Source organism: Salmo salar, chromosome ssa05 (genome assembly GCF_905237065.1).
Source record: "Salmo salar chromosome ssa05, Ssal_v3.1, whole genome shotgun sequence".
NCBI lineage: Eukaryota > Metazoa > Chordata > Actinopteri > Salmoniformes > Salmonidae > Salmo > Salmo salar.
In genome coordinates, this window is record NC_059446.1 from 15,404,419 (window position 1) to 15,548,597 (window position 144,179).

The 144,179-nt window shown below is 44.9% G+C and overlaps 3 protein-coding genes across 3 annotated transcripts in view; all 3 read left to right on the top strand.

The window, feature by feature from the left end:
- Positions 1-9,430: 9,430 nt before the first annotated feature.
- Positions 9,431-100,406, top strand: LOC106604312 (ankyrin repeat and KH domain-containing protein 1-like). Its single transcript, XM_045717934.1, is given in 40 exon segments — positions 9,431-9,895; positions 24,101-24,254; positions 56,985-57,141; positions 59,877-60,024; positions 62,413-62,560; positions 67,525-67,758; positions 67,892-67,986; positions 70,501-70,656; positions 71,287-71,368; positions 71,730-71,921; positions 72,100-72,209; positions 72,451-72,538; positions 72,784-72,911; positions 74,623-74,766; positions 74,871-74,976; positions 76,871-77,148; positions 77,596-77,868; positions 79,788-80,220; positions 80,454-80,503; positions 80,506-80,592; positions 81,690-81,801; positions 82,003-82,148; positions 82,580-82,722; positions 83,144-83,357; positions 83,513-83,688; positions 84,552-84,714; positions 84,889-84,984; positions 85,237-85,350; positions 85,352-85,538; positions 85,718-85,908; positions 87,526-87,848; positions 88,072-88,224; positions 88,499-88,648; positions 89,211-89,927; positions 89,930-90,689; positions 95,220-95,631; positions 95,809-96,054; positions 97,676-97,860; positions 99,446-99,610; positions 99,727-100,406. Coding segments are annotated over 40 exon segments (8,043 nt in total). The 5' UTR covers positions 9,431-9,619; the 3' UTR covers positions 99,778-100,406.
- A 2,617-nt stretch (positions 100,407-103,023) lies between these two features.
- On the top strand, positions 103,024-116,775 carry LOC100194635 (eukaryotic translation initiation factor 4E binding protein 3-2). The gene is given in 3 exon segments (NM_001139720.1): positions 103,024-103,392; positions 113,675-113,848; positions 116,177-116,775. Coding segments are annotated over 3 exon segments (336 nt in total). The 5' UTR covers positions 103,024-103,259; the 3' UTR covers positions 116,206-116,775.
- A 26,864-nt stretch (positions 116,776-143,639) lies between these two features.
- LOC106604334 (cysteine-rich and transmembrane domain-containing protein 1) overlaps positions 143,640-144,179 on the top strand; it is a 20,569-nt gene continuing 20,029 nt past the window's right edge. Inside the window, exon 1 of the mRNA XM_014198872.2 lies at positions 143,640-143,841. The gene's annotated coding sequence lies outside the window, so the exon portion shown is untranslated. The remainder of the gene's footprint in view (positions 143,842-144,179) is intronic.

Sequence of the window (144,179 nt, forward strand, 5' to 3'; positions counted from 1 at the left end):
GCCGAACACAACAGAAACGCTTAGTTACAAGCCCTTAACCAACAATGCAGTTGAAGAAATAGAGTTAAGAAAATATTTACTAAATCAAATAAAGTAAAAAATAAAATAAAAAGTAACACAATAAAACAACAATAACGAGGCTATATACAGGGGGTACCGGTATATAGTCAATGTCAATGTGCAGGAGTACAGGTTAGTCAAGGTAATTTGTACATGTAGGTAGTGGTAAAAGGCATAGATAATAAACATATAGGACAAATGTAAGCACCTACCAAATGATTATAAAATTATACATTTATCCCTTACCTCCTCCATTATCAAATGGGTAATCTCATCAGCAACCCAGAAACAAAATCTTGCATAAATGCCAGCTACATAATTGCTGACAGATCATTTGTTAGTTCAACATGGTGGGTTCTTTTTGTGTCGGTAAAATAAATTATCTGGGAAATGGCAGTGGAAACGCCTTTATGCTCAAATATTGATATAATAACCATCATATCGAAGTCAATTTGGTGTGTATGGTGTGGTCCTCACAGCCTACCCGCACTGTACACTGTATCTGCCAGCTGTTGGTTAGAGTGCAGGTACCAAGACCAGAGTAGTCACATTTGCTATTTAACATAACAGTTTTTGTGACAACTATCGATAGAGTTGAAAATGCAATGGGAACACATTGAACTTTAGATTTTTACTCTGTACATGAAAACTTACGGGAAAAGTACATTTTGTGTGAACTCCATCATCACGCCATGATTTTTATCCACAACAAGTCAGTTTGGTGGGAAACATACCGCTATTGGAAACATACTGCTGGTGGGAACATACCTCTGGTGGGAACATACCGCTGGTGGGAACATACCGCTGGTGGGAACATACCGCTGGTTGGAAACATACCGCTGGTGGGAACATACCGCTGGTGAGAACATACCGCTGGTTGGGAACATACATCTGGTGGGAACATACCGCTGTTGGGAACATACCGCTGGTGGGAACATACCGCTGGTTGGGAACATACCGCTGGTGGGAACATACCGCTGGTGGGAACATACCGCTGGTGAGAACATACCTCTGTTTGGAAACATACCGCTGGTTGGGAACATACCGCTGGTGGGAACATACCGCTGGTGGGAACATACCGCTGGTGAGAACATACCTCTGTTTGGAAACATACCGCTGGTTGGAAACATACCGCTGGTGGGAACATACCGCTGGTGGGAACATACCGCTGGTGGGAACATACCGCTGGTGGGAACATACCGCTGGGGGAACATACCGCTGGTGGGAACATACCGCTGGTGGGAACATACCTCTGGTGAGAACATACCTCTGTTTGGAAACATACCGCTGGTTGGGAACATACCGCTGGTGAGAACATACCTCTGTTTGGAAACATACCGCTGGTTGGAAACATACCGCTGGTGGGAACATACCTCTGGTGGGAACATACCGCTGGTGGTAAAATTAGCACATTTTCTTTATTTTCTTTAGTTCTGTGGCCAATTGGAAGGAAACCAGCTACTGTAGCACTACAAATAACATAAGGTAAAAAAAACACAAGAAATAAAAATAAGAAATAAGAAGAACACGAGAAAGTAAAAAGCTATATACAGGGTCAGTTCCAATACCATATTTACAATGTACAGGGATACTGGAGTGACAGAGGTAGATATGCATAGAGGTAAGGTGACTAGGCATCAGGATATATGATAAACAGAGTAGAAGCAGTGTAAATGAGGATTGTGTGTGTGCGTGTTTGTAGAGTCAGTATAAATGTGTGTGCAATGCATGTTATGTGTGTGTTTGAGTTTCAGTGTGTGTGAGTGTGTAGAGTCCTGTGAGGGTGCATAGAGTGCAAAAATAGTCCATGTAGCCATTCTGTTAGCTATTTAGCAGTCTTATGGCTTGAGAATAGAAACTGTTCAGGAGCCTGTTGGTGTCAGACTTGATGCAAGGTACAAGGTACCTCTTGATGCAAGGTACCTCTTGCCATGCGGAAACAGAGAGAACAGTCAATGGCTTGGGTGGCTGGAGTGTTTAACGATTTTCCAGGCCTTCCTTGCTTGATATAGAGGTCAGGGATGGCAGGGAGCCCGGACCTAGTGATGTACTGGGCTGTCCACACCACCCTATGTAACGCGATGCGACTGAGGGCGGTGCTGTTGCCATACCAAGCAGTAAGCAGTAACCCCATTATTTCTATTTCTACTTTGCACTTTCTTCCACTACAAATCTACCATTCCAGTGTTTTACTTGCTATATTGTATTTACTTTGCCACCATGGCCTTTTTTTGCCTTTACCTCCCTTATTTCACCTCATTTGCTCACATTGTATATAGACTTATTTTTCTACTGTATTATTGACTGTATGTTTGTTTTACTCCATGTGTAACTCTGTGTTGTTGTATGTGTCAAACTGCTTTGCTTTATCTTGGCCAGGTTGCAATTGTAAATGAGAACTTGTTCTCAACTTGCCTACCTGGTTAAATAAAGGTGAAATAAATAAATAAATAAAATAATGCAGCCTGTCAAGATGCTCTCAATGGTACAGCTGTAGAACTTTGAGGATTTGAGGGCCCATGTCACACTTTTTCAACTTCCTGAGGGGGAAGATGCGTTATCGAGCCTTCTTGAAGACTGTGTGTGAGTGGACCATTTTAAGTCCTTAGTGATTTGGACACTGAGGAACTTGAAGCTCTCGACCCTTTCCAATGCAGCCCCATTAATGTGGATGGGTGTAAGGGCTGTCGTCGCAAGAAAACCAAGATGCAGCGGAGGTTGTGGATTCATTATGAATATTTAATAAAATGAACCACTATAAACAAAACATAAAACAGCAACGATAGCAAACAGTCCTGTCTGGTCAAAAACGAACGAGACAGAAAACAATCACCCACAAAACCCAAAGGAAAAATAGGCTACTTATGTGTGACTCCCAGTCAGCAACAACGAACTTCAGCTGTGCCTGATTGGGAGCCACACATGGCCCAAAACAAAGAAATACAAAAACATAGAAAAATTAACATAGAACGCACACCCAATGTAACACCCTGGCCTAACCAAAAATAAAGAACAAAAACCCCTCTCTATGGCCAGGGCGTTACAGTACCCCCCCCCAAAGGTGCGGACTCCGGCCGCAAAACCTGACTCTGAAGGGGAGGGTCTGGGTGGGCCTTCTTACGGCGGCGGCTCAGGTGCGGGACGTGGCCTCCGCTCCACCCTCGGCGTCCCTGGCTGCGCCCGGCTGGCGGGCGACCCTGGCTGCGCCCGGCTGGCGGGCGACCCTGGCGGCTCCGGGCTGGCTGATGGCCCTGGCGGCTCCGGGCTGGCGGGCGGCCCTGGCGGCTCCGGGCTGGTGGGTGGCCCTGGTGGCTCCGGGCTGGCGGGCGACCCTGCCGGCTCCGGGCTGGCGGGCGGCTCTGGCGGCTCCGGGCTGGCGGGCGGCTCTGGCGGCTCTGGCCCAGGATTCACCAGGCTGGGGAGACATGAAGGAGGCCTGGCCCTGGGCGCAGGCACAGGACTCACCAGGCTGGCGGGCGACTCCGGACAGGCGGGCGGCTCTGGCGGCTCTGGCCTGGCGGCTCCAGACTGGCGGGCGGCTCTGGCCCAGGATTCACCAGGCTGGAGAGACATGAAGGAGACCTGGCTCTGGGCGCAGGCACTGGACTCACCAGGCTGGGGAGACCCACTGCAGGCCTGGTCCGTGGAGGAGGCACAGGATAAACCGGGCTGTGGGGGAGCACTGGAGTTCTGGTACTTAGGCCATTTACCCACACTCCAGGCTGAATGCCCACTTTGGCCCGGCACGGGCGGAGCGCAGGCATTGGGCGAACTGAGCCCTCCCAGCGCCCTGGAGACACAGTGCGCAGAGCCGGCGCAGGATAACCTGGACTGAAACGGCGCACTGGAGACCAGACGCGCTGAGCTGGCACAATCCGTCCTGGCTCGATGCCTGCACTCGCATGGCACTTGCGGGGGGCTGGCCTATAGCGCACCGGGCTATGCACGCGCACTGGAGACACCATGCGCTTCACAGCATAACACGGTGCCTTACCAGTACCACGCTGCTTCCGGTAAGCACGGGGAGTTGGCTCAGGTCTACCGCCTGACTCCGCCAATCTCCCCGTGTGCCCCCCCAAAAAAATGTTTTGGGTGGGCTGCCTCTCGTGTCTGTTGCGCTCCCTCGCTTCATACCAGCGCCTCTCAGCTATCGCCGCCTCGATCTCCCACTGCGGGCGGCGATACTCCCCAGCTTGAGCCCACGGTCCACCTCCGTCGAGCAATTCCTCCCAATTCCACGACTCATGATAGCTCCTCTCCTGGTGCCTCTCCTTCCTCCGCTGCTTGGTCCGTTTCTTGGTGGGTGATTCTGTAAGGGCTGTCGTCGCAAGAAAACCAAGATGCAGCGGAGGTTGTGGATTCATTATGAATATTTAATAAAATGAACCACTATAAACAAAACATAAAACAGCAACGATAGCAAACAGTCCTGTCTGGTCAAAAACGAACGAGACAGAAAACAATCACCCACAAAACCCAAAGGAAAAATAGGCTACTTATGTGTGACTCCCAATCAGCAACAATGAACTTCAGCTGTGCCTGATTGGGAGCCACACACGGCCCAAAACAAAGAAATACAAAAACATAGAAAAATGAACATAGAACGCCCACCCAATGTAACACCCTGGCCTAACCAAAAATAAAGAACAAAAACCCCTCTCTATGGCCAGGGCGTTACAATGGGAGTGTGCTCGCCCCCCCATTTCCTGTAGTCCACGATCAGCTCCTTGGTCTTACTGTAACGGTCGTCGTAAGGAGTGGACCAAAATGCAGTGGGTAAAGTGCTCATCTTCTTATTTATTAAAGGAAAAACACTTAAACAAAACAAACGACGAAAACAGTCCAATAAGGTGCACAGACTATACTGGAAACAACCACCCACAAACACAAGTGAAAACGAACACACTTAAATATGGCCTCCAATTAGAGATGACAACCAGCTGCCTCTAATTGGAGGTCATTGAAAAACACAACATAGATTTAGAAAACTAGAATTAAACATAGAAATAGAAAATATAGAATATAAATCAAAAAGCCCGAAACACACAAAACAAACACCCCCTGCCACACCCTGACCAAACTACAATGACAATTAACCCCTTTTACTGGTCAGGACGTGACACTTACTGACGTTGAGGGAGAGGCTATTGTGCCGGCACCACACTGCCAGGTCACTGATCTCCTCCCTGTAGGCTGTCTCCTCATGGCTGGTGATCAGGCCTACCACCGTTGTGTCGTCAGCAAACTTGATGATGGTGTTGGAGTTGTGCGTGGCCATGCAGTCATTGGTGAACAGGGAGTACAGGAGGGGACTAATCACTCATCCCTGTCAGGAAGTGGGGTTGGCCTGTCAGGAAGTCCAGGATCCAGTGTTCAGTACCAGGGTCCTAAGCTTGGTGACGAGCTTGGAGGGGACAATGGTGATGAACGTTGAGCTGTTGTCAATGAACAGCATTCTCACATAGGTGTTCCTCTTGTCTAGATGGGTGTGTGTATGGATCTGTCGGGGCAGTATGCAAATTGGAGTGGGTCTACGGTGTCTGGGATGATGAGGTTAATGTGTGCCATAACCAGCCTTTCAAAGCACTCCATGATTACAGATGTGAGTGCTACAGAGCGATTGTCATCGTGGCATGAAGCCTTAGAGTTCTTGGGAACAGGAATGATGGTTGGTACTCCTTGGCATAGAACTACATGTATAAGTAAGTGGACAAGTGTATTATAGGGTCTCTTTACTCCTGGGTACCATTACAGTAACCCAACGGCGTAAGCATTAATTGCAGACCCCAGGGACCATCTCCTGACGTTGTGCACTTGATCAAGGCACTTATAGTCCCTAAACCAGCGGAGCTGTCCTGCGGCAGAATTTGTTGTACTCCTACAAACATGTGCAGTGTGTTGGAGTGTTGTGCACAGGAGAGGAACAGAAGAAGGACTCTATTTTATTCATAATAATGTTTATCAGCTAAGTTTCTCTTCTGCTTAACATGGCCAACTACAAGAAACGTCTGACCTCTGTGATTGCCCACAAGGGTTTTGCCACCAAGTACTAAGTCTGTGTAGTTTTGGGGGGAAAAATTGTTTTTCATTCTGTTTTGCAGAGGGGTCAAATACTTATTTCCCACATTAAAATGCAAATAAATTTATAACATTTTTGACATGTGTTTTTCAGGATTTTTTGTTGTTATTCTGTCTCTCACTGTTCAAATAAACCTACCATTAAAATTATAGACTGATCATTTCTTTGTCAGTGGGTAAACGTACAAAATCAGCAGGGGCTCAAATACTTTTTTCCCTCACTGTAAGTACCGGCACCTCAAATGTTCTACTGCTTGAGTTCCTGCACCTCTTATAGAATATTAGCTCAAAAGTAATGCAGAGTTCCTGCACCTAAATATAAACAGTACCAGAATCCAAAATGAGTGCCGGCACCTATTTCAGTCCAAAGAACTAGTAGGCCCCCTATACACCAACAACTTTGCCTTCTTAGCATCAAATAAATAGGCTATACAGAGCCGTGATCTGGTCCGGTTGGGTCCACCCGAATATATAAGCAGTAGTTCCATAGACCAAGGACATGTGACAATCAAACAGGACCAGACCTGGACCTGAGTTACAAGTTTACATTTTGGACCTGAATCCGAAAGGGTCTCAGGTATCCGGTTTGGGTGGACCCGTGAAGACCTCTGCATTGAAGTACTCCATCCATCACCTCTCGCTAATATTCACATGGGATTACAGTCAGTACAGCAGCTTAACAAGTAACCTAATTGCAGAATGGGTTTATGCTAACCACATACAATACTGTAATCTACTGTACACTTTAGTGAGGGTCAATCTTTCTACTTTCCTCTTGGTGTTATTAGATTATTAGATTTGAGATGATTAGATGATTTTATTAGTCACATGTACACTGTCGCAGATGTAATTGCAGGGTACAGTGAAATTCTTACGCTCCAACAGTGCAGGTCAAAAAGAGAAGTAAATGAAAAAATTATAAAACATTATAAAATATACATATTTACAACTGTAACAACTTCCGGACTTGTCTCAGTGCTGTTGTGCTGTTACTCGGTTTTTTTCTTTTAATACATTTACCAACGTCTTAGTTCTTTCCCCTCGCTCAACTTTTTCAACCTGGACGCTTTATCTGGACATGGTTCTACAGGACATCCACCAGCCGAAGCTAAGTATAACATATCCCTATCCACCGGCTGTGGACCAAACCCTCTATAAGTGGCAGTAATAAAGCCTCTCTTAAACCTTGGCCCAGAAAATGTAAAAAATATCAGCCTATATCGAATCTCCCATTCCTCTCCAAAAAAACGGAAAAATCTGTTGCACAGAAACTCACTGCCTTCCTGAAGACAAATAATGTATACGAAATTCTTCAGTCTGGTTTTAGACCCCATCATAGCACTGAGACTGCACTTGTGAACGTGGTAAATTACGTTTTAATGGTGTCAGACCAAGGCTCTGCATCTGTCTTTGTGCTCCTAGACCTTAGTGCTGCTTTTGGCACCATCGATCACCACATTCTTTGGAGAGATTAGAAACCCTAATTGGTCTACACGGACAAGTTATGGCCTGGTTTAGTTATTCTCTGTCAGAAAGATATCAGTTTGTCTCTGTGAATGGTTTCTCCTCTGACAAATCAATTGCACGTTTCAGCGTTGCTCAAGGTTCCGTCTTAGGACCACTATTGTTTTCACTATATATTCTACCTCTTGGTGATGTCATTCGGAAAAACAATGTAAACTTTCACTTCTATGCGGACGACACACAGCTGTACATTTCAATGAAACATGGTGAAGCCCCAAAATTGCCTACCCTGGAAGCCTGTGTTTTAGACATAAGGAAGTGGATGGTGGAAAATCTATTACTTTTAAACTCAGACAAAACAGAGAAGCTAGTTCTAGGTCCCAAGAAACAAAGAGATCTGCTGTTGGATCTGACTGATGGTCTGGGGGTAGAAGCTATTGGCCAGTCTGACAGTTTTTTACATGATGCTCCTATACTGCCTGCGTATTAGTGATGGAAGCGGGGAGAACAGGGCATGGCTTGGGTGGCTGAGGTAATTGATGATCTTCTTGGCCTTCCTGCACCTGGAGGGCAGGCAGTGTGCATCCAATGGTGCGTTCAGCTGAGCGTACCACCCTCTGTCGAGCCTTGCGGGCAGCGGTGGTGGAGTTGCCGTACCAGGCCATGATGAAGCCCGACAGTATACTCTCGATGGTACTCCTGTAGAACACCACAAGGGCCCTCGTGGATAGGGCAAATTTCTTCAGCCTCTTGAGGTTGAACAGTCGCTGTCGTGCCTTCTTCACCATAGTGTCCGTGTGGTTTGACCATTTCAGCTCTTTGGAGATGTGTACCCAGAGGATCCTGATATTTTTGACCATCTCCACGGTGGCCCTGTTGATGAGGAGGGGGGCTGGCCCAGCCTGGTTCCTCCTGAAGTCCACAATCAGCTCCTTTGTTTCGCTGACATTGAGTAACAGGTTGTTTAGCTGGCACTATGCCGTCAGAGTGCCTACCTAATTTCTGTAGGCTGTCTCGTCGTTGTTGGTAATCAGGCCTACTACTGTCCTGTTGTCAGCCTTCTTGATGATGGAGTTGTAACTGTGTGAGGCCACGAAGTTGTGGGCATACAGGGAGTACAGGAGGGGACTGAGGACGCACCCTTGTGGGGCCCTGTGTTGAGAATCAGTGTGGAGGAGGTAATGTTGCCTAATTTCACCATGGAGACGGCTGATCAGGAAGTCCAGGACCCAGTTGCATAGGGAGGAGTTCAGTCCCTTGGCTTTGTGGTGAGCTTAGAGGGCACTATGGTATTGAAGGCCGAACTGCATTCAATGAACAGCATTCATTCCTCACATATGCATTCCTTTTGTCCAGGTAGGTGAGGGCAGTGTGCAGTGCAATGGTGATTGCTTTGTCTGTGGATCTGTCGGGGCCGGTAGGCGATTTGGGGAGGGAGGAGGTGATGTGGTCTTTGACTAGACTCTCTGAGCACTTCATGATGATAAGAGTGAGTGCTACAGGTCGGTAGTCATTCAGTTCAGTTACTTTCCTTTTGATGTCCCTGTTTATGGCGTTCCAAATATCATGTTGACATGAAAGTAAATTATGGAATATTCCAGTTTATACCAATTTACTTTTAATACCTGTGAAATGCCAGGGCCAGTGAGGCCACAGCACGTCTTGACGTTCGTTCTGAGAGACTCGTGATATCGGTAAACCTAACGTGACGTCGCGTGCTTTCACTTGACAAGCACCAATATAAACCAATCATTGTCAGTCAATGTTTTACATCAGCCAATGGCGATTTCAGTATTTTGTTTAGAGGCGGGGTTTCTGAGAAACGGTGCGCAGTGTGTTGGGTTGTTAGCTAGAAAGTTAGCTAATGGCTGGGGGAAAGAGATCCTCCTCAACCCTCGCTTTGGGAGAGTTTCAGGATTTCCTGAAGTAAAAACACCCGAGTATTCCACAAGAGATACCCCTAAAGGAAGTTAAGGTCAACAATAAGAACGCTAATATACGCATTGTCAATATAAGTATGCAGGATGCTGTAGCCGGGACGAGAATGCTGACGGACGGCTTCGAGGACGAGATTGACTCGGTGACTCCTCGCACCCCAGCGGTAGGGATGGGGGTCGGAGGAACACCAGGAGTTGGACTCCGGGGCATAGGGATTGGTGTGGGCGGAAAGAAAGTACGATTATTCGGCGAGCCCGGTGGGCCTCCTACAGACAGACTGGATTTCAAACTGGCTGCTGCTGCAGTCCTTTCCTCTGGTCCCGGATCCAACAGCGACGAAGACGAGGTATCAGAGGTAATGTTTGCTAGATATGCTAGTTAGCCAGCTAACGTTAGCTAGCAAACGTTCATCTCCTTGCCTGGCCAGCTAGCTATCTGTCCGCAACCACCCCCTCCTAGGCTGACGAAATAACTCAAAAAACAACTACGAATTTGCCCGAAACATGTCTCCAGCAAACTAAATTTCTCATGGGTTGTCAGACAAGGAGAATAGTGCAAGACACCGACATAATTGCACGATAATCGATGGAATGTTTTATTTATGCGGCGTAGGCTGTGACCACGGCCTAGTTCAGGTGGAAGCGATCATGCCATCGACAGTATTAGCTAGCTAACTTTAGCTAGCTAGTAAGTTAGCAATCGTCTCACAGCACAGACACACATTCTCGACTTCGCACACTGTACACATTGGTGGGAGAGCACGTATTCACACACGGCCAGAACAAGCAAGGGTTGTCAATCTTGCCAATATTAAAACTAGCTACCATTTTATCGTAATGGTGCAATTACGTCACCTTTCTAAATTATATACATTTTAAATCCGACTGTCCTGAAATTCCTCAACACGTTTTAGACAGTTAGCTAGCTAACGTTAAACTGCCCTAACTAGTTGTGTGAGGGATCATCGGGTTGTCATAAATAACACAGAATGATCAGATGACATTTGTCTCAGCCTCGCGAGGCAATGCCAACTCTGTATCACTGTCCTGCGTTGTTACAATTCATAGCAGTCCCTTTTCAGAGTTGTGGCCAACTTTCCATTTGTTGGCAGGCTCACAGGACACCATAGTTGAGGTTGAAACACGTCTGTTGAGCTGATATCGCGATCTACAACATAATCACACAAACCACGATCTCCTGTTCTGTCATCTTTTAATGATGACAAATTAATGGGTTCAACTCTAAAATCGTTCTAATGTGGATTGGTTCCCTGACACCGTTTGCCCTCACCACCAACCAATCAACATCCAGGTCAACATTTCCAGGTCAGGTGAAGGTGTGACTTTTGAAGACACAGCAGTGGTTGCCCTGCCTTACCATGCACTACCATACCATACCATACCCTTAACCCTACTCTAACCTACCCTACTCTAACCTGTCTGTGGATTTGTGGCGGCCAACCATGACACTCAAGTTGGTTGTCTGACTGACACATCACTACCTGTCTGGCTATTCTGTCCACTTCCTACATGGGCTACAAAGGCACCATGCCTGCCTTGTCATTCAAACTGTTGAAAAGTAATTAGGCTTGCTAATCTATGTAATATGGTGTGATGTGACAGTATAGAATCCCATTCTAGGAACAGTCTAGGATGATGTTTTCCTGGAATCCAGACTTTGCAATTATTTATACGTCGTGCAAAAATGAGCGTTTGGATCAAGAAAGCGTTCTCTCATGGACCTGTACAACCCAGCATGTAGAATAAAATTACATTTTAAACAGTACCGGATGTTACTGCTGTTCCTTTTGACGGTAGGAATGTGACACAATCTATCCACAGGGAAAGTATAATTAAATCACCTTATCAAGGCTCTGGTAGTGCGTTGAGATTTCAATCACATGAAGCATGGGCAGAACCATGTCAATTCTGCACGAGCTCTGCAAGAATGCATGCTTTTTCATATTGTGCCCATGCTTCAGGTGATCCATCTGAATGCACTGCCAGCTCTTTGAAAAGTTGACGTAATTATACTTTCCTGTGGATACAATGCATCTCATTCCTACCTGCGACAGGACCAACCACACAGACAACCATTAAAAAATATTTTTTCCAATATTCTGGCTTGTAGAGGTCGTGAGAGGAAACGTTCCTGGCTCACCCGCTCATTTCAGCTTGACATAGAATTCAATGCAATCGGGTTTCCAGGCAAGGGCCATGTGTGATGCGTGTTTGGAACTGTCAGCCCAGACAATAGCCTGATAGTGGCTCAGGGCTAGGGGGCCCAAACCCAGATTATACTAGAAAACCAATCCACTAAGAAGTTTCCCATATATTTCAACAAATAATTTTATTTGTTAATGAGGCATTGACATTTTCTTCTGTCATCTTACAAGTCTGTCTGTCGTAACATGTGCACCTACAGAGAGCACTTTCACATGTCATGGTGTTGATGGAAGCTGTGGAGCCTGGCATGTTAACATGGTGCAGACACTACCTGACCATACCATCAGTAAACTGTGAGCTTTACGTCTGGAATGGATGTTAACTTGTGTTTCATTTGGAGCATGGTTCCAGAGATAGGAGACGAGAGCCGGCAGATATGGCTCTCGTGTCTGTAAGGAATTCATTGAGGCTGAATGTACGGTGTATGTCTGATACCTTTCATGTTTTGTGGCCTTAAAGGAATTGTATTTTTTTTTTTTTACATTTGTCATTTAGCAAGACACTCTTATCCAGAGTGACTTACAGAAGCAATTAGGGTTAAGTGCCTTGCACAAGGGCACATTGACAGATTTTTCAGCTAGTTGGCTCGGGGATTCGAACCAGCGCCCTTTCGGTTACAATGCTCTTAACCACTAGACTACCTGGCACCCCTCCATGAGGATCTGGCTCAAAGGGAGGTATTGTTGTGAAACGTTAGCCTAGTGGAGAGCTCACTCCTGTGGGCTACAGCTGAACTCTGAGCTCCAGGATTAAGCAGATGCCTTTCCAGGCCTTTCCAGCTCTCCGGATGCCACACAGTGGTGGGAACTGTAGTTCATTGATGGGCAGGACTGATGGCCATTGTTGTTTTGTTGGTCATCTTGGAACTACATCCCCCAAAGGTAATTTGGTTCTGCATTCCAAGTGTATCGCTACATTCCTTCACACAGACTGTTACTGAGTCTGTCTGTGGACTCCCAGTAGCGGAGTTAGCTCAGTCAACTCTTTTTATTTTGAATGCTGTTTGACAGTTGCAGGTGGCACATGTAATGAAAACAATATCTTAGCATCCTGTACTACTAGGAATGTGAACATTTTGTCACAATTATTTAAATGTTTTAGTGAATTTGAAACTGTTTATTACCTATTGTCTGAAGTTTTACCACTTAATTCATGCTCTTTTGAATATTGCTACTGTTGAATTCACAGTATGTATTCCCTCATTTTATCTGCACTTCCTCATAAGCACTTGCATCACTTTCCTCAGAAATCTTTGCCAAGCAATGTTAGTAAACAGTACGCTAGTTTGGAACTGGGACAGGTTAGTCGGAATGTTGTTGGGTACACAGACAGACACAAGTCCCTCTCTCTGGCCCTGACCTTGGGCAGCTCCAGTCCCAGCATGGAGCTGCGTGAGGGGGCCCATGCTGTATGTACTGAATTTGCTGCATGCTTTTTTTCCTCGTCAATCCTGGTGTGTTGTTGTGTTAAAGGGTCAGCTATGGGGCCTCCCAAGTGGTGCAGCGGTACAGTGAGGGAAAAAAGTATTTGATCCCCTGCTGATTTTGTACGTTTGCTCACTGACAAAGAAATGATCACTCTATAATTTTAATGATGGGTTTATTTAAACAGTGAGAGACACAATAACAACAAACAAATCCAGAAAAACGCATGTCAAAAATGTTACAAATTGATTTGCATTTTAATGAGGGAAATAAGTATTTGACCCCCTCTCAATCAGAAAGATTCTGGCTCCCAGGTGTCTTTTATACAGGTAACGAGCTGAGATTAGGAGCACACTCTTAACCTCTTGGGGCTAGGTGGGACGCTAGCGTGCCACCCGTGGTGCACTCCATCAACAGCAGGTGCATTTCAAGAGCGGCAAATTTGAATCCAAATAAATGTCAAAATTCAAATTTTTCAAAAATACAACTATGTTACACCATTTGAAAGATAAACATCTCCTTAATCTAACCACGTTTTACGATTTCAAAAAGGTTTTACGGCGAAAGCATAAATTTAGAGTATGTTAGGACAGTACATTTACAAGAGTTGTGTGTAATGTTTTGTCAAGTCAAAGACAGGGTCACCAAAACCATAAAACCAGCTAAAATGATGCACTAACCTTTTACAATCTCCATCAGATGACACTCCTAGGACATTATGTTAGACAATGCATGCATTTTTAGTTCTATCAAGTTCATATTTATATACAAAAACAGCGTTTTACTATGGCATTGATGTTGAGGAAATCGTTTCCCTCCAATAACCGGCAGTCAAGTCAGCGTCAGAAATTAAATAATTAAAATTAGAAAACATTGGTAAAATATTATATTGTCATTTAAAGAATTATAGATTTACATCTCTTGAACGCAATCAACTTGCCAGATTTAAAAATAACCTTACTGGGAAATCACACTTTGCAATAATCTGAGCACTGTGCCCAGAAATATACGCGTTGCGATACAGACTAGACGTCATGTTGGGGAGATCTAAAATCGAAAATACTATGTAAATAATCCATTACCTTTGATTCTCTTCATCAGATGTCACTTCCAGGTATCACAGGTCCATAACGAATGTAGTTTTGTTCAAAAAAGCTCATCATTTATGTCCAAAAATCTCCGTCTCGTTAGCACATGATGTAAGCCAGCCGGACTTCTCGTCATGAACGAGGGGAAAAAATATATTTCCGTTCGTTCAAACATGTCAAACGTTGTATAGCATAAATCATTAGGGCCTTTTTAACCAGAACATGAATAATATTCAAGGTGGACGAATGCATACTCTTTTATAACGTATTGGAACGAGGGTACCCAACATGAACTAGCGCGCCAGGTGTCTAATGGGACATCACCGTTCCATGGCTCTTGTTCGGTCAGATCTCCCTCCAGAAGACTCAAAACACTTTGTAAAGGCTGGTGACATCTAGTGGAAGCAATAGGAAGTGCCAAAATATTCCTAAACCCCTGTGTTTTTCAATGGGATTTAAAGTCAATACAACACATCAGGTATCCACTTCCTGTCAGAAAATGTCTCAGGGTTTTGCCTGCCAAATGAGTTCTGTTATACTCACAGACACCATTCAAACAGTTTTGGAAACTTTAGAGTGTTTTCTATCCATATATAATAAGTATATGCATATTCTAGTTACTGGGTAGGATTAGTAACCAGATTAAATCGGGTACATTTTTTTTATCCAGACGTGCAAATGCTGCCCCCTAGACCCAACAGGTTTTAAAGGGAGTGCTCCAAATCTCAGTTTGTTACCTGTATAAAAGACACCTGTCCACAGAAGCAATCAATCAGATTCCAAACTGTCCACCATGGCCAAGACCAAAGAGCTCTCCAAGGATGTCAGGGACAAGATTGTAGACCTACACAAGGCTGGAATGGGCTACAAGACCATCACCAAGCAGCTTGGTGAGAAGGTGACAACATTTGGTGCGATTTATTCGCAAATGGAAGAAACACAAAAGAACTGTCAATATCCCTCGGCCTGGGGCTCCATGCAAGATCTCACCTCGTGGAGTTGCAATGATCATGAGAATGGTGAGGAATCAGCCCAGAACTACACGGGAGGATCTTGTCAATGATCTCAAGGCAGCTGGGACCATAGTCACCAAGAAAACAATTGGTAACACACTACGCCATGAAGGACTAAAATCCTGCAGTGCCCGCAAGGTCCCCCTGCTCAAGAATACATATACAGGCCCGTCTGAAGTTTGCCAATGAACATCTGAATGACTCAGAGGACAACTGGTGAAAGTGTTGTGGTCAGATGAGTCCAAAATGGAGCTCTTTGACATCAACTCAACTCGCCGTGTTTGGAGGAGGAGGAATGCTGCCTATGACCCTAAGAACACCATCTCTACCGTCAAACATGGAGGTGGAAACATTATGCTTTGGGGGTGTTTTTCTGCTAAGGGGACAGGACAACTTCACCGCATCAAAGGGACGGTGGACGGGACCATGTACCGTCAAATCTTGGGTGAGAACCTCCTTCCCTCAGCCAGGGCATTGAAAATGGGTCGTGGATGGGTATTCCAGCATGACAATGACCCAAAACACACGGCCAAGGCAACAAAGGAGTGGCTCAAGAAGAAGCACAGCCAAACGTCATCCTCGAAACCTTAATGACTTGGAGAAGATCTGCAAAGAGGAGTGGGACAAAATCCCTCCTGAGATGTGTGCAAACCTGGTGGCCAACTACAAGAAACGTCTGACCTCTGTGATTGCCAACAAGGGTTTTGCCACCAAGTACTAAGTCATGTTTTGCAGAGGGGTCAAATACTTATTTCCCTTATTAAAATGCAAATCATTTTATAACATTTTTGACATGCGTTTTTCTGGATTTTTTGTTGTTGTTATTCTGTCTCTCACTGTTCAAATAAACCTACCATTAATATTATAGACTGATCATATCTTTTTCAGTGGGCAAACGTACAAAATCAGCAGGGGATCAAATACTTTTTTCCCTCACTGTATAAGATCCCTCACCACAGATCCTGGTTCGATCCCAGGCTGTGTCGCAGCCAGCCGCCACCGGGAGACCCATGAGGCGGCACACAATTGGCCCAGCATCGTCTGGGTTAGGGGAGGGTTTGGCCGGCCGGTTGTGGTGGCTAATTTCTGCATTACCAAATGAGGAGTTACAAACACACCAGTCCGAGTTAACTGCATCTTTAATACTTAATTAAGATACTTTTGCAAAAGTTCTTGACCCCCAATAATGCATTCTCTCGAATGAATCATTTAATGAGGTGATTACAGAATGGCTACAGGGATCTTTTATAGCAACGATACAGCCCCTTCATCGTACATTGACAAACCACAGATACTTAGTAACAGTTCACAAAGGTTACGTTTTGTATGACAGATATCCATAAAACACAACAGACAGTAACTGCTATGTCAACAGGATTAATGGTATAGCCCAGTATCTGGTCTCCTTAGAACTGTCCCTCCCTGGTACGGTATTGAACAGAACTATTTCATCCAATGGCATATATCAATTGTCAACTCTAGATACTCCCATCTCAAGCAAACCCCCTCTTGACCCCATTCCTGGACAGGCTCACTGGGGGGAGTGAGCCTCTAGGCCATATATTATCACAGGATAAGTGTGAGATCTAAGAGAGGACATACAAGGGTCCATTTACTGCCATAATCCTCCCCACAATAAAGAAAAGGAGGGAGTGACTTGCTCAGAGACATTGTGGAGACAAGTCATTGGTTCCCCAGTAATCACGCCATCCCTTCACATGGTTTAAGCATAGGTAAAGAGACATTCACATATGAAGACAATATTTAATTCTGTCCTCCTCTCTTGCTGATATTCTGCAGAGCAACAGAGACAAGTAAAAGACAAGTCTGACCTCTTCCCCTCTCTGGGCCCCAAGTGTCTGAGCCCCAGCTAAGGGAAATGTGTAACTGAAACATTCCAGAGTCAAAGGACACTTTCTAATGACAAGTATCTCACATAAGCATATTATACTAATAAAACATCTTAATTATCTATGTTACCCAACTCATTCTGATTCGTCCACGACACGGTATATCCTTGTCCCATCGCGCTCTAGCGACTGCTTTGGCGGGCCGGGCGCGTGCACGCTGACACTCACCAGGTGTACGTTGTTTCCTCTGACACATTGGTGCGGCTCACTTCCAGTTTAAGCTAAATGGGGCGGGCCAGTCACCGAAATGTTGCTGGATTGAATCCCCGAGCTGACAAGGTAAAAATCTGTTCTGCCCCTGAACAAGGCAGTTAACCCACTGTTCCCCGGTCGGCCGTCATTGTAAATAAGAATTTGTTCTTAAGTGACTTGTCTAGTTAAATAAAGGTAAATAAAAACTAATACTAAATGGCTCCTGTTGTTTGGAGTCATGGTATGTGCTCGCAATTCATCAACATTGTGAGGCCTTGATATTAAAACCTTCAACTAATTGCAATAGGTCTCTCAGATTGGCTTCCAGGTCTTGGAGGGCATGAGGGTGTCTCGGACCGTACTATAGCAAGGCGGTGTGTAGCCTGATTGTGCTGCACTTGCAAAGTACAGCATCCTTTCCCATTATCCATTAGTTTAGGGCTCATAGTCAAAGTAAACCATTTTTAAAGAAAGCATCATCGAATTACCTCTTTCTCTCCCGCGACACTGCCGGGGCTTTATGTTCAGAAAAGTAAGCTTGGAATGTGTCTTTCTTCTGCAAAGTTTGTTGCTGCTGTGTTTCCTTCTCTATAAATACAAATTAAAGTTTAATTAGCCTAATGATAGCCCACCTTAATTAAATAACATCAAAATAAGCCTGGACATGTAAAGCCATGGATAGAAGCCCAGTCAGACATGTAAAGTCATATGAACTCCACAAAACATTAATTATGATGGCCTTTTCAATTATTCTAAGAGGGCTAGATCATGGAACAACATTTTAAAACGTATTTTTTTTATTGGCAGTAAGGCTGACCCAAATTAGTCGTTTGTTTGGTCGATAGGCTGTTGGTTGACCAGTATTTTTTTTTTTTACTCAAGCAGTAGTTAAAAAAAAATATTTATATATATATACACACACACACACACACACACACTGCATTCGGAAAGTATTCAGACCCTTTGACTTTTTCTACAATTTATGTTACAGCTTTCTAAAATAGATTAAATAGTTTTTTTCCCCTCATCAATCTACACACAATACCCCATAATGACAAAACAAAAACAGGTTTTTAGAAATGTTTGCAAATTTAAAATAGTCAGACCCTTTACTCAGTACTTTGTTGAAGAGCCTTTTGGCAGCGATTACCGTGTTGAATCTTATTGGGTATGATGCTACAAGCTTGGCACACTTGTATTTGGGGAGTTTCTCCCATTTGTTTTGCAGATCCTCTCAACTCTGTCAAGTTGGATGGGGAGCGTAGCTGCACAGCTATTTTCAGGTCTCTCCAGAGATGTTAGATTGGGTTCAAGTCCAGGCTCTGGCTGGGCCATTCAAGGACATTCAGAGACTTGTCCCGAAGCCACTCCTGTGTTGTCTTGGCTGTGTGCTTAGGGTCGTTGTCCTGTTGGAAGGTGAACCTTCGTCCCAGTCTGAGATCCTGAGCAGGTTTTCATCAAGGATCTCTCTGTTCTTTGCATTGTTCATCTTTCCCTCGATCCTGACAAGTCTCCCAGTTCCTGCTGCTGAAAAACATCCCCACAGCATGATGCTGCCACCACCATGCTTCACCATAGGGATGGTGCCAAGTTTCCTCCAGATGTGACGCTTGGCATTCAGGACAAAGAGTTCAATCTTGGTTTGATCGGTCTGAGAGTCTTTAGGTGCCTTTTGGCAAACTCCAAGCGGGCTGTCGTGCCTTTTACTCAGGAGTGGCTTCCGTCTTTTTTCTTTCTCTTTTTTTAATCCATTGTAGAATAAGGCTGTAACGTAACAAAATGTGGAAGGAGCGGTCTGAATACTTTCCTAATGCACTTTATATGTGCCCATTTGGGGATCTGATAATATTTCTGATTTTAGCTTCACGTTCCATTAATGAGCTGTGTATCCTGTCAAAGTACTGTTTTCTTCACCTCAAACAGCAAGCAAAAAATCTTTCCAGCCCTCTCCTTTTCGATAACCACTCAGCGTGAAAGGGAAAAAATGTCACACTCTGACCCAGTGGAAACGTCATAAAATAGGCCTACCTGACTACTTCTTATCCATTGTGCAAATAGCCTACAGCTGTGTCTGTCCTGAGCTCGCTGGCAGCCAGGAAACTGAGGGTCCAGAATATTGTATACAGTGTTGCAGGTTTGCTAGCAGGAGCTTCAGGCTGGACCCAACTTAATCCTTGATACAGTGTTTCAAGTTCATTGCAGACAGGCCATGCTAAGTCAACATGATTTATAGGATATTTATCAGGATATTTTCTTCCTGCAGGCTGCAATGTTTTTATTTGTTGGTTTTATTGGCAATTTTTACAAGATGTTATTATAAATAAAAATGTGCCGATGAAAACCATAGTTGGCAGGCAGATCGGTAGAAATGGTAAGATATATAAATTGGCGGTCCACATGAAAGGTTGCCTTCTCCTTGTGTAGCCTATTACTGGCAGAATCTGTGAAATCCAGGAGGAGAGCGAGAAGGATGGTCAGGTATTTATTCTTTTCTTCTTCTGGTTATCTTGATCTCCGGCTCCCTCGAGTCATTTGTGGCTTAATTCATGAAATAGTGCGCTTATACCATCAGACAAGCTCAATGAATATACACTACCGTTCAAAAGTTTGGGGTCACTTAGGAGTGTCCTTGTTTTTGAAAGAAAAGCACATTTTGTCAATTGTAAAATAACATGAAATTGATCAGAAATACAGTGTAGACATTCTTAATGTTGTAAATGACTATTGTAGCTAATTTTAATAAAAAATAAATACAAATGATGGAATATCGACATGTGTACAGAGGCCCATTATCAGCAACCATCACTCCTGTGGTCCAATGGCATGTTGTGTTAGCTAATCCAAGTTTATAATTTTAAAAGGCTAATTGATCAGAAAACCCTTTTGTAATTATGTTAGCACAGCTGAAAACTGTTCTGATTTAAAGAAGCAATAAAACTGGCCTTCTTTAGACTAGTTGAGTATCTTTAGAATCAGCATTTGTGGGTTTGATTACAGGCTCAAAATGGCCAGAAACAAAGACCTTTCTTTTGAAACTCGTCAGTCTGTTCTTGTTCTGAGAAATGAAGGCTGTTCCATGCGAGAAATTGCCAAGAAACTGACGATCTTGTACAAGGCTGTGTACTACTTCCTTCACAGAACAGCGCAAACTGGTTCTAACCCAGATAGAAAGAGGAGTGGGAGGCTCCGGTGCACAACTGAGCAAGAGGATAAGTACATTGAGAAACAATCTAAACTAGACAGACGCCTCACAAGTCCTCAACTGGCAGCTTCATTAAATGGTACCTGCAAAACACCAGCCTCAACGTCAACAGTGAAGAGGCGACTCCGGGATGCTGGCCTTTCAGGCAGAGTTCTTCTGTCAAGTGTTCTTTTTCCCATCTTAATCTTTTCTTTTTTATGGGTCTGAGATTTGGCTTTTTCTTTGTAACTCTGCCTAGAAGGCCAGCATCCCGGAGTCGCCTCTTCACTTTTGAGACTGGTGTTTTGCGGCTACTATTTAATGAAGCTGCCAGTAGTGACGCCAAACTTTTGAACGGTTTGTGTGTGTGTGTGTGTGTTAGATGATTTAATTAAAACATATGGCTTGTCTATATATGGAAAAGGATGTTTAAACATTTACACCAATCGATTTGGTCGAAAGAACAGACAACTTTCGGGCGACCAATATTATTATTTTTTTGTCGGGGACCGCCCTAATAGGTAGGCCTAAAGGTTTTTAGGCAAAATAACTCTATCAAAACTGAAAGCTCCTTGGAAGAACTAATATGTCAGGCCTATTGGACCAAAATCAGTGATGGCCTATTTTATAGCTAACAGAACAAAAATGAACCAAACTTTTAAGATATCAGATTTTTTTTGTTTATAAATACTTTGCTAGAATGACACTTAGCTAGCTACCCACCTCGTTCCTTCCTGTTAGCATGTGCACGTAGTACACCACCATGCTTTCGGGATACGTGTCTTTTCAGATTCCACAATGATTATTTAGTTGTGGACACTATCACTGCACTCCCTGCCTTGCTCTTGGTCTTCCTCATCTTTTTCAGTCACCTTGATTTTGCACCTGTCTGTTTTCAGTTTCTTTATGAAAATATTTAGCTAACTCCATGAACGTAGCTAAAGCAAAGGGCTATAGCAGCACGCAAGTAACCTACAAATGCATGCTGGGCCGGGCATGCCCTGAGCTCATGAATTGAGTGCCACTGAAGCGATACTGGAGTGAAATTGGGAACTTTCGGGAACTCATTCTGCGCTCCAGTCAAAGTGGGCTTGCTTCGCTCCACTCCACTCACATGCTCTGGAGTCACACAGATGATTTAGACTATAATGAACAAAATACAAACACAACATGCAATAATTTCAATGATTTTACTTGGGTACAGTTCATATGAGGAAATTAGTCAATTTAAATTAATTTATAATTTTTTATTCAACCTTTTATTTAACTAGGCAAGTCAGTTAAGAACACATTCTTATTTACAATGATGGCCTAGGAACAGTGGGTTAACTGCCTTGTTCAGGGGCAGAAGGACATATTTTACCTTCGATCTAGCAACCTTTTGGTTACTGGAGCAACGCTCTAGCCACTATGCTACCTGCTGCCCGACATGTGTTCTGCGGTTGTGAGGCCGGTTGGACATACTGCCAAATTCTCAAAGATTAAGTTTGAGGTGGCTTATGCTAGAGAAATGAACATTACATTCTCTGGCAAGAGCTCTGGTGGACATTCCTGCAGTCAGCATACCAATTGTACACTCCCTCAACTTGAGAAATCTGTGGCATTGTTGCGTGACACAACTGCACATTTTAGTAACCTTTTATTACCCCCAGCACAAGGTGCACCTGTGTATTGATCATGCTGTTTAATTAGCTTCTTAATATGCCACACTTGTTAGCTGGATGGTTTATCTTGGCAAGGGAAAAATGCTCACTAACATGGATGTAAACACATTTGTGCACAAAATTTGAGACATTTCTGCAATCTTTCATTTCAGCTCATGAAACATGGGACCAACACTACATGTTGTGTTCATGGTTTTTGTTCAGTATAATTGCATTTTAAACTGACGATTTATATTTAGTTGATTATTGGAGTCAGGTATGTTAGCTGGTGCTGGAACAAAAGTGTGCCACTAATCAGGCCCCTGAGGACAGGAGTTGTCCATCCCTGATCTAAAGCGCGTCACAGCTCAGTGTATGCATACCTTCTTTAAGAATGTTTATTTGTTTCTTTTTCCTCAAATAAGACTGTGGTTTATGTATCTGAAGCCTTGGCTTGGCGGAATCTTCCTCAATGCCCAGACCGTGTCATTAATGAGGCCTCTGGGCCAATGTGAATGTGTCAGGCTGCATTGCTGCCCTAGAGGCAGAGGCTACAGGTGGAGGGAGGGACTCCGACCTTAAGAGACATCTGGGTGTGTACAGAATGTCTAGGTCAACAAATGGAAAAACCAACGCAGGCCTGAGACTCACATATTGGACAGGGACTCCTTGAGAAATGACAGAGGGAGGTCTAGTTTTCACTGTTCCTGCCTGCCTTCTAGCTGTCCCATGCGAACCCTACAGCTGTACCTCTGGGCTTGGTGGGCCACGTAATGGACAAGCGGGCTGTCATGTGCCTTTTACTGAGGAGTGGCTTCCGTCTTTTTCCTGGTCAGGTCACATGTTCAGGAAAACTTGAGGCTCGGACTAAAGCCTTCCGCATGCTTCGGTTCGGCTGGCGAGTGTGCTCCGAACGAGGGCTCTCATACTCCCTTAAGACATTCGCTTGAAAAACGAGAAAGCAGCAATAGTACTGTTTGTCCATTTCGAGATGTCATAGCGACTCATACACTTCCTCAAAATAGTCTGAATTAATCTACGATAGCTAAAATCTTAAATTAATTTACATTTTTGCCGAGGTGATCTTATTTGCACAATGTTACATCTAACTAAGATGTTTGGTTCAGTGTTTCTCAAGTGAAAAAATGTACATAAATGATTAGTCTCTCATTGAATGACAACAAACACTTAATTGAAGAATCCCTACTGTTGACCAATCACCGGCGAAGGGGCGTACACTTCGGCTACCGACTTAGGCCAAAAAAACCTTCCCGAAGACCAGAAGGAACAAAAACTTCACAATGTGCTCCTAATATGTTGAACTGTTCCTGATGGGAAGCATGCGGATGCCTGAAGTCTCATACAGACACAACTTTGGACCAAAACGGCGAGACATGTAACTGAACCTCCCCTTTTTTATAAACAATAAAAATCTCTGACATAATTCTCTAGAAAATATGTTATAAATATGGAACCACACCCCTCATTTGATTGGTCAATTGTCCAGAGTAGATGACGGATCCTTTCTACACGCCACGGCCAATACGTTTCAGCTGCAGCTGGTTATCTGAGCCACATGGTTTTACTCACTCATGAAGAGGTGTTGGAGAAAAACATCCAGTCATGCAAATACGAGTGGAGCTGTGCAGGACACCAGTCATCCTGAAGAGCTGTGCTCGTTTACGTTAGACTCATAGTTGTTGATGGACAGAGTTGAATAGGACCTATGGAATACACATATATAAGCAATATAATATTACACATTTTGGGGGTTGGCTGCAGATCAAGATGCAACATCAAGTGAGATTTCCCCTTCTGCTGTTATGTGCTTTATATGTTATGTGTTGCTTACACTTGTCTCTGTCCCTCTACTTCTTACCCCAGGTGGAGTCATTTATCTTGGACCAGGAGGACTTGGAGAACCCCATCATGAAGACGGCCTCGGAGCTGCTTTTGTCCAGCGCCACAGACGGAGTGGACCTCCGCACTGTCGACCCAGAAACACAGGCCCGCCTCGAGGCCCTGCTAGAGGCTGCAGGTACGACCTCTAAACCCTCACCTCTAACCCCTCACCTAGACACAGGCCTGCCTCGAGGCCCTGCTAGAGGCTGCAGGTACGACCTCTAAACCCCCACCTCTAACCCCTCACCTAGACACGGGCCCGCCTTCAAGGCCCTGCTAGAGACTGCAGGTATGACACTGAATCATCACTGGGCCCTAACCCTGGCCGCTGTCATTCAGAACCCAGCTCTGCCTGATCCCACGGTTCAGCCCTTTCCCTAACCTTCCTCTATTTAATTCAACTCAATTCAAACTCATCTCACCCCAAGACTTCGGCCTAGTACCCCCATCCAAACCAATTCCATCCAACCCTACTTGACCGAAAAGGACCCCACCAGCAACCCCATTCTACCCAACCAGACCCCAACCCTCCCCATCTAGTACCGCCCCCATACCTGCCACCTTGTCTTGCTGTCTGTTGCAGTTCTGCTTGATTTGTTGAAGTGAACATGTGGTTATCTGCAGCTAACAGCATAGCTTTCACCCATCATCTGACCAGCACTGATTACTTCAGGGGAAGGAAGGAGGCATTTCAAACAGGGGATCGTCAGCCTGATGGAAAGCCAGAAAGAGATGTATGTCCGTGTTTCTAATGTCAACGTGTGCGTGCGTGCATAGCCTTCGTGTGTCCGGCTCTTCAGTGTTGTAGTGTTAGAGCAGGTGCTTATGGGTTAACATTCTCTGTGTGTGTTATATGGACCAGGGTGTGTTTCTAGGTTTTACAGTATTCAAGAATGTAAATGTTACTGTAAAAATATTTTTCCGCATAAATATCAACAGAAAATGCAAATGACAGGAAAACGTCAATGTAGTCTTCACACACACACACACACACACACACACACACACACACAGGCCGCATCCAAAATGGCACCCTATTCCCTATCCCAGAGGCCTATGGGTCTTAATCAAAAGTAGTGCACTATATAGGGAATAAGCTGCCATTTCGGACGAAGTTTCTGTGCTGCCTTAATGATTTATTTCACCTTTATTTAATCAAGTCAATTGAGAACCTATTCTCATTTACAATGACGACCTGGCCAAGAGGTATAACGGAGAACAGAACACACAATACCACTGAACATATAACACACTATATACAGAGAAGTTTCATAAAACATATCATTTAAAACAAATTATGTTTACACCCCTTTTACTTTTTCCACATGTTACAGCCTGAATTGAAATAGATTAAAATGTGGATTTTGTGTCACTGATCTATACACAATACCCTATCATGTCAAAGTGGAATTTTGTTTATAGAACATTTGAGAAATGAACAAAACATGAAAAGCGAATAAGTATTTAAAACCCATTGTTATGACAAGCGTAAATAAGTTCAGGAGTAAAAATGTGCTTAACGTATCACATAAGTTGCATAGACTCAGTCCGTGTTCAATAATAGTGGTTAACATGATTTTTCGAATGACTACCCCACAAATACCATTATCTGTAAGGAGAGGAAGGAAACTGCTCAGAGATTTCACCATGAGGCCAATGTTGATTTTTAAAACAGTTACAGCATTGAATGGCTGTGATATGAGAGAAATTAGGATGGATCAACAACATTGTAGTTACTCCACAATACTAACCTAAATGACAGAGTGAAAAGATGGTAGCCTGTATAGAATAAAACATATTCTAAAACATGCATTCTGTTTACAAGGCACTTAACGAATACTGCAAAAAATGTGGCCAAGAAATGAACTTTTTGTCCTGAATACAAAGCGTTATGTTGTTCAAGGGGTATGAATACTTTCTGAAAGCACTAGCTGTCGGATAGCTTTATTTACATAGAGATCCCAGAATTGCAGTGTAACTACCTAACATTTTGCCTCTGTTACGGCTGAGAAGCTTTCATGGGCACAAAAATCCAAAATATATTTTTTAATGTATGTACAGTACCAGTCTAAAGTTTAGACAGCTACTCATTCCATGCTTTTTCTCTATTTTTACTATTTTCTACATTGTAGAATAATAGTTAAGACATCAGAACTATGAAATAACACATACGGGATCATGTAGTAACCCAAAAAGTGTTAAACAAATCAAAATATATTTTAGATTTCAGATTCTTCAAAGTAGCCACCCTTTGCCTTGATGACAGCTTTGTACACTCTTGGCATTCTCTCAACCAGCTTCATGAGGTAGTCACCTGGAATGCAGTTCAATTAACAGGTGTGCCTTGTTAAAAGTTAATTTGTGGAATTCCTTTCCGTCTTAATGCGTTTGAGCCAATCAGTTGTGTTGTGACAAGGTAGGGGGGGTATACAGAAGATGGCCCTATTTGGTAAAAGACCAAGTCCATATTATGGCAAGAACAGCTCAAATAAGCAAAGAGAAACAGCAGTCCATTACTTCAGACATGGTCAGTCAATGCGTAAAATTTCAAGAACGTTGAAAGTTTCTTCAAGTACAGTCGCAAAAACCATCAAGCGCTATGATGAAACTGGCTCTCATGACTGCCACAGGAAAGGAAGACCCAGAGTTACCTCTGCTGCAGAGGATAAGTTCATTAGAGTTAACTGCACCTCAAAAATTGCAGCCCAAATAAATGCTTCACAGAGTTCAAGTAACACACATCTCAACATCAACTGTTCAGAGGAGACTGTGTGAATCAGGTCTTCATGGTTGAATTGCTGCAAAGAAACCACTACTAAAGGACACCAATAATAAGAAGAGACTTGCTTGGGCCAAGAAACAGGAGCGTTGGACATTAGACCGGTGGAAATCTGTCCTTTGGTCTGAGTCCAACTTGGAGATTTTTGGTTTCAACCACCGTGTGTTTGTGAGACACAGAGTAGGTGAGCGGATGATCTCTGTATGTGTGGTTCCCACCGTGAAGCAAGAAGGAGAGGGTGTGGGGGTGCTTTGCTGGTGACGCTGTCTGATTTATTTTTAATTCAAGGCACACTTAACCAGCATGGCTACCACAGTATTCTGCAGCTATACGCCATCCCAACTGGTTTGCGCTTAGTGGGACTATAATTTGTTTTTCAACAGGACATTGACCCAACACACCTCCAGGCTATGTAAGGGCTATTTTACCAAGAAGGAGAGTGATGGAGTGCTGCATCAGATGACCTCTACTCCACAATCATCCGACCTCAACCCAATTGAGATGGGTTGGACCGCAGAGTAAAGGAAAAGCAGCCAATAATTGCTCAGCATATGTGGGAACTCCTTCAAGACTGTTGTAAAAGCATTCCAAGTGACGCTTGTTTTGATAATGCCAAGAATGTTTACACCTGGATCTTGCAGCTAACTAGCTGCTACCTGAGTGACTATTGGCAACGTCGGTCACGGAATTAACACACATTATTACGGAGCTAGCCAGCTGAAGAGTTCCGTCAGCCACTCGTGGGCTTTTCCTGAGCTAGCCAGCTGAAGTGTCTCCTGGGCTACAATCACCTATCCTGACCCTTTTTACTGCCGATGCGGAGCCCCATCGGGTCTTCACGACTGGACCACCGACGTTATCTGCCCGAGGGAGTTATCCAACTGGCCCCTCCGTCGCGACGTAACCTGATCGCCTATCTGCGGCCGGCTAATCGTTAGCTGTCTTATCGGCTGCGATCTGAATAGGTCTATCGGACACTTTTCTTGGGCCACTATAACTAACTATTTTGCCAACACGGAACCCCACTAACCCACAGACGGAAACGCACGAGGTGGCTAAAAACAGACCTTCCACCAGCTTGCTACCTGTGGCCCGGCTAGCTGTCTGAATCTCACTGGACCCTTTGATCACTCGGCTAAGCATGCCTCTCCTTAATGCCAATATGCAATGTCCATTGCTGTTCTGGTTAGTGTTTATTGGCTTATTTCACTGTAGAGCCTCTAGCCCTGCTCATTATACCTTATCCAACCTCTCAGTTCCTCCACCCACACATGCTATGACATCTTCTGGTTTCAATGATGTTTCTAGAGACTATCTCTCTCATAATCACTAAATGCCTAGGTTTACCTCCTCTGTACTCACATCCCACCATACCTTTGTCTGTACATTATACCTTGAAGCTATTTTATCGCCCCCAGAAACCTGCTCCTTTTTCTCTCTATTCTGGATGTCACAGACGACCAATTCTTATAGCTTTTAGCCGTACCCTCATACTTATTCTTCTCTGCTCCTCTGGGGATGTAGAGGTGAATCCAGGCCCTGCAGTGCCTGGCTCCACTCCTACTCCCCAGGCGCTCTCTTTTGATGACTTCTGTAACCGTAATAACCTTGGTTTCATGCATGTTAACATTAGAAGCCTCCTCCTTAAGTTTGTTTTATTCACTGCTTTAGCACACTGCCAACCCGGATGTCCTAGCTGTGTCTGAATCTTGGCTTAGGAAGTCCACCAAAAACTCTGAAATCTTCATCCCTAACTACAACGTTTTCAGACAAGATAGAACGACCAAAGGGGGCGGTGTTGCAATCTACTGCAGAGATATCCTGCAGAGTTCTGTCCTGCTATCCAGGTCTGTACCCAAACAATTTGAACTTCTACTTTTAAAAATCCACCTCTCCAAAAACAAGTCTCTCACCGTTGCCGCCTGCTATAGACCCCCCTCGGTCCCTAGCTGTGCTCTGGACACCATATGTGAACTGATTGCCCCCCATCTATCTTCAGAGCTCGTGCTACTAGGTGACCTAAACTGGGACATGCTTAACACCCCAGCCATCCTACAATCCAAGCTTGATGCCCTCAATCTCACACAAATTATTAATGAACCCACCAGGTACAACCCCAAAGCCGCAAACACTGGCACCCTCATAGATATCATCCTAACCAACGTGCCCTCTAAATACACCTCTGCTGTTTTCAACCAAGATCTCAGCGATCACTGCCTCATTGCCTGCACCCGTAATGGGTCAGCGGTCAAACGACCTCCACTCATCACTGTCAAACGCTCCCTGAAACATTTCAACGAACAAGCCTTTCTAATCGACCTGGCCCTGGTATCCTGGAAGGATATTGACCTCATCCCGTCAGTAGAGGATGCCTGGTTATTTTTTTTAAATGCCTTCCTCACCATCTTAAATAAGCATGCCCCTTTCAAGAAATGTAGAACCAGGAACAGATATAGCCCTTGGTTCTCCCCAGACCTGACTGCCCTTAACCAACACAAAAATATCCTGTGGCGTTCTGCATTAGCATCGAACTGCCCCCGCGATATGCAACTTTTCAGGGAAGTTAGAAACCAATACACACAGGCAGTTAGAAACGCCAAGGCTAGCTTTTTCAAACAGAAATTTGCTTCCTGCAACTCAAACTCTAAAAAGTTCTGGGACATTGTAAAGTCCATGGAGAATAAGAGCACCTCCTCCCAGCTGCCTACTGCACTGAGGATAGGAAACTCTGTCACCACCGATAAGCCCACTATAATTGAGAATTTCAATAAGCATTTTTCTACGGCTGGCCATGCTTTCCACCTAACTACCCCTACTGCATTCAACAGCACTGCACCCCCCCACAGCTACTCGCCCAAGCCTCCCCCATTTCTCCTTCTCCCAAATCCATTCAGCTGATGTTCTGAAAGAGCTGCTAAATCTGGACCCCTACAAATCAGCTGGGCTTGACAATCTGGACCCTTTCTTTCTAAAATGATCTGCCGAAATTATTGCAACCCCTATTACTAGCCTGTTCAACCTCTCTTTCGTGTCGTCTGAGATTCCCATAGATTGGAAAGCAGCTGCTGTCATCCCCCTCTTCAAAGGAGGTGACACTCTTGACCCAAATTGCTACAGACCTATATCCATCCTACCCTTTGAAAGCCAAGTCAACAAACAGATTACCGACCATATCGAATCCCACCGCACCCTCTCCGCTATGCAATCTGGTTTCAGAGCTGGTCATGGGTGCACCTCAGCCACGCTCAAGGTCCTAAACGACATCGTAACCTCCATCGATAAGAAACAATACTGTGCGCCGTATTCATTGACCTGGCCAAAGCTTTTGACTCTGTTAATCACCACATCCTCATCGGCAGACTCAGTAGCCTTGGTTTCTCAAACGATTGCGTCGCCTGGTTCACCAGCTACTTCTCTGACAGACTTCAGTGTGTCAAATCGGAGGGCCTACTGTCCGGACCTCTGGCAGTCTCTATGGGGGTACCACAGGGTTCAATTCTTGGGCCAACTCTTTTCTCTGTATACATCAATGATGTCGCTCTTGCTGCTGGTGAATCTCTGATCCACCTCTACGCAGACGACACCATTCTATATACTTCTGGCCCTTCTTTGGACACTGTGTTAACCTGTTAGGGCTAGGGGGCACTATTTGCACGGCTGGATAATTTTTTTTTACCCGATTTAATCTGGTTACTAATCCTACCCAGTAACTAGAATATGCATATACTTATTATATATGGATAGAAAACACTCTAAAGTTTCTAAAACTGTTTGAATGGTGTCTGTGACTATAACAGAACTCATTTGGCAGGCAAAACCCTGAGACATTTTCTGACAGGAAGTGGATACCTGATGTGTTGTATTACCTTTAAACCTATGCCATTGAAAAACACAGGGGCTGAGGAATATTTTGGCACTTCCTATTGCTTCCACTAGATGTCACCAGCCTTTACAAAGTGTTTTGAGTCTTCTGGAGGGAGATCTGACCGAACAAGAGCCATGGAACGATGATGGCCCATTAGACACCTGGCGCGCAAGTTCATGTTGGGTACCCTCGTTCCAATACGTTATAAAAGAGAATGCATTCGTCCACCTTGAATATTATTCATGTTCTGGTTAAAAAGGCCCTAATGATTTATGCTATACAACGTTTGACATGTTTGAACGAACGTAAATATATTTTTTCCCCTCGTTCATGACGAAGTCCGGCTGGCTTAGATCATGTGCTAACAAGACGGAGATTTTTGGACATAAATGATGAGCTTTTTTGAACAAAACTACATTCGTTATGGACCTGTGATACCTGGAAGTGACATCTGATGAAGAGAATCAAAGGTAATGGATTATTTACATAGTATTTTCGATTTTAGATCTCCCCAACATGACGTCTAGTCTGTATCGCAACGCGTATTTTTCTGGGCGCAGTGCTCAGATTATTGCAAAGTGTGATTTCCCAGTAAGGTTATTTTTAAATCTGGCAAGTTGATTGCGTTCAAGAGATGTAAATCTATAATTCTTTAAATGACAATATAATATTTTACCAATGTTTTCTAATTTTAATTATTTAATTTGTGGTACTGACTTGACTGCCGGTTATTGGAGGGAAACGATTTCCTCAACATCAATGCCATAGTAAAACGCTGTTTTTGGATATAAATATGAACTTGATAGAACTAAAAATGCATGCATTGTCTAACATAATGTCCTAGGAGTGTCATCTGATGGAGATTGTAAAAGGTTAGTGCATCATTTTAGCTGGTTTTATGGTTTTGGTGACCCTGTCTTTGAATTGACAAAACATTACACACAACTCTTGTAAATGTACTGTCCTAACATACTCTAAATTTATGCTTTCGCCGTAAAACCTTTTTGAAATCGTAAAACGTGGTTAGATTAAGGAGATGTTTATCTTTCAAAGGGTGTAAAATAGTTGTATGTTTGAAAAATTTGAATTTTGACATTTATTTGGATTCAAATTTGCCGCTCTTGAAATGCACCTGCTGTTGATGGAGTGCACCACGGGTGGGACGCTTGCCACCATGGCCTTTTTTGCCTTTACCTCCCTTATCTCACATCATTTGCTCACATTGTATATAGTCTTGTTTTTTTTCTACTGCATCATTGATTGTATGTTGTTTTACTCCATGTGTAACTCTGTTTTTGTATGTTGTCGAACTGCTTTGCTTTATCTTGGCCAGGTTGCAATTGTAAATGAGAACTTGTTCTCAACTTGCCTACCTGGTTAAATAAAGGTGAAATTAAAAATGTGCAAAGCTGTCGAGGCAAAAGGTGGCTACTTTGAGGAATCTAAAATATATTTTGATTTCATGTGTTATTTCATAGTTTTGCTGTCTTCACTACTATTCCACAACGTAGAAAATCAATACAACTTGAATGAGTGGGTGTGTCCAAACTTTCGACTGGTACTGTACATTCGGAAATTGTTCAGACCCCTGGACTTCTTCCACATTTTGTTACCTTACGGCCTTATTCTAAAATGTATTATATAAAAACATGTCGTTATCAATCTAGACACAACATCCCATTATGACGAAGCAAAAACCTTTTTAGAAATGTTTGCAAATTTATATATATATATATATAAAACAAAACAAAACAAAAACGGATACCTTATTTACCTAAGTACTCAGACCCTTTGCTATGAGACTCGAAATTGAGCTCAGGTGCATCTTGTTTCAATTTATTGTCCTTGAGATGTGGATTCCAATCAAGTTGTAGAAACCTGTGGTTAATTCAGTTGATTGGACATGATTTGGAAAGGCACACACCTGTCTATATAAGGTCTCACAGTTGACAGTGCATGTCTGAGCAAAAACCAAGCCATGAGGTTGAAGGAATTGTCCGTAGAGCTCCGAGACAGGATTGTGTCGAGGCACAGATCTGCGGTAGGGTACAAAAAAAATGCTGCATTGAAGGGCCCCAAGAACAGTGGCCTCCATCGTTCTTAAATGGAAGAAGTTTGGAATACACGAAGACTCATCTTAGAGCTGGCCGCCCGGCCAAACTGAGTAATCGGGGCAGAAGGGCCTTGGTCGGAGGTGACCAAGAACCCGATAGTCACTCTGACAGAGCTCCAGAGTTCCTCTGTGGAGATGGGAGAACCTTCCAGAAGGACAACCATCTCTGCAGCACTCCACCAATCAGGCCTTTATGGTTGAGTTGCCAGAAGGAAGCCACTCCTCAGTAAAATGCACATGACACTCCTCTTGGAGTTGGAGGTCTCTGACAATGAGAAACAAGATTCTCTGGTCTGATGAAACCAAGATTGAACTTGTCTGTCGGCCCTGCATTAAAGACCATAATTGGATAAAGAAATTGTGATAAATAAAAATGTATTCCAATTTAATTACCAAAAAATGTGCCATATAAATTGGAAAAGAGTTGACAAGATTTTCCATGTACCTATTCCATGGCACATGGTTTATGAATTGACACGCAAAACAACGCCGGATTCAAAACTTCTAATTTTTCAATTTACAATTGTTATACAATATTCTTGCAACCAATAGAATGTTATAGATATGGGGATACAATCTTCCCAGCTCTGCAGATTCTGCTGTGAAGAGACAGAATCATTAGATCATTTATTTTGGTACTGTCCATATGTAGCTTGTTTTTGGTCACAGGTTCAGGAATGGATGAAGAATTACAACATTTGCCTGGAACTAACACTGCAGATAGCAATACTGAGTGATTTGAAAAGTCATAGTCAGTCAATCAATAATACAATAATTATTTTAGCAAAATTGTTTCTTTAATTTACAATCTGTAGAAGCTATGAGAATAGAACGGTTCAGTACTTTTGTGCAGCATCACAGCACAGTTGAAAAAATATGTAAAATAGAAATCCAAACTGGATGGTGCTGAAGGGTGCGACTAATTACAAGATAACCAATGTAAAACATACGTGGTCTGTAAAATGTATATAGGTTCATAGATGGTGTGAAATAGCACCGTTACAAATAGAAATCAAACTGGATGGACATCAGAAATAGAGGAAGGACTAAAAACAAACAAACAAAATATAACTATCATAAAGTAGATTATGTATAAACTCAAGGTAGAAGCCTAAGAGTTATTGTTTTAGTTTACTCAAATTGGGAGAGGGGTGGTTGGGTTTGCGGGGAATAATAAAGGTGTATATAAAAAAAAACAGGTTATTTATGTCTATGTACCAAGAAAATATATGGGGGATTTGAAATGACTATTGCATTGATGGAAGCAACAATCTTTCTGCAATATTAAAGCTGATCCACCCCTTAAGAAAGAAAATAGAAAGATTGAACTCTTTGGCCTGTGTCACGTCTGGAGGAAACCTGGCACCATCCCTCTGGTGACTCATGGCGTTGGCAGCATTATGCTGTGGGGATGTTTTTCAGCGGCAGGGACGGGGAGACTAGTCAGGATCAAGGGAAATATGAACGGAGCAAAGTACAGAGATCCTTGATGAAAACCTGCTCTAGAACGCTCAGGACCTCCGACTGGGGCCAAGGTTCACCTTCCAACAAGACAACGACCCTAAGCACACAGCCAAGACAACACAGGAGTGGCTTCGGGACCAGTCTCTGAATGTCCTTGAGTGGCCCAGCCAGAGCCTGGACTTGAACCTTATCGAACATCTCTGGATAGACCTGGAAATAGCTGTGCAGCTACGCTCCCCATCGAACCTGAAAGAGCTTGAGAGGATCTGTAGAAAAGATTGCGGAAAAACTCTCCAATTACAGTAGTGCCAAGCTTGTAGCTCCGTACCCAAGAAGACTCAATGCTGTAGTCACTGCCACACGTGCTTCAACAAAGTACTGAGTAAAGCGTCTGAATACTTATGTAAATGTGGTATTTCAGGTTTTTTATTTTATACATTTGCAAAAATGAATACAAATTTTTGTCATTATGGGGTGTTGTGTTCAGATTGAGGGGGGGAAATAACTTTGTTAATTTTAGAATAAGGCTGTAACGTAACAAATTGTGGAAAAAGTAAAGGGGTCTGAATTCTTTCCGAATGCACTATATATAGTTACTTTAATACTTCATTTGTAAGTTTGAGAACATAGAGACATTATGTGTAAGATGGTGCCGGAGCAGAAGCCAGACGTTTTACGTGCCCCCAACTGATTGTTTATTTACGTTGTTTGTAAAAAAATTTTTACAGTTTTTGTACTTAATGTTGCCGCGACCGTCTCTTATGACCGAAAAGAAGTTCTAGAGATCAGGACTGTGATTACTCACCACAGACTAGCAAAATCCTTTTTCTTCTCGACTCTGACAAGCCCGAGGCGGAGGATATACAGCTCCCTCCCCCGACCCCAGTGATCTGCGTGAAGAGGAGGCGGAGAAAGAGAGGCCGGAGGGCGGGCGGCCTTCTGAGGAGTCGGAGGCGCTCGAATAAACCACTCCCTCAATTCTGCTTTATTGGACAATAAAATGGACGACTTATTGGGAAGATTAAACTACCAACGGGACATTAAAAACTGTAACATCTTATGCTTCACGGAGTCGTGGCTGAACGACGACAATATCAACGTACAGCTGGCTGGTTATACGATGTACACGCAGGATAGAACAGCAGCGTCTGGTAAGACAAGGGGTGGCAGTCTATGTATTTTTGTAAACAGCTGGTGCACGATATCTAAGAGTTTCTCATGATAAGCTGCTGAGAGTTTATCTATATTCTTTGTAGCTGTTTACATACCAACAGTCAGAGGCTGGCACTAAGATAGCATTGAAAAAGCTGTATTCCGCCATAAGCAAACAAGAAAACGCTCACCCAGAGGCGGTGCTCCTAGTTGCCGGGAACTTTAATGCAGGGAAACTTAAGTCAGTTTTACAAAATTTCTATCAACATGTTAAATGTACAACCAGAGGGACAAGAACTCTGGACCATCTATACTCCACACACAGATGCATACAAAGCTCTCCCTCGCCCTCCATTTGGCAAATCTGACCATAATTCCATTGGAAGTACCAGTGGAAGCAGCAACAGATGCTAAGCTACAGGACTGTTCTGCTTGCACAGACTGGAATATGTTCCGGGATTCCTCCACTGGCATTGAGGAGTACACCACATCTGTCATTGGCTTCATCAATAAGTGCATCGATGACGTCGTCCCCACAGTGACCGTACGTACATACCCCAACCAGAAGCCATGGATTACAGGCAACGTCTGCACCGAGCTAAAGGCTAGAGCTGCCGCTTTCAAGGAGCGGGACTCTAACACGGAAGCTTATAAGAAATCTCGCGATGCTCTCCGATGAACCATCAAACAGTCAAAGCATCAATACAGGACTAAGATCGAATCGTACTACACCGGCTCTGACGCTCGTCGGATGTGGCAGGGCCTGCAAACCATTACAGACTACAAAGGGAAGCACAGCCGAGAGCTGCCCTGTGACACGAGCGAACTAGACGAGCTAATCTACTTCTATGCTCGCTTCGAGGCAAATAACACTGAAACAGGCATGAGAACACCAGCTGTAATGAAAGATTATGATCACACTCTCCGCAGCCGATGTGAGTAAGACCTTTTAAACAGGTCAACGTTCACAAGGCCACCGGGCCAGACGGATTACCAGGACGTGTACTACGAGCATGTGCTGACCAGCTGGCAAGTGTCTTTACTGACATTTTCAACCTCTCCCTGACCCAGTCTGTAATATCAAATGTATTTGTCACATACACATGGTTAGCAGGTGTTAATGCAAGTGTAGCGAAATGCTTGTGCTTCCAACCATGCAGTAATATCTAACAAGTAATCTACCAATTCCACAACAACTACCTTGTACACACAAGTGTAAAGGAATGAATACGAATATGTACATAAAAATATATAAATGAGTGATGGCCGAACGGCATAGGCAAGATGTAACAGATGGTATGGAGTACAGTATATACATATGAGATGAGTATTGTAGGGTATGAAAACATATAAAGCAGCATTGTTTAAAGTGGCTAGTGATACATTACATCAGGATGGCAAGATGCAGTAGATGGTATAGAGTACAGTATATACATATGAATTGAGTAATGTAGATTATAAAAGCATATAAAGTGGCATTGTTTAAAGTGGCTAGTGATACATCTAATTACATAAAGATGGCAAGATGCAGTAAATGGTATGGCGTACAGTATATACATATGAGATGAATAATGTAGGTTATGTAAACATTATCTAATATAAATAATATAAAGTGGCAAGTGATAAATTGATTACATCAATTTTCCCATTATTAAAGTGGCTTGAGTTGAGTCAGTATGTTGGCAGCAGCCACTCAATGTTAGTGATGGCTGTTTAACAGTCTGATGGCCTTGAGATAGAAGCTGTTTTTCAGTCTGTCGCTTCCAGCTTTGATGCACTTGTACTGACCTCGCCTTCTGGATGTTAGCGGGGTGAACAGGCAGTGGCTCGGGTGGTTGTTGTCCTTGATGATCTTTTTGGCCTTCATGTGACATTTGGTGGTGTAGGTGTCCTGGAGGGCAGGTAGTTTGCCCCCGCCCATAACCCTCTAGACAGCCTTCCGGTTGTGGGCGGAGCAGTTGCCGTACCAGGCGGTGATACAGCCCGACAGGATGCTCTCGATTGTGCATCTGTAAAAGTCTGAGTGTTTTTGGTGACAAGCCGAATTTCTTCAGCCTCCTGAGGTTGAAGAGGCACTGCTGCGCCTTCTTCACCACACTGTCTGTGTGGGTGGACCATTTCAGTTTGTCCGTGATGTGTACGCCAAGGAACTAAACTCTCCACCCTCTCCACTACTGTCCCGTCAATGTAGATAGGGGGGTGCTCCCTCTGCTGTTTCCTGAAGTCCACGATCATCTCTTTTGTTTTGTTGACATTGAGTGCGAGGTTATTTTCCTGACACCACACTCCGAGGGCCCTCACCTCCTCCCTGTGGGCCCTCTCATCGTTGTTGGTAATCAAGCCTACCACTGTAGTGTCGTCTACAAACTTGATGATTGAGTTGGATGCGTGCATGGCCACGCAGTCGTGGGTGAACAGGGAGTACAGGAGAGGCCTGAGAACGCACCCTTGTGGGGACCCAGTGTTGAGGATCAGCGGGGTGGAGATGTTGTTACCTACTCTCACCACCTGGGGGTGGCCCGTCAGGAAGTCCAGGACCCAGTTGCACAGGGCGGGGTCGAGACCCAGGGTCTCGAGCTTGATGAGTTTGGAGGGTACTATGGTGTTAAATGCTGAGCTGTAATCGATGAACAGCATTCTTACATAGGTATTCCTCTTGTCCAGATGGGTTAGGGCAGTGTGCGTGTGATGGCGACTGCGTCATCTGTGGATCTATTGGGTCAGTAAGCAAATTGGAGTGGGTCTAGGGTGTCAGGTAGGGTGGAGGTGATATGGTCCTTGACTAGTCTCAAAGCACTTCATGATGACGGAAGTGAGTGCTACAGGGCGGTAGTCATTTAGCTCAGTTACCTTAGCTTTCTTGGGAACAGGAACAATGGTGGCCCTCTTGAAGCATGTGGGGACAGCAGACTGGGATAACGATTGATTGAATATGTCTGTAAACACCAGCCAGCCAGCTGGTCTGCGCATGCTCTGAGGATGCGGCCAGGGATGCCGTCTGGGCCTGCAGCCTTGTGAGGGTTAACACGTTTAAATGTTTTACTCACGTTGGCGGCAGTGAAGGAGAGCCCGCAGGTTTTGGTAGCGGGCCATTCAGTGGCACTGTATTGTCCTCAAAGCAAGCAAAAAAGTTCTTTAGTCTGGGAGTAAGGCATCGTGATCTGCGACGGGGCTGGTTTTCTTTTGTAATCCGTGATTGACTGTAGACCCTGCCACATACCTCTCGTGTCTGAGCCGTTGAATTTTGACTCCACTTTGTCTCTGTACTGACGCTTAGCTTGTTTGATTGCCTTGCGGAGGGAATAGCTACACTGTTTATATTCGGTCATGTTTCCGGTCACTTTGCCCTGATTAAAAGCAGTGGTTTGAGCTTTCAGTTTTGCGCGAATGCTGCCATCAATCCACGGTTTCTGGTTGGGGAATGTTTTAATAGACGCTGTTGGTACGACATCACCGATGCACTTGTTAACCTCTCTGGGCTAGGTGGGACGAAATCGTCCCACCTACGCAACAGCCAGTGTAATCCCGTGGTGCGATTTTCAAATACCTTAGAAATGCTATTACTTCAATTTTTCAAACATATGACTATTTTACAGCTATTTAAAGACAAGACTCTCGTTAATCTAACCACACTGTCCGATTTCAAAAAGGCTTTACAACGAAAGCAAAACATTAGATTATGTCAGCAGAGTACCAAGCCAGAAATAATCAGACACCCATTTTTCAAGCTAGCATATAATGTCACAAAAACACAGAAGACAGCTAAATGCAGCACTAACCTTTGATGATCTTCATCAGATGACACACCTAGGACATTATGTTATACAATACATGCAAGTTTTGTTCAATCAAGTTCATATTTATATCAAAAACCAGCTTTTTACATTAGCATGTAACGTTCAGAACTAGCATACCCCCCCGCAAACCTCCGGTGAATTTACTAAATTACTCACGATAAACTTTCACAAAAAACATAATTATTTAAAAAAATATAGATACTGAACTCCTTTGTGCAATCGAGGTGTCCGATTTTAAAATAGCTTTTCGGTGAAAGCACATTTTGCAATATTCTGAGTAGATAGCCTAGCCATCACGGCTAGCCATTTAGACACCCACCAAGTTTAGCCCTGACCAAACTCCGATTTACTATTACAAAAGTTTGATTACCTTTGATGTTCTTCGTCAGAATGCACTCCCAGGACTGCTACTTCAATAACAAATGTTGGTTTGGTCCAAAATAATCCATCGTTATATCCAAATAGCGGTGTTTTGTTCGTGCGTTCAAGACACTATCCGAAGTGTAAATAAGGGTCACGAGCATGGCGCAATTCGTGACAAAAGATTTCTAAATATTCCATTACCGTACTTCGAAGCATGTCAACCGCTGTTTCAAATCGATTTTTTATGCCATTTTTCTCGTAAAAAAGCGATAATATTCCGACCGGGAATCTGCGTTTAGGTAAACAAAGCATTCGGTCGACGCGGGCACGCGCCTGAGTCTCACAGTACTGTAACCAGCCACTACCCAAACGCGCAACTTTTTTTCAGCCAGAGCCTGCAAAGCCACGATTCAGCTTTTTGCCGCCTTCTGAGAGCCCATGGGAGTCGTAGGAAGTGTCACGTAACAGCAGAGATCCTCTGTAATGGATAGAGATAATCAAGAAGGGGAAGAAATTGTCAGACAGGCCACTTCCTGCATGGAATCTTCTCAGGTTTTGGCCTGCCATATGAGTTCTGTTATACTCACAGACACCATTCAAACAGTTTTAGAAACTTTGGGGTGTTTTCTATCCAAAGCCAATAATTATATGCATATTCTAGTTACTGGGCAGGAGTAGTAACCAGATTAAATCGGGTACGTTTTTTATCCAGCCGTGTCATTAGCCCTAACAGGTTAATGAACTCGCACACCGAGTCAGCGTATTCGTCAATGTTGTTGTTCGACGCAATGCGGAACATATCCCAGTCCACGTGATCGACGCAATCTTGAAGCGTGGAATCCGATTGGTCAGACCAGCGTTGAACAGACCTGAGGGTGGGAGCTTCCTGTTTTTATCTTCTGTCTATAGGCTGGGAGCAACAAAATAGAGTCGTGGTCAGCTTTTCCAAAGGGAGGGCGAGGGAGGGCCTTATATGTGTCGCGGAAGTTAGAATAACAGTGGTCTAGGGTTTTGCCCGCCCTGGTAGCACAACCGATATGCTGATAGAATTTGGGGAGCCTTGTTTTCAGATTAGCCTTGTTAAAATCCCTGGCTACAATAAATGCAACCTCAGGATATGTGGTTTCCAGTTTACATAGAGTCCAATGAAGTTCTTTCAGGGCCGTCGATGTGTCTGCTTGGGGGGGATATACACGACTGTGATTATAATCAAAGAGAATTCTCTTGGTAGATAATGTGATTGGCATTTGATAGTGAGGAATTCTAAGTCAGGTGAACAAAATGACTTGAGTTCCTGTATGTTATGATCACACCACGTCTCGTTAATCATAAGGCATACACCCCCACCCTTCTTCTTACCAGAGAGATGCTTGTTTCTGTCGGCGCGATGCGTGAAGAAACCAGGTGGCTGTACCGACTCAGATAGCATGTCTCGAGTGAGCCATGTTTCCGTGAAACAATGAACGTTAGTCTCGGATGTCTCTCTGGAATGCAACCCTTGCTTGGATTTCGTCTACCTTGTTGTCAAGAGACTGGACATTGGCGAGTAGTATGCTCGGGAGCGGTGCGTGAAGTGCCCGTCTACGGAGCCTGACCAGAAGACCGCTCTGTCTGCCCCTTCTTCTGCGGCGCCGTTGTTTTGGCTCGCCGGCTGGGATCTGATCCATTGTCCTGGGTGGTAGGCCAAACAGAGGATCCGCTTCGGGAAAGTCGTATTTCTGGTCGTAATGTTGTTGAGTTGACGTTGCTCTTATATCCAATAGTTCCTCCCGACTGTATGTAGTAAAACCTAAGATTTCCTGGGGTAACAATGTAAGAAATGACACATAAAAAAGCAAAATACTGCATAGTTTCCTAGGAACGCGAAGCGAGGCGGCCATCTTTGTCGGCGCCGGAAGTACCAACATGTTTCAAGCATATCACCATAGTCCATGTGCCCAAGAACACTAAGGTAACCTGCCTAAATGACTTCTGACCTGTAGCACTCACGTCTGTAGCCATGAAATGCTTTGAAAGGCTGATCATGGCTCACATCAACACCATCCCAGAAACCCTAGACCCACTCCAATTTGCATACCGCCCCAACAGATCCACAGATGATGCAGTCTCTATTGCACTCCACACTGCCCTTTCCCACCTGGGCAAAGGAACACTTATGTGAGAATGCTTTTCATTGACTACAGCTCAGCGTTCAAAACCATAGTGCCCTCAAAGCTCATCAATAAGCTAAGGACCCTGGCGCCTAACACCTCCCTCTGCAACTGGATCCTGGACTTCCTGACAGGCCGGTGGTAAGGGTAGGTAACAACACATCCGCCATGCTGATCCTCAACACAGGGGCCCCTTGGGGGTGCATGCTCAGCCCCCTCCTGTACTCCCTGTTCACCCATGTCTGCGTGGCCACGCACGACTCCAACACCATTCATTTTGCAGATGACACAACATTGGTAGGCCTGATCACCGACAACAACGAGACAGACTATAGGGAGGAGGTCAGAGACCTGGCTGTGTGGTGCCAGGACAACAACCTCTCCCTCAACGTGATCAAGACAAAGATGATGATTGTGGACTGCAGGAAAGAGGACTGAGCACACCCCCCTTCTCATTGACGGAGCTGCAGTGGAACAGGTTGAGAGCTTCAAGTTCCTTGGTGTCCAAAACACCAACAAACTAACATGGTCCAAGCACACCAAGACAGTCGTGAAGCGGGCACGACAAAACCTATTCCCCCTCAGGAGACTGAAAAGATTTTGCATGGGTCCTCAGATCCTCAAAAGGTTCTACCTCTGCACCATCGAGAGCATCCTGACTGGTTGCATCACCGCCTGGTATGGTACTGCTAAGGCATCTGACTGTAAGGCACTACAGAGGGTAGTGCATACGGCCAGTACATCACTGGGGCCAAGCTTCCTGCCATCCAGGACCTCTATACCAGGCGGTGTCAGAGGAAGGCCCTAAATATTGTCAGACTCCAGCCACCCTAGTCATAGACTGTTCTCTCTGCTACCGCACGGCAAGGGGTACTGGAGCGCCAAGTCTTGGTCCAAGAGGCTTCTTAACAGCTTCTACCCTCAAGCCATAAGACTCGTGAACATCTAGTCAAATGGCTACCCAGACTATTCGCATTGCCCCCCCTCCCCTCCCCTCTCCATACCACTGCCACTCTCTGTTGTCATCTATGCATAGTCACTTTAACTGTACCTACATGTACATACTACCTCAACTAACCGGTGCCCCCGCACATTGACTCTGTACCGGCACCCCCCGTATATATTATTTTTTACAGCTACTCTTTAATTACTTGTTACTTTTATCTCTTTTTCTTATCCGTATTTTTTTAAACTGCGTTGTTGGTTAGGGGCTTGTAAGTAAGCATTTCACTCTGAGGTCTACTACACCTGTTGTATTCTGCGCATCTGACTAATAAAATGTTTGATTTGACATTGACAGCAATACAACATCCCCAGTCTTTTATCCCCCCCCAACCACCCACCCCACACCAAGGAGTCATACAAAAAAAAATTCTGACAGAAAATAAAATACACATAAGAGAAAATTAAATACAATTAATAAAATGTGTTACGATAACAATGGAATCCTATTTGCACAGTGTAGCCACTGACAAAGGACATAATGCCTATGCTGAAAATAACTAGAAATTCTTCACTAGCAGCTCAAACACCGTCTGGCCTATGACCGTGTCCCCAGTCCTGTCCCGGGGACCTGAGGTGGCACATCACTGCCCCCGCATCCAACGCACTCGGCTCCAGTCAGGAGTTTGGTGGTGATTTGGTCAATTGAATCAAGTGTGCAGGGACTAGGGCAAGTACAAAGATAACCCCCAGGACCCCACAGGGCCAGAAGAAACCGGTCCATACAGTGGATGAAGAGAACAAGGCAACAGTGCGTGGGTGACAGACTATTAAATGTAATAAAATGGGTATCACAGTAACAATGGAATCCTATTAACAGATCACAGCCACTTACACAGGACATGATTGCCTATACTGAAATGTTAGCACTAAAGTATGTGGAAGATGGCATCTCTACATACATATTCACTACTCTAGAGGTAAAACATTAATACTGCTGGATTCACCTGGTGGGAGGTAAAACATTAATACTGCTGGATTCACCTGGTGGGAGGTAAAACATTAATACTGCTGGATTCACCTGGTGGGAGGTAAAACATTAATACTGCTGGATTCACCTGGTGGGAGGTAAAACATTAATACTGCTGGATTCACCTGGTGGGAGGTAAAACATTAATACTGCTGGATTCACCTGGTGGGAGGTAAAACATTAATACTGCTGGATTCACCTGGTGGGAGGTAAAACATTAATACTGCTGGATTCACCTGGTGGGAGGTAAAACATTAATACTGCTGGATTCACCTGGTGGGAGGTAAAACATTAATACTGCAGGATTCACCTGGTGGGAGGTAAAACATTAATACTGCTGGATTCACCTGGTGGGTGGTAAAACATCTGATGCTTCTAACCGAAAGTCACATTTCCTTGATACGTAAAACCTAAATCGATACTGTCATTAATGTGGTTCTTCAATTATTATGCAAAGTACTTGTTGGATGTGCATTTGGTGTCCATCTGGTTTACGCTGTGATATTTTCACACATCTGATCCAGGAAGGAGTTTTCCAAGTGACAGTCAAGTGAGGAACAGCTGTTGTCATAGCACATGCAATGCCAAAACAGCCAAGTGCTGGAAGAAAGGTGCTTGAGTAATGTCCAGAATATTTTGGTGTCTCGTTCTTTAAGTTGGTGAAGACCGTTGTGCCTGGATCCACGTTGGATTGAATTTCTCTAGCTATTTGAGGTTGATCGTCTGTATGCTTGATTTATAGCAGGGTCTCGTTAGATTCAAGAGAAAGCATCAAGGTAACGTGTTCATGTCTTTGTGCCTTGGATTGGACACCAAGTCTACTGTGCGCAGTTGTGTAGGATAGACTATTGCGTAACACCCAACACTTGCTATTAATTATTCTGCATATAATGACAAAAATGACAGCCTAATGGCCTTATTCATAATATGACCCGGGAATGAAATAACATGACAAAAATACATGTAGTTTTTCATGTTAGACCTGCAATTTTAAACAATACAGGTGGCTTGAAGCAGCCTACTTGAATTTGGAGTTTAGAAATTCAGCTACTGGAATAGGCCTACCTTGAAAATCAGACATTTCCTCATTCTATTTTAGGCCCTATATATGTACACTTATATAAATTCTCCAATTGTATAATATTGATGTCCTTAAATTACAATGATGTGCTTGAAAAAGTCCTTGAAATTGACTTGCCAATTTCTGCATGAACCCTGGTTAAAGTATGAATAGTCCTCGGCCTATGTTTTTGTATACAGTAGGTGGAGTAGAGGGACAATTTGCATAGATTCACTTGTATTCCTATAAGTATACATGTGGAACTGCATGAAAGTCCTTTCATTTTTGTTTCAAGCCATTTTCTCACACATTGGCCCCATTTTATTTATAGAAAGATCCATATGTTTTGTCACATACACCGGATAGGTGCAGTGAAATGTGTTGTTTTACAGGGTCCGCCGTAGTAGTACGGTGTCCCTGCAGGAAATTGGGGTTAAGTGCTCAAGGAAACATCGACAAGATATTCTACCTTGACTTGCTCGTGTATTCCATCCAGCGACCTTTAGGTTACTGGCCCACCACTTTAACCTCTAGGCTAGCTGCCACCCTAATGAGAAACATTAACACTGGGTTAGAGCAGAAATACCACAACAACAGGCAGCAAAAATGAAAACACATCAGACTGAATGATCAGAAGGTATGCATTGATCAGTCAGCAGATCAGGTCATGTTTTTGAAGGCGTGTGGTGTCAGACTGACTGATCAGCAGGTGTATATTGATCAGGTAATGTGTTTTTGAAGGAGTGTGGTGTCAGACTGACTGATCAGCAGGTGTATATTGATCAGGTAATGTGTTTTTGAAGGAGTGTGGTGTCAGACTGACTGATCAGCAGGTGTATATTGATCAGGTAATGTGTTTTTGAAGGAGTGTGGTGTCAGACTGACTGATCAGAAGGTGTATATTGATCAGGTAATGTGTTTTTGAAGGAGTGTGGTGTCAGACTGACTGATCAGCAGGTGTATATTGATCAGGTAATGTGTTTTTGAAGGAGTGTGGTGTCAGACTGACTGATCAGCAGGTGTATATTGATCAGGTAATGTGTTTTTGAAGGAGTGTGGTGTCAGACTGACTGATCAGCAGGTGTATATTGATCAGGTAATGTGTTTTTGAAGGAGTGTGGTGTCAGACTGACTGATCAGAAGGTGTATATTGATCAGGTAATGTGTTTTTGAAGGAGTGTGGTGTCAGACTGACTGATCAGCAGGTGTATATTGATCAGGTAATGTGTTTTTGAAGGAGTGTGGTGTCAGACTGACTGATCAGCAGGTGTATATTGATCAGGTAATGTGTTTTTGAAGGAGTGTGGTGTCAGACTGACTGATCAGCAGGTGTATATTGATCAGGTAATGTGTTTTTGAAGGAGTGTGGTGTCAGACTGACTGATCAGAAGGTGTATATTGATCAGGTAATGTGTTTTTGAAGGAGTGTGGTGTCAGACTGACTGATCAGAAGGTGTATATTGATCAGGTAATGTGTTTTTGAAGGAGTGTGGTGTCAGACTGACTGATCAGCAGGTGTATATTGATCAGGTAATGTGTTTTTGAAGGAGTGTGGTGTCAGACTGACTGATCAGCAGGTGTATATTGATCAGGTAATGTGTTTTTGAAGGAGTGTGGTGTCAGACTGACTGATCAGAAGGTGTATATTGATCAGGTAATGTGTTTTTGAAGGAGTGTGGTGTCAGACTGACTGATCAGAAGGTGTATATTGATCAGGTAATGTGTTTTTTGAAGGAGTGTGGTGTCAGACTGACTGATCAGAAGGTGTATATTGATCAGGTAATGTGTTTTTGAAGGAGTGTGGTGTCAGACTGACTGATCAGAAGGTGTATATTGATCAGGTAATGTGTTTTTGAAGGAGTGTGGTGTCAGACTGACTGATCAGAAGGTGTATATTGATCAGGTAATGTGTTTTTGAAGGAGTGTGGTGCAGACTGACTGATCAGAAGGTGTATATTGATCAGGTAATGTGTTTTTGAAGGAGTGTGGTGTCAGACTGACTGATCAGAAGGTGTATATTGATCAGGTAATGTGTTTTTGAAGGAGTGTGGTGTCAGACTGACTGATCAGAAGGTGTATATTGATCAGGTAATGTGTTTTTGAAGGAGTGTGGTGTCAGACTGACTGATCAGAAGGTGTATATTGATCAGGTAATGTGTTTTTTGAAGGAGTGTGGTGTCAGACTGACTGATCAGAAGGTGTATATTGATCAGGTAATGTGTTTTTGAAGGAGTGTGGTGTCAGACTGACTGATCAGAAGGTGTATATTGATCAGGTAATGTGTTTTTGAAGGAGTGTGGTGTCAGACTGACTGATCAGCAGGTGTATATTGATCAGGTAATGTGTTTTTGAAGGAGTGTGGTGTCAGACTGACTGATCAGAAGGTGTATATTGATCAGGTAATGTGTTTTTGAAGGAGTGTGGTGTCAGACTGACTGATCAGAAGGTGTATATTGATCAGGTAATGTGTTTTTGAAGGAGTGTGGTGTCAGACTGACTGATCAGCAGGTGTATATTGATCAGGTAATGTGTTTTTGAAGGAGTGTGGTGTCAGACTGACTGATCAGAAGGTGTATATTGATCAGGTAATGTGTTTTTGAAGGAGTGTGGTGTCAGACTGACTGATCAGCAGGTGTATATTGATCAGGTAATGTGTTTTTGAAGGAGTGTGGTGTCAGACTGACTGATCAGCAGGTGTATATTGATCAGGTAATGTGTTTTTGAAGGAGTGTGGTGTCAGACTGACTGATCAGAAGGTGTATATTGATCAGGTAATGTGTTTTTGAAGGAGTGTGGTGTCAGACTGACTGATCAGAAGGTGTATATTGATCAGGTAATGTGTTTTTGAAGGAGTGTGGTGTCAGACTGACTGATCAGAAGGTGTATATTGATCAGGTAATGTGTTTTTGAAGGAGTGTGGTGGGATGAATGTGTCAAGTTTTGAAGGTCTTTTGCAGCTCATTCCAGTCATTGGTGGCAGAACACTGAAATGACTGATGTCCACAGGAAGTGCTGTCTTTAGAATAACCAGCCCTACATGTAGCAGAGAGCAGGTTGCTGTTGGTGGAGGGGTCTAGTGTTGCGTAGGTAAAGAGAGCCAGTTGACCAGGCTGTAAAGGTCAGTGATGAAGGGGGCGCTGGTAACAAAGCGGATGGCAGTGTGGTAAAGTACATCTAGTTTGAGGGAGGTTTTGGGGACTTTAAACCACATTGCCGTTGTCCAGGATTGGCAGTATGTTGATTGTTCCAAGGCTGTGCTTGGCAGAGTGGGTGAGGGATGTTTTAGCTGCGGTGGATGTAACTTTACCCTGAAGCTGGGTGAGGTGGGTATGGAATGACAGTGACCGGGACAGCCGTACCAAGATATTTATAGGTGTCAACATTAAGGCTGAGCCCATTTAGTCCACTGGTTGATGGGCTGTTGGTCGACCAACATTTTATTTTGTCGATCAGCGGCAAAAATAAATAAATAATAATTACCTGTCTGAGTGGACTAGTCCGTTGTGGAGGCCGTGGGAATGGTACAGTCCATCACTCTAAGTTATGTGCTACTGAAATTGTACATGGTTATATTACGTCGGCACAAGGGTGTCACACTAATACAATATATAGGCTTACACAACTGATGCCCTTCCTCTCGCCTTGGATAGTTCTGAAACGCGTCAGTGCACTGTTGAAATTACACCTTTTCCTACACCATGTTTCTATGTGCAAAGTTAATCAGCATATTGGTGTAGAGAACAATGCTGTGGAGGCAGCAGAATGAGGAGAAATCAGCCCATGCCTTAAAGGTCCAAGAAAAGTGACGAGAGAGTAAACCAACTTAAATTAAGTCTATAATCAGTAGCCTAACTGTTAAATGTGCCTGGCTTTATAAATCATCCATATACATACAAACATCTCCAGAAATAAGACACATCCTGCTTCTGTTGCCTGTTTGACTGTTTGTTTAGTAGAATACTGATTCAGTGAGCACCAAGAACAACATGTTGGATATTTCTGTTTTACCAAGTCAGTTTTAATCTTTTCTCTGCTCTGATAAGGCATGTACATGTTCCACTGGAACAACCTCTCAGGTATTATATATCATTTATTTACGGTTTACACTTCCAGATTGTCAAATTATATTTATAAAAATAACCCTCCATCTCCTTATTGTTATGATCCTCATTATAATAATAAGTCATGTAATTATCATTAGTAGGCTTATTAGTATAGAAGCCTCCTATAACCACCATGAAGACCTTAAGAGTACATCCTGTTTAGTCTTAATACTGTAACTCACTTACATATGACCCAACACACAGCCCCTCTCTCCTCTCTCCCTGCATGGTGAACATATGACCCAACACACAGCCCCTCTCTCCTCTCTCCCTGCATGGTGAACATATGACCCAACACACAGCCCCTCTCTCCTCTCTCCCTGCATGGTGAACATATGACCCAACACACAGCCCCTCTCTCCTCTCTCCCTGCATGGTGAACATATGACCCAACACACAGCCCCTCTCTCCTCTCTCCCTGCATGGTGAACATATGACCCAACACACAGCCCCTTTCTCCTCTCTCCCTGCATGGTGAACATATGACCCAACACACAGCCCCTTTCTCCTCTCTCCCTGCATGGTGAGCATATGACCCAACACACAGCCCCTCTCTCCTCTCTCCCTGCATGGTGAACATATGACCCAACACACATCCCCTCTCTCCTCTCTCCCTGCATGGTGAACATATGACCCAACACACATCCCCTCTCTCCTCTCTCCCTGCATGGTGAGCATATGACCCAACACACAGCCCCTCTCTCCTCTCTCCCTGCATGGTGAACATATGACCCAACACACAGCCCCTCTCTCCTCTCTCCCTGCATGGTGAGCATATGAATACTCTATATACTGAATACTTCCCTAAGGCACTGTATATGTAAATACTTATGTATGCTACGGTATTGTAACAATCATTCATTCATGTCATCACACAGCATACGAGTCATGATTTGAAATGCAATCAAGTATTTTATTTATAAAATAACAAAGCACCCCTTGAATAATTAGCGTGAACATATAAACCGTTCCATTTTAGAAATGACATTCATGAATGTATTCGACTGGTTTTAGTTGTTATTACGCAAAGGCTTAAAAAAAATATATTTCAAATGTTACAACATTCTGGTATGCTTATAATTAGTTTCCATTGTTCCAAACGGTCAGAGAAGTGATATTGTAATCTAACAGCAGCTGTTTGGCAACATAATATACACGTAGTGCTTTCTCCTTCTTCTCCACTATTTTCTACAGCTAGTCACATTTATTCCACACCTCCAACTTCCCCATTACCTCCCGAGCAACCAGTAAACATTCCCCCATTTTGAGTTTTATTTGTCACATCCTCTGCATCCATTTTGCTGTCATGTGTTCGTAGTTTATAACCAATTTATTGATATGATTATGCTATATGTCTGGCCATATTGGTCACCTGCATGCAATGCTTACATGAGTCCCATAAAGAGAGTTGAGGGAATGTTTCTTTCCTAAACAAATGAGTGTTTTCGGTAACTGAAGTTTCCAGTCAGAAATGGCTGTAATTAATAGCATTACGGACAGGGTGATAAACACTGTTCTGTGGTGGTCGCTGCAGCAGGGAGGAGAGAGAGACGACGGGTGCTAGTCAGTCACTCGCTGTCATTTGTTTTACCCAGCGCGCTACGTCTGAGCCCGGCCCCGCACAATCAAATCAATTGCGGTCGGACTCCCTCTAGTCATTTTTGTCCCTTAATGATTTCATCAGACAGGTTGCTTAAAGCATCAGACACGCTCAGTGCATGTAGTTGATTTTATTAAAATGCATAGGATGTCTATATATGGAAAAATACAAGTTCTAAAGAGCAAACGACTCTCGGTCGACGGATATTTTTGGGGTGTCATGGACAGCCCTAGTCGACATACTCTAGCTCTGACCCATTCAGGATGAAATGTTAGGAGGGCAGGCAGGTTGAGCTAGTTTTGTTGGTGTTGGTAAGGTCAGAGAAGGCATGTTGTGAGTGGTTGTCAGACCATCTTGAACAATCCTCTGAGAACCCTAGGTCGCTGTCTGTTGAACAAGATGTGCTGGTTAACAGAAGGCTTTAGCCAGATGAATATAAACAGCCTCTTAATTCTGCTTGTTGTCAAAAGCCCATGGGATGTTGTTTAGACAGGAAATACAACCATCAACCCCCAGACCTTAGCCCTCCACTACTTCCCTTGGCCTGCCTGCCCGCCTGGGGCAACGTTGTGAAATCCTTCTGACAGCCAGGTGTTGGCTAAGGTTTGACTCAGTCACACAGGCAGAGGGTAAACTTTTCTGTTGCAAAGATGGTTGCGTTCTGTATGGCTGTGTCTTGTGAACTCTGATCCAGCTTTGCTTGTGAGTGATGTCATCTTTACTTCACTGTTGTGTAGGGCTTGCAAGTTAACAATTTCACTGTACTTATGCATGTGGCAACTACAACTTGAAACTTCTACTTCCACTAATGTAGGTTAGAGGCAAACATCAGGGGGAGAGTTGGGATCATTCTAGCTTGCACTCACTTTCTCCCACATCTCTGGTGTCAACTCGCACACACAGTATTTTGGCTTGGATGGCCTCCCTGGATGGGAAGTGGATCTTGCTCCTTGTGAAATAGGTCCTTCAGTCTAGGCTAACAGAACAAGCAGCGTCCCCGCGTCTCGGTCCTCTCCCTCCCCCGCGTCTCGGTCCTCTCCCTCCCCCGCGTCTCGGTCCTCTCCCTTCCCTGCCACCCTGTAGACCCCATCTATAATTCACCACTAGCTAGCCCCCTAGACACTAGCTAGCCCCGTAGACCAGGGGTGGGTAATTCCAGTCCTTGAGGGCCTGATTGGTGCCACAGTTTTGCCCCAGCTAACACACCTGACCCCAATAATCACCCTAATCATGATCTTCAGCAATGTGATTAATCAGCTGTGTTTGCTAGGGATGGAGAAAGTTTTACACCAATCAGGCCCTCGAGGACTGGAGTTGCCTAACCGTGCCCTAGACGCTAGCTGGCCCCCTAGACGCCAGCTGGCCCCCTGGCCCTTTAGGTAGCACCCTCATCCCTATCTTAGACTAGTCTAGACCCCAGACACTTGGGGTTAGATCTGTGAGGACTGGGTCAGTCGGTTTAGGCAATATGTCTACATTTCCTCCTAGTCTCTCAGGGGGAAAGATGGAGCAGCTCTTACAGTGTGAAGACCTTTTTAACATGTACACATACACTGTACAAAATATAGGTAGACCGATTAGGATTTTTCAACGCCGATACAAATAGCGATTTACTGGAGGACCAAAAAAACGATACCGATTTTAATCAGCCTATTTATTTATTTAGTTATTGATATATATTTGTAATAATGACAATTACAACAATACTGAATGAACACTTATATTTTAACTTAATATAATACATAAATAACATCTATTTAGTCTCAAATAAATAATGAAACATGTTCAATTTGGTTTAAATAATGCAAAAACAGTGTTGGAGAAGAAAGTAAAAGTGCAATATGTGCCATGTAAAAAAGCTAACGTTTAAGTTCCTTGCTCAGAACATGAGAACATATGAAATCTGGTGATTTAATATTCCCAGTTAAGAAGTTTTAGGTTGTAGTTATTATAGGACTATTTCTCTCCTATACCATTTGTATTTCATATACCTTTGACTATTGGATGTTCTAATAGGCGCTATAGTATTGCCAGCCTAATCTCAGGAGTTGAATAGTGCTGTGCTTCAAGCATTACGAAGAGCTGCTGGCAAACGCAGTAAAGTTTGAATGAATGTTTACGAGCCTGCTGCTGCCTACCACCGCTCAGTCAGACTGCTCTATCAAATCATCGACTTAATTATAATATAATAAACACAGAATTACGAGCCTTTGATCATTTAATATGGTCAAATCCAACTCATTTTGAAAACGTTTATTCTTTCAGTGAAATACGGAACCGTTCCGTATTTTATTGAACGGGTGCCATCCCTAAGTCTTAAATATTACTGTTACATTGCACAACCTCCGATGTTATGTTATAATTATGTAAAATTCTGGCAAATTATTTCGCAACGAGCCAGGCGGCCCAAACTGTTGCATATACCCTGACTCTGCGTGCAATGAACGCAAGAGAAGTGACACAATTTCCCAAGTTAATATTGCCTGCTAACATGATTTTATTTAAGCTAAATATGCATGTTTAAAAATATATACTTCTGTGTATTGATTTTAACCTGTTAGGGACAGACGTTCCGCTAGCGGAACGCCTCACCAATATCAAATGGTATAGCGTGGCGCGAAATACAAATACCTCAAAAATGCTATAACTTCAATTTCTCAAACATATGACTATTTTACACCATTTTAAAGACAAGACTCTCGTTAATCTAACCACCTTGTCCAATTTCAAAAAGGCTTTACAGCGAAAGCAAAACATTAGATTATGTCAGGAGAGTACCTTGCCAAAAATAATCACACAGCCATTTTCAAAGCAAGCATATATGTCACAAAAACCAAAACCACAGCTAAATGCAGCACTAACCTTTTGATCTTCATCAGATGACACTCCTAGGACATTATGTTATACAATGCATGCATGTTTTGTTCAATCAAGTTCATATTTATATCAAAAACCAGCTTTTTACATTAGCATGTGCTGTTCAGAACTAGCATACCCACCACAAACTTCCAGTGAATTTACTAAATTACTCACGATAAACTTTGACAAAAAACAATTATTTTAAGAATTATAGATACAGAACTCCTTTATGCAATCGCGGTGTCAGATTTTAAAATAGCTTTTCGGCGAAAGCGCATTTTGCAATATTCTGAGTACATAGCCCGGCCATCATGGCAAGCTAATTTGACACCCACCAAGTTTGGCCCTCACCAAACTCAGATTTACTCTAAGAAAAATTGGACTACCTTTGCTGTTCTTCGTCAGAATGCACTCCCAGGACTTCTACTTCAACAACAAATGTTGTTTTGGTTCCAAATAATCCATAGTTATATTCAAATAGCTCCGTTTTGTTCGTGCGTTCAAGTCACTATCCGAAGGGGGACGAGCAAGCGCATTTCGTGACAAAAAATGTCAAAATATTCCATTACCGTACTTCGAAGCATGTCAAACGCTGTTTAAAATCAATTTTTATGCTATTTTTCTCATAAAATAGCAATAATATTCCAACCGGGCGACGTTGTATTCATTCAAAGGCTGAAAGAAAAAAATGGAGTCGTCTCGTGGACGCGCATCTCCAGTGTCATTGTTCCCTGCCTGACCACTCACAAAAACTCCTGCTGTTTTTCACCCAGAGACTGCAGAGACGTCATTGTCTTTCTGGCGCCTTCTGAGAGCCAATGGAAGCCTTAGAGAATGTCACGTTACAGCAGAGATGCTGTATTTTCGATAGAGATGCCACAGAAGGAGAACAAATTGTCAGACAGGGCACTTCCTGTATGGAATCTACTCTGGTTTTGGCCTGCCATATGAGTTCTGTTATACTCACAGACACCATTCAAACAGTCTTAGAAACTTTAGAGTGTTTTCTATCCAAATCTACTAATTATATGGTTATTGTAGTTTCTGGGCAGGAGTAGTAACCAGTTTAAATCGGGTACGTTTTTTATCCGGCCGTGAAAATTGGGGCATTCCCTGTAGCTCAGGGGCATTCCCTGTAGCTCAGTTGGTAGAGCATGGTGTTTGCAACGCCAGGGTTGTGGGTTCGATTCCCACGGGGGGCCAGCACAGAAAAAAAAATGTATGAAATTGTATGAAATGTATGCATTCACTACTGTAAGTCGCTCTGGATAAGAGCGTTTGCTAAATGACTAAAATGTAAATGTAAAATACTGCCCCCTATCCCAAACAGGTTTTAAGAAAGGCATTGTTTTTTGGAATATTTTATTTTTTAATTTTCCAATTTAGAACATTCAAAACAAAAATGAAAAGATATTAGACAACAATATGAGTGACAGTAACAGACGAGTGTAAAATAATAATTGTTTATACAAAAATACAATAAATAAAAGTCATAATAAAAAAGAATGAGACATTGGATCATATGGTCACCTGTCATATTATACATTACGTGTGAAACATTGTGAGGATTATATAGAGATTCAATCAATGTGATGTGAGGAGATTCTCCATATCGATGTGATGTGAAGGGAGATTCTCCATATCGATGTGAGGGGAGATTCTCCATATCGATGTGATGGGAGGGGAGGGGAGATTCTCCATATCGATGTGATGGGAGGGGAGATTCTCCATATCGATGTGATGGGAGGGGAGATTCTCCATATCGATGTGATGGGAGGGGAGATTCTCCATATCGATGTGATGGGAGGGGAGATTCTCCATATCGATGTGATGGGAGGGGAGATTCTCCATATCGATGTGATGGGAGGGGAGATTCTCCATATCGATGTGATGGGAGGGGAGATTCTCCATATCGATGTGAGGGGAGGGGAGATTCTCCATATCGATGTGATGGGAGGGGAGATTCTCCATATCGATGTGAGGGGAGATTCTCCATGTAGTTAATAAAAGGTTGCCAAATTCAGTAAAATGTCTAACTTATTCCTCAAGCAGTAAGTGATTTCTCCAGTGGGATACAACTATTAACTTCCGATAGCCACATGCAACTGGCAGGGGGAATCCGATTTCCATTTCAATGCAATACATTTCTTGGCAATAGCTGGCAATATTTCTGTTAGCTTTATAGTATGACTTTGCCTAAGATTGGAGTTAGTCAAGTTACCCAGTAGACAGACCTACGGGTCTAAAGGGAATGCAACCCCGTGGATTGAGGATATGGTATCGCATACCCCCTGCCAGAAACCATGTAGTTTTGAACACTGCCAAGTGGAATGGAGGAATATTCCTTCATCTGAGCCACATCTAAAACATAGGGAGGAGATATCAGGGTTGAACTGCAGTCTAGATGGGGTGATATAGAGCTGATGGAGGAAATTAAACTGGATCAGTCTGTATCTGGACTTCAATGTGGAAGTAACACCATCCCTGCATAGGTCACTCCATAGTCCCTCATCAAGATGAATGCCCAGATCTTTTTCCCATCTAAGTCTGGGTTTATCTAGCTCAGGCAGGGGTAATCCTGACATAAGAGCATCGTAAACACGGGGGGGAAAGGCATTGATGTTTATGGTTGGGTACATTCGTGCAACGATTGTGCTTTTGTTAAATCAACACCCGTTTGACGAAGTAGGCTGTGATTCGATGATAAATGAACAGGCACAGCATTTGTTATATGCAACGCTGGACAAGCTAGTTAACCTAGTAATATCATCAACCATGTGTAGTTAACTAGTGATTATGTTGAGATTGATTGATTGTTTTTTATAAGTTTAATGCTAGCGAGCAACTTACCTTGGCTTCTTGCTGCACTCGCATAACAGGTGGTCAGCCTGCCACCCAGTCTCCTCGTGGAATGCAAAGTAATCGGCCATGCCGATTAATCTGTCAACCTCTAGTACAAAACATTAGGAACGCCTTCCTAATATTGAGTTGCACCCCCTCTCAGAACAGCCTCAATTAATTGGGGCATGGACTCTACAAGGTGTCGAAAGCGTTCCACAGGGATGCTGGCCCATGTTGACTACAATGCTTCCCACAGTTGTCGACTTGAGTGGTGGACCATACGCTGGCACCTACTACCATAGCCTGTTCAAAGGCACTTCAGTCTGTTGTCTTGCCCATTCACACTCTGTATGTTACACAATCCATGTCTCAATTGTCTCCAGACTTATCCTTCTTTAACCTGGCTCCTCCCCTTCATCTACACTGATTGAAGTGGATTTAACAAGTGACATCAATAAGCGATCATAGCTTTCACCTGGATTCACCTGGTCAGTCTGTCATGGAAAGAGCAGGTGTTCCTAATGTTTTGTACGCTCAGTGTATACACCCAAGACAGTGAAGCTTGTCAAATCAGTTTTCCTGACTTGGATCTAACCCATGCTTGTGTTTTCTGTGTTTTTTTTATGAATGCCTCTACTAACCATGGATTGGCTGTGGCTGGACTTGCCTCTACGATCAACTGCCTGGCTTCATTGGTATGGTTTTGCCCCCATGCCTGTGTTTCCTGTGATGACCTTTAACCCGGAAGGCATTGGTAAACTGTCAACTGCGGATGGTAAAGCGTTCGCAGATCCCGAGGTGCTGCGGAGGCTGACGTCGTCAGTGAGCTGTGCCCTGGACGAGGCGGCTGCTGCCCTGACGCGCATGAGAGCAGAGAACACACTCAACGCTGGCCAGGCCGACAAGTATGTATCTACCCCAGTCTGTAAATGAAATCAGTTTGTTGCTCAAATACACATGTTCAGCAGATGTTATTGTGGGTGTAGCAAAATGCTTGTGTTTCTAGCTCCAACAGTGCAGTAATATCTAACAATACACAACAATACACACAAACTTAAAAGAATGGAATTAAAGAATATATAAATATTAGGACGAGCAATGTTGGCGTGGCATTGACTAGAATACAGTAGAATAGAATACAGTGTATATACATATGAGATGAGTAAAGCAAAAATATGTAAACATTATTAAGTGACTAGTGTTCCATTATTAAAGTGACTAGTGGTCCATTATTAAAGTGACTTGTGTTCCATTATTAAAGTGACCAGTGTTCCATTATTGAAGTGGCCAGTGATTTCAAGTCTATTTATGTAGGGCAGAAGCCTCTAAGGTGCAGGGTTACATAGCCATCACATACCTAGTGATGGCTGTTTAACGGTCTGATGGCCTTGAGATAGAAGCTGTTTTTCAATCTCTCGGTTCCAGCTTTGATGCACCTGTACTGACCTCGCCTTCTGGATGATAGCGGGGTGAACAGGTAGTGGCTCGGGTGGTTGTTGTCCTTGATGATCTTGTTGGCCTTCCTGTGACAACGGGTGGTGTAGGTGTCCTGGAGGGCAGGTAGCTTGCACCCGGTGATGCGTTGTGCAGACCTCACTACCCTCTGGAGAGCCTTCCGGTTATGGGCGGAGCAGCTGCCGTACCAGGCGGTGATACAGCCCGACAGGACGCTCTCGATTGTGCATCTGTAAAAGTTTGAGTGTTTTTGGTGACGAGCCAAATTTCATCAGCCTCCTGATGTTGCCCCTTCTACACCACACTGTCTGTGTGGGTGGATCATTTCAGTTTGTCAGTGATGTTTACGCCGAGGAACTTGAAGTTTTCCACCTGCTCCAATGCTGTCCCTTCGATGTGGATAGAGGGGGTGCTCCCTCTGCTGTTTCCTGACGTCCACACTCCGAGTTTTGTCGACATTGAGTGTGAGGTTATTTTCCAGACACCACACTCCGAGGGCCCTCACCTCCTCCCTGTAGGCTGTCTCGTCGTTGTTGGTAATCAAGCCTACCACTGTAGTGTCGTCTGAAAACATGATTGAGTTGGAGGAGTGCATGGCCACGCAGTCATGGGTGAACAGGGAGTACAGGAGAGGGCTGAGCACGCACCCTTGTTGGTCCCCAGTGTTGAGGGTCAGCTTCACCACCTGGGGGTGGCTCGTCAGGAAGTCCAAGACCCAGTTGTAGAGGGCGGGGTTGAGACCCAGGGTCCGAGCTTAATGATGAGCTTGGAGGGTACTACGGTGTTAAATGTTGAGCTATAGTCAATGAACAACATTCTTACATAGGTATTCCTCTTGTCCAGATGGGATAGGGCAGTGTGCAGTGTGATGGCGATTACATGGTCTGTGGATCTATTGGGTCAGTAAGCAAATTGAAGTGGGTTTATGGTGACAGGTAAGGTGGAGGTGATATGATCCTTGACTAGTCTCTCAAAGCACTTCATGATGACAGAAGTGAGTGCTACGGGGCGATAGTCATTTAGTTCAGTTACCTTCGCTTTCTTGGGTACAGGAACAATGGTGGACATCTTGAAGCATGTGGGGACAATAGACTGGGGTAGGGAGCGATTGAATATGTCCGTAAACACACCAGCCAGCTGGTCTGAGGTGCTCTGAGGACGCGGCTAGGGATGCCGTCTGGGCCGGCAGCCTTGCGAGGGTTAACGCGCTTTAATGTCTTCCGTCGGCCACGGAGAAGGAGAGCCCACAGTCCTTGGTAGCGGGCCGCGTTGGTGGCACTGTTATCCTCAAAGCGGGTGAAGATGTTTAGCTTGTCCGGGAGCAAAACGTCAGGGTCCGAGACCTCTTTGTAGTCTGTGATTGTCTGTAGACCCTGCCACAATCAATCAGTGTGTTACCTCTGATCAATCAGTCAGTGTGTTACCTCTGGGATCAATCAGTCAGTGTGTTACCTCTGATCAATCAGTCAGTGTGTTACCTCTGATCAATCAGTCAGTGTGTTACCTCTGATCAATCAGTCAGTGTGTTACCTCTGATCAATCAGTCAGTGTGTTACCTCTGGGATCAATCAGTCAGTGTGTTACCTCTGATCAATCAGTCAGTGTGTTACCTCTGATCAATCAGTCAGTGTGTTACCTCTGATCAATCAGTCAGTGTGTTACCTCTGATCAATCAGTCAGTGTGTTACCTCTGGGATCAATCAGTCAGTGTGTTACCTCTGGGATCAATCAGTCAGTGTGTTACCTCTGGGATCAATCAGTCAGTGTGTTACCTCTGGGATCAATCAGTCAGTGTGTTACCTCTGGGATCAATCAGTCAGTGTGTTACCTCTGGGATCAATCAGTCAGTGTGTTACCTCTGGGATCAATCAGTCAGTGTGTTACCTCTGGGATCAATCAGTCAGTGTGTTACCTCTGGGATCAATCAGTCAGTGTGTTACCTCTGGGATCAATCAGTCAGTGTGTTACCTCTGGGATCAATCAGTCAGTGTGTTACCTCTGGGATCAATCAGTCAGTGTGTTACCTCTGGGATCAATCAGTCAGTGTGTTACCTCTGGGATCAATGTCTGGGAGTTTTTCTTTCAAAATAATAGTAGTGTGATTGAGGTGTGTGTACAGTATGTAAGGGCCGTGTGTGTTCTGCTGTCACAGGGGCAGTAATTGTAGCAGTCTGGTTATTTTCAGCCGGAGTCTAGCGGAGGCGTGTTCGGACGGAGACGTGAACGCCGTGAGGAAGCTGCTAGACGAGGGGCGGAGCGTCAACGAACACACTGAGGAAGGAGAGAGTCTTCTCTGCCTCGCCTGCTCTGCTGGATACTATGAGCTCGCACAGGTGTGTGTGAGAGAGAGAACAGTGCAGTGTGTGAGAGAGACAACAGTGCAGTGTGTGAGAGAGACAACAGTGCAGTGTGTGAGAGAGAGAACAGTGCAGTGTGTGAGAGAGAGAACAGTGCAGTGTGTGAGAGAGAGAACTTTGCAGTGTGTGAGAGAGAGAACAGTGCAGTGTGTGAGAGAGAGAACAGTGCAGTGTGTGAGAGAGAGAACAGTGCAGTGTGTGAGAGAGAGAACAGTGCAGTGTGTGTGTGTGTGTGTGAGAGAGAGAGAGCAGTGCAATGTGAGAGAGAACAGTGCAGTGTAATGTGAGAGAGAGAACAGTGCAATGTGTGAGAGAGAGAACAGTGCAATGTGAGAGAGAGAGAACTGCAGTGTGAGAGAGAGAGAACAGTGCAGTGTGAGAGAGAGAGAACAGTGCAATGTGAGAGAGAGAGAACAGTGCAGTGTGTGTGTGTGTGTGTGAGAGAGAGAACAGTGCAGTGTGTGTGTGTGAGAGAGAGAACAGTGCAGTGTGTGTGTGTGTGAGAGAGAGTGCAGTGCAGTGTGTGTGTGTGTGAGAGAGAGAACAGTGCAGTGTGTGAGAGAGAGAACAGTGCAGTGTGTGTGTGAGAGAGAGAACAGTGTGTGTGTGTGTGTGGAGAGAGAGAACAGTGCAGTGTGTGTGTGTGTGTGTGAGAGAGAGAACAGTGCAGTGTGTGTGTGTGTGAGAGAGAACAGTGCAGTGTGTGTGTGTGTGTGTGTGTGTGTGTGTGTGTGTGTGTGTGTGTGTGTGAGAGAGAGAGCAGTGCAGTGTGTGTGTGTGTGAGAGAGAACAGTGCAGTGTGAGAGAGCGAGAACAGTGCAGTGTGAGAGAGAGAGAACAGTGCAGTGTGTGTGTGAGAGAGAACAGTGTGTGTGTGAGAGAGAGAGAACAGTGCAGTGTGTGTGTGTGTGTGTGTGAGAGAACAGTGCAGTGTGTGTGAGAGAGAGAGAACAGTGCAGTGTGTGTGAGAGAGAGAGAACAGTGCAGTGTGTGTGTGTGTGTGTGAGAGAGAGAGAACAGTGCAGTGTGTGTGTGTGTGTGAGAGAGAGAGAACAGTGCAGTGTGTGTGTGTGTGTGAGAGAGAGAGAACAGTGCAGTGTGTGTGTGTGTGAGAGAGAGAGAACAGTGCAGTGTGTGTGTGTGTGAGAGAGAGAGAACAGTGCAGTGTGTGTGTGTGTGAGAGAGAGAACAGTGCAGTGTGTGTGTGTGAGAGAGAGAACAGTGCAGTGTGTGTGTGTGTGAGAGAGAGAACACTGCAGTGCAGTGTGTGTGTGTGTGTGAGAGAGAGAACAGTGCAGTGTGTGTGTGTGTGAGAGAGAGAACAGTGCAGTGTGTGTGTGTGTGTGTGTGTGTGTGTGAGAGAGAGAGAGCAGTGCAGTGTGTGTGTGTGTGAGAGAGAGAACAGTGCAGTGTGAGAGAGCGAGAACAGTGCAGTGTGAGAGAGAGAGAACAGTGCAGTGTGTGTGTGTGTGAGAGAGAACAGTGTGTGTGAGAGAGAGAACAGTGCAGTGTGTGTGTGTGTGAGAGAGAACAGTGCAGTGTGTGTGAGAGAGAGAGAACAGTGCAGTGTGTGTGTGTGTGAGAGAGAGAACAGTGCAGTGTGTGTGTGTGAGAGAGAGAGAACAGTGCAGTGTGTGTGTGAGAGAGAACAGTGCAGTGTGTGTGTGTGTGTGTGAGAGAGAGAGCAGTGTGTGTGTGAGAGAGAGAACAGTGCAGTGTGAGAGAGCGAGAACAGTGCAGTGTGAGAGAGAGAGAACAGTGCAGTGTGTGTGTGTGTGAGAGAGAACAGTGCAGTGTGTGTGTGTGTGAGAGAGAGAACAGTGCAGTGTGTGTGTGTGTGTGTGAGAGAGAACAGTGCAGTGTGTGTGTGTGTGTGTGAGAGAGAACAGTGCAGTGTGTGTGAGAGAGAACAGTGCAGTGTGTGTGAGAGAGAACAGTGCAGTGTGAGAGAGAGAGAGAACAGTGCAGTGTGAGAGAGAGAACAGTGCAGTGTGTGTGTGTGTGTGAGAGAGAGAGAACAGTGCAGTGTGTGTGTGTGAGAGAGAGAGAGAACAGTGCAGTGTGTGTGTGTGTGTGTGTGAGAGAGAGAGAACAGTGCTGTGTGTGAGAGAGAGAGAGAACAGTGCAGTGTGTGTGTGTGTGTGTGTGTGTGAGAGAGAGAACAGTGCAGTGTGTGTGTGTGTGTGTGTGAGAGAGAGAGAGAGGTGTCTAATGGTCCTTTAAAAAAGTCATTTTAGTAACTTTGGTGTCTCCTTTTTGGGGGGGTGAGGTCAGGATGAGGTGGAGTCCCCCACAAACACTCTACACCATACATTTACATTATATGACCTCTGATCCCCGACCCCTGCTGTGATTGGTTGTTAGGTGCTGCTGGCCATGCATGCCAATGTGGAGGACCGGGGGATTAAAGGTGACATCACGCCCCTGATGGCGGCCGCGAGCGGCGGTTACGTTGACATCGTCAAGCTGCTCCTGGTCCACGGGGCTGATGCCAACGCACAGTCCTCCACCGGTACGAATACACACTCCTTTTCCATCTGCCTTGTGTGTGTGGTTATTTATTGTCATTTTCTGTCCAAACCAAAGTGTTTAGATTTCTGCTTGGATAATATGTATCTATGCTCCATCCACCTGGCCCCATTGAGTTGAATTAAATCACCTGGCCCCATTGAGTTGAATTAAATCACCTGGCCCCATTGAGTTGAATTAAGTCACCTGGCCCCATTGAGTTGAATTAAGTCACCTGGCCCCATCGAGTTGAATTAAAACACCTGGCCCCATCGAGTTGAATTAAATCACCTGGCCCCATCGAGTTGAATTAAATTACCTGGCCCCATCGAGTTGAATTAAATCACCTGGCCCCATTGAGTTGAATTAAATCACCTGGCCCCATTGAGTTGAATTAAGTCACCTGGCCCCATTGAGTTGAATTAAGTCACCTGGCCCCATTGAGTTGAATTAAGTCACCTGGCCCCATTGAGTTGAATTAAGTCACCTGGCCCCATTGAGTTGAATTAAGCCACCTGGCCCCATTGAGTTGAATTAAGTCACCTGGCCCCATTGAGTTGAATTAAGTCACCTGGCCCCATTGAGTTGAATTAAGTCACCTGGCCCCATTGAGTTGAATTAAGTCACAACATCACAAACATACTCCTTCTCTCCCCCTCCCTCTGTAGGTAACGCGGCCCTGACGTACGGTCTCTCCCTCTGTAGGTAACGCGGCCCTGACGTACGGTCTCTCTCTCTCCCTCTGTAGGTAACGCGGCCCTGACGTACGGTCTCTCTCTCTCCCTCTGTAGGTAACGCGGCCCTGACGTACGGTCTCTCTCCCTCTGTAGGTAACACGGCCCTGACGTACGGTCTCTCTCTCTCCCTCTGTAGGTAACGCGGCCCTGACGTACGGTCTCTCTCCCTCTGTAGGTAACACGGCCCTGACGTACGGCCTCTCTCTCTCCCTCTGTAGGTAACGCGGCCCTGACGTACGGTCTCTCTCTCTCCCTCTGTAGGTAACGCGGCCCTGACGTACGGTCTCTCTCCCTCTGTAGGTAACGCGGCCCTGACGTACGGTCTCTCTCTCCCTCTGTAGGTAACGCGCCCTGACGTACGGTCTCTCTCCCTCTGTAGGTAACGCGGCCCTGACGTACGGTCTCTCTCCCTCTGTAGGTAACGCGGCCCTGACGTACGGTCTCTCTCCCTCTGTAGGTAACGCGGCCCTGACGTACGGTCTCTCTCCCTCTGTAGGTAACGCGCCCTGACGTACGGTCTCTCTCTCCCTCTGTAGGTAACGGCCCCTGACGTACGGTCTCTCTCCCTCTGTAGGTAACACGGCCCTGACGTACGGTCTCTCTCTCCCTCTGTAGGTAACGCGGCCCCTGACGTACGGTCTCTCTCCCTCTGTAGGTAACGGCCCTGACGTACGGTCTCTCTCCCTCTGTAGGTAACACGGCCCTGACGTACGGTCTCTCTCCCTCTGTAGGTAACGCGGCCCTGACGTACGGTCTCTCTCCCTCTGTAGGTAACGCGGCCCTGACGTACGGTCTCTCTCCCTCTGTAGGTAACGCGGCCCTGACGTACGGTCTCTCTCTCTCCCTCTGTAGGTAACGCGGCCCTGACGTACGGTCTCTCTCTCCCTCTGTAGGTAACGCGGCCCTGACGTACGGTCTCTCTCTCTCCCTCTGTAGGTAACGCGGCCCTGACGTACGGGTCTCTCTCTCTCCCTCTGTAGGTAACGCGGCCCTGACGTACGGTCTCTCTCTCCCTCTGTAGGTAACGCGGCCCTGACGTACGGTCTCTCTCTCTCCCTCTGTAGGTAACGCGGCCCTGACGTACGGTCTCTCTCCCTCTGTAGGTAACGCGGCCCTGACGTACGGTCTCTCTCTCTCCCTCTGTAGGTAACGCGGCCCTGACGTACGGTCTCTCTCCCTCTGTAGGTAACGGCCCTGACGTACGGTCTCTCTCTCCCTCTGTAGGTAACACGGCCCTGACGTACGGTCTCTCTCTCTCCCTCTGTAGGTAACGCGGCCCTGACGTACGGTCTCTCTCCCTCTGTAGGTAACACGGCCCTGACGTACGGCCTCTCTCTCTCCCTCTGTAGGTAACGCGGCCCTGACGTACGGTCTCTCTCTCTCCCTCTGTAGGTAACGCGGCCCTGACGTACGGTTCTCTCTCCCTCTGTAGGTAACGCGGCCCTGACGTACGGTCTCTCTCTCCCTCTGTAGGTAACGCGCCCTGACGTACGGTCTCTCTCCCTCTGTAGGTAACGCGGCCCTGACGTACGGTCTCTCTCCCTCTGTAGGTAACGCGGCCCTGACGTACGGTCTCTCTCCCTCTGTAGGTAACGCGGCCCTGACGTACGGTCTCTCTCCCTCTGTAGGTAACGCGCCCTGACGTACGGTCTCTCTCTCCCTCTGTAGGTAACACGGCCCTGACGCACGGTCTCTCTCTCCCTCTGTAGGTAACGCGCCCTGACGTACGGTCTCTCTCCCTCTGTAGGTAACGCGCCCTGACGTACGGTCTCTCTCCTCTGTAGGTAACACGGCCCTGACGTACGGTCTCTCTCCCTCTGTAGGTAACGCGGCCCTGACGTACGGTCTCTCTCTCCTCTGTAGGTAACGCGGCCCTGACGTACGGTCTCTCTCTCTCCCTCTGTAGGTAACGCGCCCTGACGTACGGTCTCTCTCTCCCTCTGTAGGTAACGCGGCCCTGACGTACGGTCTCTCTCCCTCTGTAGGTAACGCGCCCTGACGTACGGTCTCTCTCTCTCCCTCTGTAGGTAACGCGCCCTGACGTACGGTCTCTCTCTCTCCCTCTGTAGGTAACGCGCCCTGACGCACGGTCTCTCTCCCTCTGTAGGTAACGCGCCCTGACGTACGGTCTCTCTCTCCCTCTGTAGGTAACGCGCCCTGACGTACGGGTCTCTCTCTCTCCTCTGTAGGTAACGCGCCCTGACGTACGGTCTCTCTCCCTCTGTAGGTAACGCGCCCTGACGTACGGTCTCTCTCCCTCTGTAGGTAACGGCCCTGACGTACGGTCTCTCTCTCTCCCTCTGTAGGTAACGCGGCCCCTGACGTACGGTCTCTCTCCCTCTGTAGGTAACGCGCCCTGACGCACGGTCTCTCTCCCTCTGTAGGTAACGGCCCTGACGTACGGGTCTCTCTCCCTCTGTAGGTAACGCGCCCTGACGCACGGTCTCTCTCTCCTCTGTAGGTAACGCGCCCTGACGTACGGTCTCTCTCTCTCCCTCTGTAGGTAACGCGCCCTGACGTACGGTCTCTCTCCCTCTGTAGGTAACGCGCCCTGACGTACGGTCTCTCTCCCTCTGTAGGTAACGCGCCCTGACGTACGGCTCTCTCTCCTCTGTAGGTAACGCGGCCCTGACGTACGGTCTCTCTCCCTCTGTAGGTAACGCGGCCCTGACGCACGGTCTCTCTCCCTCTGTAGGTAACGCGCCCTGACGTACGGTCTCTCTCCCTCTGTAGGTAACGCGGCCCTGACGTACGGTCTCTCTCCCTCTGTAGGTAACACGGCCCTGACGTACGGTCTCTCTCTCTCCCTCTGTAGGTAACGCGGCCCTGACGTACGGTCTCTCTCCCTCTGTAGGTAACACGGCCCTGACGTACGGTCTCTCTCTCTCCCTCTGTAGGTAACGCGGCCCTGACGTACGGTCTCTCTCTCTCCCTCTGTAGGTAACACGGCCCTGACGTACGGTCTCTCTCTCTCCCTCTGTAGGTAACACGGCCCTGACGTACGGTCTCTCTCTCCCTCTGTAGGTAACACGGCCCTGACGTACGGTCTCTCTCCCTCTGTAGGTAACACGGCCCTGACGTACGGTCTCTCTCCCTCTGTAGGTAAGCGGCCCTGACGTACGGTCTCTCTCTCTCCCTCTGTAGGTAACGCGGCCCTGACGTACGGTCTCTCTCCCTCTGTAGGTAACACGGCCCTGACGTACGGTCTCTCTCTCTCCCTCTGTAGGTAACACGGCCCTGACGTACGGTCTCTCTCTCTCCCTCTGTAGGTAACGCGGCCCTGACGTACGGTCTCTCTCCCTCTGTAGGTAACACGGCCCTGACGTACGGTCTCTCTCTCTCCCTCTGTAGGTAACGCGGCCCTGACGTACGGTCTCTCTCCCTCTGTAGGTAACACGGCCCTGACGTACGGTCTCTCTCTCTCCCTCTGTAGGTAACACGGCCCTGACGTACGGTCTCTCTCTCTCCCTCTGTAGGTAACACGGCCCTGACGTACGGTCTCTCTCCCTCTGTAGGTAACACGGCCCTGACGTACGGTCTCTCTCCTCTGTAGGTAACGCGGCCCTGACGTTCGGTCTCTCTCCCTCTGTAGGTAACGCGGCCCTGACGTACGGTCTCTCTCCCTCTGTAGGTAACGCGGCCCTGACGTACGGTCTCTCTCCCTCTGTAGGTAACGCGCCCTGACGTACGGTCTCTCTCCCTCTGTAGGTAACGCGGCCCTGACGTACGGTCTCTCTCCCTCTGTAGGTAACGCGGCCCTGACGTACGGTCTCTCTCCCTCTGTAGGTAACGCGGCCCTGACGTACGGTCTCTCTCCCTCTGTAGGTAACACGGCCCTGACGTACGGTCTCTCTCTCTCCCTCTGTAGGTAACGCGGCCCTGACGTACGGTCTCTCTCTCTCCCTCTGTAGGTAACGCGGCCCTGACGTACGGTCTCTCTCTCTCCCTCTGTAGGTAACGCGGCCCTGACGTACGGTCTCTCTCCCTCTGTAGGTAACGCGGCCCTGACGTACGGTCTCTCTCCCTCTGTAGGTAACACGGCCCTGACGTACGGTCTCTCTCCCTCTGTAGGTAACGCGGCCCTGACGTACGGTCTCTCTCCCTCTGTAGGTAACACGGCCCTGACGTACGGTCTCTCTCCCTCTGTAGGTAACACGGCCCTGACGTACGGTCTCTCTCCCTCTGTAGGTAACGCGGCCCTGACGTACGGTCTCTCTCTCTCCCTCTGTAGGTAACACGGCCCTGACGTATGCGTGTGCTGGGGGGTTTGTAGATGTGGTGAAGGTTCTCCTAAAGGAGGGGGCCAACATCGAGGACCACAACGAGAACGGACACACTCCTCTAATGGAGGGGGCGAGCGCGGGCCACGTGGAGGTGGCCAGGGTTCTGCTGGAGTACGGCGCCGGGATCAACACACACTCCAACGAGTTCAAGGAGAGCGCCCTCACTCTCGCCTGCTACAAAGGTCTTCTTCACTTGTTGTCTACTATTCAAGTGTTCCCTTTGTTTATTTACGTTTTGTGGTGCCCCCCCCCAAGCATCATTCATAGTCTCAGACAACAACATTTCAATGAAATGATTTCCCTCCCTCCCTCCAGGTCATCTGGACATGGTGAGGTTTCTGCTGGAAGCCGGGGCAGATCAGGAGCATAAGACAGATGAGATGCACACAGCCCTGATGGAAGCCTGCATGGTGAGCATATGACCCAACACACATCACCTGTCTCCTCTCTCCCTGCATGGTGAACATATGACCCAACACACAGCCCCTCTCTCCTCTCTCCCTGCATGGTGAGCATATGACCCAACACACATCACCTGTCTCCTCTCTCCCTGCATGGTGAACATATGACCCAACACACAGCCCCTCTCTCCTCTCTCCCTGCATGGTGAACATATGACCCAACACACAGCCCCTCTCTCCTCTCTCCCTGCATGGTGAACATATGACCCAACACACATCCCCTCTCTCCTCTCTCCCTGCATGGTGAACATATGACCCAACACACAGCCCCTCTCTCCTCTCTCCCTGCATGGTGAACATATGACCCAACACACAGCCCCTCTCTCCTCTCTCCCTGCATGGTGAACATATGACCCAACACACATCCCCTCTCTCCTCTCTCCCTGCATGGTGAACATATGACCCAACACACAGCCCCTCTCTCCCTGCATGGTGAGCATATGACCCAACACACAGCCCCTCTCTCCTCTCTCCCTGCATGGTGAACATATGACCCAACACACAGCCCCTCTCTCCTCTCTCCCTGCATGGTGAGCATATGACCCAACACACAGCCCCTCTCTCCTCTCTCCCTGCATGGTGAACATATGACCCAACACACAGCCCCTCTCTCCTCTCTCCCTGCATGGTGAACATATGACCCAACACACAGCCCCTCTCTCCTCTCTCCCTGCATGGTGAACATATGACCCAACACACAGCCCCTCTCTCCTCTCTCCCTGCATGGTGAACATATGACCCAACACACAGCCCCTCTCTCCTCTCTCCCTGCATGGTGAACATATGACCCAACACACAGCCCCTCTCTCCTCTCTCCCTGCATGGTGAACATATGACCCAACACACAGCCCCTCTCTCCTCTCTCCCTGCATGGTGAACATATGACCCAACACACAGCCCCTCTCTCCTCTCTCCCTGCATGGTGAGCATATGACCCAACACACAGCCCCTCTCTCCTCTCTCCCTGCATGGTGAACATATGACCCAACACACAGCCCCTCTCTCCTCTCTCCCTGCATGGTGAACATATGACCCAACACACAGCCCCTCTCTCCTCTCTCCCTGCATGGTGAACATATGACCCAACACACAGCCCCTCTCTCCTCTCTCCCTGCATGGTGAACATATGACCCAACACACAGCCCCTCTCTCCTCTCTCCCTGCATGGTGAACATATGACCCAACACACAGCCCCTCTCTCCTCTCTCCCTGCATGGTGAACATATGACCCAACACACAGCCCCTCTCTCCTCTCTCCCTGCATGGTGAACATATGACCCAACACACAGCCCCTCTCTCCTCTCTCCCTGCATGGTGAACATATGACCCAACACACAGCCCCTCTCTCCTCTCTCCCTGCATGGTGAACATATGACCCAACACACAGCCCCTCTCTCCTCTCTCCCTGCATGGTGAACATATGACCCAACACACAGCCCCTCTCTCCTCTCTCCCTGCATGGTGAACATATGACCCAACACACAGCCCCTCTCTCCAGTGTTAGAATGTCTCTCTCAGTCTCTCAGTCTCTCAGTCTCTCAGTCTCTCAGTCTCTCTCTCTGTCTCTCTGTCTCTCTGTCTCTCTGTCTGTCTGTCTGTCTGTCTGTCTGTCTGTCTGTCTGTCTGTCTGTCTGTCTGTCTGTCTGTCTGTCTGTCTGTCTGTCTGTCTGTCTGTCTGTCTGTCTGTCTGTCTGTCTGTCTGTCTGTCTGTCTGTCTGTCTGTCTGTCTGTCTGTCTGTCTGTCTGTCTGTCTCTGTATGTCTCTGTCTCTCTCTCTCTGTATGTCTCTGTCTCTCTCTCTCTGTATGTCTCTGTCTCTCTCTCTCTGTATGTCTCTGTCTCTCTCTCTCTGTATGTCTCTGTCTCTCTCTCTGTCTCTCTGTCTCCCGTGTTAGAATGTCTCTCTCTCCTGTGTCTGTGTGTCTCTCTCTCCCGTGTCTGTGTGTCTCTCTCTCCCGTGTCTGTGTGTCTCTCTCTCCCGTGTCTGTGTGTCTCTCTCTCCCGTGTTAGAATGTCTGTCTCTCTCTCCAGTGTTAGAATGTCTCTCTCTCTCTCTCCAGTGTTAGAATGTCTCTCTCTCTCTCTCCAGTGTTAGAATGTCTCTCTCTCTCTCTCTCCAGTGTTAGAATGTCTCTCTCTCTCTCTCCAGTGTTAGAATGTCTCTCTCTCTCTCTCTCCAGTGTTAGAATGTCTCTCTCTCTCTCCAGTGTTAGAATGTCTCTCTCTCTCTCCAGTGTTAGAATGTCTCTCTCTCTCTCTCTCTCCAGTGTTAGAATGTCTCTCTCTCTCTCTCTCTCCAGTGTTAGAATGTCTCTCTCTCTCTCTCCAGTGTTAGAATGTCTCTCTCTCTCTCTCTTCTCTCTCCTCTCCCCCCCAGTGTTAGAATGTGTGTGTGTGTGACCCTGTGTCATAACCTACTCAGGTGCTTATGTTGTCCCTGTGTGTGTGTGCTTCCTGTCCCAGGATGGGCATGTGGAGGTGGCACGGCTACTGTTGGACAGCGGGGCGCAGGTCAACATGCCCGCTGACTCCTTCGAGTCGCCCCTCACCCTGGCAGCCTGCGGTGGGCATGTAGGTCTAGCAGCTCTGCTCATAGAGAGAGGGGCCAACCTAGAGGAGGTGAGCAGCAACACACAGTCCTATTGGAGTGTATGTTTTCATGTGTGTCTAGGTGAAGGATGAGAGTGAGACATGGTGAATCCCAAACCACCACCTCGCCCTTACCAACCCGCTTGACGGGCCCTCGGTTGTCACTCAGAGGGTGACTTCCAGAGAGTGGCAAGGGGACCATTCAACCCATCAACTTCAGGACATGCACCTGGCTTACGTCATGCAATTCATGTTCTGCTTTTAACTAGTAAAACCCCCTGTCGTTTTACATAATATAAACCTCTGTTTATTTTATCTTTTACATGCCAAGTCTCGACATCAGACAAACCAATGCACGTGTCATACAATTAAGCACCCCTTTCCATTCTTTTGTGTGAAATTGCACACATTTTTAAAATGACATGGTGCCTTATGGGATTCACTTCGCTATGAGGCCGGTAGCATTGCAGGCTCAGTCAAAGTGCCTACCAGAGGGGATAGTTAGCCCCTACGCCCTGGATCGTTTTCACTCCTTCAGCTTTGGGACAGTTGTGTAAATGACGGAGGTGCGCGTGAACTCTGAAATGGAGGGGCCAGGGGAAGGGGGGGTTTTGGGATTCAGCCACTGAGACCTGTAACAGTATGTTTTAATGTGTCCAGGTGAATGACGAAGGTTACACCCCTCTGATGGAGGCAGCCAGAGAAGGTCATGAAGAGATGGTGGCCCTGCTACTGGCTCAGGGTAATCAACTGGCAGATACATGGACATCTGCCCACTGTTCAATGCTGTTGCATATATAATATGTTATTGTGGGTAATGAAGTGCTTTGTCAGGCCTGTTGGAGAGAGTCTCACTCCTAATATAGACCCTAACCTCTCATTCCTCCCTCCCTCCCTCCCTCCCTCCCTCCCTCCCTCTCTCTCTCTCTCTCTCTCTCTCTCTCCCTCTCTCCCTCTCTCCCTCTCTCCCTCTCTCCCTCTATCTCTCTCTCCCTCTCTCCCTCTCTCCCTCTATCTCTCTCTCCCTCTCTCCCTCTCTCCCTCCCTCTCTCCCTCTATCTCTCTCCCTCCCTCTCTCCCTCTATCTCTCTCCCTCCCTCCAGGTGCGAACATCAATGCCCAGACAGAGGAGACCCAGGAGACAGCCCTGACCCTGTCCTGCTGTGGAGGGTTCCTGGAGGTGGCTGACTTCCTCATCAAGGCTGGGGCCGACATCGAGCTGGGCTGCTCCACTCCTCTCATGGAGGCTGCACAGGAGGGCCACCTGGAGCTGGTCAAGTACCTCCTGGCTGCAGGTGGGATGGGGAATCATATTGAAGATTCTTAGTTTGATCTTTAGTATTTTTGTAGGGAACTTATGTGAGACTCCAGGCCTTAGCCTAGTAACTAGATGGATGTTGTAGGGAAAGTTGACAGTCTTTTAACAGGGCTTGTTAGTTTTTCTTTTGGCTCACCTCTGAACTCTCTCTGTAGGGGCGAACGTGCACGCTACCACGGCGACGGGAGACACAGCGCTGACGTACGCGTGTGAGAACGGACACACTGACGTGGCTGACGTTCTATTGCAGACTGGAGCCGATCTGGTACACACACACACACACACACAACCTGTTATCTCTCTCCTTCTCTCCTTCTCTTCTTTCCTTATGTCCTTTCCTTATTTTCTTTCCTTCTCTTCTTTCCGTCTTTCCTTCTCTTCTTTACTTCTTTCCTTATGTCCTTTCCTTCTTTCCTTTCCTTATGTCCTTGTCCTTATCTTCTTTCCTTCTTTCCTTCCGCCCATGTCCTCTCCTAAAATCCACGTCCTGTTTGTCTGTTTTCCAGGAGCATGAGTCTGAGGGAGGGAGGACACCCCTGATGAAGGCAGCCAGAGCAGGACACCTCTGTACCGTGCAGTTCCTCATCAGCAAGGGTGGGTTAGGTTAGACCGTTTTTAAACCACTACGATGCTCTTTAAAACTAAGTCCTACTATGGCAGACACTGGAAGGAGAAGTTGAAGTGACAAAGTGAGTGCTTTGCATTTCACCCCTGTCCAGTCGTGAAATCCATAGATTAGGGCCTAATGAATGTATTTCAATCAACTTATTCCCCTCTATAAAATGTAACTCTGTAATATTCTTGCGTTTTAGATTTGACTTCCTGTGTTTTGTGTCCAGGTGCTAATGTGAACAGAGCGACAGCTAACAAGGACCACACGGTGGTGTCTCTGGCCTGCGCTGGAGGACACCTGGCGGTGGTGGAGCTGCTGCTGGCGCACGGAGCTGACCCCACACACAGACTGAAGGTAGAACACACACACACACACACACACACACACACACACACACACACAGACTGAAGGTAGAAAACGCACACACACACACAGACTGAAGGTAGAAAACACACACACACACAGACTGAAGGTAGAAAACACACACACACACACACACACACACACACACACACACACACACACACACACACACACAGACTGAAGGTAGAAAACACACACACACACACAGACTGAAGGTAGAAAACACACACACACACACACACACACACACACACAGACTGAAGGTAGAAAACACACACACACACACACACACACACACACACAGACTGAAGGTAGAAAACACACACACACACACACACACACACACAGACTGAAGGTAGAAAAACACACACACACACACACACACACACAGACTGAAGGTAGAAAACACACACACACACACACACACACAGACTGAAGGTAGAAAACACACACAGACTGAAGGTAGAAAACACACACACACACACACACACACACACACACACACAGACTGAAGGTAGAAAACACACACACACACACACACACACAGACTGAAGGTAGAAAACACACACACACACTCACACACAATCACACACACACACACACACTCTGAAGGTAGAAAACACACACACACACACACACACACACACACACACACACACACACACACACACACAGACTGAAGGTAGAAAACGCGCACACACACACACAGACTGAAGGTAGAAAACACACACACACACAGACTGAAGGTAGAAAACACACACACACACACACACACACACACACACACACACAGACTGAAGGTAGAAAACGCGCACACACACACACACACACAGACTGAAGGTAGAAAACACACACACACACACACACACACACACACACACACAGACTGAAGGTAGAAACACACACACACACACACACACACACACACACACACACACACACAGACTGAAGGTAGAAAAACACACACACACACACACACACACACACACACAGACTGAAGGTAGAAAACACACACACACACACACACACAGACTGAAGGTAGAAAACACACACACACACACACACACACAGACTGAAGGTAGAAAAACACACACACACACACAGACTGAAGGTAGAAAACACACACACACACTCACACACAATCACACACACACACACACACACACACTCTGAAGGTAGAAAACACACACACACACACACACACACACAGACTGAAGGTAGAAAACACACACACACACACACACACACACACACACACACTCTGAAGGTAGAAAACACACACACACACACACACACACACACACACACACACACACACACACACACAGACTGAAGGTAGAAAAACACACACACACACACACAGACTGAAGGTAGAAAACACACACACACACACACAGACTGAAGGTAGAAAACACACACACACACACACAGACTGAAGGTAGAAAACACACACACACACACACACACACACACACACACACACACACACAGACTCTAGGTAAAACACACACACAGACTCTAGGTAAAACACACACACACAGACTCTAGGTAAAACACACACACACAGACTCTAGGTAAAACACACATCAAACTCATGAGGAAGCTGTTTAACTCAGCCATAAGAACAAGAGTATCGTAATAGAAAGTTAACTGTAATGAAGCCTCATCCAGACCTACTCACTTCCTGTTTATCCTCCAATAGGACGGCTCGACAATGCTGATTGAAGCTGCGAAGGGTGGCCACACCAACGTGGTGTCCTACCTGCTAGACTTCCCTAACAACATCCTGTCTGTCCACGCGTCCGAGCTCTGCCAACTCACACCCCCCTCACAAGACCTCTCTCAGGTTAGACATTTTTGATGAAATTGTTTTACCCTATTGAAACAGGAAATGGCCAGCATGGACATTGTCTTTAACTAGTTGTTTTACGACCACTCATCTATCCCCAGGTTCCTCGTGTCCCATTCCAGGCCCTGGCCATGGTGGTTCCCCCCCAGGAGCCAGACAGAACCCCCTCCAACATCACCACGTCCCCACCACCCGTCTCCAGCAAAGGTGAAACGGAGAGCCTTGGCTTGGCCTGTTATGAACGGAGGGCCTTGGCTTGGCCTGTTATGAACGGAGGGCCTTGGCTTGGCCTGTTATGAACGGAGGGCCTTGGCTTGGCCTGTTATGAACGGAGGGCCTTGGCTTGGCCTGTTATGAACGGAGAGCCTTGGCTTGGCCTGTTATGAACGGAGGGCCTTGGCTTGGCCTGTTATGAACGGAGGGCCTTGGCTTGGCCTGTTATGAACGGAGGGCCTTGGCTTGGCCTGTTATGAACGGAGGGCCTTGGCTTGGCCTGTTATGAACGGAGGGCCTTGGCTTGGCCTGTTATGAACGGAGGGCCTTGGCTTGGCCTGTTATGAACGGAGGGCCTTGGCTTGGCCTGTTATGAACGGAGGGCCTTGGCTTGGCCTGTTATGAACGGAGGGCCTTGGCTTGGCCTGTTATGAACGGAGGGCCTTGGCTTGGCCTGTTATGAACGGAGGGCCTTGGCTTGGCCTGTTATGAACGGAGGGCCTTGGCTTGGCCTGTTATGAACGGAGGGCCTTGGCTTGGCCTGTTATGAACGGAGGGCCTTGGCTTGGCCTGTTATGAACGGAGGGCCTTGGCTTGGCCTGTTATGAACGGAGGGCCTTGGCTTGGCCTGTTATGAACGGAGGGCCTTGGCTTGGCCTGTTATGAACGGAGGGCCTTGGCTTGGCCTGTTATGAACGGAGGGCCTTGGCTTGGCCTGTTATGAACGGAGGGCCTTGGCTTGGCCTGTTATGAACGGAGGGCCTTGGCTTGGCCTGTTATGAACGGAGGGCCTTGGCTTGGCCTGTTATGAACGGAGGGCCTTGGCTTGGCCTGTTATGAACGGAGGGCCTTGGCTTGGCCTGTTATGAACGGAGGGCCTTGGCTTGGCCTGTTATGAACGGAGGGCCTTGGCTTGGCCTGTTATGAACGGAGGGCCTTGGCTTGGCCTGTTATGAACGGAGGGCCTTGGCTTGGCCTGTTATGAACGGAGGGCCTTGGCTTGGCCTGTTATGAACGGAGGGCCTTGGCTTGGCCTGTTATGAACGGAGGGCCTTGGCCTGTTATGAGCGGACGAGGCCTGGCTTGGCCTGTTATGAACGGAGGGCCTTGGCCTGTTATGAACGGAGGGCTTGCTTGGCCTGTTATGAACGGAGGGCCTTGGCCTGTTATGAACGGAGGGCCTTGGCCTGTTATGAACGGAGGGCCTTGGCCTGTTATGAACGGAGGGCCTTGGCCTGTTATGAACGGAGGGCCTTGGCCTGTTGCGGAACGGAGGGCCTTGGCCTGTTATGAACGGAGGGCCTTGGCCTGTTATGAACGGAGGGCCTTGGCCTGTTATGAACGGAGGGCCTTGGCCTGTTATGAACGGAGGGCCTTGGCCTGTTATGAACGGAGGGCCTTGGCCTGTTATGAACGGAGGGCCTTGGCCTGGCCTGTTATGAACGGAGGGCCTTGGCCTGGCCTGTTATGAACGGAGGGCCTTGGCCTGGCCTGTTATGAACGGAGGGCCTTGGCCTGGCCTGTTATGAACGGAGGGCCTTGGCCTGGCCTGTTATGAACGGAGGGCCTTGGCCTGGCCTGTTATGAACGGAGGGCCTGGCCTGTTATGAACGGAGGGCCTGGCCTGTTATGAACGGAGGGCCTGGCCTGTTATGAACGGAGGGCCTTGGCCTGGCCTGTTATGAACGGAGGGCCTTGGCCTGGCCTGTTATGAACGGAGGGGCCTGGCCTGTTTTTTTTATTTATTTATTTATTTATATAGTTTTATCTATCTATCTATCTATAATCGGCTTTGTTTTAATGCGACCTAATCCTGCAAATCATCCCTCTCTCCCTCGTTCCCTCCATCTCTCTTCATCCCTCTTCTTCCTCCATCCCTCCTCTCCAGGTTCATCCAAGCAGAGACAGGCTGCCCTCCCTCCCAGCCCTTCCAGTCCAGGGGGGGTACGTCCCGGCCCGGGTCCCGGGGATGCAGAGGCCTTGCCCCCCTTCCACCTGTGCCAGCCCCTGGAGTGTATCGTGGAGGAGACGGAGGGGAAGCTGAATGAGCTGGGCCAGAGGATCTCAGCCATAGAGAAGGCCCAGCTGCAGTCTCTGGAACTCATCCAGGGAGAGCCGCTCACCAAAGACAAGATCGAAGAGCTGAAGAAGAGCCGGGAGGAGCAGGTGAAAGCAGACAGAGAGGATCATTCATAGTTATTGGACCACAGAGATCCTATTGAATTACTTTCCCAAACTCGGTCCTGGGGATCCAAGGGGTTTTTCCTCTAGCACTACACAGCTGATTCAAATAATCAAATCTGGATGACTTCATTACCCTTGGGGTCCCCAGGAACGAGTTTGGGAAACACTGTCATAGACCCTCAATACAAGTATAAGGCACACAACGGAAACTTGTAGCTTTTTGCAACACAAAGCGAAAATGTGCATTTCTTATTCCAGGCAGTCCAAGTAGTCCCATCCTGTTACATGTATTTAGTTTGGTGCCTAATGAACAGGGGACAGATAGATCGATAAGCTCCACCCATCTAGTCTTTCAACGAATGGATGTGCGAGGTCTGACCATAGAGCTATGGGTCTGATTTCTCCCCCCCGTGGCGACGTGTCTTTTAGGTCCAGAAGAAGAAGAAGATCCTGAAGGAGCTGCAGAAGGTGGAGCGCCAGCTGCAGCTGAAGACCCAGCAGCAGTTCACCAAAGAGTACATGGAGGCCAAGGGCCTGAAGGAAGAGCAGGAGGCAGGCCAGGGTTCGGGGCCAGGGCCGGGGGAAGGGGCCAACACTACCATGCCTGGGGCCCTCACAGCATCACCAGGGGTTAATGTGCACACGCAGCCTGGGTCAGACACAGGGTCTGACGAGGAGGAGAACAGAGAGGAGGAAGAAGAGGTTAGGAGTTGGTGCTGGTCTGTTTTTTTTGTCATTTTGGTCTGAAGGGTAATCAGGAGTTTCTGCTTTTCTGGCGTTATCCTCCATTCATCTCTAATAGAAACTGACTGATCCGTCCCCTCGTATCTAATAGAAGCGGACTGATCCGTCCCCTCGTATCTAATAGAAGCGGACTGATCCGTCCCCTCGGGTCTAATAGAAGCTGACTGATCCGTCCCCTCGTATCTAATAGAAGCTGACTGATCCGTCCCCTCGTGTCTAATAGAAGCTGACTGATCCGTCCCCTCGTATCTAATAGAAGCTGACTGATCCGTCCCCTCGTATCTAATAAAAGCTGACTGATCCGTCCCCTCGTATCTAATAAAAGCTGACTGATCCGTCCCCTCGTATCTAATAGAAGCGGACTGGTCCGTCCCCTCGGATCTAATAGAAGCGGACTGGTCCGTCCCCTCGGATCTAATAGAAGCGGACTGGTCCGTCCCCTCGGATCTAATAGAAGCGGACTGGTCCGTCCCCTCGGATCTAATAGAAGCGGACTGGTCCGTCCCCTCGGATCTAATAGAAGCGGACTGGTCCGTCCCCTCGGATCTAATAGAAGCGGACTGGTCCGTCCCCTCGGATCTAATAGAAGCGGACTGGTCCGTCCCCTCGGATCTAATAGAAGCGGACTGGTCCGTCCCCTCGGATCTAATAGAAGCGGACTGGTCCGTCCCCTCGGATCTAATAGAAGCGGACTGGTCCGTCCCCTCGGATCTAATAGAAGCGGACTGGTCCGTCCCCTCGGATCTAATAGAAGCGGACTGGTCCGTCCCCTCGGATCTAATAGAAGCGGACTGGTCCGTCCCCTCGGATCTAATAGAAGCGGACTGGTCCGTCCCCTCGGATCTAATAGAAGCGGACTGGTCCGTCCCCTCGGATCTAATAGAAGCGGACTGGTCCGTCCCTCGGATCTAATAGAAGCGGACTGGTCCGTCCCCTCGGATCTAATAGAAGCGGACTGGTCCGTCCCCTCGGATCTAATAGAAGCGGACTGGTCCGTCCCCTCGGATCTAATAGAAGCGGACTGGTCCGTCCCCTCGGATCTAATAGAAGCGGACTGGTCCGTCCCCTCGGATCTAATAGAAGCGGACTGGTCCGTCCCCTCGGGTCTAATAGAAGCGGACTGGTCCGTCCCCTCGGGTCTAATAGAAGCGGACTGGTCCGTCCCCTCGGATCTAATAGAAGCGGACTGGTCCGTCCCCTCGGGTCTAATAGAAGCGGACTGGTCCGTCCCCTCGGATCTAATAGAAGCTGACTGGTCCGTCCCCTCGGATCTAATAGAAGCGGACTGGTCCGTCCCCTCGGATCTAATAGAAGCTGACTGGTCCGTCCCCTCGGATCTAATAGAAGCTGACTGATCCGTCCCCTCGTATCTAATAGAAGCTGACTGATCCGTCCCCTCGTATCTAATAGAAGCGGACTGATCCGTCCCCTCGTATCTAATAGAAGCGGACTGATCCGTCCCCTCGTGTCTAATAGAAGCTGACTGATCCGTCCCCTCGGGTCTAATAGAAGCGGACTGATCCGTCCCCTCGTGTCTAATAGAAGCGGACTGATCCGTCCCCTCGTATCTAATAGAAGCGGACTGATCCGTCCCCTCGTATCTAATAGAAGCGGACTGATCCGTCCCCTCGTATCTAATAGAAGCGGACTGATCCGTCCCCTCGTGTCTAATAGAAGCGGACTGATCCGTCCCCTCGTATCTAATAGAAGCGGACTGATCCGTCCCCTCGTATCTAATAGAAGCGGACTGATCCGTCCCCTCGTATCTAATAGAAGCGGACTGATCCGTCCCCTCGTATCTAATAGAAGCGGACTGATGCGTCCCTGCTGTGTTTTGTGAACTGTTTTATTTAAAAGCTTTGTTTGATTTTTAGAAGTTTACCTCGTATCTGTTCCAGGATGATGAGGAGGATGACGATGATGATGAAGACGACGATGAGGTGGAAGATTACCCTAAACTACCCCAGGTGGACACTATCCTCTACAGGGACGGACAGCAGCCCCCCCTGCCGCCCTCGCCCTCCCCCCAGCCCCTGTCCTCACCCCACTCCCATCTCCACCCTCCTCCTCCCCCCCTCCAGACTGCCTTCGTGCCCATCCAGCCCCTACCTGAGTACAGCCCGTGCCCAGCCGACTACCCATGCCCTGGCACTACCAGCCCTGAGCTGCAGAGGGTACTAGTGGGCCGGCAGATGCTGGGTCAAGGTCAGGGGTTAGGACCAGGGATGGTAGGGCAGCAGGCCCCAGACGGACTCATGGTGGCTACGCCTGCTCAGACGCTTACAGACACACTGGATGACATCATGGCAGGTGAGTTTGTGTAGTGTGGCGTTGTCTTACAGCTGTTCTGCCTGTTGTGGGTGGCTGCATCTCAATAGTCTTAACTCATTTCCTTAGAATTCTCCTTTCCTTCAACTGCTCTGATTTGAAAGTTCAGGACTGATGAACAAAATCCCCAGAAGAAAGGCCTGAGAAGTAACAAATACTAACTCTTCTCTCTCTCTCTCTCCCTCCGTTCTCTCCTTCTTTCTCTGTTCCAGCAGCGGTGAGCAGCAGAGTACCCATGTTAAACACTACGACGTCGCCCACCCCCTGTCTGACCCCCTCTCACAGACCCCCTCCAACATGGGCTCACCCCCCTCCCCACTGCCCCTCTACCCCTCTGTGGACATTGACGCACACGTAAGTCACTCCTCACACACACACACACACACACACACACTGTGGTTATCAGTGCTCATGTAAAGCCCATTCAAGGCTGAGACACACACCTACACACAGCGCTGTTGTAAGTGTCCCTCTCCTTTCAGACGGAGAGTAATCATGACACAGCGCTGTTGTAAGTGTCCCTCTCCTTTCAGACGGAGAGTAATCATGACACAGCGCTATTGTAAGTGTCCCTCTCCTTTCAGACGGAGAGTAATCATGACACAGCGCTGATGTAAGTGTCCCTCTCCTTTCAGACGGAGATTAATCATGACACAGCGCTGTTGTAAGTGTCCCTCTCCTTTCAGACGGAGAGTAATCATGACACAGCGCTGTTGTAAGTGTCCCTCTCCTTTCAGACGGAGAGTAATCATGACACAGCGCTGTTGTAAGTGTCCCTCTCCTTTCAGACGGAGAGTAATCATGACACAGCGCTGTTGTAAGTGTCCCTCTCCTTTCAGACGGAGAGTAATCATGACACAGCGCTGTTGTAAGTGTCCCTCTCCTTTCAGACGGAGAGTAATCATGACACAGCGCTGTTGTAAGTGTCCCTCTCCTTTCAGACGGAGAGTAATCATGACACAGCGCTGTTGTAAGTGTCCCTCTCCTTTCAGACGGAGAGTAATCATGACACAGCGCTGTTGTAAGTGTCCCTCTCCTTTCAGACGGAGAGTACTCATGACACAGCGCTGTTGTAAGTGTCCCTCTCCTTTCAGACGGAGAGTAATCATGACACGGCGCTGTTGTAAGTGTCCCTCTCCTTTCAGACGGAGAGTAATCATGACACAGCGCTGTTGTAAGTGTCCCTCTCCTTTCAGACGGAGAGTAATCATGACACAGCGCTGTTGTAAGTGTCCCTCTCCTTTCAGACGGAGAGTAATCATGACACAGCGCTGTTGTAAGTGTCCCTCTCCTTTCAGACGGAGAGTAATCATGACACAGCGCTGTTGTAAGTCTCCCTCTCCTTTCAGACGGAGAGTAATCATGACACGGCGCTGTTGTAAGTGTCCCTCTCCTTTCAGACGGAGAGTAATCATGACACAGCGCTGTTGTAAGTGTCCCTCTCCTTTCAGACGGAGAGTAATCATGACACAGCGCTGACGCTGGCATGTGCTGGAGGACACGAGGAGCTGGTGTCTGTTCTCATCGCACGAGGAGCCAACATCGAGCACCGCGACAAGAAAGGTAACACACACACACACAACGTTACTGTCCAGTGTTAGGGCCTGTATATCCGTCAAGACATGTTTTCATTTCTGATTAATCAGGTATATATATATTATTTTACACACAAGGCAGGATTTATACAGTGTTGAAAGTGCTTCGCATTGTATTGGGTGTATCTGTATATCTGGTTGTGACCCCCTCTGCTCGTCCTCTCCCCAGGGTTCACCCCTCTGATCCTGGCTGCGACAGCGGGCCACGCAGGGGTGGTGGAGGTCCTTCTGGATAAAGGGGGCGACATAGAGGCCCAGTCAGAGAGAACCAAAGACACACCCCTCTCCCTGGCCTGCTCAGGGGGACGACAAGAGGTACACACCACAGAGGTCTGATTGCACACCACAGAGGTCTGATTGCACACCACAGAGGTCTGATTGCACACCACAGAGGTCTGATTGCACACCACAGAGGTCTGATTGCACACCACAGAGGTCTGATTGCACACCACAGAGGTCTGATTGCACACCACAGAGGTCTGATTGCACACCACAGAGGTCTGATTGCACACCACAGAGGTCTGATTGCACACCACAGAGGTCTGATTGCACACCACAGAGGTCTGATTGAAATGAGTTTATTATTTCTAATAATTCTATGGTACACGCTCATTTCCCTTCTATGAATCACCACACTGAAATGACTCACTGAACCGACTCACCATTCACTGACTGAAATAGCATATTGAAAACATATTAAAGACTATTTGCCAGTACTTACAGATAAGTGTAATTTCCTCTCCTAGGTGGTGGAGTTGCTGCTCTTGCGAGGTGCCAATAAAGAGCATCGTAACGTGTCAGACTACACCCCTTTGAGCCTGGCGGCGTCCGGAGGCTACGTCAACATCATCAAGATCCTCCTCAACGCCGGCTCAGAGATCAACTCCAGGTACTGGGCAGGACAGGGCGAGGCAGGACAGGGCGAGGCAGGACAGGGCGAGGCAGGACAGGGCGAGGCAGGACAGGGCGAGGCAGGACAGGGCGAGGCAGGACAGGGCGAGACCACATCTTCTCTTTTAACTGATACCCCTACTTTGACTTTTCCAGGTCTTCATCAAATACATTTCTTCATCAAACTTCCACTGGGTTGTTAAAATAAGTGATAATTGCACCTTTTGGTAGTGAAAGCACCTCTCCTCATGTATCTCATTCATTGATGAAATCCTCCATTTCTCTCTTCCTCTGTCTGTCTGTCTCTGTGTCTGTCTATCTGTCTGTCTGTCTCTGTCTGTCTGTCTGTCTGTGTCTCTGTCTGTCTGTGTCTCTGTGTCTGTCTGTCGCCCGGCTCTCTGTGTGTGGCTCTTCTCTAGGACGGGCAGTAAGCTGGGTATCTCTCCCCTGATGCTGGCAGCGATGAACGGTCACGTGCCAGCGGTCAAGCTGCTGCTGGACATGGGCTCAGACATCAACGCTCAGATCGAGACCAACAGGAACACGGCCCTGACTCTGGCCTGCTTCCAGGGCCGCGCTGAGGTGGTCAGTCTGCTGCTGGACCGCAAGGCCAACGTAGAGCACAGAGCCAAGGTTAGGAGACGGGACCGTTCACAGTCCATGTTATAGTAGTATATCAAGGAAGTCCAGAGCCAAGGTACATATAGGCTCTGGTGAATCCTAACTTGAGAATTGACATCAGTGTGTGATATTGTACGTGTGATGTTGACCTCCCCCTCCCCTGGTAGACTGGTCTGACCCCGCTGATGGAGGCAGCGTCGGGGGGCTATGCTGAGGTGGGCCGGGTGCTGCTGGATAAAGGGGCTGACGTCAACGCCCCTCCTGTCCCCTCGTCCCGGGACACAGCCCTCACCATCGCTGCAGACAAGGGCCACTACAAGTTCTGTGAGCTGCTCATCAATAGGTGGGTGTTAAACCAACCAATCAACCAATCTGAATGAATCAAAGTGTTTGTCTGAGTGGGTATTCATTTTGAAACCAGGAATTTCCCTAAAAGGTCATGTTTTCTCACTCGTTCATCTTTTTATCCTGTGTTTATCTGTTGTCTGTTTTGCTCCGTTCTCCAGAGGGGCTCACATTGAATGGGAACTGTTGTCTGTTTTGCTCCGTTCTCCAGAGGGGCTCACATTGAATGGGAACTGTTGTCTGTTTTGCTCCATTCTCCAGAGGGGCTCACATTGAATGGGAACTGTTGTCTGTTTTGCTCCGTTCTCCAGAGGGGCTCACATTGAATGGGAACTGTTGTCTGTTTTGCTCCGTTCTCCAGAGGGGCTCACATTGAATGGGAACTGTTGTCTGTTTTGCTCCGTTCTCCAGAGGGGCTCACATTGAATGGGAACTGTTGTCTGTTTTGCTCCGTTCTCCAGAGGGGCTCACATTGAATGGGAACTGTTGTCTGTTTTGCTCCGTTCTCCAGAGGGGCTCACATTGAATGGGAACTGTTGTCTGTTTTGCTCCGTTCTCCAGAGGGGCTCACATTGAATGGGAACTGTTGTCTGTTTTGCTCCGTTCTCCAGAGGGGCTCACATTGAATGGGAACTGTTGTCTGTTTTGCTCCGTTCTCCAGAGGGGCTCACATTGAATGGGAACTGTTGTCTGTTTTGCTCCGTTCTCCAGAGGGGCTCACATTGAATGGGAACTGTTGTCTGTTTTGCTCCATTCTCCAGAGGGGCTCACATTGAATGGGAACTGTTGTCTGTTTTGCTCCGTTCTCCAGAGGGGCTCACATTGAATGGGAACTGTTGTCTGTTTTGCTCCGTTCTCCAGAGGGGCTCACATTGACGTGCGCAATAAGAAAGGGAACACACCTCTGTGGCTGGCGGCCAACGGCGGCCATTTTGATGTGGTTCAGCTGCTGGTGCAGGCTGGGGCCGACGTAGACGCTGCAGACAACCGCAAGATCACACCGCTCATGGCTGCCTTCCGCAAGGTAGGTTGTGTCGCAGGATGACCCTTCCCCTCTGCAACACCTGGCCCCCTCACTATCTGGTTCCACTATAAGGCCCTGCAGTCTTCCCCCTGCCTTTACCTGTTGCCCCCAGCCTGAAACAATGTTTGCCTATTTACAGTTAGCGCTCCCCCCCTTTGTGTCTGTGTTTCTCAGGGTCATGTAAAGGTGGTTCAGTACCTGGTAAAAGAGGTCAACCAGTTCCCCTCAGACATTGAGTGTATGAGGTACATTGCCACCATCGCTGACAAGGTAACACCTCCACCGGTTTGGAATGATCACTCTGTGAGCTTGTATGTTGGCTGGATGTCATTGAATGTCAAATACGCCTTAGCTTGTATAAGTATGACGGTGGGTTAGAAAGATTTGAGTTTCCACTAACTCTCTCCATCCCTCCCTCTCTCTCGGACTTGTTGAAGTGCCACCAGTGCATGCAGACCATCGTCAAAGCATAACCCTAATGGTTCTCTCCCTCCTCTCTCTCCATCCCTCCCTCTCTCTCAGGAGTTGTTGAAGAAGTGCCATCAGTGCATGGAGACCATCGTCAAAGCCAAAGACCAGCAGGCTGCAGAGGCCAACAAGAACGCCAGCATTCTGCTCAAGGAGCTCGACCTGGAGAAAGTCCAGAGAGGAGAGCAAGAAGCAGGCCCTGGCCGCCAAGAGAGAGAAACGCAAGGAGAAGCGCAAGAAGAAGAAGGAGGAGCAGAAGAGAAAGCAGGAGGAGGAGGAAGAGGAGCAGAAGACAACCAAGGAGGAGGATGAGGAGGAAGACAGTGAGATGCAGAAGCAGGACGACTCCGCTGAGGGTAAATTATATCTTGGTTTCAATATCTAATTATTTGTTCCCAAAATGCTGATAATAAAATGTGTTTGCGGTGGCTAGTTTAACAAAAGCAAGGTGCAGATTGTAGTCACTCCGTGTCCATAGACAGTTTTCAAGGTAAGGAAACAAATGTGTAATATGTAATATTGTGGAACTATTCAGAAGTGGACCCCCCCATCGATCCCCCCAGTGCGACCACCACCACCACCATCGGTATCCCCGCCACCTTCAGCTGTGTGTTCGGCAAGAAGAGGGCCAGTGTTGCCACGACGACCAGTGCCAGCCGCAAAATTAAGAAGAACAAGACCAAGGACTCGTCCCCCAGCGAACCAATCATATGTCAGGACACACAGGTATTAACCAATCATACTGCAGGACCCACAGGTATTAACCAATCATACTGCAGGACCCACAAGTGGTTGGTGTATTTAAAATATAGATTTCATTTAATTTTTGTAATGTGTATATATCTATACTGTACCAGTCAGAAGTTTGGACACACCTACTCATTCAAGGGTTTTTCTTTATTTTACTATTTTCTACATGGTAGAATAATAGTGAAGACATCAAAACTATGAAATAACACATATGGAATCATGTAGTAACCCCAAAAAGTTTGAGCCAATCAGTTGTGTTGTGACAAGGTAGGGGTGGTGTACAGAAGATGGCCCTATTTGGTAAAAGACCAAGTCCATATTATGACAAGAACAGCTCAAATAAGCAAAGAGAAACGACAGTCCATCATTAAAAGACAAGAAGATCAGTCAATCCAGAATATTTCAAGAACTTTGAAAGTTTCTTCAAGTGCAGTCTCAAAAAAACATCAAGCGCTATGATGAAACTGGCTCTCATGAGGACCGCCACAGGATAGGAAGACCCAGAGTTACCTCTGCTGCAGAGGATAAGTTCATTAGAGTTACCAGCCTCAGATTACAGCCCAAATAAATGCTTCACAGAGTTCAAGTAACAGATACATCTCAACATCAACTGTTCAGAGGAGACTGTGTGAATCAGGTCTTCATGGTTGAATTGCTGCAAAGAAACCACTACTAAAGGACACCAATAATAAGAAGAGACTTGCTTGGGCCAAGAAACAGGAGCGTTGGACATTAGACCGGTGGAAATCTGTCCTTTGGTCTGATGAGTCCAAATGTGAGATTTTTGGTTCTAACCACTGTGACTGTGTGGTTTCACAGTGAAGCATGGATGAGGAGGTGTGGTGGTGCTTTGCTGGTGACACTGTTTGTGATTTATTTAGACCCAATTGAGATGGTTTGGGATGAGTTGGACCGTGGAGTGAAGGAAAAGCAGCCAACAAGTGCTCAGCATATGTGGGAACTCCTTCAAGCTGGTTGAGAGAATGCCAAGCTGTCATCAGGCAAAGAGTGGTTACTTCAAAGAATCAAAAATATATTTTGTTTTGTTTAACACTTTTTTTTTTGTTACTACATGATTCCATATGTGTTATTTCATAGTGTTGATGTCTTCACTATTATTCTACAATGTAGAAAATAGTAACAATAAATAAAAACCCTTGAATGAGCAGGTGTGTCCAAACTTTTGACTGGTACTGTATTTCTTTAAAAATGTATTATTTTACCTTTATTTAACTAGGCAAGTCAGTTAAGAACAAATTCTTATTTTCAATGACGGTCTAGGAACAGTGGGTTAACTGCCTTGTTCAGGGGCAGAACGACAGATTTTTACCTTGTCAGCTCGGGGATTCGATCTTGCAACCTTTCGGTTACTAGTCCAACGCTCTAACCACTAAGCTACCTGCCTCCCCATATGATGTACAATGTGACATGACTGCAGAATATAATGTAGCCGAGCTAAATTTAAGGACGAGAGTGAAGCTGTTATTTTCTGGGTGGCTGCAAATATGTCCACTTGTCTTTTTCCCACTCAGTTATAAGTCAATCTGTCAATCAAGGTGTCTAATCAGTGATGATTCCATCTCTGTCCAGCAGGTGGTGCTGGCACAGCACAAGGCCAACAAGATCCATGGGGAGCCACGGGGTGGTGGGGCGACAGGGGCGGGGGGCACCAGCGACTCAGACCCCCTGGACAGCACTGACTGTGCCAGTGAGAGTAGCAGCAGCGGGGGCAAGAGCCAGGAGCTCAACTTCCTCCCCGACCTCCCCTCTTCTTCCTCATCCTCCTCTTCCTCCTCCTCCTCCTCTTCGTCCTCGGGTCCCATTCACAGCCTGCTGCCAGGCCCAGAGAAGAAACACTGTCTTCAGCTACATCCAGGCAACCAAGTCACCGTCTCCATCTCCAAGCCTACACATAAGTGAGTGAACTGCAGCGCTTTAGAGGAGAGCCATTGGTTTGACTTAGACTAACAACTGTAGGTTTCCTAAAGGAAACCATCAAATCACACACAACAGTGCATTTCTATTACAAATACATAGATAAAACCATAACCTTATTAAATTACAATCTAACCTTTATCCCTTTCTCTCTCTTCCTCCCCCTTGTTCTCTCCCCCCTCTTTCTTCCCCTCAACCTCTCAGAGCTCCAGACATGAGTGAGTTGACCCCCAGCAGCTCTGTACCGTCTCAGTTTAAGACCATGTCTCTACCCATCACATCCCCCAACAGCAAGAGCCTCACCAGCCCCAAGAGGGGACAGAAGAGAGAGGAGGGTTGGAAGGAGGTGGTGAGACGGTGGGTAGACACACACACACCATCTAAAAATGCTTCAAGTAAATCTATCGGATATTTTAGGCCAGTGGTTCCCAACCTTTTTTGGTTACTGTACCACCAACTGAATGTTTCTGTGCCCGGAGTACCCCCAGGTTCCCTGGTTGGGAACCACTGTTTTAGGCAATGAGGAAAAGTAAGTTGTCAGGCCTGTGGCTCCTCATGGATCTTGTCCTTTGGTCCGGTTCTAAACCCCGGTTCTAAACCCCATATGAACCTCTCTCTCTCCGGGCTGTAGGTCTAAGAAGCTGTCGGTGCCGGCCTCGGTGGTGTCGAGGATCATGGGTAGAGGAGGCTGCAACATCACAGCTATACAGGACGTCACGGGAGCACACATTGACGTGGACAAACAGAAAGACAAGAACGGAGAGCGAATGATCACCATCAGGTAGGACCTGAGAGATGGAGAGCATGACCTCTGGTGGCAGCAGCCCATTATTACACCAGTCAGCAGAGTCTAGAGCTGAACAGGAGGAAGCAGAGAAAAGAGTAATAGATGTTTTATCTGAGGGATTCTAAGTATTTAACAGAGTAATAGATGTTTTATCTGAGGGATTCTAAGTATTTAACAGAGTAATAGATGTTTTATCTGAGGGATTCTAAGTATTTAACAGAGTAATAGATGATTTATCTGAGGGATTCTAAGTATTTAACAGAGTAATAGATGATTTATCAGAGTAATAGATGTTTTATCTGAGGGATTCTAAGTATTTAACAGAGTAATAGATGATTTATCTGAGGGATTCTAAGTATTTAACAGAGTAATAGATGATTTATCTGAGGGATTCTAAGTATTTAACAGAGTAATAGATGTGTTGATTTATCAATTCTCCTGCCGTATCTCCAGGATATCAGTGAAGAGTTGAGATACTGTGATTGGTTGGAACCATGTCTGTGGAATGTGTACATTGTGTGGCCTCTGACCCCTGTGTTGTGATGGTCCATTCCAGAGGTGGCACGGAGTCAACACGCCACGCGGTCCAGCTGATCAATTCTCTGATCCAGGACCCAGCCAAGGAACTCGAGGACCTGATCCCCAGGAACCACATCAGGGCCCCGGGCTCCAAGATCACCTCAGCCCCCTTCCCCACCCCCACTGGGGCTAACCTTAACCTCAGCGTCGGGGCCAAGGCCCTGGGCTCCCTGGTCACATCCTCTGGGGTCTCCTTCCAGTCCTCTTCCTCTCAGACAGGGGGTAAGATGGGTAAGGGTCTGTCTGGGGTGAGGCAGCCCTTCCCCGTGTCTCTCCCCCTGGCCTACGCCCATCCCCAGCTGGCCCTCCTGGCAGCTCAGACCATGCATCAGATCAGACACCCCATGCTGCCCATGGCCCAGTTCGGTGGGACCTTCTCCCCTGCCGCCAGCACCTGGGGCCCGTTCCCGGTGCGGCCGCTGAGTCCCGGTAGTGCCAACAGCTCCCCCAAACACAACGGTGGTAGTAGTGGGAACAACCAGGCCAGATCCAACATGTCTAGTCATAATGATCACATTAACACATCATCCACGGGCTCCTCGGTCTCCAGCCCTAGTGCCTCTAACAGTCAGACAGCTACGACTACAGGGTCACCCCACACCCCTAACCCCCCCCTGGGGCCCAGCCCAGCACCCCCACATCCTTCTCAGTCAGGAAACAGCTGTTCACCTCTGACCCCAAGCACATAGGGGTCAACTCTGTCTCCATGGTTACTGCCACCACTGTCAGTAGTAGTAGTAGTCACTCGGTGAGAGGTACAGGGTCTCCCGCCCACCAACACACGGGCTTAACGGCTACAAACACCCCTAACCCTCTTCAACCCCAGGTCACCCCCATCTCTCAGCCCCCCAAGTCACCCCCCAGCGTCGCCACTGCTCCCCCAGGCAAGGAGAAGCTGACCCCCTCCCTCTCTCAGGAGGCCCTGTCCATCTCAGTCAACAATGTGGTTAGTTCAGGTAGTTTCACCGCCCCTGTCATGGCTGCCCCCTCCAAACCTGAGCCCCGCCAGCAGCACCAACCCCCTCCTCTCCTAACCTCCTCCTCATCAGACCCCCCTCCACCTCTCCTCCCTCTTCAGTCCAGCTCCCACCTCCCCCCATCCTCCTCCAGCACCGTACCCCACTTCTCAGCTCCCGCTCCCCGTGTCTCACACCGCATGCAGCCCCCGACAGGGCCCTACTACCAACACCTCGACCAGCAACAACAAACGTTCCTACCCCACAACACACAACAACATGAGCACCTCAAACAAAAGCAGCCCCAGGCGACCCAGCCCCCCTCCATGCCCCCTCAGCCCCCCTCCATGCCCCCTCAGCCCCCCTCCATGGGTCTGATGAACGGCTCTCAGATGCAGCAGCAGGTCCATGGTGGGGCCAAGCCCCAGCAGATGCCCCCTAACTTCGGCCCTGCAGCCCTCTTCAACCATTTCAGCAGCATGTTCGACAACAACAACCAGGTGGGTGTCCCCACACATTCTGTTCTCCACAGAATCCTTTTTTATTTCAATAGAGCAGGTCTCTCCAACCCTGTTCCTGGAGAGAGACCCTCCTGTAGGTTTACACTCCAACCCTGTTCCTGGAGAGCTACCCTCCTGTAGGTTTTCACTCCAACCCTGTTCCTGGAGAGCTACCCTCCTGTAGGTTTTCACTCCAACCCTGTTCCTGGAGAGCTACCCTCCTGTAGGTTTACACTCCAACCCTGTTCCTGGAGAGCTACCCTCCTGTAGGTTTTCACTCCAACCCTGTTCCTGAAGAGCTACCCTCCTGTAGGTTTTGAGTCATGTTTTCAATTTAAATTTAAAAATACAATAATCAGTGCAGCTTCTCAAGTCCATGGGCATTGCATTCCAGTATACTGTAGCTCTAACAGAGAAGGGCGATTGATCAAAATTACTGTGTCAAAAAGGGACAATGCAATCAACCTCTAGTTATTGCCCTTGTTATCCTGGAGGTGCTTTCCTTGAGCATCATATGCTGGCATAGGAGTGGAGGGCCAAGAACATGCAGGATCTTAAAGACTTGCTTAAAGGCTTGCATCTACATACTGCTTAAGCTATCCAGACTACATAAATTGTTTGTAAATGATATGACAATGGTGGTAACTTTAGTTTATCAAAAATGGTAAGTGTTTGTTTGTAGAGTGATTCAATTGGTTTCAGAATAGTAGGTCCTGCTTGTGACCAGCATGTGAGGCAATATCTCAGATGTGAGAAGATCATAGCATGTAGTGTTTGGTGGCCTCCAGAAGAAGGAAAGGTCTTATTAACCTAAAGTTGGATAATCCAAACTTGACCTTGTTAAACACCTTCACATGTTTCTTAAATGTCAAGTTGGAGTCCCCCAAAAAAACTCTGATATACCTGAAGTTAGACACAACTTTCAGATTCTCCTCATTAACAAGAACAGCTCGTTGGGAGGAATCAATGGATTTCTTGGAGAAGTACATCGTTTTGTCTATTTAAAGGCAGGCAAGAATTAGTTGTCCATTTAGAAACATGTACTACAGCTTCAGTTAACTTGTTAATATATTTTTTATTTTTTGTGTACATACAGAACTGTATCGTCTGCATACATCTGCATGTTAACTTGTGGGAGATCATTTACAGTTGAAGTCGGAAGTTTACATACACTTAGGTTGGAATCATTAACTCGTTTCTCAACCACTCCAAAAATGTATTGTTAACTTCTTACGGCTGAAATCCCGTTAACGGGATCGATATGACAACAGCCAGTGAAAGTCCAGGGCGCCAAATTCAAACAACAGAAATCTCATAATTAAAATTCCTCAACCATACAAGTATTTTACACCATTTTAAAGATAAACTTCTCGTTAATCCAACCACAGTGTCCGATTTCAAAAAGGCTTTACAGCGAAAGCACACCAAATGATTGTTAGGTCAACGCCTAGTCACAGAAAAACACATGCCATTTTTTCAGCCAAAGAAGGGAGTCACAAAAAGCAGAAATAGAGAAAAAATGAATCACTAACCTTTGATATTCATCAGATGACACTCATAGGACTTCATGTTACACAATAATGTATGTTTTGTTCGATAAAGTTCATATTTATATCCAAAAACCTCAGTTTACATTGGCGTGTTACGTTCAGTAATGTTTTGCCTCCAAAACGTCCGGTGATTTTGCGGAGAGCCACATCAATTTACAGAAATACTCATCATAAATGTTGATGAAAATAATGCTTTAATGCAACCGCTGTGTCAGATTTCAAAAAAGCTTTACCGAAAAAGCACACCATGCAATAATCTGAGTACGGCGCTCAGACACAAAAACAAGCCAAAAATATTTCCGCCATGTTGGAGTCAACAGAAGTCAGAAATAGCATTATAAATATTCACTTACCTTTGATGATCATCATCAGAATGCACTCCCAGGAATCCCAGTTCCACAATAAATGTTTGTTTTGTTCGATAAAGTCCATCCTTTATGTCCAAATACCTCCTTTTTGTTCGCGCCTTCAGTTCACAAATCCAAATTCACAACGCGCAGGCCAGACAAACTCAAAAAATTCCATTACAGTTCGTAGAAACATGTCAAATGATGTATAGAATCAATCTTTGGGATGTTTTTATCATAAATCTTCAATAAGATTTCAACCGGAGAATTCCTTTGTCTTCAGAAATGCAATGGAACCCGAGCTACCTCTCACGGGCGTGCGCATGGCTGAAGCTCATGCCCATCTGGCAGACACCTGATACAATCAGCTCTTATTCCCCTCCACTTCACAGTAGAAGCCTCAAACAAGGTTCTAAAGACTGTTGACATCTAGTGGAAGCCTTAGGAAGTGCAATATGACCCCACAGACACTGTATATTGGATAGGCCAAGACTTGAAAAACTACAAACCTCAGATTTCCCACTTCCTGGTTGGATTTTTCTCAGGTTTTTGCCTGCCATATGAGTTCTGTTATACTCACAGACATCATTCAAACAGTTTTCGAAACTTCAGAGTGTTTTCTATCCAAATGCATATTATTAGTAGATATCTTCGCTTCTGGGCCTGAGTAGCAGGCAGTTTACTCTGGGCACCTTCTTCATCCAAGCTACTAAATACTGCCACCCAGCCATAAGAAGTTAACAAACTATAGTTTTGGTAAGTTGGTTAGGACATCTACTTTGTGCATGACACAAGTCATTTTTCCAACAATTGTTTACAGACAGATTATTTCACTTATAATTCACTGTATCACAGTTACAGTGGGTCAGAAGTTTACATACACTAAGTTGACTGTGTCTTTAAACAGCTTGGAAAATTCCAGAAAAGTATGCCATGGCTTTAGAATCTTCTGATGGGCTAATTGACATCATTTGAGTCAATTGGAGGTGTACCTGTTGATGTATTTCAAGGCCTACCTTCAAACTCAGTGCCTCTTTGCTTGACATCATGGGAAAATCAAAAGAAATCAGCCAAGACCTCAGAAACAAAAATTGTAGACATCCACAAGTCTGGTTCATCCTTGGGAGCAATTTCCAAATGCCTGAAGGTACCACGTTCATCTTTATAAGCAATAGTACGCAAGTATAAACACCATGGGACCACACAGCTGTCATACCGCTCAGGAAGGAGACGCGTTCTGTCTCCTAGAGATGAATGTACTTTGGTGCGAAAAGTGCAAATCAATCCCAGAACAACAGCAAAGGACCTTGTGAAGATGCTGGAGGAAACGGGTACAAATGTATCTATATCCACAGTAAAATGAGTCCTATATCGACTTAACCTGAAAGGCCGCTCGCCACTGCTCCAAAACCGCCATAAAAAAGCCAGACTACGGTTTGCAACTGCATATGGGGACAAAGATCGTACTTTTTGGAGAAATGTCCTCTGGTCTGATGAAACAAAAATAGAACTGTTTGGCCATACTGACCATTGTTATGTTTGGAGGAAAAAGAGGGAGGCTTGCAAGCTGAAGAACACCATCCCAACTGTGAAGCGGGGGTGGCAGCATCATGCTGTGGGGGTGCTTTGCTGCAGGAGGGACTGGTGCACTTCACAAAATAGATGACATCTTGAGGGAGGAAAATTATGTGGATATATATTGAAGCAACATCTCAAGACATCAGTCAGGAAGTTAAAGCTTGGCCGAATGGGTCTTCCAAATGGACAATGACCCCAAGCATACTTCCAAAGTTGTGGCAAAATGGCTTAAGGACAACAAAGTCAAGGTATTGGAGTGGCCATCACAAAGCCCTGACCTCAATCCCATAGAAAGTTTGTCGGCAGAACTGAAAAGGCGTGTGCGAGCAAGGAGGCCTACAAACCTGACTCAGTTACACCAGCTCTGTCAGGAGGAATGGGCCAAAATTCACCCAACTTATTGTGGGAAGCTTGTGGAAGGCTACCCGAAACATTTGACCCAGGGTAAACAATTTAAAGGCAATGCTACCAAATACTAATTGAGTGTATGTAAACTTCTGACCCACTGGGAATGTGATGAAAGAAATAAAAGCTGAAATAAATCATTCTTTCTACTATTATTCTGACATTTTAATATTCTTAAAATAAAGTGATGATCCTAATTGACCTAAAACAGTGAATTTTTACTAGGATTAAATGTCAGGAATTGTGAAAAACTGAGTTTAAATGTATTTTGCTAAGGTGTATGTAAACTTACGATTTCAACTGTATATAGAAGGTAAACAGAAGGGTGCCTAATATTGACCGTTGTGGGACCCCAATGTAAAGTAAAGAGACTGACTCTCCAAACAAACCCTTTGACTTCTGTTCGTCAGATAGGAATACATCCAACTAATAACTTCAGTGGACACATTAAGGGAGAATGGTTTGGATAGGAGGACCTCATGAATCACAGTATCAAAGGCCTTTTGTAAGATCCAAAGAGACTGCCCCGACTTTACCTATGTCCAGTTAAGATTCAATGCAGAAAATGTTGTGACCTAAACTTCAGTGCCTACTAATTTCGGGTCATACCTGTGGCCCAGTTGCTCACTAACCACTTGTCTCTTTATTAGGTGGGTAACAACCAGGTGTGGGGTGCGTGTCACCTCCCTGCCCGCTCCCCTCCTGAGCAGCAGTATTCTGCCCCCCCTGCCTACATGGGACAGATGGATGGCATGATGGCCCCTCCTCCAGACAGCTCCAAGGCCCCTGGGTACCGCTCTGCCTCACAGAGGATGGTCAACAGTCCTATTGGTAAAAGAAAGGGACATTTTAGATGTAATAAAAAAAATTATATTCGACTTTGTTTGACCTTACATTCTATATGTCCCAAACTCTCTCCTTGTCTTACAGCTCTGAGTCTGACCAGCTATGCTACCAGTATGTCTGGTAGTCCAGTCTATCTCCACGGCCCAGCAGCTGTGGGCACCCCCTCCTTTAGCAGACAGCACTTCTCCCCTCACCCCTGGAGCGCTGCCACATCAGGTACTGACACAGATGTGTAAAATGTGTGAAAATGTATCTAAAATGCCCACAAAGATTATTTTCCAGGAATTCAGCACACAGAAAATAAATGATTTAACCAAGGCAAAACTCTCACTTAAATTGTATAACTGTCTTTTAGACTCAAAACCCCTAATCTTTAACCCCTCCTCTCCCCAGGCGAGTCCCAGGCGGTGCCCCCTCCCTCCAAGGTGTCGTCGTCTGGCCCCGCGGCCCCCCCTCCCCACCAGTCCAAGCAGGGCCAGGGCAGCAGCCAGCAGGACAGGAAGGTGCCTCCTCCCATCGGGACAGAGAGGCTGGCGAGGATCAGACAGACCACCGTCAACCCTCCTCTCCTCCAGACCTCCTACACCGCTCCTGTAGGACAGGGAGGCATATGGTCCTTCGGGGTCGGCAGCGCCTCGGGTGAGTAGTCACACAAACCAGACGGACACACACCAGATTGATGTGTTCACACACAACTACTAACCCACGCTGGTATCGTGTCTTTGGCTATGCCGGATTAAGTGATATGACATGCTAACCTATAAAATCCTTTCTCTGTAATTAATATTACCTGATTAAGCTAATCATGTAAATGTAATTAACTAGAAAGTCGGGGCACCACGGAAGAAAGTTTATAGAGCCGTTATCTTCCGAATAAACTCTTAAAATACTTAGTCATATTTTACATCGATAGCAGTCAATATTAACCCGTATCTTATTTTCAGTCTCATAATGAAAGTTGTAAATTCTTGGCTATCTTCACGAACCCTGGCTAACAAGTTGAATCAGCAATACAAAATTGGGTTTAATTAGTTATTTACTAAATACCTAAACTAATCACACAGAATTACAAATACACCGAATAGAAATGATGTCATACATGATGGCAGGTTCCACAAAGGAAAGGGGGTTGGGCTTGAATGAAAGAGCAGGAAGACTTAGGAACGAAGAAACAGCAGCTATGCTATCGTAAATACATTATCTTATGCATTCTAAATTACCGCCCATTTGGAAAAGGAAAATGCAATAAATATTTACTCTGAGCTGCGCTTCGGTAGATTGGTCGTAGCTGCTGGCCGGGTTGGCCAACAGATCTTCCTGTCCTCGGAAGAATGTCTCTGGTGGTAAGTTGGATACGTGGTGATATCTTCGTCCGTCTGTTAGACTGGATCCGTCGTCCGTCCTTTCCTAGCCCACGTCTACAGCGGCCGCTGCTAACTCAACGGCTAGGAAGTATCACTTCTGTAGTGAATAAGTTCATACCATTCGCCACCAAAGCTCACGCCGAGGTTGGCTTAGTTCTGTACTTGACGTGTGTCCTTCTAACGTAGAGGCTGCAGACCTCACATACTGGAACCTGTGGTTATCTTTTCATCAAAGGCTTATATAGTGGAGAGGGGGAAGGATGTTTTTATCGTTTATAACCCCTGTCTCTTCACAGGGGTGGGCCACTGATCAAGCAGGGCACTTTCCTTATGAAAACCCAATTCTCTCATTTGGAAGCTAAAATTACATTTAATCTCCTAACAAACAATTTCAATATCAAACATTTCAATTGCATAACAATTCCATGTTACTCTGATAACTAGAGGGTGTATACTTTCTCAGGTACAGTTTATGTCGTCCTGTCATCAGTCATAATGTCTCAGATGACAACTGAAATGAAATCCATACTCATTACGTTCCCAAGCATATTTCCAACTGGTTTTATTACCAAAATATGGTTCCTTTTCCCCATTTGTTTGATGTTCCCAGACTCTATATTTAACACAGGCTATTCAAGTCCTTCAGTAGGGTCAGAGAGGGGAAGAGAGAAAGCTATTTATGGGGGGGGGGGGGTCATAAACCTTACCCACAGGCCAACGTCATGACACTGGTCTCTCCATCCCCAATGTCTACAACCCTGATGAACAGCTAATGGGTATATACACACCCCACCTCGCGTACACACACACACCACCGCCCCCCCTCACTCACTCACACACACACACACACACACGGTATCTCTCGGTCTCTTACCTCCCATCTCCTCCTCCTCTAGAAGCCATGTCAGGTTGGTCTCAGCCCCTGATGGGCAGTCACATGATCCACCCTGGGCTGCAGGCGGACCACACCTTTTCCCAGTACCAGCCTATGGAGCAGGACGACACCGGCATCTCTAACCCCGCTAACAACTACCACCAGCAACACATCAACCACCCCAACAACTACATGGACTTCCCCAAGGTAACACACAAACGACCTGGACTAACCTGTACCCCTGCACACTGGCTCGGTACCGGTACCCCCTGTATATAGCCTTGTTATTGTTATGTATATGTCTTGTTACCTTGTGATTCATTTAGATTTTAGTTTTTGTTTATTTAGTAAAACATTTCTTAACTCTTTCTTGAACTGTATTGTTGGTTAAGGGCTTGTCAGTAAGCATTTCACAGTAAGGTCTACACCTGTTTTATTCTGAGCATTTTGTATTTGTTTTGACACACACATAATGACCAGGTTGTCTCCAGGGTAGGACCATGTTAATATACTGTAGTTAGTGGACCTGGTTGTCTCCAGGGTAGGACCATGTTAATATACTGTAGTTAGTGGACCTGGTTGTCTCCAGGGTAGGACCATGTTAATATACTGTAGTTAGTGGACCTGGTTGTCTCCAGGGTAGGACCATGTTAATATACTGTAGTTAGTGGACCTGGTTGTTCCAGGGTAGGACCATGTTAATATACTGTAGTTAGTGGACCTGGTTGTCTCCAGGGTAGGACCATGTTAATATACTGTAGTTAGTGGACCTGGTTGTGATGTGTATAATAACCTGGTTGTGTCCAGGGTAGGACCATGTTAATATACTGTAGTTAGTGGACCTGGTTGTTTCCAGGGTAGGACCATGTTAATATACTGTAGTTAGTGGACCTGGTTGTGATGTGTATAATGACCTGGTTGTCTCCAGGGTAGGACCATGTTAATATACTGTAGTTAGTGGACCTGGTTGTGATGTGTATTATAACCTGGTTGTGTCCAGGGTAGGACCATGTTAATATACTGTAGTTAGTGGACCTGGTTGTGATGTGTATTATAACCTGGTTGTGTCCAGGGTAGGACCATGTTAATATACTGTAGTTAGTGGACCTGGTTGTGATGTGTATAATAACCTGGTTGTGTCCAGGGTAGGACCATGTTAATATACTGTAGTTAGTGGACCTGGTTGTGATGTGTATTATAACCTGGTTGTGTCCAGGGTAGGACCATGTTAATATACTGTAGTTAGTGGACCTGGTTGTGATGTGTATTATAACCTGGTTGTGTCCAGGGTAGGACCATGTTAATATACTGTAGTTAGTGGACCTGGTTGTGATGTGTATAATAACCTGGTTGTGTCCAGGGTAGGACCATGTTAATATACTGTAGTTAGTGGACCTGGTTGTGATGTGTATTATAACCTGGTTGTGTCCAGGGTAGGACCATGTTAATATACTGTAGTTAGTGGACCTGGTTGTGATGTGTATAATAACCTGGTTGTGTCCAGGGTAGGACCATGTTAATATACTGTAGTTAGTGGACCTGGTTGTGATGTGTATAATAACCTGGTTGTGTCCAGGGTAGGACCATGTTAATATACTGTAGTTAGTGGACCTGGTTGTGATGTGTATTATAACCTGGTTGTGTCCAGGGTAGGACCATGTTAATATACTGTAGTTAGTGGACCTGGTTGTGATGTGTATTATAACCTGGTTGTGTCCAGGGTAGGACCATGTTAATATACTGTAGTTAGTGGACCTGGTTGTGATGTGTATAATAACCTGGTTGTGTCCAGGGTATGGCCATGTCGATGTATGGAGGGACCATACTGCCTCCCAACCCCCCTATGGGGGAGAGTCCGGGGGGGGGCATGTTCAACGGACTGCACGCTGCTGACCCTGCATGGAGCCCCATCATCAAGGTGGTCCCCAACAACGCAGACAACACCGACCCACAGCAGGTGAGACTTTATCTACAAACACACACACACACACACACACACACACACAGTTATCTTTGCTAATGGAATCTCCTTCTCTCTCACATGTTCCACTTTTCTTCTTCCTCCTCGTTCAGGTGTGGCCTGGTACCTGGGCTCCTCACGTGCACCTGAACCACGTCAACTAGCCGGCCGGCATCGACAGAAATCAAACGCGCACACACACACACACATACACCACAAACATGAATTTAATTTCCAACTGACAACAAAAACCAACAGAATTGTAAAACGTGTTAACTTTAGTAGAGAACGGAGAACAAAGCAGAGTTTGGAGAAATGGAGAGAAATGATCTTGACACCGTTCTTTAATGTGCCTAACTCAAAATAAGAAATAAAGAAATCTACTACCGTTTCAGCGATGGCTGTTGTGGGTTCGGGAGGGAAAACTCTGGGCCCTAGTTCTGTTTAAAGTCCTGTTGATGTCTGATGAACAAACTGTCCAACCGGCTCCATGCTCTGTGTAGCTTAGATTTAGGACTTCCACCCACGTACAGAGTTGTCACTCTCCTCGGGGGAGGGCTGATGAAGGTGATGACGTAGCTAATGATACTCAGCCAACAACTAGAGGATGATGATTACCTAAAGAGAGAAAGAAATCAGAATATCTTTTAGTGGTAAATACATGTATACTTGTTTACATACTAAAAAGGGTTAAAATGAGAGTACATTTCACGTCGTATAGTAGCTCTACTTTACGTAGCCTGTATTAATGTGAAATATTTACCTTAATATTCAATAAACATATTGAAATGTACTTGTGGCGGTGCACTTTGTTTGTGTAGGTAGGGCTTTGTTTTCATTTCCCCAAAATGAATAGCATGCTTGACTAGTTACAGCACAATGTATTTTATGTATTGTCATCTTACAAAATAGAATCTGCACACTCAACTCATGGCTCTGATGCGTTACATTTGAATAAATACTGAATTTGACAGCTAATGCTCATAACCACGTGGGAAGGTGGTTTTTACCACATATGACTGGGGAAAATCTACTTCAACGCCCCTCCAACTGGTGATTACTAGTGGGGAAACACGTCTATCATCCCTGAGCTCCGACTTCTCCCACAATCGATGTCCAAATCAGTAAGGACTTAAAATGGTCCACGCACACAGTGCCTGTTCACCCATAGGAGGTTGAAAAGATTTGGCATGGGCCCTCAAATGCACCATTGAAAGCATCTTGACTGGCTGCATCACTGCTTGGTATGGCGCCACAGAGGGTGGTGCGGACAGCCCAGCAGGCTCCTGAACAGCTTCTATCCCCAAGCCTTAAGACCGCTAAATAGTTAGTGTATTCAGAACCTGTTACTTTACAGCCTTATTCTAAAATGGATTCATGTTTTTTCCCCCTCATCAATCCACACAATACCCCATGACAAAGCAAAAACGTCATTTTTATTTTTGCAAATGTATTAAAAAACATCACATTTACGTAAGTATTCAGACTCTTTACAGCCTCGAGTCTTGGGTATGACGCTACAAGCTTGGCACACCTTTATTTGGGGAGTTTCTCCCATTCTCTGCAGATCCTCTCCAGGTCTGTTCAGGTTGGATGGGGAGCATTGCTGCACAGCTCTTTTCAGGTCTCTACAGAGATGTTCGATCGGGTTCAGGCCACTCCTGTGTTGTCTTGGCTGTGTGCTTAGGGTCATTGTCCTGCTGGAGCAGGTTTTCATCAAGGATCTCTGTACTTAGCTCCGTTCATCTTTCCTTGGATCTTGACTAGTCCCAGGCCGCTGAAAACATCCCCAAAGCATGATGCTGCCACCACCACGCTTCACCGTTGGGATAGTGCCAGGTTTCCTCCAGATGTGACAGTTGGCATTCAGGCCAAAGAGTTCAATCTTGGTTTCATCAGACCAGAGAATCTTGTTTCTCATTGAGTTTTTTTTATTTCACCTTTATTTAACCAGGTAGGCCAGTTGAGAACAAGTTCTCATTTACAACTGCGACCTGGCCAAGATAAAGCAAAGCAGTTCGACTCATACAACAAGAGTTACACATGGAATAAACAGTCAGTAATACAGTAGAAAAAGTCTATATACAGTGCGTGCAAGGGAGGTAAGGCAATAAATAGACCATGGTGGCAAAGTAATTACAATATACCAATTAAACAATGGAGTGATAGATGTGCAGAAGATGAATGTGCAAGTAGAGATACTGGGGTGCCAAGGAGTAAGAAATAAATACAGTATGGGGATGAGGTAGTTGGATGGGCTATTTACAGGTGCAGTGATCTGTGAGCTACTCAAAGCTAGTGAGGGAGATATGAAGCTTCAGTGATTTTTGTAGTTCGTTCCAGGCATTGGCAGCAGAGAACTGGAAGGAAAGGCGGCCAAAGGAGGAATTGGCCTTAGGGTTGACCAGTGAGATATACCTGCTGGAGCGTGTGCTACGGGTGGGTGCTGCTATGGTGACCAGGGAGCTGAGAAAAGGCGGGGCTTGACCTAGCAAAGACTTTTAGATGACCTGGAGCCAGTGGGTTTGGCGACGAGTATGATGCGAGGGCCAGCCAACGAGAGCATACAGGTCGCAGTGGTGGGTAGTATATGGGGCTTTGGTGACAAAACGGATGGCACTGTGATAGACTGCATCCAATTTATTCAGTAGGGTATTGGAGGCTATTTTGTAAATGACATCGTCGAGGATCGGTAGGATGGTCAGTTTTACGAGGGTATGTTTGGCAGCATGAGTGAAGGATGCTTTGTTGCGAAATAGGAAGCCAATTCTAGATTACACTTTGTATTGGATACCACGAAATTTGGGAGAAATTCGTGTCAATTAAAAATGAAACGTCATACACTAGCACACTCCCTGTACCCATGACCTGTATTATATATCTAGCCTGTGTACACATCACATGGAAATGGAAATCAATACACAGAAAGATCCATTTAGTGACGTCCAGGTAGGTACATTATCAGAATGTGGTGAATTTATGTAGATCAGTTGATTCTCTTTTTTGATGGAATTTATTGTATTTGGAGTCTTGGTGGTGTTTCTGCTGAATAATGTATTTGCTTTGCCATTGTTGTCAAGTGAAACAAGTTGGGACTTGTTTCTGGTCAGTGTTGCTTTCTGTTCGACACCATCGCTTCAGATTAGATCCACTAGATTACTTCCGGATCGAAATGACCATGTCACTCCCGTTTTGGACAGCTCCACCCTTCACAGGCGGAGCTAATATTTGATTGACCAACCAGTCGCCCTTCGTGGAGATCAGGTTCGGCTGGTGCCTTTGTATGTATAATATATGGCTGTAGCGATCACAACACGTCACATGACCGGAGTCACCCTGATAGTTGTTAAATGCACGCTAACATGTTCAATAGGCAGTTCGTTCTCTCATGCTGCGGTTGTTGCTGAGCTGACAGCTCCACTTATCTGGCAACAAAACCGTCCGCCCTGAACAGCTCTGCAGTCGATTCCGTCTTTTATTTTGTTAGTTAAAACGAACTACTGTAGCCAAGGTTTTGTTCTTTATCTTGTTAGCAAATTACTTGTTGTTTGGTAAACGTTGGTAAACAATCCAATTTGCAAGATCAACCGATCTTCACACTAAGCATCTGTCTGCGGTTGATCAGAAGACGCCAAATAAACCCAGGATGACGACCAACGCTCAGGAGGCGAAGAGTTGCCCAATCCCTACCCGGGTTCTCACCCTGAAAGACTGGTCTCAGCTCCCGGACTGCTACAGTCAGACTCCCGGGGGTACTCTCTTCTCCACAACGCCCGGAGGTAAGAGCACCTGGCCCGGATGTTTACGATCAACCGTGTAACACGCACAACACGTTTTGTACCAGTGGTAGTTTAGCTAAGGTTAGCCAGCAAAACATGTTATATAGAAAACTAACGTTTATATTCTGGGAAAAGGGGAACTAAACTAGCGAGGTACTTGACGAAGGTTGTCCAAGGAAATAACAAGTTAAATATAGCTGTATTGAAACGTACATTACTTCCCCAAATCTTGCAACCTCTCATCAACGTTACTTAACCCTCACTGTCTTGTGACTCCCGTTTATTCGGCTCGGATATAATACATGCGCTAATGTGACACGTGCTCGTTAGCTCGCTAAAACTAGGTTCGTTTCTGTCTGACTGACTTGCAGCGTACTGTGTTTGTTGGAAATTGCGTACGGTATACTATGTGATATTTTAAATGCAACTGCAACTTCATTCAATGCATCTTTAAAAAATGTGTTTTATATTATTGCATCCAGTCATTTTAATACGGGACCTGACTCTTCCCGTAATGTTACGGCAATATTATTATTGATAGACGAAAATGAGTTAAGTGATGTGGAAAATAACGGGGATCACGTGTTCAACTGCATGGCTGCTGTTTACGTGCAGTCTGTGCAGAGCAGTATGAAGGTGGGATAAGAAACTTTCTGTTTACTACACAGCTCAGACCTCTGTAAACTCGCTGAGAGAACTGGCTGCTGAAATTCACATAAAAAAAAAACTCATGTAAAGTGCTATGTTGGGAACCAATTGCCAATTTAACTTTGCTGGGGCGAAATGTAGTTTTAGCTTACATAAAACTATGTTTTGTCAGTTGAGATCTGCTGTTTTGTCAGTTGAAAACATGCCACATTATGGAGCGGAAAAGCCGACTGGTGGACAACAAGCTCCTCTTAACCTATGACCTATTGGTGGGCTGGCCAGATTCAGGGTGATGATTGGGGAGGAGAGAGGGAGACGCCCTCTGGGCACCACCACAGCTTCCCTGGTGCATTTCAGGAATACTGTAGGAACATTATGTTCTAGCCGAGTGAGAGGGTACGCCGGAAAAATACAGAAGAGCTGTTAAATTCTACAAACAGCCAAAAGGAAGCGATTCCCAAACCTTCCATAACAAAGCCATCACCTACAGAGAGATGAACCTGGAGAAGAGTCCCCTAAATAAGCTGGTCCTGGGGCTCTGTTCACAAACACAACCCCACAGAGCCCCAGGACAGCAACACAATTAGACCCAACCAAATCATGAGAAAACAAAAATTATTACTTGACACATCGTTTTTTTTGTTTATTCTTTCCAAACTAGAATGTTATTTGTCCCTAAACAGAAAGTACAGCATTGCAGAATACCTGACCACTGACTGACCCAAACTTAAGGGAAGCTTTGACAATGTACAGGCTCAGTGAGCATAGCCTTGCTATTGAAAGAGGCCGCCGTATGCAGACCTGGCTCTCAAGAGAAGACAGGCTATGTGCACACTGCCCACAATTTCCATAACTACTGGGTGAAATACCACAGTGTGCCATCACAGCAGCAAGATGTGTGACCTGCTGCCACAAGAAAAAGTCAAACAGTAAAGAACAAACACCATTATAAATACAACCCATTTTTATGTTTATTTATTTTCCCTTTTGTACTTTAAACATTTGTACATCGTTACATCACTGTCACACAATGACATTTGTAATGTCTCAATTCCTTTGGAACTTTTGTTTACTGAGTGTAGTTTACTGTTCATTTTCTCTTGTGTATTTAACTTTTATCTATTTAACTTGCTTTGGCAATGTAAACATATGTTTCCCATGACAATAAAGCCCTTTGAATTAGAGAGAGAGGAAAGTGTGAGAGGGGGAGGGATTGGGAAGCATAAATGGACTGCAACGAGAGGCCTTTCTAAGAATTGTTGAAGTGAGGACACGTGGGAGGGCGCGAGGGAGTGGTGGAATGTGCGATTTGGCTGACTGCAGAAAGCAGTGGGGTTTCAGGTCCTCTATGGATCCTTCATGGTACTTTTGTGTCGTGGAAGGCATGACCAGGCCAGAACAAATTCGTTATGAGCTTTAAGGAGTAGTTATAACATAGCTATCTATAACAGCTCTGTTACTGTCATTACAGTGCTTATGGTGATTCTTCATTGATGCCTTACACCAGGGGCTCCCGAGTGGCGCAGTGGTTTAATGCACTGCATCTCAGTGCCAGAGGCGTCACTACAGACCCTGGTTTGATTCCAGGCTGTATCACAACCGGCCATGATTGGGAGTCCCATAGGGCGGCGCACAATTGGCCCAGCGTCGTCCGGTTTTGGCTGGGGTAGGCCGTCATTGTAAATAAGAATTTGTTAACTGACTTGCCAAGTTAAATAATAACAGATGGCCTAGAGCAGTTTTACATGACTTCTATAACCAGAAGTTAATGTTCTGCAACTAACTGCTGATGTGAGCACAACAAGCATACACATGGTGTGGAGAGACTGCTCCGGTCCCCCGGCCAGTCTCTCCCTGCTGTAATGTGATGAGGGGAGGGTGGGTGTGTGTTATCCCATTGCCACTGACAGAGCGTAGCATTACATGGGATGGGCTAGGTTTCATGTTAACCTGTTTGGGATAGGGGGCAGTATTTTTCACGGCCGGATAAAAAACGTACCCGATTTTAATCTGATTATTACTCCTGCCCAGAAACTAGAATATGCATATCATTATTAGCTTTGGATAGAAAACACTCCAAAGTTTCTAAAACTGTTTGAATGGTGTCTGTGAGTATAACAGAACTCATTTGGCAGGCCAAAACCTGAGAAGATTCCAAACAGGAAGCGCCCTCTCTGACCATTTCTTGGCCTTCTTGATCATCTCTATCCAAAACTGAGGATCTCTGCTGTAACGTGACACTTCCTATGGCTCCCATAGGCTCTCAGAAGGCGGCAAAAAGCTGAATGATGTCTTTGCGGGCCCTGGCTGAAAAACACTAGCGCATTTGGTAAGTGGTCGATCAGAGAACCGAGACTGGAGGCGCGTGCACGAGGCGACACCATGTTTTTATTCTTTCGTCTTTGAACGAAAACAACGACTCCCGGTCGGAATATTATCGCTTTTTTTACGAGAAATTGCATAAAAATTGATTTTAAACAGCGGTTGACATGCTTCGAAGTACGGTAATGGAATATTTAGAAAGTTTGTCACGAAATGCATCGGGCACGTAACCCTTCGTCACCCTTTGGATAGTGTCTTGAACACACAAACAAAACACCGCTATTTGGATATAACTATGGATTATTTTGAACCAAACCAACATTTGTTATTGAAGTAGTAGTCCTGGGAGTGCATTCTGACGAAGAACAGCAAAGGTAATCCAATTTTTCTTATAGTAAATCTGAGTTTGGTGAGGGTCGAACTTGGTGGGTGTCAAAATAGCTAGCCTGTGATGGCGAGCTATCTACTCAGAATATTGCAAAATGTGCTTTCACCGAAAAGCTATTTTAAAATCGGACACCTCGATTGCATAAAGGAGTTCTGTATCTATAATTCTTAAAATAATTGTTATGTTTTTTGTGAACGTTTATCGTGAGTAATTTAGTAAATTCACCGGAAGTGTTTGGTGGGAAAGCTAGTTCTGAACGTCACATGCTAATGTAAAAAGCTGTTTTTTTTATATAAATATGAACTTGATTGAACAAAACATGCATGTATTGTATAACATAATGTCCTAGGCGTGTCATCTGATGAAGATCATCAAAGGTTAGTGCTGCATTTAGCTGTGGTTTTGTTTTTTGTGTTTTAAAATGGCTTTTCGGTGGAAGCACATTTTGCAATATTCTCAGTAGATAGCCCGGCATCACAGGGCTAGCTATTTAGACACCCAGCAAGTTTAGCACTCATCAAAGTCAGATTTACTATAAGAAAAATGTTATTACCTTTGCTGTCTTCGTCAGAATGCACTCCCAGGACTTCTACTTCAATAACAAATGTTGGTTTGGTCCAAAATAATCCATAGTTATATCCAAACAGCGGCGTTTTGTTCGTGCGTTCAAGACACTATCCGAAAGGGTAAATAAGGGTGACGAGCATGGCGCAATTCGTGACAAAAAAATTCTAAATTTTCCATTACCGTACTTCGAAGCATGTCAACCGCTGTTTAAAATCAATTTTTATGCAATTTTTCTCATAAAAAAGCGATAATATTCCGACTGGGAATCTGCGTTTAGGTAAACAGACTAAAGAAAATAAAGCATTCGGTCGACTCGGGCACGCGCCTAAGCCCATAGTACTCTGATCGGCCACTTGCCAAAAGCGATAATGTGTTTCATACTTGAGTAAAAGTAAAGATAACTTAATAGAAAGTACATAATTGTTTTTAGGAATGTAGTGAAGTAAAATATTAAAATTAAAGTACAGATGCCACAAATTAAGTAGTACTTTAAAGTATTTTTACTTAATTACTTTACACCACTGCTAATACTAAATACTGCACGGCAGCACTCCCTGTCCTCTCCGTGTAACCCTGTCCAGGGCAGACTTCACTAGTAGACACCACAACATTGGATGATTCATATCTAATGACTGTTTATCAAATGTTCTGTCAGTCAGCCTGCTAGTGAGGTTTTTTTTTAAATCTATGATCGATACAGTGGTTCAGGTGAAACTTCAGTTCATCAGCATGATATTCAGTATGATATAATATCTGGAACGGCTGTTTATCAATGTTATGTTGCAATTCAGGGATGTCATCAGTCTGTCAGCGACCTGTCGGAGCCTAGTTTACCAAACAGTCTCTACTGTAGACATGCAAAGTGAAACATGCAGACAAACTTTGTATGGAGTGGCATGTCAAGTTTCCTTTTACATACTGTATTCCTAATGGTCTAGGCCTGTTGAGGAGGAGATGACATCTGGTTTGACTCAACATAACCTCCACTCAACCAGGCAACCTCAGGAATGGGGTATCGCCACAGGAGGCCTCGTCAACCCACCTAAGCAAACATAATGTAGGGAAAACTCTGCTGGTGACTACAGAACAGCTCTGTAGCGTACTACATAGTGCGACACAGAGTGCCCGGTGCAGGCGACCCAGAGTGCTCGGTATGTTTGGTGGTGACCACATATTTCTGGTCTGCCTCCTGTCACCACTTCCTGGTTCTAGGAGAACTTGTTTATGTTCTCCACTTTCCTAGAACTGGCTCACTACTGCCAACCCACAACCTCTCCTCTGTATCCTCCAGTTTTCCTCTCTTCCCTGACTCACAATGGCCAACTGATGACCCCTCTTCTCCCCTCCCTCCCTCCTCCTCCCTCTCTTCTCCTTGGGCTGAAAACCGTATGTGTGTTTGGCATGCATCCAACAGCCCTGACCCTAAGGCCAGGGAGGGGTGCAGTCCCAGTTTCTTCCAGATACACTCTTGTATTTGTGCAGTTTTGACATCAAAAGATTCATGGCTGGTTTTCAAGGAGCATATTGGATAAATCGGGAACTGAATCATACATTTTTGTACACTGAATAATATGGTTGAGTTTATAACTAATCTCTCCAATAGATGTTATGGTACATGAGTCAGTTTTAGGGATGTCCCTGACTAAAATAAAAATATTGGTCGACCGAATGTGGTCTGTTTTTCAGACCAATCGATTGGTCAACATTTATTTTACATATATTGACACATCCTGTGTTTTAATCAAATCAACTATATGCACTGAGCCTCAGACTTGCTGCGCTGTGTTAAAAAACAAATTGACAGTGACTGTAACTAGCAACCGTTGTCGTTCTCTTACCCTGCTACAGCGACCACCTCAACATCAAAAGAACAGTGTTTATCGCGCTGTCCGTGTTGCTGAACATTTTGCCCAAATCCCTAATTTGTTGAGGAAAACCATTCCCTCAACCCGTGCTCTCTTCGTGACTCATTTATGTATTGCATGCACCTGACCAATAGGGCCTGACTGGCTATAATGGCGCTGGAGCACCTGACCAATAGGGCCTGACTGGCTATAATGGCGCTGGAGCACCTGACCAATAGGGCCTGACTGGCTATAATGGCGCTGGAGCACCTGACCAATGGGGCCTGACTGGCTATAATGGCGCTGGAGCACCTGACCAATAGGGCCTGACTGGCTATAATGGCGCTGGAGCACCTGACCAATAGGGCCTGACTGGCTATAATGGCGCTGGAGCACCTGACCAATAGGGCCTGACTGGCTATAATGGCGCTGGAGCACCTGACCAATAGGGCCTGACTGGCTATAATGGCGCTGGAGCACCTGACCAATAGGGCCTGACTGGCTATTATGGCGCTGGAGCACCTGACCAATAGGGCCTGACTGGCTATAATGGCGCTGGAGCACCTGACCAATAGGGCCTGACTGGCTATAATGGCGCTGGAGCACCTGACCAATAGGGCCTGACTGGCTATAATGGCGCTGGAGCACCTGACCAATAGGGCCTGACTGGCTATAATGGCGCTGGAGCACCTGACCAATAGGGCCTGACTGGCTATTATGGCGCTGGAGCACCTGACCAATAGGGCCTGACTGGCTATAATGGCGCTGGAGCACCTGACCAATAGGGCCTGACTGGCTATAATGGCGCTGGAGCACCTGACCAATAGGGCCTGACTGGCTATAATGGCGCTGGAGCACCTGACCAATAGGGCCTGACTGGTTATAATGGCGCTGGAGCACCTGACCAATAGGGCCTGACTGGCTATAATGGCGCTGGAGCACCTGACCAATAGGGCCTGACTGGTTATAATGGCGCTGGAGCACCTGACCAATAGGGCCTGACTGGCTATAATGGCGCTGGAGGGGATGACCAATAGGGCCTGACTGGCTATAATGGCGCTGGAGGGGATGACCAATAGGGCCTGACTGGCTATAATGGCGCTGGAGCACCTGACCAATAGGGCCTGACTGGCTATAATGGCGCTGGAGGGGATGACCAATAGGGCCTGACTGGCTATAATGGCGCTGGAGGGGAAGACTGACATTTACCGACTGCTAACCAACTGTGCTATTTATTTTAATATTCCGCGTTGTTTTTACAGTTGAAGTTGGAAGTTTACATACACCTTAGCCAAATACATTTAAACTCAGTTTTTCACAATTCCTGACATTTAATCCTAGTAAAAATTCCCTGTCTTAGGTCAGTTAGGATCACCACTTTATTTTAAGATTGTGAAATGTCAGAACAATAGTAGAGTAATTTATTTCAGCTTTTATTTCTTTCATCACATTCCCAGTGGGTCAGAAGTTTACATACTCAATTAGTTGGGTGAATTTTGACCCATTCCTCCTGACAGAGCTGGTGTAACTGAGTCAGGTTTGTAGGCCTCCTTGAGCGCACATGCTTTTTCAGTTCTGCCCACAAATTTTCTATAGGATTGAGGTCAGGGCTTTGTGATGGCCACTCCAACACCTTGACTTTGTTGTCCTTAAGCCATTTTGCCACAACTTTGGAAGTATGCTAGGTATGCTTCCATTTGGAAGACCCATTTGTGACCAAGCTTTAACTTCCTGACTGATGTCTTGAGATGTTGCTTCAATATATCCACGTAATTTTCCTACCTCCATGATGTGCACCAGTCCCTCCTGCAGCAAAGCACCCCCACAATATGATGCTGCCACCCCCATGATGCTGCCATCCTTCTCAGACCAGAGGACATTTCTCCAAAAAGTATGATCTTTGTCAAATCAAATGTATTTATATAGCCCTTCTTACATCAGCTGATATCTCAAAGTGCTGTACAGAAACCCAGCCTAAAACCCCAAACAGCAAGCAATGCAGGTGTAGAAGCACGGTGGCTAGGAAAAACTCCCTAGAAAGGCCAAAACCTAGGAAGAAACCTAAGAGGAACCAGGCTATGAGGGGTGGCCAGTCCTCTTCTGGCTGTGCCGGGTGGAGATTATAACAGCACATGGCCAAGATGTTCAAATGTTCATAAATGACTAGCATGGTCTAATAATAATAATAATAATAATAATAATAATAATAATAATAATAATAGTAGTTGTCGAGGGTGCAACAAGTCAGTAACACAAGAGTGTCTGTTGGCTTTTTCATAGCTGATCTTTGAGAGTATCTCTACCGCTCCTGCTGTCTCTAGAGAGTTGAAAACAGCAGGTCTGGGACAGGTAGCACGTCCGGTGAACAAGTCAGGGGTCCATAGCCGCAGGCAGAACAGTTGGAACTGGAGCAGCAGCACGGCCAGGTGAACTGGGGACAGCAAGGAGTCATCAGGTCAGGTAGTCCTGAGGCATGGTCCTAGGGCTCAGGTCCTCCGAGAGAGAAAGAAAGAAAGAATGAATGAATTAGAGCATATTTAAATTCACACAGGACACCGGAAAAGACACGAGAAATACTCCAGATGTAACAGACTGACCCTAGCCCCCCGACACATAAACTACTGCAGCATAAATACTGGAGGCTGAGACAGGAGGGGTCAGGAGACACTGTGGCCCCATCCGATGAAACCCCCGGACAGGGCCAAACAGGTAGGATATAACCCCACCCACTTTGCCAAAGCACAGCCCCCACACCACTGGAGGGATGTCTCCAACCTACCATCTCGAGACAAGGCCGAGTATAGCCCACAAAGATCTCCGCCCCGGCACAACCCAAGGGGGGCGCCAACCCCCCATGTGCAGTTGCAGACTGTAGTCTGGCTTTTTATGGCGGTTTTGGAGCAGTGGCTTCTTCCTTGCTGAGAGGCTTCATGTTATGTCGATTTATAGGAGACGTTTTACTGTGGATAGAGATACTTTTGTACTGGTTTCCTCCAGCATCTTCACAAGGTCCTTTGCTGTTCTGGGATTGATTTGCACTTTTCGCACCAAAGTACGTTCATCTTTAGCAGACAGAATGCGTCTCCTTCCTGAGCGATATGACTGCTGTGTGGTCCCATGGTGTTTATACTTGCGTACTATTGTTTGTACAGATGAACGTGGTACCTTCAGGCATTTGGAAATTGCTCCCAAGGATGAACCAGACTTGTGGAGGTCTACAATTTTTGGTTTCTGAGGTCTTGGCTGAATTTTTTTTTTTCTTGATTTTTTTCTTTCCCATGATGTCAAGCAAAGCGGCACTGAGTTTGAAGGTTGGCCTTCAAATACATCCACAGGTACACCTCCAATTGACTCAATTGATGTCAATTAGCCTATCAGAAGCTTCTAAAGCCATGACGTACATTTCTGGAATTTTCCGAGCTGTTTAAAGGCACAGTCGACTTAGTGTATGTAAACTTCTGACGCACTGGAATTGTGATACAGTGAAATAATCTGTCTGTAAACAATTGTTGGAAAACCGACTTGCCAAAACTATAGTTTGTTAACAAGAACTTTTTGAAGTGGTTGACAAGAGTTTTAATGACTCAAACCTGAGTATATGTAAACTTCCCACTTCAACTGTTACTCATTTTGTACATAATGTTGCTGCTACCTTCTCTTATGACCAAAAAGATCTTCTGGACATCAGAACTACTCACCTCAAACTGGACAGAGTTTTTTTCTTTAATGAGTCTGACGCGAAGGGGATATTGCTTTGTCGAGCCAAGGCTCAAATCGTCTGTCATCTGTTTGAAGAAAAGCGGGAGGAGGGCGGGTGCCTTGTAAGAATTCGTTGACAAGTAGGTAAACCACCACTAACCTCTGCACGTTAGCCAATAATGCAAACATTGGAAAACAAACTGGACGATCTACGATTAAGACTATCCTACCAACGGGACACTAAAAACTGTAAAACAGTGAGGGGGAAAAAGTATTTGATCCCCTGCTGATTTTGTAAGTTTGCCCACTGACAAAGAAATGATCATTTATCATTTTAATGGTAGGTTTATTTGAACAGTGAGAGACAGAATAACAACAAAAAAATCCAGAAAAACGCATGTCAAAAATGTTATAAAATGATTTGCATTTTAATAAGGGAAATAAGTATTTGACCCCTCTGCAAAACATGACTTAGTACTTGGTGGCAAAACCCTTGCTGGCAATCACAGAGGTCAGACGTTTCTTGTAGTTGCCACCAGGTTTGCACACATCTCAGGAGGGATTTTGTCCCACTCCTCTTTGGATAAAAAAATTCAAAATGTAAAAGTGGTGCGTGCATATGTATTCATCCCCTTTGCTATGAAGCCCCTAAATAAGATCTGGTGCAACCAATTACCTTCAGAAGTCACATAATTAGTTAGATTGCACACAGGTGGACTTTAAGTGTCACATGATCTAATGTGTGTGTGTGTGTTCTGAAAGGCCCCTGAGTCTGCACCACCAAGCTAACACATCATCCCTCCCCCCCCGACAGGAACACGCATCATCTACGACAGGAAGTTCCTCCTGGACTGTCGGAACTCTCCCATTGCCCGTACACCTCCATGCTGCCTGCCCCAGATCCCTGGGGTGACGGTGCCCGCTCTCCACCCTCTGGGCAAACTACAGGAACTTAAAGAGGAGGAGGAGGAGGAGAAGGACCTGGGAGGTAGGAATACGCACACACCTGACACACTAGACATGCGTACTGTGTATGCACAGACTCTGTACAGATGTGCACACTGACATAAACGTGCATATGAACATGTACACACAGAGGAGGCCAAAGGGGACATGGTAGGTACACACTGGTATAACCTGCTAGCTCTACCCTAGCTTTATGTCCATTCAACCACCTATATGATCATGTTGACATGCACCTACCTTTATGTCCATTCCATGTCTTCATGGAACCTAGTGTTTTAAGAAGTGGATGAGGGGGAGTAGAAGACCAGAGCAGCATTTTTACAGGCATTATCACCTTCTGTTATTCCTGTCTGTGTTGAGTGTATGTGGAACGTTACTAGGTCTTAACCCCTTGACAGTACTGTGACGCGAGGCCACTGCAGCCTTGGACCCAAAGTGACGTAATAAGCCTATGTAATAGTAGTCAGTCAGGACCTAGCCTTCCAAGTCCTGGGCCCTGTTCATTTACTATAGAACAAGGCTTCCTTCCTAGAAGTAGCCTATTCACATTAGGTAAAGGAGCCATGAGCCCCAACATGTGAAGTTCATAGGAGTATGTCAAATGAAAGCTGGGTCTTTATTTTTGTTATTAAGGCAAATAAACATTTTGTCTTAAACTGTCCATCCTAAAACAGATGGACAAGAGGTCTTAGAAAACATCTACCATTAAAGTCTTAAGATATTATAAATGCCTATAAACACAATGTTGACGTAAAGACCTCGGCCAACTAATATCAACACTTCTATTTCGTTTTGGATCATTTTTTCTGCCTGTTGTAAGTTTGAGACTTTGCCTTGTGCTTTGAAATTCCATTACCAAAAACCCACATCTTCAAGGTATTTTCTAATTTCTCTCCCTCATAAGGGAGGATAATGACAGGTCTACCTTCACTTGTTACTTCTCTGAACTATCAATTAGTTAGTGTTTTTACAGATATCACATTTTGTTTGAGTTATAGAGTGATTTAAAACTTGAAATTCCGTTACCAAATCAGTAAATGGAATTTCTGCAATTGAATTGGTTACAATGGGGAAATTATAGTAGTCACAGAGAACAGTTGGGTTCACGAATTTGGACAGTAGAGTACGGTAACGGAGAAGTAGTATAGTTCAGATATGGTCTTGTTTGGGGGCAGAGCTCATTTAAAATAAGTCGGTGTGTAGAATAATACCCAAATATGCAAAGGAGGATAGTGCGTATTTCTACCTTTTTGTGGACCTATTTAGGATACATCACCATGAATAGAATGACATTCATATCCATAATTGTGTAGTACAGATCAGGGATTTATGATGTAATTCTGTTACTGGGTTTAAATCCATTTCACTTACTGTAGTTCAATAATTAAAATATATATAATTTTTCAAACTCAATGTGTCATGGCCTAACTGACACTTATTTCTGCAGACATTATTGAATCTTAATTCAGAGCAGATATTTAAATATTTTTACCAGATCTCTGTTACCAAACTTTGCATCTGCACAGTTGTTCCAGTAAATCTGTTTTGGTAAAATGTTCTGGTTTGTTAAATGTTTTGGTTTGGCGTACATTTTAAGTGAAAAATCTGAGTCTCAGCGTAAGTCCATCTCTGTGGAATTACCCATAGAACATTGTAATGTTGTCCTACCAAAAGCTCTGCAGCTATCTGTTTATATCAGTGTGTATCTTATCTGGTTCTTGACTGTAGATATCTCTAGGTATCAGCTGGCTATCTGTTGTCCTAGGGCACGGTTCTGTTTTACAGCTGACGACACACTACTATGTTGTGGGCTAGTTGCAGACTGTGTCAGGTTGGTTATCTGAGTGTGTTGAGGTCAGGTCAGCACATGGATACGAGATAAACAGTAGAGATGGAGTGGTCTGAGTTTTAGCTGCTTCTATTGGTCACGAGATGACTGTTTTTGTGGGGAGAAGGCACACCATCCTCTGACCCCTCTTTCTGTCCATCTCTCCCCCTTTCTCCCTCCGCTCTCCTCCTCTGTCCCTCCTCTCTCTGTGAGGCTAAATATGATGGAGATTAAAGATGACCTCTTTTCTCTCCCCCAGACAGAAACAAACAGAAGGGTGAGGTGATTGTGTGTCTGCTCTGGGAGATTTGTTGTCTCGCCTGTCTGGAGTTGACAAAAACACATTTGTAAGAAGGATGAACACAACACTGTCACGCTCCCCGTCAATCCATTATTATGGGTGTGGTTAGGACTTAGTGGACTGATACAAGTAATGACGGATTTGTTAATGTCTCTCTCTTCTCTTCCCCACCCTCTTTCTCTCTCTCCCTGCTCTCTCCTTTTGTCTCTCTCCCTCTGTAGATGACAGCCAGTTTGAAATGGACATCTGAGCAGCAGCTCATTGCCTCCTGTGGAGAGAACTGTTTTATCTTCTGTTCTGACGTCTGATTGGTCCTTTACTACCAGCATGCGTCACATTCACCTTCTTCAACTTCCTTTTTTAAAAACTTTTTGTTGAGGAAACCCCCAAAACAAAAAGAGAATGGGGATATGTTGATCCCCGTGTTAGAATTTTTTTTTAGAACCAGTGTATTAAGCGGAGAACGTCAATGGTTGCAAGATTAGTGTCTGAGCTGCAAGGTTGGAAGAAGCAATACATTTGTGTTTGTTGGTTTTTGATTTGTACATAAGAGTACGGTACTTTGTATTTTTTAAAAGGAGAGATGTACGAGATTTTACATGAAACCTACAGGGACGGCGGGATTGGTCAAGACGGCAGAGTTGCTGCTTGATTTTGGAGGGGCTGCTGGGCCTATGAGGGGTCACCATGTCTGACCCTGGCATAAGGTTAAAGGTCAGAGGTTGGGGTGACTGTTGGACAGGCTCTTCCATGCGTCTACCTGTGGAGGAGGAACTGAAATGTATCAAAGTTCAAAATAAAAATAAGTATAAAAGCTAAACTTGAGTTCAGTCATGTTTGTTTCCTCATGTGGTCCAGAAAGCCATGTGTATATACAGCAAGTTCACCATGTAATTACTTTAAATATATACACACACAAAACAAAATGATCTGCCTCGCTCTCTTAAATCAAAGGATTTAATGAAATGAGTACTCTACTTGCTACTGATGGCTGGCTTTCATTTTCAGATGTAAATCAAGACTCCCATGACTGTACTTATACTATGGTATGCATGTTCTGATTGCTAGTCTGGTGCCTCAGCATGTTCTGACTGGGTTAATGTATGTACAGTGAGGGGAAAAAGAATTTGCTCCCCTGCTGATTTTGTACGTTTGCCCACTTACAAAGAAATGATCAGTCTATAATTTTAATGGTAGGTTTATTTGAACAGTGAGAGACAGAATAACAACAAAAAAATCCAGAAAAACGCATGTCAAAAAATGTTATAAATTGATTTCCATTTTAATGAGGGAAATAAGTATTTGACCCCTCTGCAAAACATGACTTAGTACTTGGTGGCAAAACCCTTGTTGGCAATCACAGAGGTCAGATGTTTCTTGTAGTTGGCCACCAGGTTTGCACACATCTCAGGAGGGATTTTGTCCCGCTTCTCTTTTAAGGTTTCGAGGCTGACATTTGGCAACTCAAACCTTCAGCTCCCTCCACAGATTTTCTATGGGATTAAGGTCTGGAGACTGGCTAGGCCACTCCAGGACCTTAATGTGCTTCTTCTTGAACCACTCCTTTGTTGCCTTGGCTGTGTGTTTTGGCTCATTGTCATGCTGGAATACCCATCCACGACCCATTTTCAATGCCCTGGCTGAGGGAAGGAGGTTCTCACCCAAGATTTGACGACGGTACATGGCCCCGTCCATCGTCCCTTTGATGCGGTGAAGTTGTCCTGTCCCCTTAGCAGAAAAACACCCCCAAAGCATAATGTTTCCACCTCCATGTTTGACGGTGGGGATGTTGTTCTTGGGGTCATAGGCAGCAGTCCTCCTCCTCCAAACACGGCGAGTTGAGTTGATGCCAAAGAGCTCCATTTTGGTCTCATCTGACCACAACAGTTTCACCAGTTGTCCTCTGAATCATTCAGATGTTCATTGGCAAACTTCAGACGGGCATGTATATGTATTCTTGAGCAGGGGGACCTTGTGGGCGCTGCAGGATTTCAGTCCTTCACGGCGTAGTGTGTTACCAATTGTTCTCTTGGTGACTATGGTCCCAGCTGCCTTGAGATCATTGACAAGATCCTCCCGTGTAGTTCTGGGCTGATTCCTCACCATTCTCATGATCATTGCAACTCCACGAGGTGAGATCTTGCATGGAGCCCCAGGCCGAGGGATATTCACAGTTCTTTTGTGTTCTCTTCCATTTGCGAATAATCGCACCAAATGTTGTCACCTTCTCACCAAGCTGCTTGGCGATGGTCTTGTAGCCCATTCCAGCCTTGTGTAGGTCTACAATCTTGTCCCTGACATCCTTGGAGAGCTCTTTGGTCTTGGCTATGGTGGAGAGTTTGGAATCTGATTGATTGCTTCTGTGGACAGGTGTCATTTTTACAGGTAACAAGCTGCGGTTAGGAGCACTCCCTTTATGAGTGTGCTCCTAATCTCAGCTCGTTACCTGTATAAAAGACACCTGGGAGCCAGAAATATTTCTGATTGAGAGGGGGTCAAATACTTATTTCCCTCATTAAAATGCATATCAATTTATAACATTTTTGACATGCGTTTTTCTGGATATTTTTGTTATTCTGTCTCTCACTGTTCAAATAAACATCATTAACATTATAGACTGATCCTTTCTTTGTCAGTGGGCAAACATACAAAGTCAGCAGGGGATCAAATGCTTTTTTTCCCCCCACTGTAGCTGTCTCCACTATGTGCCCTCAGCATTACCTTAGTATAATCAGCATTACCCTAGTCTAATCAGCATTACACTAGTCTAATCAGCATTACCTAGTCTAATCAGCATTACCTTAGTCTAATCAGCATTCCCCTAGTCTAATCAGCATTCCCCTAGTCTAATCAGCATATCCATCTAGAACCATGTTTCCATCAAGCCTTCTTTATAAAAAAATTAAAAACACAACAGGCATGATGGAAACAGCAAATCTGTCGGTAAAATTTCCAAATTCAGACAACACAAAATACGGTATACTTTTTGTCTGCAAAAATGAATTATGCAAGAATGGCGGTGGAAACTCTTATGCAGAAATATTGATGTAAATTGGCGTCACGCGATAATATTGTGTGGTTGAACCACTACGACTTGGGAAACCACGCAGTTCACAGGTTACATATGAAATGCGTTTTCAACTTCACAAAGAGGTGAAAGTGCACGGTGATGAGTTTGATCTTTTCAATAAATATCGAGGGTCTTATTCTGGTGACATGATCATCTATGCTTGGCAGCTGTTTGACAATTAAAAATAATCTTGCTCTTTTGTCCACAATAATACCTGCGCTGTATTTGCGAGTGCATGTTTGGATGGGAACCTAGCTAATAGTCTTGGCACAAACCTGCAGCAAAGCACCAATAGACGGGTTGGTTGTTTAGAAACTCAACTGCCGCGTGTAAAACGATGGGGCAAAAACAGACGAGGTTGGCTTAGATTGGTGATAACATGTAAACTATGTTTAATCTCCAATGTTTATTTAAAACATAAAGTTGCACAATGAGCACTTGTCTCTCAAATACATAGTTCCAGTTGTTGATTTAGCTACATTTTTCCATTTTTAGAGCAATTGTTTTGCCATATTAGCATAGACGTGACATCAGTCAAAACAAAACGTGTCAAGAACAAGATCAAACGACCTGAAACAAGCCACTTACAATGGCAGCCTTTTGTGATTGGTTGCGAGCTACGGTATCTGATCGGAACCACGATGTCCGAACTTCTGCCCCTTTGACGGTCAGGTAAACCGTCTGAACTATGGTATTACATCACCGTACAAAAGTATGAAGTTAAAGCAGGAACCATGGATTTCATACAATGCTGTCTGGTTTTTAGTTTTGGTACAATGTGTTGCATAATTTGAAATACTGCACGTGTAGCCTACACATTTTCTTGAATGGTTTCCAAACGTCTGCCATTAAAGCAAAACTTAACTCCACAATGTTGATACAATGTTGATACAATGTACCCAGTGTATAAAGTAGTCATTACATTGGGTACACTACACAGACCATTGACCTTTAGGTTTCCTTGAGTGGAAGCACATAACAGACCAATGAATGCATGGTATTAAGGAGCCCCTCTTGCTTTTGTTAAGCAAAACTTACTCTACAATGTTGACATAATGTACCCACTGTATAATGTTAGGCTGCAGTGAGTAATCACTACACTACTGGCTAGCTACACCACCCCTCTCTCTCACTACACCACCCCTCTCTCTCACTACACCACCCCTCTCTCTCTCTCTCTCTCTCTCTCTCTCTCTCTCTCACTAGACCACCTCTCTCTCTCTCTCTCTCACTAGACCACCCTCTCTCTCTCTCACTACACCACCCCTCTCTCTCTCACTACACCACCCCTCTCTCTCTCACTAGACCACCCCTCTCTCTCTCACTACACCACCCCTCTCTCTCGCTACACCACCCCTCTCTCTCGCTACACCACCCCTCTCTCTCTCTACACCACCCCTCTCTCTCTCTACACCACCCTCTCTCTCTCTCTACACCACCCCTCTCTCTCTCTACACCACCCCTCTCTCACTACCTCACCCCTCTCTCTCTCTCTCACTACCTCACCCCTCTCTCTCACTACCTCACCCCTCTCTCTCACTACCTCACCCCTCCTCTCTCTCACTACATCACCCCTCTCTCTCACTACATCACCCCTCTCTCTCTCACTACACCACCCCTCTCTCTCTCACTACACCACCCCTCTCTCTCTCACTACACCACCCCTCTCTCTCTCACTACACCACCCCTCTCTCTCTCACTACACCACCCCTCTCTCTCTCACTACACCACCCCTCTCTCTCACTACACCACCCCTCTCTCTCTGACTACACCACCCCTCTCTCTGATTACACCACCCCTCTCTCTCACACTACACCACCCCTCTCTCTCACACTACACCACCCCTCTCTCTCACACTACACCACCCTCTCTCTCACACTACACCACCCCTCTCTCTCACACTACACCACCCCTCTCTCTCACACTACACCACCCCTCTCTCTCACACTACACCACCCCTCTCTCTCACACTACACCACCCCTCTCTCTCACACTACACCACCCCTCTCTCTCACACTACACCACCCCTCTCTCTCACACTACACCACCCCTCTCTCTCACACTACACCACCCCTCTCTCTCACACTACACCACCCCTCTCTCTCACACTACACCACCCCTCTCTCTCACACTACACCACCCCTCTCTCTCACACTACACCACCCCTCTCTCTCACACTACACCACCCCTCTCTCTCACACTACACCACCCCTCTCTCTCACACTACACCACCCCTCTCTCTCACACTAGACCACCCCTCTCTCTCACACTAGACCACCCCTCTCTCTCACACTAGACCACCCCCTCTCTCTCACACCACACCACCCCTCTCTCTCTCACTACACCACCCCTCTCTCACACACTAGACCACCCCTCTCTCTCACACTAGACCACCCCTCTCTCTCACACTAGACCACCCCTCTCTCACTAGACCACCCCTCTCTTCCACTAGACCACCCTCTCTCTCACACTAGACCACCCCTCTCTCACACTAGACCACCCCTCTCTCTCACACTAGACCACCCCTCTCTCTCACACCAGACCACCCCTCTCTCTCACACCAGACCACCCCTCTCTCTCACACCAGACCACCCCTCTCTCACTACACCACCCCTCTCTCACTACACCACCCTCTCTCACACTAGACCACCCCTCTCTCTCACACTAGACCACCCCTCTCTCTCACACTAGACCACCCCTCTCTCTCACACTAGACCACCCCTCTCTCACACTAGACCACCCCTCTCTCACACACTAGACCACCCCTCTCTCACACTAGACCACCCCTCTCTCTCACACTAGACCACCCCTCTCTCTCACACCAGACCACCCCTCTCTCTCACACCAGACCACCCCTCTCTCTCACACCAGACCACCCCTCTCTCTCACACCAGACCACCCCTCTCTCTCACACCAGACCACCCCTCTCTCTCACACCAGACCACCCCTCTCTCTCACTACAGACCACCCCTCTCTCACACTACACCACCCCTCTCTCACACACTAGACCACCCCTCTCTCACACACTAGACCACCCCTCTCTCACACACTAGACCACCCCTCACTCTCACACTAGACCACCCCTCACTCTCACACTAGACCACCCCTCACTCTCACACTAGACCACCCCTCACTCTCACACTAGACCACCCCTCACTCTCACACTAGACCACCCCTCACTCTCACACTAGACCACCCCTCACTCTCACACTAGACCACCCCTCACTCTCACACTAGACCACCCCTCACTCTCACACTAGACCACCCCTCACTCTCACACTACACCCCCTCTCTCTCACTAGACCACCCCTCTCTCTCACACGACCACCCCTCTCTCTCACACGACCACCCCTCTCTCTCTCACTAGACCACCCCTCTCTCTCTCACTAGACCACCCCTCTCTCTCTCACTAGACCACCCCTCTCTCGCTCACTAGACCACCCCTCTCTCGCTCACTAGACCACCCCTCTCTCTCTCTTTCTCTCTCACTCACACACTAGTCCACGCCACCCATCTAAACAGAGGTTTAGCAGGTGAACATGAAGCCCTGGGTTTCCTGTGGAGCAGGCTGTAGCAGCAGCTTACTATAGAGTCATGGAATAATGTTTAGGATGTATTGCCCAACATATGGCTCCAATTAGAGGGGGAACAAGATGTTTTTTCCCTGAAAAGGGAACTGCTCTCATTCTTTCCAAAGGAAGTGAAGTCAACACGGATGATAGATCAGTTCAGGGTATTGGTTTGGGGTCTTTATTAAATAGACGTATAATAAGGATATTTTGTAGCTAACTCTTGATTTGAACTGTATGTTATAACAGCATCATACTGTTATAAACAAGACATTGCAGATGCTTATACAGTTGTCACCATTCATTCAGTATTCATACGTGCCCCGTGCAGATCCTGATCCCACCTGGCAGCACCTAGAAGGTTTCCCTTAAAGGATTCTAAATCAAACCTTCTGACATGAGAGCAGTCAGTTTCTGGGTCACAACCACGACTAACATTTGTCATCAATAACAATTTTAAATCTGTGTACAGTAAAGGTCTTTACCGGGTATACTCTGAATGAGTTTATATCATACTTCTTTCACCTTATTAGATATTCAATATTTGCCAAACAACACCAACTTTGTTCCAGTTCACTTGTCCCAGGTCTACATTCCAGTATATTTTAGCAGAAGTAATAGTAACACATTGACAGAGTTCTTAGATATGTTATTACATCTAGAGTATTAAAAAATGTAAATTCCTTCAAGCTGAATTGAGGCTACAAATTCCTCAAAAGTTTCACTTGGAGAAGCGCTATATTGTCCTAGAAGAGGAACAGCAGCACTAGGGACAGTACCAACAATTATTTGAAACTCCTCAGGAGTGATGGGAACATTGTGTTCTCATGAAGTCTGGATAGTTGTATAGTTGTCCATCGTTATTTAAGAATTGTTGATAATGCTGTTGTCAAACCACTTCTGGAAAAACAAACATTTTTTTATCTTGTCTTTATTATTCAGAAAGTATTCACACCCCTTGATTTTTTTTCACAAAGCCTGAATAAAAAAATCTACACGATTGAGATGTTTTTTGTCACTGGCCTACACCCAAAAATGTCAAAGTGTAATTATGTTTTTTTCATTAAAAATAAAAAGCTGTAAAGTCTTTAGTCAATAAGTATTCAACCCCTTGTTATGGCAAGCCTAAATAAGTTCAGGAGTAAAAACCTGTGTGCAATAATAGTGTTTAACAGGATTTTTGAATGACTACCTCATCTCTGTACCCCACACATTCATTATCTGTAAGTTTCCTCAGTTTAGCAATGATTTTCTAACACAGATTCAACCACAAAGACCAGGGAGGTTTTCCAATGCTTCGCAAAGAAGGGCACCTATTGGTAGATGGGTTAAAAAAAACAGACATTAAATATCCCTTTGAGCATGGTGAAGTTATTAATTACACTTTGGATGGTGTATCAATACGCCCAGTCACTACAAAGATACAGGCGTTCTTCCTTACTCAGTTGCCGGAGAGGAAGGAAACCACTCAGGGATTTCACCATGTCACAGAGTTTAATGGTCTGAATGGTGATCTTAGGCTTGTGTGCGGCTGCTCGTCCATGGAAACCCATTTCATGAAGCTCCCGATGAACAGTTATTGTGCTGACGTTGCTTCCAGAGGCAGTTTGGAACTCGGTAGTGATGTTGCAACCAAGGACAGATTTGTTTATATATTTTTTTTCAGCATTCAGTGGTCCCGTTCTAGCCTCCACATACAGTATGATACAGGTCTAGACCAGGCTAGCCTCCACATACAGTATGATACAGGTCTAGACCAGGCTAGCCTCCACATACAGTATGATACAGGTCTAGACCAGGCTAGCCTCCACATACAGTATGATACAGGTCTAGACCAGGCTAGCCTCCACATACAGTATGATACAGGTCTAGACCAGGCTAGCCTCCACATACAGTATGATCTTATGGTAGTAGACACAGATTGGTGTGTGTGTGAGTCAAGTCCTCATGGGTCAGGTAGGAGTGGACAGCTGTTTCCTGTCCATGTAAGCAGATATGAGATCCCAGTTAAAATTACGCAGAAATTAATAGGGCCTGATTTATTTATTTATTTTATTTTTTTAATGTACATTGTAATAAAAAAATAAATCCACTGAGTAAATCTAACATCCCGATTCTTGATCTGCAACACAGACATGTACGGCGTTTGTGTCAACTGATATGAATACATTATTATTGGACGTAGCTACTGCTAGTCAGCCCCTCCTCCTGCTTGTTGTGATGCTGAGTTTGCCGACAGTCAGCTGTACGTAAACACATGGACAAATCCCTTTTGGACTCCTTGTTGTAGAAAGGTAAACACATTGGTTCAAGCTAACTAACGTTAGCGAACATAAGATGGACATTCAGTGGCTCTAAAGTGACAGCAGTTCACTCACATTTGCTAGTGAAAGAAATTAAATGCAAATACGAAAAATAACTGGTCGCATTTGTGCGAGTGTGATATAAATGTAATTCTGCGTCCCATTAGTTGTATTTCCCCCGTAACATTACAAGGATTATGCAACCTGACAGACTGTAACATTGAACTTCCCAATGCACCGGTCTGAGAAGGGAATTGCGAAATCCGCCCAATCCAACTCCTCACACAATTTGTTGAGCATTTCACGGGCCCAAGAGAAACAGGATAGCCCACTGCTCCCGGCTATAGGTCCAGACCTCCAGACCTGTAGAGAAGCACATTACACTGTTGACGATGCTCCTATTAAAGGCAATGTTCCCAACGTTTGCAGAGATCCCATTCACGGTTCACGCAGTGGATGTATGCTAAACCTTTAAAAGTCTAGTGCAATGCACTTCTCTACATGTACCTTGGACTGAATCCTGAATGTGGTAAACATGCAGGCACTCATTCACTCTCTCTCACACACACGCGCATACATAAACATACACTATCACAGATACACTCACACACACACAAACATACTCACACACACACAAACATACACACACTCACACACAAACATACACTCTCTCTCACACACACACACAGACAAACATACTCTTTCTCACACACACACACACAAACATACACTCTCACACACACACAAACATGGATATCTGAACCTTCATATCTGAACCTTCACTCTGTATCTATTTATGTAGCTAGCTCACGACATGCACGTACTCTAACCCTGAACATAACCCTAAAGCTCACATCCACAAGGTGCAGGAGGACACACGACACCAACACACATGGCACACCAACACACACTCACACGACACCACGTAGGATCTCAAATCAGCTTACGTGAAAAGGTACAGTTACAATATGATACACTCATATCAGTGGACTTCAAAGGTTATGTACTGTCTATTTACCTAGGATGAGACCTATGGGAGAGAGCTGAACTAGTGGAATGGTCATCTTGTTTTGTCCACACTATGAGATCACTGATAAGGCTTTCTTTACCAGAGGGCATGCAGACAGAAAAAACAGAAACAGGGTGTGTCTAATCAACTGCCAACGTGATCTTGTTGGTATTTTGACAAAACAAGTGTTCTACAGTACAGCGTTAATAGTGTTGTTCTACAGTACAGTGTTAATAGTGTTCTACAGTACAGCGTTAATAGTGTTGTTCTACAGTACAGTGTTAATAGTGTTGTTCTACAGTACAGTGTTAATAGTGTTCTACAGTACAGCGTTAATAGTGTTGTTCTACAGTACAGTGTTAATAGTGTTCTACAGTACAGCGTTAATAGTGTTCTACAGTACAGCGTTAATAGTGTTCTACAGTACAGCGTTAATAGTGTTGTTATTCAGTACAGCGTTAATAGTGTTGTTCTACAGTACAGCGTTAATAGTGTTGTTCTACAGTACAGCGTTAATAGTGTTGTTCTACAGTACAGCGTTAATAGTGTTGTTCTACAGTACAGCGTTAATAGTGTTGTTCTACAGTACAGCGTTAGTGGGAAAGTTGTTGTTCTACAGTACAGCGTTAATAGTGTTGTTCTACAGTACAGTGTTAATAGTGTTCTACAGTACAGCGTTAATAGTGTTGTTCTACAGTACAGTGTTAATAGTGTTGTTCTACAGTACAGTGTTAACAGTGTTCTACAGTACAGCGTTAATAGTGTTGTTCTACAGTACAGTGTTAATAGTGTTCTACAGTACAGCGTTAATAGTGTTCTACAGTACAGCGTTAATAGTGTTCTACAGTACAGCGTTAATAGTGTTGTTCTACAGTACAGCGTTAATAGTGTTGTTCTACAGTACAGCGTTAATAGTGTTGTTCTACAGTACAGCGTTAATAGTGTTGTTCTACAGTACAGCGTTAATAGTGTTGTTCTACAGTACAGCGTTAATAGTGTTGTTCTACAGTACAGCGTTAATAGTGTTGTTCTACAGTACAGCGTTAATAGTGTTGTTCTACAGTACAGCGTTAATAGTGTTGTTCTACAGTACAGTGTTAATAGTGTTGTTCTACAGTACAGTGTTAATAGTGTTGTTCTACAGTACAGTGTTAATAGTGTTCTACAGTACAGTGTTAATAGTGTTGTTCTACAGTACAGTGTTAATAGTGTTCTACAGTACAGCGTTAATAGTGTTGTTCTACAGTACAGCGTTAATAGTGTTGTTCTACAGTACAGTGTTAATAGTGTTCTACAGTACAGCGTTAATAGTGTTGTTCTACAGTACAGTGTTAATAGTGTTCTACAGTACAGCGTTAATAGTGTTCTACAGTACAGCGTTAATAGTGTTGTTCTACAGTACAGTGTTAATAGTGTTGTTCTACAGTACAGTGTTAATAGTGTTCTACAGTACAGCGTTAATAGTGTTGTTCTACAGTACAGCGTTAATAGTGTTGTTCTACAGTACAGCGTTAATAGTGTTGTTCTACAGTACAGCGTTAATAGTGTTGTTCTACAGTACAGCGTTAATAGTGTTGTTCTACAGTACAGCGTTAATAGTGTTGTTCTACAGTACAGCGTTAATAGTGTTATACAGTACAGCGTTAATAGTGTTGTTCTACAGTACAGCGTTAATAGTGTTGTTCTAAAGTACAGCGTTAATAGTGTTCTACAGTACAGCGTTAATAGTGTTGTTCTACAGTACAGCGTTAATAGTGTTGTTCTACAGTACAGCGTTAATAGTTTTGTTCTACAGTACAGCGTTAAAAGTGTTGTTCTACAGTACAGTGTTAATAGTGTTGTTCTACAGTACAGCGTTAATAGTGGGAAAGTTGTAGTTCTACAGTACAGTGTTAATAGTGGGAAAGTTGTAGTTCTACAGTACAGCGTTAATAGTGGGAAAGTTGTAGTTCTACAGTACAGCGTTAATAGTGGGAAAGTTGTTGTTCTACAGTACAGCGTTAATAGTGGGAAAGTTGTTGTTCTACAGTACAGTGTTAATAGTGGGAAAGTTGTAGTTCTACAGTACAGCGTTAATAGTGGGAAAGTTGTAGTTCTACAGTACAGTGTTAATAGTGTTCTACAGTACAGCGTTAATAGTGGGAAAGTTGTAGTTCTACAGTACAGTGTTAATAGTGGGAAAGTTGTTCTACAGTACAGCGTTAATAGTGTTCTACAGTACAGCGTTAGTGGGAAAGTTGTTGTTCTACAGTACAGTGTTAATAGTGTTGTTCTACAGTACAGTGTTAATAGTGATGTTCTACAGTACAGCGTTAATAGTTTTTGTTCAACAGTACATCGTTAATAGTGGGAAAGTTGTAGTTCTACAGTACAGCGTTAATAGTGGGAAAGTTGTTCTACAGTACAGCGTTAATAGTGTTCTACAGCACAGCGTTAGTGGGAAAGTTGTTGTTCTACAGTACAGTGTTAATAGTGTTGTTCTACAGTACAGTGTTAATAGTGTTCTACAGTACAGCGTTAATAGTGGGAAAGTTGTAGTTCTACAGTACAGCGTTAGTGTTCTACAGTACAGTGTTAATAGTGGGAAAGTTGTAGTTCTACAGTACAGTGTTAATAGTGGGAAAGTTGTAGTTCTACAGTACAGTATTAATAGTGTTCTACAGTACAGCATTAATAGTGGGAAAGTTGTAGTTCTACAGTACAGTGTTAATAGTGGGAAAGTTGTTGTTCTACAGTACAGCGTTAATAGTGGGAAAGTTGTAGTTCTACAGTACAGTATTAATAGTGTTGTTCTACAGTACAGTGTTAATAGTGTTCTACAGTACAGCGTTAATAGTGTTGTTCTACAGTACAAAGTTAATAGTGTTGTTCTACAGTACAGTGTTAATAGTGTTGTTCTACAGTACAGCGTTAATAGTGTTGTTCTACAGTACAGCGTTAATAGTGTTGTTCTAAAGTACAGCGTTAATAGTGTTCTACAGTACAGCGTTAATAGTGTTGTTCTACAGTACAGCGTTAATAGTGTTGTTCTACAGTACAGCGTTAATAGTTTTGTTCTACAGTACAGCGTTAAAAGTGTTGTTCTACAGTACAGTGTTAATAGTGTTGTTCTACAGTACAGCGTTAATAGTGTTGTTCTACAGTACAGCGTTAATAGTGGGAAAGATAAGGTTCTACAGTACAGCGTTAATAGTGGGAAAGTTGTAGTTCTACAGTACAGTGTTAATAGTGGGAAAGTTGTAGTTCTACAGGTCAGCGTTAATAGTGGGAAAGTTGTAGTTCTACAGTACAGTGTTAATAGTGTTCTACAGTACAGCGTTAATAGTGGGAAAGTTGTAGTTCTACAGTACAGTGTTAATAGTGGGAAAGTTGTTCTACAGTACAGCGTTAATAGTGTTCTACAGTACAGCGTTAGTGGGAAAGTTGTTGTTCTACAGTACAGTGTTAATAGTGTTGTTCTACAGTACAGTGTTAATAGTGTTGTTCTACAGTACAGCCTTAATAGTTTTGTTCAACAGTACAGCGTTAATAGTGGGAAAGTTGTTCTACAGTACAGCGTTAATAGTGTTCTACAGCACAGCGTTAGTGGGAAAGTTGTTGTTCTACAGTACAGCGTTAATAGTGTTCTACAGCACAGCGTTAGTGGGAAAGTTGTTGTTCTACAGTTCAGTGTTAATAGTGTTCTACAGTACAGCGTTAGTGGGAAAGTTGTTGTTCTACAGTACAGTGTTAATAGTGTTGTTCTACAGTACAGTGTTAATAGTGTTGTTCTACAGTACAGCGTTAATAGTTTTGTTCAACAGTACATCGTTAATAGTGGGAAAGTTGTTGTTCTACAGTACAGCGTTAATAGTGGGAAAGTTGTAGTTCTACAGTACAGTGTTGATAGTGGGAAAGTTGTAGTTCTACAGTACAGTGTTGATAGTGGGAAAGTTGTAGTTCTACAGTACAGTGTTGATAGTGGGAAAGTTGTAGTTCTACAGTACAGTATTAATAGTGTTCTACAGTACAGCATTAATAGTGGGAAAGTTGTAGTTCTACAGTACAGCGTTAATAGTGGGAAAGTTGTTGTTCTACAGTACAGTGTTAATAGTGGGAAAGTTGTAGTTCTACAGTACAGTATTAATAGTGTTGTTCTACAGTACAGTGTTAATAGTGTTCTACAGTACAGCGTTAATAGTGTTGTTCTACAGTACAGCGTTAATAGTGTTGTTCTACAGTACAGTGTTAATAGTGTTGTTCTACAGTACAGCGTTAATAGTGTTGTTCTACAGTACAGCGTTAATAGTGTTGTTCTAAAGTACAGCGTTAATAGTGTTCTACAGTACAGCGTTAATAGTGTTGTTCTACAGTACAGCGTTAATAGTGTTGTTCTACAGTACAGCGTTAATAGTTTTGTTCTACAGTACAGCGTTAAAAGTGTTGTTCTACAGTACAGTGTTAATAGTGTTGTTCTACAGTACAGCGTTAATAGTGTTGTTCTACAGTACAGCGTTAATAGTGGGAAAGATAAGGTTCTACAGTACAGCGTTAATAGTGGGAAAGTTGTTGTTCTACAGTACAGTGTTAATAGTGGGAAAGTTGTAGTTCTACAGTACAGCGTTAATAGTGGGAAAGTTGTAGTTCTACAGTACAGTGTTAATAGTGTTCTACAGTACAGCGTTAATAGTGGGAAAGTTGTAGTTCTACAGTACAGTGTTAATAGTGGGAAAGTTGTTCTACAGTACAGCGTTAATAGTGTTCTACAGTACAGCGTTAGTGGGAAAGTTGTTGTTCTACAGTACAGTGTTAATAGTGTTGTTCTACAGTACAGTGTTAATAGTGTTGTTCTACAGTACAGCCTTAATAGTTTTGTTCAACAGTACATCGTTAATAGTGGGAAAGTTGTAGTTCTACAGTACAGCGTTAATAGTGGGAAAGTTGTTCTACAGTACAGCGTTAATAGTGTTCTACAGCACAGCGTTAGTGGGAAAGTTGTTGTTCTACAGTTCAGTGTTAATAGTGTTCTACAGTACAGCGTTAGTGGGAAAGTTGTTGTTCTACAGTACAGTGTTAATAGTGTTGTTCTACAGTACAGTGTTAATAGTGTTGTTCTACAGTACAGCGTTAATAGTTTTGTTCAACAGTACATCGTTAATAGTGGGAAAGTTGTTGTTCTACAGTACAGCGTTAATAGTGGGAAAGTTGTAGTTCTACAGTACAGTGTTGATAGTGGGAAAGTTGTAGTTCTACAGTACAGTGTTGATAGTGGGAAAGTTGTAGTTCTACAGTACAGTGTTGATAGTGGGAAAGTTGTAGTTCTACAGTACAGTATTAATAGTGTTCTACAGTACAGCATTAATAGTGGGAAAGTTGTAGTTCTACAGTACAGTGTTAATAGTGGGAAAGTTGTTGTTCTACAGTACAGCGTTAATAGTGGGAAAGTTGTAGTTCTACAGTACAGCGTTAATAGTGGGAAAGTTGTTGTTCTACAGTACAGTGTTAATAGTGGGAAAGTTGTTGTTCTACAGTACAGCGTTAATAGTGTTGTTCTACAGTACAGTGTTAATAGTGGGAAAGTTGTAGTTCTACAGTACAGTATTAATAGTGGGAAGTGTTCTACAGTACAGCGTTAATAGTGGGAAATTGTTGTTCTACAGTACAGCGTTAATAGTGGGAAAGTTGTTGTTCTACAGTACAGCGTTAATAGTGTTGTTCTACAGTACAGTGTTAATAGTGTTGTTCTACAGTACAGCCTTAATAGTTTTGTTCAACAGTACATCGTTAATAGTGGGAAAGTTGTAGTTCTACAGTACAGCGTTAATAGTGGGAAAGTTGTTCTACAGTACAGCGTTAATAGTGTTCTACAGCACAGCGTTAGTGGGAAAGTTGTTGTTCTACAGTACAGCGTTAATAGTGTTCTACAGCACAGCGTTAGTGGGAAAGTTGTTGTTCTACAGTTCAGTGTTAATAGTGTTCTACAGTACAGCGTTAGTGGGAAAGTTGTTGTTCTACAGTACAGTGTTAATAGTGTTGTTCTACAGTACAGCGTTAATAGTTTTGTTCAACAGTACATCGTTAATAGTGGGAAAGTTGTTGTTCTACAGTACAGCGTTAATAGTGGGAAAGTTGTAGTTCTACAGTACAGCGTTAATAGTGGGAAAGTTGTTGTTCTACAGTACAGTGTTAATAGTGGGAAAGTTGTAGTTCTACAGTACAGCGTTAATAGTGGGAAAGTTGTAGTTCTACAGTACAGTGTTGATAGTGGGAAAGTTGTAGTTCTACAGTACAGCGTTGATAGTGGGAAAGTTGTAGTTCTACAGTACAGTGTTGATAGTGGGAAAGTTGTAGTTCTACAGTACAGTATTAATAGTGTTCTACAGTACAGCATTAATAGTGGGAAAGTTGTAGTTCTACAGTACATCGTTAATAGTGGGAAAGTTGTAGTTCTACAGTACAGCGTTAATAGTGGGAAAGTTGTAGTTCTACAGTACAGCGTTAATAGTGGGAAAGTTGTAGTTCTACAGTACAGTGTTGATAGTGGGAAAGTTGTAGTTCTACAGTACAGTGTTGATAGTGGGAAAGTTGTAGTTCTACAGTACAGTGTTGATAGTGGGAAAGTTGTAGTTCTACAGTACAGTATTAATAGTGTTCTACAGTACAGCATTAATAGTGGGAAAGTTGTAGTTCTACAGTACAGTGTTAATAGTGGGAAAGTTGTTGTTCTACAGTACAGCGTTAATAGTGTTGTTCTACAGTACAGTGTTAATAGTGGGAAAGTTGAGTTCTACGACGAGTGTTCTACAGTACAGTGTTAATAGTGGGAAAGTTGTTGTTCTACAGTACAGCGTTAATAGTGGGAAAGTTGTTGTTCTACAGTACAGCGTTAATAGTGTTGTTCTACAGTACAGTGTTAATAGTGGGAAAGTTGTAGTTCTACAGTACAGTATTAATAGTGTTCTACAGTACAGCGTTAATAGTGGGAAAGTTGTTGTTCTACAGTACAGCGTTAATAGTGGGAAAGTTGTTGTTCTACAGTACAGTGTTAATAGTGTTGTTCTACAGTACAGTGTTAATAGTGTTCTACAGTACAGCGTTAATAGTGTTGTTCTACAGTACAGTGTTAATAGTGTTCTACAGTACAGCGTTAATAGTGTTGTTCTACAGTACAGTGTTAATAGTGTTCTACAGTACAGCGTTAATAGTGTTGTTCTACAGTACAGCGTTAATAGTGTTGTTCTAAAGTACAGCGTTAATAGTGTTCTACAGTACAGCGTTAATAGTGTTGTTCTACAGTACAGCGTTAATAGTGTTGTTCTACAGTACAGCGTTAATAGTTTTGTTCTACAGTACAGCGTTAAAAGTGTTGTTCTACAGTACAGTGTTAATAGTGTTGTTCTACAGTACAGTGTTAATAGTGTTGTTCTACAGTACAGCGTTAATAGTGTTGTTCTACAGTACAGCGTTAATAGTGAGAAAGATAAGGTTCTACAGTACAGCGTTAATAGTGGGAAAGTTGTTGTTCTACAGTACAGTGTTAATAGTGGGAAAGTTGTAGTTCTACAGTACAGTGTTAATAGTGGGAAAGTTGTAGTTCTACAGTACAGCTTTAATAGTTGGAAAGTTGTAGTTCTACAGTACAGTGTTAATAGTGTTCTACAGTACAGCGTTAATAGTGGGAAAGTTGTAGTTCTACAGTACAGTGTTAATAGTGGGAAAGTTGTTCTACAGTACAGCGTTAATAGTGTTCTACAGTACAGCGTTAGTGGGAAAGTTGTTGTTCTACAGTACAGTGTTAATAGTGTTGTTCTACAGTACAGTGTTAATAGTGTTGTTCTACAGTACAGCGTTAATAGTTTTGTTCAACAGTACATCGTTAACAGTGGGAAAGTTGTAGTTCTACAGTACAGCGTTAATAGTGGGAAAGTTGTAGTTCTACAGTACAGCGTTAATAGTGGGAAAGTTGTAGTTCTACAGTACAGTGTTGATAGTGTTCTACAGTTCAGTGTTAATAGTGGGAAAGTTGTTCTACAGTACAGCGTTAATATTGGGAAAGTTGTAGTTCTACAGTACAGTGTTAATAGTGGGAAAGTTGTTGTTCTACAGTACAGCGTTAATAGTGGGAAAGTTGTTGTTCTACAGTACAGCGTTAATAGTGTTGTTCTACAGTACAGCGTTAATAGTTTTGTTCTACAGTACAGTGTTAAAAGTGTTGTTCTACAGTACAGTGTTAATAGTGTTGTTCTACAGTACAGCGTTAATAGTGTTGTTCTACAGTACAGCGTTAATAGTGAGAAAGATAAGGTTCTACAGTACAGCGTTAATAGTGGGAAAGTTGTTGTTCTACAGTACAGTGTTAATAGTGGGAAAGTTGTAGTTCTACAGTACAGCGTTAATAGTGGGAAAGTTGTAGTTCTACAGTACAGTGTTAATAGTGGGAAAGTTGTTGTTCTACAGTACAGTGTTAATAGTGGGAAAGTTGTAGTTCTACAGTACAGCTTTAATAGTTGGAAAGTTGTAGTTCTACAGTACAGTGTTAATAGTGTTCTACAGTACAGCGTTAATAGTGGGAAAGTTGTAGTTCTACAGTACAGTGTTAATAGTGTTCTACAGTACAGCGTTAATAGTGGGAAAGTTGTAGTTCTACAGTACAGTGTTAATAGTGGGAAAGTTGTTCTACAGTACAGCGTTAATAGTGTTCTACAGTACAGCGTTAGTGGGAAAGTTGTTGTTCTACAGTACAGTGTTAATAGTGTTGTTCTACAGTACAGTGTTAATAGTGTTGTTCTACAGTACAGCGTTAATAGTTTTGTTCAACAGTACATCGTTAACAGTGGGAAAGTTGTAGTTCTACAGTACAGCGTTAATAGTGGGAAAGTTGTTCTACAGTACAGTGTTGATAGTGTTCTACAGTTCAGTGTTAATAGTGGGAAAGTTGTTCTACAGTACAGCGTTAATATTGGGAAAGTTGTAGTTCTACAGTACAGTGTTAATAGTGGGAAAGTTGTAGTTCTACAGTACAGTATTAATAGTGTTCTACAGTACAGCATTAATAGTGGGAAAGTTGTAGTTCTACAGTACAGTGTTAATAGTGGGAAAGTTGTTGTTCTACAGTACAGCGTTAATAGTGGGAAAGTTGTTGTTCTACAGTACAGCGTTAATAGTGTTGTTCTACAGTACAGTGTTAATAGTGTTCTACAGTACAGCGTTAATAGTGTTGTTCTACAGTACAGCGTTAATAGTGTTGTTCACAGTACAGCGTTAATAGTGTTGTTCTACAGTACAGCGTTAATAGATGTTGTTCTACAGTACAGCGTTAATAGTGTTGTTCTACAGTACAGCGTTAATAGTGTTGTTCTACAGTACAGCGTTAATAGTGTTCTACAGTACAGCGTTAATAGTGTTGTTCTACAGTACAGCGTTAATAGTGTTGTTCTACAGTACAGCGTTAATAGTGTTGTTCTACAGTACAGCGTTAATAGTGTTGTTCTACAGTACAGCCGTTAATAGTGTTGTTCTACAGTACAGCGTTAATAGTGTTGTTCTACAGTACAGCGTTAATAGTGTTGTTCTACAGTACAGTGTTAATAGTGTTGTTCTACAGTACAGTGTTAATAGTGTTGTTCTACAGTACAGCGTTAATAGTGTTGTTCTACAGTACAGCGTTAATAGTGGGAAAGATAAGGTTCTACAGTACAGCGTTAATAGTGGGAAAGTTGTTCTACAGTACAGCGTTAATAGTGGGAAAGTTGTTCTACAGTACAGCGTTAATAGTGTCTACAGTACAGCGTTAGTGGGAAAGTTGTTGTTCTACAGTACAGTGTTAATAGTGTTGTTCTACAGTACAGTGTTAATAGTGTTGTTCTACAGTACAGCGTTAATAGTTTTGTTCAACAGTACATCGTTAATAGTGGGAAAGTTGTAGTTCTACAGTACAGCGTTAATAGTGGGAAAGTTGTTCTACAGTACAGCGTTAATAGTTTTGTTCAACAGTACATCGTTAATAGTGGGAAAGTTGTAGTTCTACAGTACAGTGTTAATAGTGGGAAAGTTGTTGTTCTACAGTACAGCATTAATAGTGGGAAAGTTGTAGTTCTACAGTACAGTGTTAATAGTGGGAAAGTTGTAGTTCTACAGTACAGCGTTAGTGTTCTACAGTACAGTGTTAATAGTGGGAAAGTTGTTGTTCTACAGTTCAGTGTTAATAGTGGGAAAGTTGTTGTTCTACAGTACAGCGTTAATATTGGGAAAGTTGTAGTTCTACAGTACAGTGTTAATAGTGGGAAAGTTGTAGTTCTACAGTACAGCGTTAGTGTTCTACAGTACAGTGTTAATAGTGGGAAAGTTGTTGTTCTACAGTACAGTATTAATAGTGTTTTACAGTACAGCATTAATAGTGGGAAAGTTGTAGTTCTACAGTACAGTGTTAATAGTGGGAAAGTTGTAGTTCTACAGTACAGTATTAATAGTGTTTTACAGTACAGCATTAATAGTGGGAAAGTTGTAGTTCTACAGTACAGTGTTAATAGTGGGGTTGTTCTACAGTACAGCGTTAATAGTGGGAAAGTTGTTGTTCTACAGTACAGTGTTAATAGTGGGAAAGTTGTAGTTCTACAGTACAGCGTTAATAGTTTTGTTCTACAGTACAGTGTTAATAGTTTTGTTCTACAGTACAGTGTTAATAGTGGGAAAGTTGTTGTTCTACAGTACAGCGTTAATAGTGGGAAAGTTGTTGTTCTACAGTACAGCGTTAATAGTGGGAAAGTTGTTGTTCTACAGTACAGCGTTAATAGTGGGAAAGTTGTAGTTCTACAGTACAGTATTAATAGTGTTCTACAGTACAGCGTTAATAGTGGGAAAGTTGTTGTTCTACAGTACAGCGTTAATAGTGGGAAAGTTGTTGTTCTACAGTACAGCGTTAATAGTGGGAAAGTTGTTGTTCTACAGTACAGTGTTAATAGTGTTCTACAGTACAGCGTTAATAGTGTTCTACAGTACAGTGTTGATAGTGGGAAAGTTGTTGTTCTACAGTACAGTGTTAATAGTGGGAAAGTTGTAGTTCTACAGTACAGTGTTAATAGTGTTCTACAGTACAGCGTTAATAGTGGGAAAGTTGTAGTTCTACAGTACAGTGTTAATAGTGGGAAAGTTGTTCTACAGTACAGCGTTAATAGTGTTCTACAGTACAGCGTTAGTGGGAAAGTTGTTGTTCTACAGTACAGTGTTAATAGTGTTGTTCTACAGTACAGTGTTAATAGTGTTGTTCTACAGTACAGCGTTAATAGTTTTGTTCAACAGTACATCGTTAACAGTGGGAAAGTTGTAGTTCTACAGTACAGCGTTAATAGTGGGAAAGTTGTTCTACAGTACAGTGTTGATAGTGTTCTACAGTTCAGTGTTAATAGTGGGAAAGTTGTTCTACAGTACAGCGTTAATATTGGGAAAGTTGTAGTTCTACAGTACAGTGTTAATAGTGGGAAAGTTGTAGTTCTACAGTACAGTATTAATAGTGTTCTACAGTACAGCATTAATAGTGGGAAAGTTGTAGTTCTACAGTACAGTGTTAATAGTGGGAAAGTTGTTGTTCTACAGTACAGCGTTAATAGTGGGAAAGTTGTTGTTCTACAGTACAGCGTTAATAGTGTTGTTCTACAGTACAGTGTTAATAGTGTTCTACAGTACAGCGTTAATAGTGTTGTTCTACAGTACAGTGTTAATAGTGTTGTTCTACAGTACAGCGTTAATAGTGTTGTTCTACAGTACAGCGTTAATAGTGTTGTTCTACAGTACAGCGTTAATAGTGTTGTTCTACAGTACAGCGTTAATAGTGTTGTTCTACAGTACAGCGTTAATAGTGTTCTACAGTACAGCGTTAATAGTGTTGTTCTACAGTACAGCGTTAATAGTGTTGTTCTACAGTACAGCGTTAATAGTGTTGTTCTACAGTACAGCGTTAATAGTGTTGTTCTACAGTACAGCGTTAATAGTGTTGTTCTACAGTACAGCGTTAATAGTGTTGTTCTACAGTACAGCGTTAATAGTGTTGTTCTACAGTACAGTGTTAATAGTGTTGTTCTACAGTACAGTGTTAATAGTGTTGTTCTACAGTACAGCGTTAATAGTGTTGTTCTACAGTACAGCGTTAATAGTGGGAAAGATAAGGTTCTACAGTACAGCGTTAATAGTGGGAAAGTTGTTCTACAGTACAGCGTTAATAGTGGGAAAGTTGTTCTACAGTACAGCGTTAATAGTGTTCTACAGTACAGCGTTAGTGGGAAAGTTGTTGTTCTACAGTACAGTGTTAATAGTGTTGTTCTACAGTACAGTGTTAATAGTGTTGTTCTACAGTACAGCGTTAATAGTTTTGTTCAACAGTACATCGTTAATAGTGGGAAAGTTGTAGTTCTACAGTACAGCGTTAATAGTGGGAAAGTTGTTCTACAGTACAGCGTTAATAGTTTTGTTCAACAGTACATCGTTAATAGTGGGAAAGTTGTAGTTCTACAGTACAGTGTTAATAGTGGGAAAGTTGTTGTTCTACAGTACAGCATTAATAGTGGGAAAGTTGTAGTTCTACAGTACAGTGTTGATAGTGGGAAAGTTGTAGTTCTACAGTACAGCGTTAGTGTTCTACAGTACAGTGTTAATAGTGGGAAAGTTGTTGTTCTACAGTTCAGTGTTAATAGTGGGAAAGTTGTTGTTCTACAGTACAGCGTTAATATTGGGAAAGTTGTAGTTCTACAGTACAGTGTTAATAGTGGGAAAGTTGTAGTTCTACAGTACAGCGTTAGTGTTCTACAGTACAGTGTTAATAGTGGGAAAGTTGTTGTTCTACAGTACAGTGTTAATAGTGGGAAAGTTGTAGTTCTACAGTACAGTATTAATAGTGTTTTACAGTACAGCATTAATAGTGGGAAAGTTGTAGTTCTACAGTACAGTGTTAATAGTGGGAAAGTTATTGTTCTACAGTACAGCGTTAATAGTGGGAAAGTTGTTGTTCTACAGTACAGTGTTAATAGTGGGAAAGTTGTAGTTCTACAGTACAGCGTTAATAGTTTTGTTCTACAGTACAGTGTTAATAGTTTTGTTCTACAGTACAGTGTTAATAGTGGGAAAGTTGTTGTTCTACAGTACAGCGTTAATAGTGGGAAAGTTGTTGTTCTACAGTACAGCGTTAATAGTGGGAAAGTTGTTGTTCTACAGTACAGCGTTAATAGTGGGAAAGTTGTAGTTCTACAGTACAGTATTAATAGTGTTCTACAGTACAGCGTTAATAGTGGGAAAGTTGTTGTTCTACAGTACAGCGTTAATAGTGGGAAAGTTGTTGTTCTACAGTACAGCGTTAATAGTGGGAAAGTTGTTGTTCTACAGTACAGCGTTAATAGTGTTCTACAGTACAGTGTTAATAGTGGGAAAGTTGTTGTTCTACAGTTCAGCGTTAATATTGGGAAAGTTGTTGTTCTACAGTACAGCGTTAATAGTGGGAAAGTTGTAGTTCTACAGTACAGTGTTAATAGTGTTCTACAGTACAGCGTTAATAGTGTTCTACAGTACAGTGTTGATAGTGGGAAAGTTGTTGTTCTACAGTACAGTGTTAATAGTGGGAAAGTTGTTGTTCTACAGTACAGTGTTAATAGTGGGAAAGTTGTAGTTCTACAGTACAGTGTTAATAGTGTTCTACAGTACAGCGTTAATAGTGGGAAAGTTGTAGTTCTACAGTACAGTGTTAATAGTGTTCTACAGTACAGCGTTAATAGTGGGAACGTTGTTGTTCTACAGTACAGTGTTAATAGTGTTGTTCTACAGTACAGCGTTAATAGTGTTGTTCTACAGTACAGGGTTAATAGTGGGAACGTTGTGGACAATGCCATAAATAGATACATATTTCCACATACAACACAAAATACACCACACACCACACACACACCAAACACACACACACACCAAATATGTTCTGAACGCTAGAAAACTTGTCCCATTGACCTTTCCCATTGCCCCTTCACCCCACACCCCGACCCTCCTCCGGTTGCCTGTAGAGTCAGATGGGACGATGTGCTATTTTCGTACATCTTCTCAGTATAAACAGACATGCACACACAGGCATAGACACAGACACACACACTCAATGTTGATGCCGCTGTGTGGCCTTGGCGACAGGATAAACAGCTACTCAAATAGCAGACCCACTGACACACACACACACATCCATACACCAGCATGTTTCCCTGTAAGAGTATTCAATACTTTACTTCCATGATTCCTCTGCTGTCCCACCTTCTCTTTCAGACCAACAGATCACTAGGGTTCATTCCAAATAGCACCCTATTCCCTACATAGTGCCCTACTTTTGACCAGAGCCCTATGGGCCCTCAGAAGTAGTAAACTATATAGGCAATAGGGTTCCATTTGGGATGCAGCGGGGTCTGCCTGGGTAGAAATAGATAGGCTTGGGTTTTATTAGTCCTGCTTGCCCAGTCTCATACAGCAGCTTTGGGAAGAGACTAGGTTTGAACAGACACTACTGAGACAGACACTAAGGTAACTAAATATGGATCTTTCCCATCAAATTGATCAAATATCAGTTATATCCGGACAAGGCAATTGCATTGCATCATGCAATAAACCAGAGCAACACAGATATCCAAAGCAAAATGGGTCAAAAACCTTGACACTAATTAAGAAATGCTGATTATTTTCTAAACTACACTGAACAAAAATATAAACTCAACATTTAAAGTGTTGGTCCCATGTTTCATGAGCTGAAGTAAAAGATCCCAGAAACGTTCCATATGTATAAAAAAGCTTATTTCTCTAGTTTTGTGCACACATCTCTTTATATCCTAGTTAGTGAGCATTTGTCATTTGTCAAGATATTTCATCCACCTGACAGGTGTGGCATATTAAGAAGCTGATTAAACAGCATGATCATTACACAGGTGCACCTTATGCTTGGGACAATAAAAGGCCACTGTTAAATGTGCAGTTGGCATGCTGACTGCAGGAATGTCCACCAGAGCTGTTGCCAGATAATTGAATGTTAATTTCTCTACCATAAGCCACCTCAAACTTTATCTTAGAAAATTTGGCAATACGTCCAACCAGCCTCACAACTGCAGACCACGTGTATGACGTAGTGTGGGCGAGCGGTTTGATGATGTCAACGTTGTGAACAGAGTGTCCGCATGGTGGCGGTGGGGTTATGGTATGGGCAGGTATAAGCTACGGACAATGAACACAATTTAATTTATCGATGGTAATTTGAATTCACAGAGATACTGTGACGAGATCCTGAGGCCCATTGTCGTGCCATTCATCCGCTGCCATCACCTCATGTTTCAGCATGATAATGCACGGCTCCATGTCACAAGAATCTGGACACAATTCCTGGAAGCTGAAAATGTCCCAGTTCTTCCATGAATACTTTCTGAAGGCACTGTATTCCATGCCTGCACACTCACCAAACATGTAATCTATTGAGCACGTTTGGGATGCTCTGGATCGACGTGTATGACAATGTCTTCCAGTTCCCACCAATATCCAGCAACTTCGCACAGCTATTGAAGAGGAGTGGGACAACATTCCACAGGCCACAATCAACAGCCTGATCAACTCTATGCGAAGGAGATGTGTCCCACTGCATGAGGCAAATGGTGGTCACACCAGATACTGACTGGTTTTCTGATCCACGCCCCTACCTCCCTTTTAAGATGTTTGTGACCAACAGATACATATCTGTATTCCCAGTCATGTGAAATCCATAGATTAGGACCTAATGATTTTATTTAAATTGACTGATTTCCTACTTTGAACTCTCTCAGTAAAATCTTTGAAATTGTTACATGTTGCGTTTATTTTTGTTCAGTATACAGTATGTAGGCCATTGATGTTTGACTATCATGAAAGAACAGGTGGCCCTCGCAGGAGAGCTTTCCTGGTTAAATAAGAACAAACTAAATAGCAAGCCAAAGGGTGGATTGCTTCAGTAATGTTCTAATAATGTTCTATAATGCTCTCATACAGTATGTCATGTGGGTTGATCTGGTAAGGGTCATGGTATGTTTCATGGAATACAATGTCACTTCTGTCATAAAGTATTACAGTACGTGTTCACCTCTGGTGCAGATGAATCCACCTGTTATCTAGTGAATGTGCTATTTATGGCTTTGGATTAAAACACCTGTGTATCTATGGACCAAAGACAGCAGGGGCTAGAGTAGAGATGGGGCTAGAGTAGAGATGGGGCTAGAGTAGAGATGGGGCTAGAATAGAGATGGGACTAGAGTAGAGATGGGACTAGAGTAGAGATGGGACTAGAGTAGAGATGGGGCTAGAGTAGAGATGGGGCTAGAGTAGAGATGGGGCTAGAGTAGAGATGGGGCTAGGGGCTAGAGTAGGATGGGGCAAGAGTAGAAATGGGGCTAGGGGCTAGAGTAGAGATGGGGCTAGAAGAGAGTGCTAAGGGTTAGGATCTAGAGTAGAGATAGTGTTTGGGGCAAGGGTCTACAGTAGAGATAGTGTTAGGGGCTAGAGTAGAGATAGTGCTAAGGGTTAGGGTCTAGAGTAGAGATGGTGTTAAGGGTTAGGGTCTAGAGTAGAGATAGTGTTAGGGGCTAGAGTAGAGATGGGACTAGGGGCTAGAGTAGAGATAGTGTTTGGGGCTAGGGTCTTGAGTAGAGAGTGCTAAGGGTTAGGGTCTAGAGTAGAGATGGTGTTTGGGGCTAGGGTCTAGAGTAGAGATGGTATTAGGGTCTAGAGTAGAGATAGTGTTAGGGGATAGGGGCTAGAGTAGAGATAGTGCTAAGGGTTAGGGTCTAGAGTAGAGATAGTGTTAGGCCTGGGCTGGGGGTTATGTGCTAGGAGCTAGAATAAAGATAGTGCTAGGGGAAAGAGGCTGTGGGCTAGTCTTTCTGGGCCTGCTATAATTTGCTATTGCCTTTTACAGCTGCCATATGTCACATAGCTGTCTGTCTGATGCTGTCTCCTACCAGTGTGTGTGTGTGTGTGTGTGTGTGTATTTGTGTGTGTGTGTGTGTGCACAATTCGACGCTAGGGACATCGGAGATAGAGCAGCACTTGCGCTCTAAGTCTTTACATGTCACACCTGTCACACAGCTGAGTGACACTGACCTCTGCTGGTGAGAAGAAGGAGTTGCATCTGTCATGGAAATGTACTGTGGCCTACGCTAGGGGCTTGGCTACTCTGTTGTTCATTACATAAAACCTAATCACAAACATAAAATTGTTTGATTTATAGATACAGTATTATGTGTGTGAGGGGCCATGTCAGGACCTATGATGTGGTAGCCTATGAAACACTAGTTTTATCTTTAATATATTTATGAAGTAGTATAAATATAAACACAATTTCACGTCTGTTTTTTAGGACGTTTATAAGCAAGTAAAGTAGACCGTATTAGTTCAATTGTAATTTTTCTACAGTTAGCCGATAGATCTTATGATAAAACAATATACTAATCAATCTAATCGAAGACACAATATATTGATAAATATTGCTTGCTAAATTTACAAGACTCATTCAATGTCCTATTTCTGTGTATCTCGTCACATCTTTCTGTGATGTATAATTAATGACCGAGCAAGTCAGGTGGTCAGTAGTCTTCACTTTCGATGAATCCCATTCACCAGACTCTCACCGCTCTCCGCTCTGATTGGTCCGTGAAAACATCGGTCGTTCACCACAGCCAACCAGTGAAAGGCGGGTAATGCCGTTTCGAACATGTTTTTTCTATGCAAACCCCTCGCGCCACCATCGGGTGACGTCATGGTCCCCACACAACAGAGAGATGCGCACTGAGTTATAGACGAGCTGGTTGTTCAGTGCGGTAAAAAAAAATTAGAAGAAAAGCAATAAGCAATAAAGATCCTGCCGAATAGCTTGTTTTTTTTTAAAGAGGAGTTGGACTTTCTGTTGATAACGGATATCATTTCTCATAAGGTAGGTGATAATATTGTGGTCCATATGTTAACGTTGCCTGTCTCTAAGTTGCGGCCTGTTGGGAAATTGCAGCTCGACAGGGTTGTTCTTGGGCTTTGGCCCTGTGCAGGTGTTAGTTGTATTCCATCCTTGTCTTATTGAGGCGACCACGCAGCTGGGCCTCTTTCTCCAGGTACGTTGTATCCAACAATACATTTTACATAATAGAAAGGGACATAGTCGTGTCAGACATTATTAGTTATGATAGAATTCGTGATATATTGATTTCTATGTAGCCTAATATTTTGAAAGTGGCCTATTGCAGCAAATCAACTGATCTAGCCTTTATGCTATGCTGT